General features: G+C 39.5%; 7 protein-coding genes and 2 pseudogenes across 12 annotated transcripts; 4 read left to right on the plus strand and 5 right to left on the minus strand.

Moving 5' to 3' along the window:
* Positions 1–2892: 2892 nt before the first annotated feature.
* LOC143889311 (high mobility group B protein 13-like) lies at positions 2893–5736 on the minus strand. The gene is made up of 11 exons (XM_077393486.1): positions 5196–5736; positions 4982–5098; positions 4623–4865; positions 4481–4509; positions 4286–4391; positions 4140–4205; positions 3980–4045; positions 3793–3897; positions 3604–3695; positions 3435–3519; positions 2893–3334 (listed from the first exon to the last, which is right to left on the minus strand). The coding sequence occupies exons 1-11, from the start codon at positions 5643–5645 to the stop codon at positions 3209–3211; spliced, it is 1485 nt and encodes a 494-aa protein (XP_077249601.1). The 5' UTR covers positions 5646–5736; the 3' UTR covers positions 2893–3208.
* A 1081-nt stretch (positions 5737–6817) lies between these two features.
* Positions 6818–13278, minus strand: LOC143890418 (protein trichome birefringence-like 24). The gene is made up of 3 exons (XM_077395084.1): positions 13044–13278; positions 12046–12323; positions 6818–8061 (listed from the first exon to the last, which is right to left on the minus strand). Exons 1-3 carry the CDS (start codon positions 13270–13272, stop codon positions 7285–7287), a joined length of 1284 nt encoding a protein of 427 aa, XP_077251199.1. The 5' UTR covers positions 13273–13278; the 3' UTR covers positions 6818–7284.
* Positions 13279–16017: 2739 nt separating this feature from the next.
* Positions 16018–35935, plus strand: LOC143890419 (bifunctional riboflavin biosynthesis protein RIBA 1, chloroplastic-like). Its single transcript, XM_077395085.1, has 8 exons — positions 16018–16167; positions 18022–18115; positions 30080–30485; positions 30764–30985; positions 32678–32997; positions 33927–34056; positions 34388–34684; positions 35265–35935. The coding sequence occupies exons 2-8, from the start codon at positions 18051–18053 to the stop codon at positions 35481–35483; spliced, it is 1659 nt and encodes a 552-aa protein (XP_077251200.1). The 5' UTR covers positions 16018–16167; positions 18022–18050; the 3' UTR covers positions 35484–35935.
* Positions 35936–38998: 3063 nt separating this feature from the next.
* On the minus strand, positions 38999–46031 carry LOC143890420 (jasmonoyl--L-amino acid synthetase JAR4-like). Of its 3 annotated transcripts, none has more exons than XM_077395087.1 (5): positions 45880–46031; positions 43648–44113; positions 43463–43564; positions 42273–43096; positions 38999–39759 (listed from the first exon to the last, which is right to left on the minus strand). In XM_077395087.1, exons 2-5 carry the CDS (start codon positions 43938–43940, stop codon positions 39212–39214), a joined length of 1767 nt encoding a protein of 588 aa, XP_077251202.1. In that variant the 5' UTR covers positions 43941–44113; positions 45880–46031; the 3' UTR covers positions 38999–39211. The 3 variants fall into 3 exon arrangements, with proteins under 3 accessions (XP_077251202.1, XP_077251201.1, XP_077251203.1); XM_077395086.1 differs by having other exon boundaries at positions 43648–44001; positions 45880–46029; XM_077395088.1 differs by having other exon boundaries at positions 43648–44001; positions 45884–45982.
* Positions 46032–65554: 19523 nt separating this feature from the next.
* LOC143890421 (mitochondrial adenine nucleotide transporter ADNT1) lies at positions 65555–94450 on the plus strand. Its single transcript, XM_077395089.1, has 8 exons — positions 65555–65992; positions 68098–68146; positions 69051–69214; positions 87066–87103; positions 92068–92180; positions 92311–92424; positions 93451–93798; positions 94103–94450. The coding sequence occupies exons 1-8, from the start codon at positions 65826–65828 to the stop codon at positions 94184–94186; spliced, it is 1077 nt and encodes a 358-aa protein (XP_077251204.1). The 5' UTR covers positions 65555–65825; the 3' UTR covers positions 94187–94450.
* Positions 94451–100845: 6395 nt separating this feature from the next.
* LOC143889312 (uncharacterized) lies at positions 100846–109568 on the plus strand (annotated as a pseudogene). The gene is made up of 7 exons (XR_013254805.1): positions 100846–101184; positions 103861–103960; positions 107058–107153; positions 107262–107314; positions 108040–108088; positions 109030–109077; positions 109242–109568. The product of XR_013254805.1 is annotated as an uncharacterized LOC143889312 (transcript).
* Positions 109569–112909: 3341 nt separating this feature from the next.
* Positions 112910–119339, minus strand: LOC143891350 (dihydrolipoyl dehydrogenase, mitochondrial-like; annotated as a pseudogene).
* A 1460-nt stretch (positions 119340–120799) lies between these two features.
* Positions 120800–136245, plus strand: LOC143890422 (mitochondrial carrier protein MTM1-like). 3 transcript variants are annotated; one of them, XM_077395092.1, is made up of 11 exons: positions 120804–120956; positions 121103–121344; positions 121791–121880; positions 125891–125959; positions 126073–126132; positions 131945–132115; positions 133737–133836; positions 134776–134867; positions 135014–135163; positions 135396–135454; positions 135760–136245. In XM_077395092.1, the coding sequence occupies exons 2-11, from the start codon at positions 121114–121116 to the stop codon at positions 135890–135892; spliced, it is 1155 nt and encodes a 384-aa protein (XP_077251207.1). In that variant the 5' UTR covers positions 120804–120956; positions 121103–121113; the 3' UTR covers positions 135893–136245. The 3 variants fall into 3 exon arrangements, with proteins under 3 accessions (XP_077251205.1, XP_077251207.1, XP_077251206.1); XM_077395091.1 differs by having other exon boundaries at positions 120806–120966; XM_077395090.1 differs by having other exon boundaries at positions 120800–121344.
* Positions 136246–139250: 3005 nt separating this feature from the next.
* LOC143890423 (arabinogalactan protein 41-like) lies at positions 139251–140471 on the minus strand. Its single transcript, XM_077395093.1, has 2 exons — positions 140074–140471; positions 139251–139544 (listed from the first exon to the last, which is right to left on the minus strand). Exons 1-2 carry the CDS (start codon positions 140189–140191, stop codon positions 139438–139440), a joined length of 225 nt encoding a protein of 74 aa, XP_077251208.1. The 5' UTR covers positions 140192–140471; the 3' UTR covers positions 139251–139437.
* Between the last annotated feature and the right edge of the window lie 2777 nt (positions 140472–143248).

Raw genomic sequence — 143248 nt, forward strand, 5'->3', positions numbered from 1 at the left:
GGAAACATGGCATGACTCAGAAAACGACGACCGATCCGCTTCTTCTCTCGTCTCTCATCTACAATTTTGAAGAAATCCCATATTCTAAAATCCACATATCAAAACGCCCCGAAGTGTTTTGACTGGTTGTTTGGTTGTTTGGTTGATTGCATGTTTTGGGGTTTACACCATGTCATCTATTACTGTTGGGATTTGCTAGCATCCATCGCAAAAGGCATTTCGCGGATGGTCTGTTGCATGTAAGACCAGCCACACAGTTTCACTTTTCAGCAGATTTTTGTCTTCATTCACAAGGTGGCTGATCAAACATGCAACAGTCCAACAGACCATCCACAAAATTCCTTTTGCGATGGACGCTAGCAAATCCCAATAGTGTTGTTTGGTTGCATGTTTTGTTTCAAGTTACTAGGAGACTACTTACCTTGCCTCTCATGTCTGGCCATGACTGTACATGACATTTTGCTTTGGGATTTAGCACTCTTCTCTCTTTCTCTTATATGTCTCTCCTCTCTTTATATTTGTAATGACACCCCCACAGTCCCCTTATTTTGGTAATGGTACTCTGCATAAGGAAACTACTTCAATTGAAAACCAAACACTGATTACCACTGCACACTACTACTTCACTGAAATTATACACGGCAACTACTTGCAACCAAAATGATTAAGCATTTAGAGATTCAACTCGACCCACTTAATCTCTCTTACTGTTTTTCCATTGTGTTTATACATTGTATTGCAGAAAGTAAAGAAACATAGAAGTAATAGCTTTATCATCTTCGATGTATGCTACAGCCTAACCAGACTACTTGAGAGGGCTCAAAAAAGTGTTTCTCTCAAAAACAATGCTCCTTGGGGGTCGATAACATTAAACACTTGGACTGAACTTATTTGCAAGAACAGCCTTCATTGTCTACTTATTTCACAAAGCTGAAGAGCTACTTAATTGCATCATAATCTATCTTTCCATATTCTACAAGGTGTTTTTATCAGTTTTTAATAGGGTTGAATGATTATTATTCAGCTAGTAGAAGTCAAATTCTTGTCATATTACCACCAGGCGACAATTTTCAAGAAAATAAGTGGAAAAATTTTACAAAGACCTTGCAACCATTACAAATGTCACCAGATGTTACACAAGCTACATGGGTGGGTATCCTTCAATTTATATGTGGCAATCTTTACGCCTACACAAGTGCGTTTATAATCCATTACTACTATTGAATAAAATTGTTATCTTTATCAAAAAAAAAAGAGGCACGAGTATCCTTCAAATACAAATACTACACTTCCCTTCAATGCTCTCCCTACGGATCAGTCTACATTGACCCCTCAATCATTCCACTGCCTCGAGTAAGCTGGTTTCTCTCATGGCTCTACTGGATACTAAAGAAGTGAAGTTAGCATAGCTGACCCTCTTAGTGAACAATACTTGCAACTGCTTTCAATTCCCAATCTAGGTGCTTAGGAAACTCGTCATGACTCTGTTTAAACTCATCCTTCGTCTTACATACATATATAGACTTATTAGTTATGACAAGACATGAGAGCAACCGACAAATTCAATATGGTAAGATAGAATCCTTGTTTCTCTTTCGACGTTAAATGGTGTAAAACAAATTGTAGCCTCATTTTTCCACTTACAAATGGGCCTGAAATTTGTTTTATTTCCGTTTTACGTCGAAAGAAACAGAGTATTTATGGAATATCCACACATCTTTGAAGCTTGTCTCAACCATTGATCTTGTATGGCCATTTCTGAACTGATCAAATTTCTGATCTGATAAATTTGCAGCTGTAGAATTAAAAATGTGTTTCGTTGGAACAAGGAAACTGTAACTCTACAAAGGTACGAGGAGTAGCAAAAGAAAGTTCAGAAACAGGAAGCCCTGCAACTGCTTAAGAATAAGGAAAACAAAGAGAATATTTCATAAAGGTTTGGAAAATCAACTCTTCTTCTCAAAGGATAATTTTTACTTCAGCAATAAATATGAGGTTAAGTTATCGTACATCATGGTGGTGGTGGTGAATAGAAAAACCAAAGAAGCAGAAGGAAGATAAGAAAGTTGAATTGCTGCTAGCTCATTGAAGCTGAAAAAGAAGCAAAAGGAAGATAAGAAAGTTGAATTGCTGCTAAGCTCATTGAAGCTGAAAAAACAAGTCTCAAAAATAAGCGTAAAAGCTTCAAAACAGTGAAAAAACAAGTCTCCAAGAGCATTTAAATGCTCCTTTAACAACCACCCCCCCCCCCCCCCGCCTCTTCCAAGTGAGCAAATGTGGCATGTATGTAGATCAAGACCATTGATCTTGCAGAGCATTGTGAGGCGGGCCACATGGTATGGTCCTATCCCAAAGAGACATCCCATAAGATCCCATAAGATAAAGGGCTACAAAAAATAATTAGTTTAGCTTTTCGTACTTACCCTAAACTAAGCATCATCTAGGCGTGAAGGCTTAAATGCTCCTTAACCACCCCCCACCCCCCCCCAAAGAGACATCCCATAAGATAAAGGGCTACAAAAAATAATTAGTTTAGCTTTTCGTACTTACCCTAAACTAAGCATCATCTAGGCGTGAAGGCATGATGAATCAAGAGCATTTAAATGCTCCTTAACCACCATCCCCCCTCCCCCCTTCCAAGACCATTGATATTGCAGAGCATTGTGAGGCAGGCCACATGGTATGGTCCTATCCCAAAGAGACATCCCGTAAGATAAAGGGCTACAAAAAATAGTTAGTTTAGCTTTTCGTACTTACCCTAAACTAAGCATCTTCTAGGCGTGAAGGGCCTCCAATGCATCCAATGGGAACCGAATTTCAATAAGGGCTGTTTGCAAACTTGTGTTCAAGTTGCAGACAAGAAAAGTTTAGTTTTAATAACCTCCAATGCCATGCAAGGAACGACTATTTCTGGATTTGTTAATCAGAAATGAAAATTTCAAGTTTTGGATGTATATCAATATAACATCAAAATACAAGAGAAAATTGCTTAACAAGAAAAGATCACTTGTCATGTTCAACAGAAGCAATTGATAAACTACCAGTAGAAACTATTGTCTATCAGTGAAAATGATAGGCAGAGCCAACTTGAACATAATCATCGGTTCTCGTCCGACGAAAATCGTAAGTTGGCAAACAGATTCAACATTAAAAGTAGGCGGGGCCATGTTCAACAGAGCCACTTGAACATGGTCACGGGAGCTAGCATTCATGGCTGTGGGTTATTACTATCCATGGCCACTGATTTGTTGTATTCTTCCAATTCCTTTTTGTATGCAACCATGGCTTCTGCAGCTTTGTCACTCCATATCTGCTTCTCTGCTTCACTTAATTCCTACATTTGATACCATCTCAGTGATCAGCAAACACCATGAGAGAATAAATACATCAAAAATGGCTTCACCTTGTAACAAAAATAGAATAGAACACCCCACCTTCCATTTCACTGAAACCAGAGCTCGCAGAGTTGAGTTACTAATGCCTGGTCTTTCCTGCAACAATTCCTTCCTTGTTTCTTTGCTGAAATGACAGAGAAATCCATTTGTTATTTAATTTTTTCAGCTGCAATGAGCTAGTCACTCATCACTAGTCAACTTCTTTTACCTGAAGAAAATAAAAGAGCTAGCAGGCTTTCTGGGTTTGTTAGCATCTACTTTCTTATCTTCCTTCTGCTTCTTTTTCTTTTCCTTGGTTTTCTGTTCATCACCACCACCATGATGTACTAAAATTGAGCCTCATATTGATTTAAAAAATATATATTATCATTTTAGTAGATGAGTTGATTTTCCAAACCTTTATGATATTCTCTGTTTTTTCCTTCTTCTTAAGCAATTGCAGGGCTTCCTGTTTCTGAACTTTCTTTATCTCCTCCTCATTCCTTTGTAAAGTTGCAGCTTCCTAGTTCCCAGAGAACACATTGTTTTTTAAACAGCTACTAATTTATCTGATCAGAAATCGGATGAGTTAAATTCAGGATTACCTCATCTTTCTTCTGCTTGTAAACGTCCATTTCTCTCAAGTACTCTTCCTTCTGTTTCTTTGCTATCTGTATGAATCAAGAAAATAAAATTTGAAAACAGAACGACAAAGAATTTTTAGGTTACAGGGTCAAGAAAAGAGAAATGAAAAACCGAACAAACCTCTTCGTAAGGTGCTCGCTTTTCTTCTGACATGTTCTTCCATTCCTCTCCTGTTATCTTAGCAGCCTGTATAATAATCCCATTTCAAAGACAAGTTTATGAAAAAAAATAGAACATAAACAAAAATTGAAGATACCTTCTATTACCTCAAGAACATTCTTATTCTCTGCAAGAATAGCTGCACGGCGTTCATTTGTGAACAGGAAGAAAGCTGATAGTGCCTTCTTGGGTTTTAGAGGGTCTCTTTCTTTCCTGGAAAAACCATAAAATGTCCAATTAAGTATTAATTACGTTCCAAATGTTAAGAGAAAACAGATTGGGAAAATCTTGATGGGTTTTACCTGGTCTTTGTGCTCACTTTATCTGCATCCTGCAATAACATTTGGGCAAGTTTTAGTTTCAGTAACATATATAAAGAATAGACTCATATTCCTCAATAAGAAAACTTTAAGTTTTGATTGAATATTCTGGGCCTATAAGAACCTGTTTGAACTGGAGATACTGTTCTAGCAATTCCATTGCTGTCTTTTGTTTCTGCTCTTCTTCAAGAAGCTTCATCGCTTCTTTCTCGCGCTTCTCCTTCCCTGTGATCTGTAAATAAGACTCTTTATCGGCCTGATACTTTTCTTCATAAGGTTTCTTCTCTTCGGAGCTTACGCTCTTCCATTTCGCTCCTAAGATGTTTGAGATTTCTTTGAACTCCGCATCTGGGTTCTCTTTCTTGACCTAGATTGAAAACAGATGGAATAATTTAAGAATTTATCAGAATAACAACAAAGATTAAAGATACCATGGACATGGATTCTTTAATTTAAAAATCATATGATGTTTTTCTCTGTTACCTCATTCCATTGATCTTTACACCATAGAATGTACGCCGGACAAGGCTTCTTCTTTTCGGGGCACGCCTTCTTCTTTTCTTGTTCTTTTTCCCTTAAAGACTGAACAAAAGGGAAGCTCTGCAAAACAGAAAGAAATACAACATTGTAATCAAACCAAATCAAGATTCAAATTTTTTTTTTTTTAAAGCCATAAATAAGGGAAGAAATTCCAAACCATGGTGGGTTTGAACTCCTTTAATTTCTGCAATTTCTTGAGCTCTAATTGAAGCTTTTCTTGTTCTTTGCCCCGGTTTTCAAGTTCTTCCTCTTTTATTTTCAATAACTCGTCTCTCTCTTTCAAGAGTTCTTCAGTCTTTTCTTTCTCAAGCTGCATCTGAACGAGCTTCTTTCGCATTTCTTGCAACTCCTTTGCAAAAGATTGCTTGTCATCTTTGGGCTTTGATGCGGGTTTTGCTTTCTTTGGTGAGATAAGCAAGGAAAGGCCTTCCTGGTTTTCTTTACCAGCATCTACAGAGGGAAGAGGGGAGGGTTGAAGACGGGTTCCTGCTAAGATGTTGGCCTCATTTTCTATTGTGTTCTTTTGCTTCAATGGCTTTCTTGTCCTTGTCTTTTTGGGATAAGCACGGTCCGCGTCGTTTAGGGTTTCGGCAACAGCATCTGCCATGGCTAGAGAGAGAGATGATTTGTTTGGGTCTGTGAAATGATCTTTGAAGAAAGAGAGGATGGTGTTTGGGGAGTTGGATGGTCTTCCTGTTTTCCAATGTTTGTTTTTATAGCATAGGGGGGACGTTCAACGGTTATATTTTTGAAATTCAAACGCAATAAACCAGAACTAATAGGAATCTGAGTTCCAGTTATCTTATCATTTTGAAATTCGAATTTACCGTTGCTTATCCTTGGATTTGATGAGATACTTTGATCATAAATCCTTATCTATAGCCACAACTTTTTATATGATGTCCACAGCTAGCTACATCTACTTAAAACAATACAGTGGGGCCTACATTGCTCAAAAATCCAAACCTTTCATTTGTTGGGCCCAATGTAGATAGGTTGGGCCGGAAAATCATCTACAAATTGGAGGAGTAGGATCATCCTGTGGAGATGATTTTGAGCGCACAAACTATTTACGTTCAGGCCCAACTAATGAATGGTTCGAATCTTCAAATAAGGTAGGCCTCACTATATTTTACAAAATAGTAAGTGAAGGCTCAAGAGACGAAGCTTTTAGTTCAAAATGGTCGAAATGGCAAATTTTTTTAATTGAAATCACTAGTTACCATGGATTAGGCACGCCACAAAAAATGTCCCAATTTGATTACATGTTTCTCTTCTCCAAACTTTTTAAAAATTTCCATTCTGATTTTCTAAACACCCAAGTAAAAGTTAAGACGCGGCTATTACTCGGGGAGTGTCTCTTGTTTTATTTTATTTTTAAATTTGCAAAGAAAATATTTTTTCAAAAACTGAAGAACTAAATAAATAAATGAGAAACACATTTTGTAATTTCTTCCATGACATGAGCTGGGGGAATTTTCTTCATACCAGTGCATTTTAATGAATATATATGCGCTGGGGAATTTGTTTGCATTTAAAACAGCAAAAGTATTCAAACACCAATATCCAGTCTCCTGTGTTTTACTTGTGTCATTAGTGATCAGTTACCAAAACCAAATGTTGGTTTCTACAGTGTATTTAGTTCTAGGACCTGACCGAATCATGCTGCATCTGCAATCAACTCAAGCAATATTCTGTATTTTGGCTAACTAAACATTGGCATTTCACTGGAAACAGTTCAGAAGTCTCGGATTCAAGATCCCAATTAAGCAAGATCTCTTTAAGTACAAACCAAAGCAGCTTCAACTTCCAATTGCAAGCTTCAGACAAAAATAGTGGATGGCAACAGTGGATACATACAAACACAGAAAAAACTCAAAATGATGAATAGTTCGAAAGTGTGGCACTCCAAAAAGAGTCGATGGTAACGGTGGATATACAAACCCAGAAAACAAAACAAAAAAATATGGTTACTTAAGTGTGGCACTCATCTCTTCCCTCTGGCCATTCATCCAAATACTTGGGCACTCTGAGGACCTTAGATGCCTGGCAGCTCCAAAGACAACGAAAATAGGTTATGACGATCACAATCCATTGTCGGATCGATTTTTGGGATTTCGGGTTGAGCTTTTACCATAAAATTGAGTCGGGATTGGGCAGATTCCAATTCATTTTTCAGAAAAGGTAAAAAAAAAAAAAAAAAAAAACCTCAATCTGGCCCACCCAAGTTGCACCCCTAAAACATATCAATCATTTAGCACTATCTCCATGATCAAATCATTCCAATTATCAATCGGCCCCGGTAAGCACCAATGCAAACAGTCATTCTGAACTTTTGCATTATTACTCTCAGCAAAAGGATGAAATTGCCTGTAAGGACCCGGATGCCCGTCGGGCCTTAGCAAGGAAAGATGGGTGGTATCCAAAAGTTTCAGATTCATTCCTGTTTCAGATCCTCCAGCTGCGATCGCATTATTAAACTCCTCTAACTCTATTCTACGTAGTATCCTATCCACGTCATTCAAACTAATCTCACCCTCATTAAATGGCCGTGTTCTTTTGCAAGTTCCCCCACTGAACCACTCCCCATTCTCAAAGTGATCTGGTGTTGAGGTCCTAAACAGAACTAAACCCTTGTGATCAGACGTGGTGATGAAGTTGAGCACTAACTGAAGGGCCTTGCGATATGAGTACTCAAATCCAAGGTCTGTCAAGTTCTTCCCGGGACAGTAGTGGCAGCCGACAGCTTTGTTATTCTCCCAGTAAATAGCAGTTTTGAGGAACCACTCACCCCCAGAAATTACCACGTAATCAAAGCTTGCAAATTGATCGGACCATTTTGCATCAAGAGTATCAAGATGTAGTTGGATTTCTGATGTCGAGACACCATTTATGTCTTCAGAGATAGCGGCTTTTACTAAGAAAGGGGACCAGATCACTGAGAGAGTGAAGTTGTGGGAGGGAAAGTGCCATCTTTTGGATTTGTATTCCTTGTCGTGGTAGACCTCGGCAGCTTCTTCCACCTAATGTTCACAATTGTTCAACTTGATCAATCGCAGCATTTCTTTGGAAACATGATTTCTGGTATTGTATTCAACAAATAATCATCTCACAGAGAGAAGACGCACAATGAGAAGCAAGTGCTACAGTGCAAACATCCAAATGAGAGGAATTTTGTTTTACAAGTCTCCTAACACAAAATTAAAATGGCCAAATTTACAATTAAAGCTCAGACAGACTTATACGATTGTCTTTTAACTTGCAAGTTATCAGAAGATAAATGCAATACAGATGACTCTAGAGCCAATTTTTTTTCTTTTTTTGAAGATATGACTCTAGAGCCGATTGCTAAACAAGCCATCTTTTTTCTACAGTAACAAGGAATTTATTTGAAAAGGAAAGGAAAAAGAAAACACATTAGGCAGGGGGCATATTAGAGAGTGGTAACTAAAGGCTGAAGGGCATAAAAAGAGCAGGGAGTTGATTTTGCATCAAAAACATTCTACTAAAGTAAATTCTACAAAAGGGAATTGAGAGCTTTATGAGATGGTCATTATTTGTAAGAACACGACAACTTTTGTGACCTTGACGCTAGACTGAGTGGGGTCGTTATCAGAACCATAGTTAGCAAAACACCATTTCAAACGGGCTTTTTTCCCTGTTTTAATGGTGTGTTGTTTAATACTCTGTTTAAAACTTTTACAATGAAAAAAACTCTGTTTTTTTAGGCAAACATTTTAAACACATTTAAAACGCATTTTGAACGTTTTAAACAAGTTTTTTGGCCAACTTCCCAATTTTACCCCCACCATATTTTGTAAATGACAAAATTTTAAACTCATTTTTTTTCTATTTCTGTTTTTTTGAACCAATACCGTATTAAACTCGAATTTTGCCGTCCCGTTTTTTTTTTTTCGCCAAATCACGTTTGGCTAACTTTGATCAGAACAAGGGGCTTAGGTCTCCATTCCATATGCGATAGTTCAAACCAAAACCTGCATAAGAATATTTAACCTTGGTGTGCTTGAGTTTTCAACCACGATGCGCATTGGTATGTGAAGTTTCTAGCTAACAATCTTGGAAAACTACAGGGCTAATCAACCATAGGGTTACCTCTCTTTACCATCTGTTTCCTTAATTGAGTTTCTCACTACAAATATTGCATTTTTTTTTTTTTATGACATAGGGTATCCCAACCCCATTTTAGGGCGGAACTAATCCGTATGGATGCACGCAATCACCCATAAACCACGTGCATCAGGTAACTCCAAGGGGACTCAAACTCGTGTCAATGGGGAGCAAACCCACAACGCTAGCCGACGTGCCAACCCTGTACGGGTTAAACAAATATTGCATTTGTATCATTGTAATATTTTTGCTTCCGTAATGCACCTATACTTCCCTCAAAACGAAAGAAAGAAAGTAAAAATATTGTTGAGACAGAAGAAGCCGAAGGTTTTGACACAATGGAAGACAACAGATCTGACTGACTGAATGAACTCATAATGATTCAATCAAGAAAAACAAAATCAATCTATGCCAGAAAGCTAAAGCAGACATAATGATTCAACGAAGAAAAACTATCAAGATCTAAAACAAAAAAGAAATTGATGATATGTAAATTTGTCAACTCACTGAGCCAACTAACAGAATGACATGCACATGCCTATGTAAAAACATATAATATCATCATACAAAAAGAAAAGACTGTTAACATAAAAAGCACACAATACTTAGTCATACGCAATACACCGAGGGAATTGCATGAGAAAGAAAGGGAGAGAGGGGTGGGGGGGGTGGGGGTGTTGGGGGGGGGTCATAAATAAAACAACATAGGAATGTGCTTCATCTCACGTAGGAGTGAACAGATGACTAAATCTGCAAGATAGTATAACTAAAATCACTGAGAAATATTGGAAATAATTGATGAAACGATAATAGGACACTTTTATGCATTCCATAAATGTCAAATGTTGCCTTTCACTGGAGACTGCATGCAACACAGGCATGTTCTGCTTCTCATTCTATGAAAAAAATTTGGGGAGCTCTACACCCCAATTAGTCATCTCACAAACCAACAAGTTGGTTTCCGGAAAGATATCAGCAACACAACCTTGACAATCGCACCAAAGGACATCAAGAATCTCATGGAAATGGTATCGAGCTTCCAATGAATACACATGCCTTGGATGGCCCATCAAATACCATTGAAGGACCTCTCACCCTTGATTGCAAGCTGAAAATCTCAAAAGGGGAACTCGATGCAGATATCAAAGACCCCGCCAAATTGCTTCAGCTCTAGCAACAATTGAAATCATTATAATAGCTCTTCCAGTTAAGCAAGACTGAATCTTGACAGGTTGGTTCGAGGACGAGTTCTCTCTAACCCAGGGAGAATGATGAAGGCCGAGTTCCACAAGAATCGGTAGAAGATCCGGGTCAGACCAAGAAAGAACCAGTGAAGAGGAAGCTCATAAGTTGTGATAGTAGATGAAGTGATTGATCGATCGACAACCCCAACCATCAATCAAAAGCCCAAACTATCGATTGACAGGCCAAACAATCAATCAATAGATCCGGTCATTAATCGACGGAAAGCACGGAACATAAGAAGTTTCAGCTATTTTTAGGATGTTTTATTTTTAGTTTTTCTTTCATCTCTTAAAAGTTTTCTTATTGGACTCATGTAAGTACTATTTATAAAAGTAAGCACATCCTAGGTTTTTAGGAGATTATGATATGTTATGTTTGATTTTAGGGTATACTTATGGAGTCTTAACTATATTTTGAATGAGAGTTGAGTTAGATATTGATATCCCTTCTTGCTTCTTCTCAATTCTTCTTCACTGTGTAAGTTGCAAGTTGGATTCTATTCTTCAAATTTGTAGTCCCCACTTTTGTGACTGCGTCGCTATGTTTTGCCTTTCAGTGGAAAATGTATGCGTATGCAAGGATTTTATTTTATCAAATATAAAGAGATTAATTAAACATCAGCCAAATTATAAATGTAAAACAGGATCCTATCAAAAGCTCTAAACTCTGAATCAGCTGTGTCACTAGCTAACAAGTATATTTCCCTAAAGATGTCCGAACTGGACCCCACTAGTCATGAACATGTTAACAATCTCATAGACTGTTAAACCTTCAACTGCCCATCAAATGCAATAAAAGAAGTCACCCTTAATCATTAGCTGACCATCTCCCAAATGGAGAAGATGCAGATATCAGAGGCTCTGAGATGTGCTTCAGCTATATCAACAACAGAATCCAATTGAGTATCTCTCCAAGTTAGTGCCAGACCAAATCTTGGCGGTTCAGTTTCAGTCTGCTGTGCAAAGGCATTTTCCCTTAATTGACCCAGTATTTTACTTGTATATACTATTTATCTTTAGCCGACCCCAACTAGTTTGGGACAAAGGCTTTGTTGAGTTGAGAATATACTATTTATCTTTGTTAGACTAACATTGGTTTTGAATTACATTGGCAGAAGAGTTTTTGTTGAATGGTTTCTACTTATGAGTTATGATATTTGAGGTCTTCCACACATTACACAGAAAGAACTGATTTCAAATATGCTGTCGAGAACTTATCAGTCACCTTTCATAGTCCAAAGGTGATGTTCCGTACTTCCGTCTATAATCACAGAAAATTTAATGTTCAAAATGCACTTTTCCACAATATCAGAAATTTTATATTCTTGGATTGGAGAAACTATAACATAACAATCATTTATTTTCTATACACAATCAAAATTAGTCACCTCAAGTTAACATTAACAGAAGTAAGCCAAATCTTTCTTAAATCAGAAATAGTAAAATAACTGAAACCATCACAGAAGAACAAGAAGTATCAAAATGCTGGAAGCAGAGTTACAGACCACGTAAATAAGAACCACAGTTTCTGATTTCAAGGGTCAAGTCTATATTGATTTTCCAAATACAAATTGCTAGATATAAATCCAAAGGAAATGAAAGCCAGTAAGATGCAATAAGAACCAGGAAATATACCTTTGAGAGAATGCAAAGCAACGACTGGACGTGGTTCCGAGAAATTGAGTCACCGATAAAAGCCCATGACTTATCCCTCATAGAATCCAGAAATCTCTCCGCATCAAACAGAGGTAACTCGCAATCCCTGGGCTTCCACCTCCAATAAAGATACCCTGAATCGGGTCGCCCATTCTTCATACAGTTCTGATGAGCTTCGACGACGTGGCAGCTCTCATTAGTGTAAATCGGTCCCGATGGGTTTGGGATCCAATCTCCATTAAAAAGATCGCATTTGTCTGCATTAACATTGTTGAAGTATAAATGATTAATTAACACCAACACTAACAGCTTAAGCTTCTGGACTAATTGGTTGTTTCACTAACATAGTTGCATATCAATTTCAGTCCTAGCCAAAAAATGAAAAATGAAGCTACGCAAAGATAGTACTTGAAAAACCCATTAGAGTAGATGTTAGTACAAGAAACCAAAACCCAGTATATAAGAATAATTGCTGCAAAAAAAAACATTTTTTCACTGTTATTTTGAAGGATATAGAATGTTCACTTTTTCGTGAAGATCACCGCAATACTATCAATTTCTAAGACAGAATTTCAAGGCAATGTAAAATTCAACTAATTTCCTCCATACCCAGATATCATAAATCATCGAAAAGTACTCAGTATCAACTAATTTCGATTTTCTCATGATGCCCAACTACATTCTCGGAAATACCCAACATCAAAAACCTCAATTTAGCTAAGCAAAAAACAACAAAACCAATTTCGTCTGAAGTCATAAAGGCAAAATGAAAAAAAAAATACTTAGCCTATTTTTTCAAAAGCTCTATTTTCTTTTTATGTTTGGGTTTATTCATTCTATCTTTCTATTACTCCTCAAAAGCTCCAATTTCTATTATGTTAGGGTTTCTTCACCAAAAGCTCCATTTTTTATGCTTAATTTTCTTCATTATAGCTGTCTCCAAAAAACCCAACTCAAAATTTTCAAAAATTACAAACCTTTCTGAGATTTCTGATCTTCATTCTCCAGGGTCTGTCCAAGAAACGGCGGATCCGAAGGGCCCGTCTTTTCTACAAAAGGGTAGTCCGAAATGGGCTGGATCGAATCCGAGAAGAAGAGACGGAATGCAAGGCCCATTAGAAGGACTGAAATGAATAATTTCACAAAAATATGGTTGTTTTTGTAAAGAGACCATGGATTCCAATTAAACCTCGTCTCCATCGCCATTTTCTTTCGTGCTTAGGAAATGTACTGTATATTCGTGTTTTTATATGTTAAAAATACAATGGGGCCCACTCGCTTCAATGATCCAAACCATTCATTTGTTTCTGTTGTGCAATACAATACGATCAAAATAAATAGGGAAATGATAAATTCGCCCCCTTTTCTTCCATGAGCCACCCCTAGTGTGAAAAGAGTGCTCATATATCAATTCCCAACAGAAAATAGTCGGTGAGAGAACAACTTAGGTCTTAGGATCCCAACTCAAAAGAGTGGGTGAGGGGGTGTCAGGTATCTTAGCATATAGAGTAGTTCTTGTATGGTGTCCACACCTAGATGCCTGAATTTTTTTTAAAAAAATGCAATGGGGACCACTCCATAAGATGATCCAAACCATTCATTTGTTGGGCCGCAACATAAATAAGTTGTGATCCTAAAACCATCTCTATAGGATGATCCTAACCCTCCGATCAGTACAGGGATGACAACCTCTGTAGGATTTTTTTTTATCCCTTATAAGTATGGAGGTGAAAAAATCTGTCTATGGATCGGACCCCACCACCAACTCACACTTTCAACAATAACTTTGATAGGGCAGCCTTACTTTCACAAAAGAAAAAGGATGTATGGGGTCATTTTCACTTGAATAGGATTCTTATGATAATTGCTTTTCTTCTAATCAACCTGGCATTTCATCATTTTCCAATGTTTAGGTGACTCTTAACCAATCATTAAAAAAAACATGTAAGATGCATTTTAGTAAATCTTGCTTAATACACATTCGCACAAGAAAAGAAGCTTTGGTAATATCTTTGCTAGTTAGCATGGTGTGGTAGGGAAACAATGGATCTTAATATTTTAATTAGTTTTGACATGAGATTTTAAATAAGAAATCCAGGTTTTGGAAATCTTCTCCCTTCTCCTCCATCTTGAGATTTCTAAAACCTGGAAACACAGGATGATCTCCTACTCTCTCGCTTGACGAAAAGAGGGGCAAGAAACTAGAAAACGACGGACGGTCTCCTTCTTCTCTCGTCTCCCGTCCAGGGTTTTGAGGAAATCCAAGATTTTAAAATATTGGTATCCAAACAGCCTCTTGATGATATTATTCTTCAATGTCCTTTTTTAGGGTAGTCAGTGAAATATTGCGGCTATGGCACAGATAAGGTGGCCCACCACTTAAGATAAAGGTATCATAGCAACAGCCTATGTATATACCAACCATCATGCTTGGACCAACTATACAATCCCATCCGTCCATTAGACGATCAACCAATCTGCCATATGAGATGTTATTTTAAAGGAGGAGAATGATGTGACCAATCCCCTATTTTGATAACGCCAATCCTCATCTTATTAAATGCACTTCTTAATGGTTTTTTATAGCATTATGAGACAGGATTTGCTGGGCAATTTCGCCAAAAGCCAGCTCACTTTTGCAGGAAATAACAGCCACCTTAGATGAATTAAGGCCACGTTTGGATACCTCGTGTTTTTGTATTTCGATTTGGATTTGAGTTTTGGATACAAAATACATCAATCATCCCCAAGCTGATGTTGTACGAGAGATGGAGGGAGGGAGGGATGTCTTGCTATTGCAGCAAGGTCGAGGAGCAGCAAGGGTGAAGGTAATTGCAACAACTATGGATTTTCAAATAGTGTCTCGCAGGAAAGATTTGAAAATCAGATTTTTTTTTCTTTTACTGTAATGGCTAATTTGGAAATCGAAGGATCCAATCCAGTTCCAAATCTCAACTGCAAATGTGAGAAATCCAAACCTAAATCTTGTGGGTACCCAAACGTGGCCTAAATGAATAGGACAAAATCTGCTAAAAAGTCAGCCTGTGTGGATGTTCTCTCTTGCAAAAGTGAGCCGCAAAATGGCTTTCCGAGAAATTGCCTACCAGATCTCTTCCGAGAATTGTTAGACTTTATAAAAGAGAAGAGTGCACTTAAAGAGAACTCCATTATTAAAAGTCGGTGGTGATATCATTTTCCATTATTTAATGGCTATTAATTCCCCCACTGCCATGTTTTGATAAAAACACAAACCCAACTTGTCTTTTATGTTTTACCCTGCCACCTAAAGCTATGACAATTCCCAAAAGGGAAATGATATATCCGCCCCTTTTTATCACCAGAAACACCCCCTGTCAGTGTATCAATGACCAAAGAGGGGCTGTTGTACTTATGTCAGTAGAATTCAATGCCCCTGATTGCCACATACACTGACAAGGGGGTGTTCCTAGGGATCAAAAGGGGCGGGGATCAAAAGGGGCGGATATATCACTTCCCTTCCCAAAAAGCTCCAAGCAGCCAATCAGAAAGAAAAAAAGGTAAGGTAAGTTTGTGTCATTGTCAAAATACGGTAGTGAAAATATCAATAGCATTTTCAAGAATGCCAGCGAGTGAGTGCATGTGAACAGATGATATAAAAGGGTTACTGATATCCACACCACCATGTTTTGATAACATGACTAAATCACTTTGTTTTACATTATCCCATTGGCTGCCGAGAATTTTTTGAGAATGGTAATAGCTTTTGACATTCCATTAAAACAAAGTAAAACAAGGTGATTGAGCTTCTAGCTCGATGGTCAAGGCTTTGTTCTTCAATCTAGAGTCGGAAGGTTAAATTCCAACCTAACTTACGCACCAAAAAACACGAAAAACAAGGTAAGTTTGTCCCATTATCAAAAAATGGTCCCGCGGACTACAAAATTTGTGTCTGTTTAGGTTGTTTCACCGCTGTCGCGCGTAAGTGCGTCACCCTTTGTTATTTTTTTAGCTTCCCTCATTCCCTCTCATCTCATTAGATTAGGAGAGAGAGAGAGAGAGAGAGAGAGAGAGAGAGAGAGAGAGATTTTCACGTAAACTGAGGAAGACATTGGCTCTTTACAGGTACCAAATTCTGCAACTATTTTTTTGGTTTAATCTCCTCTATTTAAAACCCTAGCTTATCGGCTATTCAAAACCCTAACTAGTTCTTAGAGTTTATTCTAGTTAAATAGACAATGTTATCCAATAATCACAGTTACAGAGCTCCATAGAACCTATTTTGCAAGAAAAAACTGTTTAAATTGCAATTTTCTTGCTGAATATTGGGGAATACTTTAGGCATGTGAATAACATTTCTTATTCAGTTTAATCTGATTTTTATCTGAATTTTCTGGGTTCTTTGGCAAGTCGACTATATTTCCTTTTGGCATTTTCTTATCTTACTTTGAGTTGCTATTGTTGGCATAAGATGCATGGATGTACGACCTTTTTTTTTTTCCTGTGTTTTTTTAAGCTCTTAAATCCATCTATTTCGTGTATCTTTCATGGGTGTTTTATAAACTGGTTAAATGTAAAGCTGCCCTGCTTCTGAAATATGAAGCTTAAAGATGACTTGGTTGCTGGGTAGGTGTTGTAATCTTTAAGCACGATTTAAGAATCCATAAAAGATGCTTTGATTGACCAGTGTTTAATAAAGCAAAAATTCTTAGATTTTTACATGCCTGTTTTGTGAGTCCAATTAGTGCAATTTAGAGCATTACTAGTGGACTGCTTTGCAGCAGTTTGAGTGCACAAATGGGTCCACAATGAAAAGGGTTTGTTGGGGCATTTGATTATATTTCTTTGTTGTTGAGAATGTGTAATAGATGCAGCCTCTTAAGTACCAAGAAATCCATGTTTCAGCTCCCTTTTGTTCGTTTTTTGGAATGTTAAATTCTACTACAAGAGGAATCCTACAAAAGACCGAGCTGGTCCAAGTAAACACAAAACAAAGAAAAAACAACGAAAATAAAGAAGAGCAAGGACCCCCTCCCGGACTCAAGGGGGAAGAAAATCAAATGGTTAAAGACCAATCCTGGTAATGCTAGAACGGGCAAGATAATCTGGCTCAAAATTAGACTACCTCGCATTCTGAAACACCATCGAGTGACCCTTCGCTTTTTCCTTCACTTCCTCAATAGCATCCGCAAATCGCCATGGATAATTGTCTTCTCCTTCCATCCATCTAATATCATTAAGCAAGTCATCTTCAACAATAAGGGCATCAAGAATATCCCGGCTAATAAGAAGAATATCCGTACTAAAAGATAATTCCTTCTCCCAATTGGAATCTTGGCCCCCAAAGGGTCCAGAAAGCCTTGCTAACCTTTCTCTCCATTTCACGCAACATGCCCTCAATTCCATCCATGCCCAAGTTACCCAAACTTGAACAGTCAAAGTTCAATTTATAAAATCCTGATTTTGTAAGACTGGCTGTTCCTTTAGCTGTTATGATTTGGTAGTTACCACTCATCATACTTCTGAGAAAAATTTATTTATAATGTATATCAAGAATATGATATCCCAATCATTAAACATGTACAAATTTAAATCAGGGTTGCAGTGTAACGATTCTAGCCCCCCTCCTAGTCCTTGATTCATAATATCACTATTGGGAACTGATACAAAATGGAGCCGGTGACAGATTGTCAGAATGTCCCAATATGCAATTATGCATGTCTACACACAACGTGTTTTTGCATTCTAGTGGAAATGGTCTGTCACTCTAGCTGTACGTTTTCTACCATGAATTGTCCATATATCTTTACTCCTCATGAAGTTTGGCAAATGCAGCTGATCCATACATCATTTACTATGCCAAAAATAATACTTATCTCGTTATCTCATTTAGAAGCTTAATCCTATTTAGACGCATTGTAGTTCTCTTTGCTGCGTATATAACTGCTAACATTTGATAAAATTTGAATGTTCTTATAGTTGACAGCTTGGAATATTGGTCCTTTGAGATGGTGGTTCTTCTATCCGGTCTTCTTCCTAATCCAAAGCTAGAAATGTCGGTGTTGTCAATTAGGTTAGTATTTCTTTCATGTTTTTCAATTTCTCTTTTAACGTATTTAAGATGACTGTTTTGTTTCTGCTATATATCACGTATAGCTTATGCTTCAAACATCAGATATGGATTAGAATAAACTCAACAAACAATTACAAATTCAAACCAAGAAACTATCTGGCATATTGTGTATGCTCTTTAACTAACATCATTTAATTGAAATATGGTTCCAAAATTCTATACTCCTTTCGTTACAGCTATAAATCTACTCAACAAAAATTTATATATGATCATTACTGTTGAGAGATTTTGGAGAATAGAAAAGGTGAGTTAGGGAAAAACTCCCCCTCACTAATGTATTTATTTTAAGAGAGATAAGTACAATGACAACTATTCCCTCGGGCTTATTACATATATCCAACACTCCCCCTCAAGCTGGAATGTAGATATTATACATTCCCAGCTTGCTACAAATATCATTCAACTTCAACTTAGGCAAGGGTTTGGTGAAAATATCTGCTAATTGGTCCACAGATCGAGTAAAGGAAACATGTATCTCGCCCTTATGAATTTTCTGGCGAATAAAATGGCAATCAACCTCTATACGCTTGGTTCTCTCATGGAAGACGGGATTGGTGGTTTTGTAAATCGCAGCTTTATTATTACAATAAAACTGAGCTGGAGAAGAAGATAGAAAGCCAATCTCGGTTAGGAGAGAACGTAACCAAAGAAGCTGCCCACTCGTATGGGACATAGCTCGATATTCTGTCTCGGCGCTAGACTTCGAAACTACCTCTTGTTTCTTACTTTTCCATAACACTAGATTGCCACCAACAAAGGTGCAGTCACCCGTGGTTGATCTCCTATCTGCTGGGGATCTTGCCCAATCCGCATCACAATAGCCTTCCACCCTGACATGTCCATTTTTCTTGAATAGCAATCCTTTCCCTAGTGCCCCTTTCAAATAGCGGAGAATCTGAACTACTGCTGCCCAGTGAGAGGTACGAGGAGCGTTCATAAACTGGCTAACTACTCCAACTGCATAAGAGATATCTGGGCGAGTAACCGTCAGATATATGAGCTTATCAACCAGTCTTCTATACCTGCCAGGGTCTTCCAACAGATCTCCTTCCTTTGGAATAAGCTTTACATTGGGATCCATAGGCGCAAATACAGGTTTTACTCCAAGATTCCCTGTTTCTTCCAGTAAGTCCAACACATACTTTCTCTGTGATAGTGATACCCCATGAGAGGAATATGCCACCTCTATCCCAAGAAAGTATCTGAGCCGACCCAAATCTTTTGTAGCAAACTCTTTTTGTAAGAAACTCTTCAATCTCTGAATTCCCCCTGAGTTGCTACCTGTAATGATGATGTCATCAACATACACAATCAAAAGTATGCACCCTACATAAGATTGATGACTGAACACTGAATGGTCTACGACACATTGTCTAAGTCCAAAGCGTAAGACGACCTCACTGAATCGACCAAACCATGCTCGTGGAGATTGTTTCAACCCATACCATAGTTATTAAACTCGTATGAGTCACGGGTCCAATCGTATGAGTCGGGTCGAGTCAGGGGCTTTTCGAGTCGACTCGGTATGATGACTCGTAATTATCGTAAACTCGCCCAACTCGTTCAGTGACTCGAACGAGTCACAACAACTCAACCCATTTTGGCTTGACTTGTACGAGTGAAAATGTTATATTATGATCACATGTATTACTTTGAAATTTCGACCAATTAAAGAGTAATGATAGTTTGGACGATATTTGGGTGAAATTCCATCCAAATTTCGTACAAGTCACATGGGTAGTCATAAAATTAATGAGAACTGATAGGTTGGACCAAATTTGGGCGAAAATTTCACCAAAATTTCTTACTAAGTCACATGGGTTGTAATTACTTAGTTGGAGAATGTGAAAGCCAGCCCATGGTTTTAAAGAAATCATGTGGTTTTGGTCAAAAGAAGTTGTCAAAAGCTGCCAAAAGGCCAAAGCAGTTCTTAAATTGACTAAAAAACAATTGAGCATGGGCCATAGGGAATAGATACGGACAAACAAAAGAACATATGGAATCTAGCAAAAGTGTTGAGCCTTTGTATCTGTACACATCATCCAATTTTAAGTGTTGAGCAACATGAACACTTAGGTGGCTGTTTTCACAGCTGGCTTTTGCAAGTGAGAACAGCCACACAAGTTGAATTTTTGGCAGATTCATTTAATTCATCTGAACTGGCTGTTTTCACATGCAAAAGCCAGCCACGAAATGGCTTTCCATTAGCAAATTCCCTTTAATTAAGGATTTGCTAAGCAATTTCCCGAAACGCAACCACAGGAGCAGATTTTGTCTGATTTATTTAATTCATCAAAGGTGGCTGTTCTGAAATGCAAAAGCCAGCTTTTGGGAGGGGGGAATAGATAAGAGTTGGGGCATGACCAAAGGCCCCCACAAACCTTTTGCTAGAATATAAGTTGAGGAGTTAAGCCCTTATAGTCCCTTATTTTTCAAAAAGTACTGTACGGACCACATCATAGGATGATCCAAACCGTCCATAAGATGGAACACAACCTAAATAGGCTGTTCCCCAAAAATCATTACCATAGGATGATCGCAAGCCTCCGATCTATTGAGGAACTTCATATTATGGAAACCTCTACAGATCGGAGGGCTAGGATTATCCTATAGAAATGATTTTTGGGGAACAGCCTATTTATGTTGTGTACCATCTTATGGACGGTTTGGATCATCCTATGATGTGGTCCGTACAGTACTTTTTGAAAAATAAGGGACTATAAGAGCTTACACCATATAAAATCTCATGTTTCTCATGCAAAAGCCAGCTTTTGCAAGTTGGAAGTTGAAATTTGAAACTAAATTATTTTTGTGCAAACAAATTGCAAGTTTGCAAGGATAGAGTTACTTTTATGTGTTTCATTACCTCATTGATATATGATATAATTATATTTTTCTCAACTAAATTTCTGCATTTGTCAAAAACTTTTACAAGTCACGAGTCGAGTTGAGTCACGAGTCAGAAAATTAAGAAAACGAGTAACGAGTCGAGTCACGAGTCGACAACTATGAGCCATACAGTGATTTCTTAAGGCAACAAACAGAGGAGGACATCTCCCCCTGAGCAGCATACCCTAGAGGCTGCTCCATATAAACTTCCTCCTGGAGGTCGCCATGTAGAAAGGCATTCTTGATGTCTAGCTGATGTAGGGTCCATCCATGATTAACTGCCATGGAGAGTATCACTCGAACTGAAGGAATCTTCGCAACTGGTGAGAATGTCTCATGATAGTCAACCCATAGGTCTGAGTGTAACCCTTGGCAACCAGACGGGCCTTCAACCTTTCAACTGTCCCATCAGGTAAATACTTGATTGAGAATACCCAACGACAACCTACTGGTCAAGCCCCAGCAGGAAGTGGAACAAGATCCCATGTCTGGACCTGAGTGCACCCATTTCTAGATCCATAGCAGCTCGCCAGCCTGGATGTTAAAGAGTCTCCTGTAATGACTTTGGTAACACAACAGAGGACAAGGACAAAACAAAGGCTTGGAAAGAAGACGTCAGACGATCATAAGAAACAAAATGAGATATTGGATGTGCAGTAGAATGAGATCAAGTGCGAGATGCAATATGAGAGTCAGAAGTAATGACAGACGAGGGTAAAGAAGATACTTGAGTAGGCAAGGTAGGGACCTCGATAGATGAAGGCGATGGTTCGTGTGAAGGAGGTGGAGGTCCGTCTTTCTGCAGGCGTCGCCGATATTGTTTGATAACTGATGGAGCCACTGGTACTGATGAAGATGGCGATGGATCTGGTATCGTAAGAGGCTGTGAGGATACCTGAACCGAGTCAGGAATCAAAGGAAGAAATAGTGGGACATCATTCTCCAAGGTACTTGTAATAGGAGTAGATGAAGGATCAAAGAACGATTCAGATTCAAAGAAGGTAACATCAGTTGAGACAAACCATCGGCGTAGTCAAGGACTATAACAACGGTATCCTTTCTGAGTTCTAGAGTAACCCAGAAAGACACACCGTTCCGACCGAGGACCGAGTTTGTCCCGACCAGGACCAAGAAGGTGGACGAAGCAGACACACCCAAATACTCGAGGGGTGAGAGGAAATGGATTTTTGCTGAGGGTATAACACCTGAAAGGGAGAAGAGCCACGAAGGACAGAAGAGGGAAGGCGATTCGCTAGAAAACATAATGTCAACACGGCCTCCCCCCAAAAAGACTTAGGGACTCGCATTTGAAACATGATTGTGCGAGTAACTTCAAGTAAGTACCTCAATTTCCTTTCAGCGATACCATTCTACTGTGACGAGTAGAGGCACAAGAGGACTGGTGAAGAATTCCATGACATGAAAGATAATCCTGAAACCCATGTGTGGAAGAGAAAAATTCGAGAGCATTATCTGTGCGAAGACATTTAATATTGCAATTAAACTGATTCTTTATTTCAACATAGAAATTATGAAAAACAGTGAAGACCTGAGAACGGTCTTTCAACAAATATACCCATGTCATACGCGAATAGTCATCAATAAAAACAATGAAATACCTAAATCAATTATTTGACGCGACCCTAGAGGGCCCCCATACATCAGAATGAACTAAAAGAAAAGGACTATCAACTCGACTAATGACTTGGGAAGGAAAGGACACCCGGTGGTACTCCCGAGTTCACACGACTCGCACTGGAACAGAGAGACTGAAGAAAGAACAAAGAACGTTTGCTAAAGGCGCTGAAGAGAAGGATGACTAAGACGGCACTGCCACTGACAGGCGTCAATAGAGCTATGCAAAGCTGTAGGAGAACGGCTGCAGTCAAGGCGGTAAAGTCCATCCACCTCACGACCTGATCCAATCGTCTTCCCAGTCGAAAGATTCTGAAACAGACAATAAGAGGGATAAAATGAGATAGAGCACTGAAGATTTTTCGTTAACTGACTGACAGAAAGTAAACTAAATGGAGATTTAGGGACACAGTACGGATGATAATGAAATATTAGGCGAGGGACATATTGTACCAATACTAGTGATAGGAGAAGTGGACCCATCAGCAAGGGTATTGGTCTGAGAGCCAGAGGAAAAAGAGCGAAAAGATGATAGCTGAGATGGGTTACCAGTCATGTGATTGGAGGCTCCCGAGTCAATAATCCAAGACCCAGAGCTAGAGAGTAAGGTCGTGGGTGGACTTCCTGGCTGAGCAAACCCGGCAGTGAGCTGTGAAGCACTCTATCTAAAACGCTGCAGCTCCTCATAATCTACCCTCGTGAAGGTAAAGGACTCATCCACGGAGGTAGAACCAGGATTAGAAGTGATGCAGATATTAGGATTTATTTCCGCATTATTTAGCTCCTAGTATTTTTATTTCTATGTTATTAGTTTCTAGGATTTTATTTTCCATGTTATTTTTAGGAATTCTTATTTTAGAAGGTTTCTATCTTTTAGGTTGTTTATTTGCCTATATAAATGCCTCTTTACAACTTATTTTGTAACTTTGATGATTATTGAATTGAATTGAGATTCTCCCCTCTAATTTCCTCTCTTCTTCTCCCCCAAGTCTTCTTCTCCTCTTTCTCCTCTATTCTTCTATTCGTCTTTTCTTCTTCCCTAAATTCGTCTCTTCTTCAGGTTATTTTCGTCTCTTCTTTCCCTATTCTTCTAATTCTATCCCCTTTCGTCTATTTCTCTCCCCTTTCCTCAATTCTTCTTCACTGTGCTACATCAATCTGGTATCAAAGCCAAAGATCCAAGTGTGTTCGACGAGTTTCGGAAGTGTTCTTCATCTTCTTTCCATCTTAAATCACCAACCTTCATCCTTACAGATTTTCCCAAACCCACCACCATTTCTCTTACTTTCAGCCACCTGCAGATCACCATTAAAACCCAGTCCCCCAAATCTCCAAACAAGTACCACCACCAACCTTTCCTAAAGCCTTCCCGAGATTCCCTTATCTCGGCCCCAAACCTGCAAAAATATTTACACCAGATCAGCCTCTTAAAGAATTTTGAATCCACCTTTCAACCCAGAAATTTTAATACTTGCAGCCACATACAAACAGCTTGAGCATCATTGGGGGATCCTATTGCAGACACATACAATCAGTCATCTCCGATGACTGATAAACAAATAAGGAAAGCATTCCTTCTCAAAGAAGCAACATAATAGGTAAGTGATATATCTTATCTTTTGAGACTACCCGGATACGTGTCATTCAAGAATAAAAAAAAGGAAAGCTTCCTTGAGAATAGGGTAACAGTAGCTTTTGGCAACAGTAGCTTGCTTGTCAAGCTTACTATTTCTAGTCGGTTGAGAAAAAAAAGGCAAGTTAGCTCTACAATAGTTATTCTCATCTTTTTGGTAACTTCCATTCCACCTTTATTTGTTAAGAGGTCACGTGACATACAAAAAGAAAGCCTCGTACTCCACAGTTTCCTCAAATGATATACAATAATTAACAGCCCCCCTTTCTCCTTTGGTCACCCCCTTACATAGAGAAGCACTAATTAACCCCCCTTCATTTTCCCTAGGTCACCCCTCCTTTATGTTTGACTTTTTTTTCTTTAACTCTTTCTTTAATTCACACCCCAATTTTCCTTTAGTGCACCCCACCTTCTTTAAGTGATATTTACCGCCCCTTCTTTTCCTGTGGCCACCTCATTCCTTTAAGAAAGAGAAATTTGACCCCCTCTCTTTTATCTTTAGGCACACACCCCCCCCCCCCCCCCACACAAAAAAATAAAAAATAAAAAAAATCAGAAACAAAAAAAATGATATAGCCTTTTGTTTTCTGTCGTTACACTCTCTCTCCCTTTCTACTTTGTTTCTCTCTCTATTTTCGGGTTATTTCCGCTTGAATTCGGTTCGCGACCTCAACACAAAAGTTGTTCGTGATAACTTTTAGAGTGCATCCAGCCTATTTTCAGCAGCGGACAGCAATCTTCAGCACAATTTCAGGAGCCATCTCAGCCGTTGATCACGCCCTTTCTTCCGATTATCAGCTTTCACTCATCCTATTTCAGATCCGCGACAGACGTTGTGCTTCTTTCGACATGCCAAACAGATCAGACTGTTGATTTCAGTTTTCGTCATCGATCTCTATGACTCCACCATTTATTCTGTTTTTTGATGGGTACGACGAAAACTATTTGAATGGCCACACTCACTTTCGCTATTATGAGGATGCATGTTTACGTTGGATTGATGCTCTAGACGCATATCATGAGTACAATGGCCATGATCACCGCCAGACTATCTACTGGGCTCAAGAAACTGTGCGACGACAAGCCCGATGTTCATGGAGCCACATTGAAACGAACCGTCGTAGAAGACGTGAGTAGCCAATCTGTCGTTGGGAGGATGTTCGTGATGCATTTATGAATATTTATGCGCTCGACTATTTGAATCAACAGAGATTGAATCATGAGCGAGAATATAGTGTTGTGTAGCATTGAAAGTAAAGTCGAGGCCCTCCTTGAACGACTAAAAGAAGACCGTCATTATATATGCGAAGCTAAAATTATAGCTGAAAATTCAATGCGTCGTATACGTGAGCAGAGACAGCTTCACACTTCTAAGGCAGATATTGTGGCAGATCCATGTGAGGTTTTTCCCTTGACAGAGTTGATCGAGCATCGTCCTGAGTCAGAGCTGAGTGACATGACTGTTGAGCCCTTACCTGAGACAGATGATCGCAAGCATATTACAGAGGATTGCCCTATATTTGCGCCGATTGATCAGATTGCCGAGACTTGTGTCGACATAGATGAACTTGTTCCGCAGATTGATCATGAGGTCCATCAGCCTGACATCACTGCCCAAGCTTCAGTCCTAGACTCTGATTTTATCATTGATTCTACTGAGCCTGATGAGATACTAGCGGATGACTTCCATGTAAATTCTCCTGTGCCTACTGAGCTACCAGTTGATGTTGATTATGTGGAGGATGTTCCCCGATTGGTACCATTCATAGTTGTTTTGCCGATCACGCCGATCCAGGATGAGTACATTGCCATCTTCCCAGCTTCCCTGATTCTCACGAAAGGCTTATATTTTGATGATTTTGTATGGATGCTTTCTTCCATATTCCGCTGCCAGCCTTTCCGATCGCTTTCATTGCTGTCTCGAGCATTAGTCATCATGATTGCTTAAGACGGATTGCGCCTCTTTCTGCTTCATTGGATTATTTTCATATTTGACCCAGGCGGACTAGAACTCGAGGGCGAGTTCTTTTTCAAGCAGGGGAGAATGATGCAGATATTAGGATTTATTTCCGCATTATTTAGTTCCTAGTATTTTTATTTCTATGTTATTAGTTTCTAGGATTTTATTTTCCATGTTATTTTTAGGAATTCTTATTTTAGAAGGTTTCTATCTTTTAGGTTGTTTATGCCTATATAAAGGCCTCTTTACAACTTATTTTGTAACTTGGATGATTATTGAATTGAATTGAGATTCTCCCCTCTAATTTCCTCTCTTCTTCTCTCCCAAGTCTTCTTCTCCTCTTTCTCCTCTATTCTTCTACTCGTCTTTTCTTCTTCCCTAAATTCGTCTCTTCTTCAGGTTATTTTCGTCTCTTCTTTCCCTATTCTTCTAATTCTATCCCCTTATCTGGTGGCCATCACAATGGCAATGGTTACAGTAAGGACGACCACGTCCACCATCAACGCCACCTCAACGGCCACGACCACGAGCTCGAGGAAAAGTGTCACCTCCTGTAGGTGGCCTGGAACCACCAATACCATCAGAAGCCACGAAAGCCGAACTATCAGATGGGAGGCTGGAAGGGGACTCATCAAGGCACTGTTGCGCATGCGAATAGGCCTCTCGTAATGACAAAATAATGCCGGAGCCAGGGATCTGATGGCGAAGGTGCGTAAACTTAGGGTCCAGGCTCTCAAGATAGTGCAAAACCCGAACTTGTTCTCCCTGGCGACGAAGGACATTGATATCAGAAGTGAGAGGTAGTAAAATGTCAAGCTGCTGACATAATGAGATAAACTGCCAGTAATGAGTCTCAAGGGACATGTCACCATGTCGCAGACGCATCCACTCAGAGTAAGTGGAACAAATACGCCTGAGGTTCTCAACCCCAGAGTAGGTGACAACTGTGTGATCCCAGATCTCCTTTGCAGTAGGGAGGAGAATCATGGTGGAGGAAATAGCAGGAGTCATGCTCTGCCAGAGTAGATTACGAATCAAGGCATCTTTCATCTCCCACCGAGTATAGGAAGGGTCCTTGAGGGATGGGGGGGTCATCCCGAAGAAAGCTAACTTTCCCTCGACCGATGAGGTATGTCTCAACGGCAACTTTCCATGGTAGGTAGTTGGTTCCATCAAACTTTGCAATATTCAACTGTGGATAAGAGTCATCCACAGGTGCATAGCTAGGAGAGGGTGAGGAAGACGGAGCCGAAGGACGTGGGGTGGCATGAACTTCAGTAGTCATGCCGAGAGACGGATCCACAACGACAGGAGGATCCATAAGAAAGAGAAGGAAAAATAACCCACAAGTAATGGCAAGAGAAGAGATGAAAATAGAAGAACCAACTACGCAAGGGAAGAATCAATAGCATGGCCTCACGAGAGAACGAAGCAGGATAGTGAGAGCCATATGAAAGACGGAGAGAGACCGCGAAGAACGAAGAGAAAGAGGAACCCAACTAACTCAGTACATAATGGCGAAGAAGAGGGTTTTGATGAAGAAATCCAATTGGGAGGACACTGAAAGGTGAGACAGGCAAAAAGGGTTTAAAAAAGTTTGAAAAAAGAGATTATATTGGATGGTGGAGGGCTGAAAAATGGGCGAAGGCGTGTTGGAGGGAGGGGACGAGGCTAAAGGAGGGGAACGGGGGTCTGGTGGGGCCGGAGGGGTTGGAGGAGGTGGGGCGAGGGCGGTTGGGGGGTATGGAGGAAGGTGGGGCGACTACTGGTGGGGGGCGACAGAGGTATGGAGGGGAGGGAACGAAGGGGGGTGGGGTGTGAAGTGGGGCAAGGGGGGGGGGGGGGGGGTGGGCGGCGGCGAGGGTATCAAAAAAAGGGAGGGGGGCGGGGCTACTGGTTGGGGGCGAGGGAGGAGGGAGGAGGGGAATGAGTGAGGTGGGGCGTGGGTTAGGGTAGGATTAGGGAAAAAAAGAAGAGAGATGTGATAGAGGGTTAGGGTTAGATGATGGAGATGATGGAGGGTTAGGGTTAGATGACGGAGAAGATGGAGGCCAAGAGGAATCCCTAGGGATCAGAAACCCTAGGGCTCTGATACCTTGTTGAGAGATTTTGGAGGAGAGAAAAAGTGAGTTAGGGAAAAACTACCCCTCACTATTGTATTTATTTAAAGAGAGATAAGTACAATGACAACTATGCCCTCAGGCTTATTACATATATTTAACAATTGCTAACCAAAATCTATTTTTGAATATCAACACAATGCAGATGGTATATGGTTTATGTTATCCATTCTAGTCTAAAATGTGTAAACATTGTGTCAAGGAATAAGGCCCTCCTAGGCAAATGACTTTGGAGGTTGTGGACTGCTATGAGAGTCTTTTTGTATGGAGTGGGAGAGGGGGGGATGATGTCGACTAAAATGGCCTAGGAGTATGGGTTTCAGTAGGTGTAGGTTAGCTATAATTTTTTCCCCTTCCTTCATGTGGTTGAGTTGTACAAAATATGTAGTAGGGGATGGTAGTCTAACATGAGTAGGTAGCTAGTGTGTTTGTGAGTGAATTTGGGTGAGGGAAAAGAGTGTTAGAAATGGAGTTAGTATTAGAGAAGAGAGGAAGAAGAAGAGTAGTGAAGGATGGAGAGTCTCCACTTCTTCTTCCTCTCTTCTCTAACCTTAACTCCATTTCTAACATGGTATCAGAGCAAAGATCCTTTGGGAAGGGGTAGAAGGAAAGAAGAAGAGTCTATCATCTCCACGCCATTCTCTCTCTCATCTCTCGTATCTCTCTTTGCCTTTACGCGCAAGGTGTTGTTTCCTCTTTTATTTTTCCGAAAATCTCTCCTCAAATCTCCCGAATCTTTTTTTCTCGGTATTTTCGCTTTTTCTCGCAACTCTCTCTCACGCATCCTTTTTTTTTTTTTTTTTTTTTTTCATTTTCTTGTTTTAGGAGTTGCCGTAAATAACGAAGAAAAAAAAATCTCAAAATCTCCAAAAATATCTGTTTCCCTTTTTTTGGTTCTCCGTCCCAAAATCTCATTCTTCTCTAAGATTAGAAACTTTAGTTGTAAATTCCGTTCCGGTGGCCATTCCGTTTTGGCCACCGAAACGGAATTCGGGTGGGATTTCGGTCATTCCGGTCGAAACTTTTCGGTCACACAAATCCCCTTTCTCGAAATTTCAAAATTTCGGTGGGGTTTCTGTCATTCCGGTGCATTCCAACGGCCATAAAATGGTCATAAACGGTCATAAAATGAGGGTAAAATGGTCAAAAAGCAATCCCAACGGCTATAATGGCATTGTCGTATTTTTGTCAAAAAAATTGTGCATTTTTAGTCGATTCTGGGTGAAACAGGGCATTCTGCCGGAATGGACCGGGATGGGCTGGAATGGACCGGAATTCAGGCCGGAACGAAAAATATGCCCAAACCGTTCCGGATTCCGAGCCGGAACTAGAATTCCGGCCGGAACGGAACGGAATTGATAACTATGTTAGAAACCTTTCCGATGGATGGGTATAGGCTATAGCAAAGGGCAGAATCAAAATAGTTTCAACCAAATGGTAGTAAAATAAACATTGGAAAAGAATATCATAAAAATTATGCAAACTTGAATATATTAAAAGAAATTAAAACATGCAATGGTGCTTGGATCTTATTTTCTTAAGTTATATGCTTGGTAATTTTTTGGATTTTAATGTGAGTCATGCGTAGTAGAGAGACGGATTTCTAAAGATTTCTGTATGAATGAAAATTTGAAGCCCTGATTTATTTTTTGCTATGTTATCTTTAGAGGGGGGAAATGCCTCAAGGAGTACAGAGGGTTGCACCACTTGAATCCACTAGCAGCAAATAGGAGCACTTCAAATTTGATATCGATCAACTTGAGGAAAACATCATGTTACAGTCTTAGATCTGATGATGAAGCCAGAAGTGGACAAAGATCTGAGGAAGGCGATTTCCTATCATGTTCTAAAGACAATTTAGTTGATCGAAAAAGTCTTCTTAATAATGAACAGACAAATATTTCAACCAGTACAGAGACTCAAGCTGATGCAATATTATTTGGAACAATTGCAGCAGAGATAACTCCTTCAACTGATGAATTTTTTGTTGGTAATGATGAATTTGATTTGGACTGTCCTTCAGATGGGTTCTTCTCCATTCCAGAGGCCATTGAAGACATCCGCCAAGGCAAGGTAGTTATATCCTTTTATATGGCTTACATTTCTAGCTTTTTGTTGCTGTCAAGGTTTGAAATTTTGGTTTCGGTTTCAGCCTCAGCCGAAACCGAAATTTCAGTGGAAATACTGAAATTTCGGTAATTTCAGTGGAAATTTTAAATTTTCAGTGTAAAACATTATAATTTCTGTTTTGGTCCCGACCAAATCCTCTAAAATTTTGAACTTTGAACGAAACTAAAAACCCTGGTTGCTGTCTTGCTTGTATTCTATACTGATTTCCCTTTATCTTGCAGTATGTGATCGTTGTAGATGATGAAGATAGAGAAAACGAAGGAGATCTTATAATGGCAGGGTCCTTGGTAACACCAGAGGCTATGGCTTTTATTGTAAAACATGGAACTGGAATTGTGTGTGTGAGCATGAAAGAAGATGACCTAGAGAGGCTACAACTTCCATTGATGGTAACACAAAAGGAGAATGAGGAGAAACTTCGTACAGCATTCACAGTGTCTGTGGTATGTAGTTTGCTCTGATGTCCACTACGATTAAAGTCAAAATGAAATTAGAAGTTTTTTTCTCAATGTTCTGGTATAAAAAAAAGCAATTCATGCAGATATGGGAGCTGATATTGGCACTCTCTCTTTCTTAAGCAGATGCCCCTTTGTCGAGATAAGTGACGTTCTGTCCAAAACAGACTTAACTCCCCTTAGCTCTTAATTTTGCACACAAAAATTCAGAGAAAAATGGAACAGAAATCTTGGAATTGGTGAGAATTAGCATGTGACCAGTTCCTGTTGGCTTATGCTGTTTTATAATTACTGAGAAAAATACACTGGAGGAAATTAGAAGCAGCTATGAAAATTCTAAGTTGTCCCTGAACCACTCTGCAACTTTTTCCCCCCTCAGTCTTCTCCTTGTAGTTTTTCCTGGCCATCTTATTGATTTGTGCCACACTAAATGGGTTAAAGGAAGTTGTCTCTTATTTCTTGAGTTGCTTGGGAGTCCAAATGTGCTGGGAGCAGTTCAGTCAATTTGGACAAAAATCCATAATGTGCAAAAAAAGGAGTGTCCTGTGAAAAACAGGGGTGCCAATATGACCTAACCTCCCATAAGTATTTCACCATTAAAGTATGTCGCTTATAACAGTAATGCGTTAAAACTTAAAAGTATATGTAACCTATAATTTTAGTTCGCATGCTCCTAATCTTGGTATTTGTATCGAAATCACAGAAGGTAATTTGTTTTTTATAGTTTGGCTAGTTAATAAATACTGCTTAACTGTTTGGATTTTAAATTATAATTATTCCATTTAATGATTAACTTAAACTATGTTAATCTTTTTAATGAATAATTTATTTTAATAGGCAACAATGGTTGCTTTGCAGGATCGCAATTTTTAGATGTTATTGGAGGATCTTTATTACTTTAAATTCTTAAGGGACTTAAAATATATGTGGACCTAATCTTACTTTTATTTAGAAAACTTGCAACATGTTTCTTGCCTAAGTTTGTTTCATTTATGTTTAGGTGCTGGTGTTTACTTTTGTATTGTTCACAGATGTTATGTTTAGGTGCTGGTGTTTATTTTTGTATTTGTTCACAGATGTTATGTTTAGGTGCTGGTGTTTATTTTTGTATTGTTCATAGATGTCATTGACTTTAATTCTGCACGGTTTATAAACAGTGGAACTCAGTACCCTTTTTTCTTTAGTTCAGATGAATCATTATATACCCTTAAGTCAGTGCTGGAGTATTCTTTTATCCCCTTTTAAAGCCCCAACAATTTATGCTAGGCAATGATTGGACGCCAAAAAAAAGCCAGATAATATATCATGATAAATGGGTTAGTCAACTTCTACACTAAATATTTTAAAACTTAAAAATAAGCATGTTTTGATAACTACTTATGTGATTCCAAATTCTGATGCATAGCAAATTAGTTCAGTATTGACAATAAAAAATTAAAAGTTATCGCTGTCATTTTGCTGGTTATGGATTTTGTGGTTATGACTTATGACCATGTATAGTGTGTTGATTGAAATTTTTATCTGCTCTATTTTTTTAATATAATTGCTGGGCCTCTTTAGGATGTGAAAACGAACGCTGTCATTTTGCTAGTTATGGATTTTGTGGTTATGACCATATATAGTGTTAATTGAAATTTTTATCTGCTCTATTTTTTTAATGTAACTGCTGAGCCTCTTTAGGATGTGAAAACGACGACCACTGGGGTGTCGGCAAAAGATAGGGCAAATACGATTTTGGCTCTTGCATCTCGTGATTCTAAGCCTGAGGACTTCAATCGCCCAGGTCATATATTTCCCTTAAAGTACAGGGAAGGAGGTGTTCTGAAAAGAGCTGGACACACAGAAGCTTCTGTTGATCTAGCTATGCTGGCAGGCTTAGATCCTGTTGCAGTAGTGTGTGAAATTGTGGATGATGATGGTTCCATGGCTCGACTACCAAGGCTCCGTGAATTTGCTCAGAAAGAGAATTTGAAAATTATATCAATTGCTGATTTAATTAGGTATGTGGTCATCGTATCGCTCCTTTGGATGTAGTATTCGTATGAATCTAGTCCTTAGGAACTTAACTAAGGTTTCATATGTTTTTTTGACTTGATAAATATTGCCATTTTGCCAGAAGTTACCATAAATTTTATTTATAAATTGTGGATTATTGCTTTAGTAAAAACAAACAAAGAAATTTAAACTACAAAACATCCAATTAGAACAAGGAACATCATGCGGTATCTGTTTCAAGTTACTTTACCCATATAAGCATCATAGCCCATATAAATATCATATAATGAACATGGTCCTTTCCCTAGGAAAATATGGAAGGTGCCCCTGCAAGAATAGCAAGAATTATGTTCATTGAAGTTTTGACCTTAATGTTTACAATGAAAAAGAAAAGAAATTCAATCTATGCAGCATGAGATATCACCTAAGAGTTGTTTCGTAGATACTTAAAGAAGCAAGCTTGATTGCAAGGAGAAAGACATTTTGTCTATAGTTTTTTTCAGAGAGAAATTAATGTGATCCGGCCACGGCTACATGTTTAGAGAGACTATACTGATTTTTTTTAGACACCTCACTTAAAATGTCCAGTAGTTTAGAGAGAGTCTATATTGATTGAGCGTATACTCTTTCGACCTAGTTGGGGGTGGGGTGGGCGTGGGGATGCATCATCATTATTTTGGGATGGTTTAAAATTTATAAAAAATGTTAAAAATTGAAATTAAAACAAAATGGGGGAAATGAAAGAAATAAGTGAAAAGTAGTCTTCTATGGAGACATTTATTTATTTTCATCAATTCAAGTATAAAAAATATTTTGATGACTGCCATGGCTTTTTTGGCAGAACAGTAAAGTTTGTGTGTATATAATTGGCTTGCTTTTTGTTATTTAAAATGGTGAGCAAAACATTTGTGCTGACTTGAAATATTTTTGGCAGATATAGGAGAAAAAGAGACAAGTTGGTGGAGAAGGCTGCTGATGCACCCATACCCACAATGTGGGGGCCGTTCCGGGCCTACTGCTACAAGTCACAGATAGATGGGATTGAGCATATTGCCATGGTTAAAGTAAGCCCTGGAAATTAGAGAACTCAACAATTTGATTCTACTTTTGTTAAGTCATCAAAACCTTAACTTTTGTAGTTTCTACATCAGTTTTAGCTTTGCAATGCTGTCGTACTTATAGTAGTAGCCTAGTAGGTCATCTCTATTGGAGCCTTTGTACATTTATTTTATCAATCTGTATTTCGACTGTCATTTAAATATTAGGAAATAGAGAGAAAGTTATGTCCTTTCATCCTAACTTTTACAGTGTTTGGGAATTAAATTAGACCGTTATCAATATTGTTATCGACATTTTGAAAGCTAATGTTGGTTACTTGGTTTGTGGTGGAATCAGGGTGAAATCGGGGATGGACAAGATATTCTTGTGAGAGTACACTCAGAGTGCCTCACAGGAGATATATTTGGGTCGGCAAGATGTGACTGTGGGAATCAGTTGGCACTTGCCATGCAGCAAATTGAGGCTGCTGGCAGGGGCGTATTGGTGTATCTTCGTGGACATGAGGGAAGGGGTATTGGTCTGGGCCACAAGCTTCGTGCATACAACCTGCAGGATGATGGGCGGGACACTGTCGAAGCTAATGAGGAACTTGGTTTGCCTGTTGATTCACGAGAGTATGGCATTGGTGCACAGGTAAATAATTTGTGAAACTATTTATTAAACTTTCTATGGGGGTAACTTAATATCCACTGTGCAGCATGCATGGGGATTTTTGGTGCTCAAATATTGCATTGTAATCGTATAATCCATATTGTTATGGTCGTGAACCCTTCTTTGATACGGAATTTAATGAAAACTCAACCCAAACCCCGGGACGATACTAATATCAAACTGTAGATTGACCACACTTTAGATGCTGGATTTCCATTTGAAATTTATGGTATGGGATTTTCCCATCTTTATTATGACTTATGAGTTCTGACATCCTACATGCTACACTTCTTTTGAGAAGATGTTACAATAACATTCCATCGTTGGCTCATTATTGCGATAAGGTAACATGCCCAGTCATGTTAATTAGTGTACAAAGCCGTAATTTGAAAAAGCAGTAACAAGACCCACCTTTTTGCTATGTTAGTTGAAAGACATTTGCTGATTTCTCTGTGTTTTGCATGCTTGGAATAATCATAAGTAACAATAACGTCTAAATGTATTTTGGTTATTTGTGGACGAGTTGCTGCAGATATTTGAATTTATCTCTTGTTAATTGCAGATATTAAGAGACGTGGGGGTTCGTACAATGAAGCTGATGACCAACAATCCTTCAAAGTACATTGGGCTTAAGGGTTATGGTTTATCAATAGTGGGGAGGGTGCCCTTATTAACACCAATAACAAAGGAGAACCACAGATATTTAGAGACGAAACGTTCAAAGATGGGGCACGTCTATGATTACAAATTCAACGGTCACGCGAATGGTTTCATCAATTGAAGTGACTTTGATAGACAACATCACACCTCATTACATTTCTGCCGGAGAAGACTGCCTGCATGATGCCTATGATCCGCAAAATATAGTATCCAAGTAAGTGTGCCTTGAGATAAGAGTAAGATAGGATATTAAGATGATTTTTATGACATGGTTTTTAATTTTGGGTTTTGGCATGATCTAAGCTTGGATGAAAGGATATGTAAGCATTCATATCAACTTGAAATAAGATAGTATGTTTTTCTGGGCTGATATTTCAGATAAAATTCTCAGAAACTTAAAGGAGTTGTCTGAATCATCAGCAAATGTTTCCCGAGAAAATTAGAACGTCCATAGGGTTATTTATTTATTTATGTTTTTTCTATTTTCAAGAAGTATTATTGTTTTATGCTTATTCATTATCTTTGAACTGGTTGGTATTTAATTTGGTGAATAAATCTGTGTCTTTTAGGGAAGGTGTGTTCATCATCATTGCCTTTCTCCTTTGATCTTTCAACTCTACTGTCCAGAACCAATGTAATGGGTGTAGTTCCTCAGTTATTTTCTATACCTTTATACTATACTTCACCTTAAAATGCATACTAAGGGGCTACTACATATGGTCATGTAGTGTATGATTGGCTGTTGTTTGGAAGAGTGGACCATGTTTCCCTTACTCTACTCTATGGGGCTGTTTTGATGTAGAAAAAAAGAAGTTGTAGTATTCCTTTTTCAAGGGAAAATTAATTTTCCAGTCTTTGGTAAACTTATTTTTCATGATTTTTTTTTCCAAAACTGAAAATTTTCCTTATTCTCAAAGAAAACTGCAAACTTGCTGTCATTGGATTTTTTATCATGGAAAATATTACTTCACATATTTTTCTTTTCACTAGAATGCTAGAACCAATTGCCCCCAAGGGTTGCGACTTGTACGGGTTTTCAGGTTTTGGTTTCAATTGTTTACTGTGTAATTGAGCTGGGCTTCACTTGAAAATTATTTGATTGTTACATCTGGTGTGATGGGCTTTCGTTGAACCAGAGAATATTCAAAGATTCTTATTTATTTGAGGTAAGTCTATGAAAGCTATTGTTAGGCCTCAGTGGGAGATTGTTTTCATGTCATTCCCACAATGAAGTGTCCAAGTCATATTGGTGACTTATGGGGTGAGGACCCATTAGTCCGTTTTTATGGAAAGGGATATATTCGCCCCCGTTTCTTCTCCATTACAGTGAAGGGCAAGATCATGACAAAACTACCCTCGTATACCTTTGGCATGGCATAGGAGGGCAGTTTTGTGATTGGTGACATGGGAAAAGGCTATTTGTTCGGTTCACTTTGAGAAAAGTACGGGATGGGGATAATGGTTTTGAGCAATTACGGATTTCGCGTACCTTTTAAAACAATCATCAAAGACGGGTGATTCTTCAAAAATAGGTGGAAAAAAGACTCCAGTACCCTTATGACATGATCAGAGTCCTCGTATGTTACCCTTCCTTACAAATTCACAACCCAAAGCCGACCATTATCTTTAAAGTAATATTTTATTATTTCTCACTTCTCTTTTTGTTGAGAACGGCGACGTTATTGAATATTATATTATTTCTCACGTCACTTTTGGCTTAGAATAGTGACGTTATTGAATATTTTATTATTTCTCACGTCTCTTTTGGCTTAGAACGGCGACGTTATTGAATATTTTATTATTTTTCACGTCTTTTTTGGCTTAGAAAGCCGATGTTATTGAATATTTTATTATTTCTCACGTCTCTTTTGGCTGAGAACGTCGTTGAATTCTAGAGTACACCGCCGGAATATTAAGTACGTTGCCGGATTCAAGAAACACCCATCTTTCAAAGATATCAAGTACGCCACCGGAATATAGAGTGCGCTGCTGAATTTTCTGGGTTCAAATATGTCTTCCAAACGTATCGAGTATGCCGCCGGATTCTAGATTACACCGCTAGAATATTAAGGGTACTCGGCGGAAATAGGGTGTGCGCCGGCGGAATTCAAGGGTACGCCGGCAGAATCTCATACATGCGGTATTATTAGAAGACGCCACCGTTCCATGTTGATGTCCACGAGTCGTGGATCCGACTGTCTATTAATATTGGCGACGGCCAAGATTTAAACGAACAAAGGGTGACTGGGTTCAAAGGAAAATTTCAAATCCAAACCAAACCAGCTGTGTATTGCGTCAACGTTCCAAAAAGTTTTTTAACACATGTAAAGCATCCATTCGTTTTTGGTTATTTTCGATGGCCATGATAGAAACGAACCCAAGGTTCTGTTGGTTCAAATACACATTCAGACGAACCAAAAGAGGCCTTGTGAAGCGCACCGATTCAATGGGCAGTAATGAAAAAGGATGCTCAGTAATGAAAAATGAAGCTGAAGGAGATTTCAGTTGATGTCAGAAAGGTATTGGGGTCTTTTTCCCACCTCTTTTTGAAGAATCACCCGTGTTTGATGATTATTTTAAAAAGTACCTTAAATCCGTAATTTCTTGAAACTATAACCCACATTCCGTACTTTTCTCTTCCCATATCATTATTCTTTTATTAATCAGTGTGATTTGATGATTATGTAATTGCCTTTGTGGGCCTACCAAATGAAGTAGGCAGTAGTACCATGCTAATATCAGGTGGGCAGGGCCACAATTCAGTTGACACTAAATTGTAAACAAATGTTATGTTTTGATACGCAATCTTCATAGTAGGCTAACAATTTAAAGGGGCCCCATCTTGGGTCATCTCTTATTAACCGTCCATTTGCTATGGGCAGTTGGGATAGTCGACTATTGTGATTTTGTAATCATGTCATTTTCAAATTGGGAGTACCAAACAATTGAACGCTTTCGTTTGTTCATTTTGTCATTGGCATGCTCTTGACCTAACAATAATAGGAAGTATGCTAAACGGAAGGACGCCCTTCTAAAACCCAGCCGCAAGGTCGCTCCATTCGATCCGCATCACCCAACTGCATTATCATTCCTTTCCTTTTTGTATTTTTCAGTGGAGTTAAATCGCATTTAATTGAGTCCAATAATTGGTTTTGGAATCACAATCTATTCTCAAAATCCAAAAACAAGTAGGGCCTTAGTATTAGGGGTGGCAATGGTTCGGTTTCGGTTCGGCTTGACCCCCAAACCGAACCGAACCAAAATTTGAATCGGTTTGGTTTTACCAAACCGAAACTAAATTTTCGGTTCGATTTCGGTTCGGTTCCGCCAATTTTGCCAATCCTTACTCATAATCGTTGGAAATATTCGGTTTCGGTTTGATCCCTAAACCGAACCAAACCGAAATTTGAATCGGTTTGGTTTAACCAAACCGAAACCGAATTTTCGGTTCGGTTTCGGCTCGGTTCCGGTCCGGCCAATTTTGCCACCCCTACTTAGTATAATCCACTTCAAAGGGGCTTCCCCTCATAAGGATAACAGGGCTTTAGTATCATCCAGTTTAATCCTAACTATGATAAAAAGCATCTAAATCAATGATTATCTTGGGCCCTATTTGCTTTGGATTTTAAGAACCGATTGTGAGTTCAAAACTAATAATTGGATTATTTGTTTGGATAACCATATTCATTGAATGCCTTCTGTTGTTAGGTACAGATGATGGGGAACAGACATGGAAACCCAAACAAAGATCTTACAGACCTCTCTATCTAAAAGAAAACTAAAACAAGGAAACACCTTCTTTTTTTTCAATAGTAAAACAAGAAAACACCTTAAGCTTTAGTTAGTCTTTCAGGTACAGCCAAATGCAGTGCTAAAATAGCTCTCTACAACATTGCTGACCAATATCTGCAAAATCATGCTGTGAGATGCCCCCACACAACGGGGCGTCTTGAACTGGCTTACTGCCGCCCCTTGCTTCACAGAATTATCCATAATCTTCTGAAAAGTCCCCCTTTGGACTACGCTAAGCTCAAGTGGCCCAATTGCTTTAACCTTTCTAGATCCAACATACCCAGCATCCAAGAAAGATTGATCCAAACAATTGCAACACCTTCTAAGGATCTCCTCGCTTGCCTCACCACTCAGTTCCAAGAAGATTACGTAGTGACCTGGGTCAGTTGTGAGATCCACATGACTAGTGAAGTCTATAACCTCGAGTTTTTCATCTGCTATAAGCTTTGATGCTGCTTCTACTGCCAACTGCAAATCTTTCTCTGTGTTCTTATCAATGTTGATGTTTAGTACTAGATTCTTCCTGCATACGAATTGAAGCTCTGGTGTTGAGTTGTGAAAACCTGCAACCTTCACGACGTCTCCTAGCCTGTACCTGTATAAACCTGAAAATCAAATCAAGGGACAACAGAATTTAGTCAGGTGGAAGGTCATAAATATAAATGTATCAAAGAGCTATAAAGCAAGTGAATGGAAATTTCTTGAAAAATTTGCTGGATTTCTGTCTAAATTTAATTCAATTGTCAAGTATGCGATGGAGGTTTCTATAATTTCCCACCAAGACCAACAACAATATGCTCTCTTTTGAGTACAAATAGATTCTGTATGGAAGAAACAGAATATAACACCATTTACATTGTTACCCAATAGTGTAATATTTGATAAAAGATCAAATCAGTTCTCCTTTTCCATTATTGTATTGAGAGCATGTCAGACAGTACAAATGAAGGAAATTGGCTACGAAGCACGAACAATTAAGCATAAAGGAGATACTGTAAGGGTATTGGATACATGGAGTTACAACATTAAAAAAAAAAGTATACATGATTTCACAATACTGATTTTGCAGACCCTCTTTTTCACAAGAGAAATGCCACTTATGCAGACTTTAAGTTTTTCATTTAATACCTTAAATCATTGCATAGGTGGCACTTCTCTCCCGAAAAAGAAGGGCTGCAAAATCACCTAGACACTCGAAAAAAAATGAAAATATCATCAAGAAGCTTACCAAATTAAACCAAACCAGGTCTTCTACTGGATGTTTCTCCAACATGTCAGACTCAGATATTACAAGGAAGACAACCAGGAGATTTCCAAATATACCAATAACTAGATGAAACAGAGATAGGGTGTGGGCCTATGCATGTATGTTTTCTCAATTCTGAGAGGGGAGGCAAATAGCAATCGACATCAACATCATGGAACTCAGTAACAACTAGTAGGGAACAGAGTTCAAACTCCTTTACATATATGTTTGTTTTCTTCCATGATGTATTTGAGTGGTTGAGGTGGGAATCCACAAGCAAGCCCCCGACCTCAGTACTGCAGCGATAAGGCTATAATCACTGGTTGGTTGAACCATAATGCATAAACATAGGAAGGAAAGTAGGTCACAGAAAGGAAAACACTAGCTGAGGTCTTGAATTAAGAAATGACCATACTAGACTCTAAGAGGTCATTCTCTATTGAATTAATAAGTGGGACCACCCGCCGTCCATCTTTACAGGATAATCAATCCTTAGCATCTATATTCTTTACAACATAGCTTCTATATTCTTTACAACATACTCCAAAGCTAACACTATATTATATTGTTTTTTCTCCACTTTTTCAACACATGATTGGATACAATAAAGCACACTAGCACCAAGCAATAAAATACATGAGTCATTCATACCACCAAACACTATGCCCCATGTGACTTAGACCGACAATAGTGGGCTCTAGCGCAGCATTTCACCTAAACTTTGGCTATCTTTCAAAAACAATAGGTACGCCAGACCAAAACCTGATACAACTTGTTTGTTCTATTATTAAGATATGAGTAGGTTTTTTTCTTGAATGAGACATCAATAGGTTCCATTTATGAGGAGAAGCTTATAATTTTATTTCTGTGGATATTCCACAGACAGGTTTAAAGGAGAATTTAAAAACGGGGCAGTTATTTCTTTTTGAAACTCAAGAACAAATGAATACTTTCCTTTAAATTCAAGTAAACAATGGCAAAAATCTGAACCTTTCATTTTCTGTTTTGCGTCTGATTCATGTGGTTTCCAAATTATAAATTCCAAGGCCGCATGTGATTAGCTAGCTACAGGAACGAATTCAGCATGCTACAAAAGAGAAGGACAAAACTGAAATATCTTTCTTTAAGAAAGATTAATGCATACAGTCTGAAAAGCATTAAAAAAAATATTTTGTGGTCCAAGGCTTTGAAACTCGGACATGCAGCTAAGCAGCTGACGCAAGGTGACTTGACAAACCGAGACAGAGAACCATAGAACAAAACTTTTGATAAATAAATGTAACAGACAGTGACTCTTTAGTCTTTCCATTGATTTATGCAAGTGGAAGGCACCTGAAATAAATAAGAGAGAAAATAGTTCAAGGCAGCATTAAGTCTATCCTAGTAGGGATCTTTTTGATATTTCTTTGAACTTCTGCAGTTTAAAATACATAAAATGGAAAGCTTTTGACTGGCTCTAAACCAGGGCAAGAGACAAACTTTTAAAAATATAAGAGAGAAGACATCTTCTCTAATAGGAAGGATGCTAAGTTGGGGAGTCAGTGGTGATTGCGGTCAATTTTTCATCAACTCGGATGAGCCAAGGGGGGAAAACTCGGACTCCAAGGAGAACTATGGCCAAGGTGACCTGAGTCGATGAATAACTAGGGGAGCTTTTAAACAGTGCCAAAACTATATCATAGCTCCGAGGCTTGCTCAAGTCATATAACAGTTTTGATTTATGAAATCAAGTTAACAAATTATAATTAAGAAAACAAAATCATATTAAGAATGTCTTCAAGAGTCAAAAGTTCTCAGAGAATTAACTTGATCATATAGCCAAATTAAAACAAAAGCACAAATAAATACTGGGACTACAGAAAGATTTCATACCTGCTAAATTGGTGATGATGATTTCATACTCTTCCCCGACTTTCACTTCCGTCAGACCAACTGGCTCCAACTCTGTATATAGGTTAGCAGATAAAGTGTTCACAAGTTGCTGCTCCTCAAGCTTCTCTCTAATAGGAATAAATTCAAAGTATCCAATATCAGGAAGAACTGCATAAGTCACCGACTCTGGAGGTAATCGTGGGTTTACATTTGCGCCAATCCATCCTTCAGATGACCCATAATCAGCACTCATCAATGGCAAGCTTCCTGCGTAGTGTCTCAATTTCATCAGATATGGTTCCATCGACCCGGTCATAATACCATAGATATACTTGGCATTGGGCCAAAGCTCTGGGATTACACTACACCAGTTAGTCAGCCCTAGGCATCTCTTAGAAATAGAATCTGCCAGTTCCGGATTCGGTTTCAGGAGTTCGGAAACAGCTGTTCTGATGGATGGAACAGTAACTCTGCTAGAGAGAACTCCTTCTCTGATATCAGTACAGAGTTCTTCCCAGATATGTTCAAATGTTCGAAACGCATAAACAATGCTGTGGGCAAATGTTGATGCTATAAATTGCACTTCATCCCAGTAGATTAGTCCACATAAGAGGTGGCAGTATAAGGACTGGTTGAAGTCAGGGCCAAATATGACTTCATCGGGGCTACAACATTGTGAGTGGATGGCCCTCATCGTATTTTTGAACTCTTCACTGCGGTATATGTTTGTTGTGGCAGTGTTACCTATTAGACCCCCATTTGTTTTGAACTGCTTGCTGCTGTAGATGAATTGCAGGGCTTTTCCATTCCCGATAGGGAATTCTCTGCAAAGACAATTTGTAAAAAGAATATCACCTTGAAATTCAACAAGGAAATTAGAATGCGTATAAGGCATTAGTTGGGTGGAATTCAGAGCATTTGATAGTATATGCATGTAGGAAGTGATGTATCCAAACCAAAAAGAAATGGATTTGGAAAGGTTAGATTCACTAAAAACATTAAAAAAAGAAAGATAAAAGAATCAATTTTGAACTCTAATCCAAGCATGAAATAGCATCAAGAACCAATATAGTCAGCTGTTGACACCAATGAGAAGGAAAGCACACCCGAACCCCTTACAATTAGCATGTAGGTTCTTAACATAATGGGCGGAAAAACTGAATAGAAAAAGCTTTGAAAAGGGCATGTACCTGTTTCTGAAGGCGAAGGATGTCTGGAATATCTGCATTGTGGACCTCTTCAATTCGTCGTTGAATGGAACAAACTTTGGCTTTCCCTGTGTTGTACCAGAACTGCAAGACACAAATTCCAAAGAATTTTTTTTAATATTCGAAATAATTACAAGAACAGTATGAACAAGTACTAAAGAAATCACCTTAATGATATGGTGGTAATGCATTTTCCAGTGAGAATGGGCTTAGTTTCTCCATCTGCAATCCTCTGAATATACGGATCCAAATCCGCATGAGTAACCAGCGGAACACATTCTTTAAAGCTCTCAGGGTCGGTTCTTCCCCCAAGTCCCAATTTCTGCAAATACTCTGCATTGCTGTTTTCTTCCAAAATCTTCCGAAGAATCTCTCTCTGGGCTCTCCCTGGCTCCTTTGTTATCGATTCAAATTCCTCTATTACTCTCTCTTGATTGAATTTCTCCATCTTCTGTGACATCTTCGAAGCCTTCTCAGAGTTATTACAGTTATTAAAGAATGCTGCCAAATCTTCAAAGACACTGAAAGAAAGAAAGAAAGAAACATAATACTTATCAATTCGATGATCCAATTTCAAGACTGAGGAAGCATTTTGCAGAGAAGTCTTTCAACTGTGAGAATACAGATATTTATCTGAAAATACAGATAAATATGGTATAAGAAGCATTGAATGCAAATCATATAATTGTAAATGCACAACAAAACACAGGTCATTCAAATGGTATTAAACAAAAACCTGAGCATCTCAAAGATCTGTGAAAAAACACAAATTTAAGGACAGGAAATTCATACAGAAACCAGATTATAAGGAGGAGGAGGGTGACTTTCAACAGAAATACTAGAAACTCTAAGGCTAAATTAGACAAGGAGGAAATTTCTTCTTAATTAAAGGCATAGAAAACACAAATAAGACCCAACTCAAATGCAAAGCCAACTAAATCCACCAGTCTCCAAAAAAGTAACATGCTAAAATCTGTTTGAGAGAGAGAGAGAGAGAGAGAGAGAGAGAGAGAGAGAGAGAGAGAGAGATGAAAAAACTAATTCAACCAAAACTTCGAAGCTTTAAAAAGGAAATAAGAATCCTTTCAGAACAGAGCAGGGAAATGTGCAAGGAAAACGGAGCAAATTATGCTCAGTAGCTAAGACATAACAAGGAACAGAACTACCAGAAATGACCAGAGAGAATAGCCAAAATAGGGACTCAACCATAGAGATACGAACATTTCAGACTTTCAGCTGTGGGCATCAGAAGCAGGGTGTGTGGGGATGGTGAGAATGGGATAGAATCAGAGACATCAAATATATCTCCGAATCAAAGCCAACACAGGTAAAGAAATTAAAGAAACAGGGATTTTTCCTCAACTTTTGAAAAAGGCGGGACGAAATTGACAAAAGTACAAAATTAGGTGCCTATTTGAGAATAAAAAAATCTTTAGAATGACCAGATAATAGAGGAATCAAAAGATTACGAAAAAGTAGCTGGATAAGACGGTTATGAGAAATTCAAGCTACAATTGAAACGACCAGATACTAGAGGAATCAAAAGATTCAAACAATCATAGTCTAGATATACAGAAACTCAGAAATGAAAGAGAATTAAGAAGAGGGCCAAACCAAACCTCCTACAGCAGAGCGAATTTCTTCCACATAAGACTCTTAAAAAACACAAATACAAAGCACTGAAACCAGTTCCTTGAAGTAAATATCCGATAAACAAAAGTAGAAGAAAAACAACACTTCTTTAAAAAGAAATCAAAGTGACCTTTATTAGGAATCTTTCTTGGTGAAACCATATGAAAACTGTGTGCAAATCTGCACACAGCTTATTAGTTATTAGGAATGTTCTTCATCCGCACACAGCTTATTAGGAATTTTTCTTGGTCAAACCACCTGCAACATCTTTTTTTCCATATGGATTGACCAAGAAACATTCCTAATAAGCTTCAACAGAAGCTGAAAATCACTGAAAATAAAGTTTCAATAGAAACTAAAAAAAAAAGCTTCAACAGCAACTGAAAATCATTCCTACACAAGAAATAAAGCTGTAAGTCTTCTGAAAAACTACACTAGAGCAAAAAAAAGGCGATCTTTTACAGAGGATCAATACATTACTAAATTTTCATATCGAAAATCAGTTGCTCAGTTCAAAAGGCAAGAGCTACAAAAAAAATCTCAAAGATCTTAACTTATTATTCCAAATAAATCTGAAGAAAACAAAAAACAGAGCACAAAAACATGTTTTCTAACGGAAAAAAAAAACTCAAACAGAAGAACAGAGCGCAATCAAACCTCCAGCAAACCCAAAAAAAAAACACGAATTCTTCAAAAAAGTGTTCGAACAAAGCGATTAGTAAGAGATTAAGAGATTCTATAGTATAATCAAGTGAAAAATAAGAGACCTGCCAGAATCGATTATTTTCCGTCTGTTCCGGTATCTGAATTAGAAGGCAAAAACTCGCCTCGATTCCGATGAGAAAAATGGATTTAAAACCACTTACGTTTTTATACAATGGTTTATGTGATTATGTCATAGAACGGTTGAGATTGAGAAATTATTGAGAGAGGAATTCTAGAGTGAAGGGAGCCCTTGCAAAAAAGAGGTGAAAGGGCTCTCCCATTGGCTGCACATCACCATCATTTTGGACTTTTTAGCCACTATTAAAGCATGATGTGATGTGTAGCCAATAGGAGAGCCCTTTAACCTCTTTTTTGAAAGGGCTCCCTTCACTTTAGACTTCCTCAGATCTGAAATTCTTTATTTTATTTATTTTTTGGACGCTCTGTGGGAGGGAAAAGTAATTCCGGTTGTCATTTTAACAGTGGAAATCCAGATAAATGCCGTCCCTCTAAGCCACACAAATGTTTTCCATATGCCCACGTTCTTTTTACATATTACGAAAACACCATTGAGGACCGACCGTGCACGTTGATGCAGGGGTTCTTTCTGTCCGCCCATTCCAATTAGTGGAGCAGAGTGGGGACCCACACCAATGACCAATCTCATGTGGGCCCAACTCTTCGTCACGACCTATGGAGTTTGGACAAAAGGGGGGGAGATTTCTTTATTTTTCCGACAAAAACTTTCATTGCGTGTGGGACCCATCGGAGTTTTTAACCTAGTGCGGTGCACTGTGCACGTTCAGCTGAAAAATACAACAGGGCCCACCGCCCACGTGAATGTACGATCTTAACCTTTTATTTGTTGGTCCCCACTGTTGATAGGCCTTGTCATAAAAAATAAAGGGGCCATAGAGTAGTCCTAACCCTTGGATTTGTGGCCCCGTTTTTTAAACGGACATGATAACAAAAAAACACAACAAATTGAACGGTGTAGATCATCTTATGGATCCATGTCCCCAGGAAAGTGTCTCAAGGGGTAATTAGGTAATTATACGTAGGAAACGACTTGGTTGACTGAGGCGGCGGGTTTGTTTATATTTTGTTCGGACATATTTAGCAGATTTGTCTTATTCATTTAATTCATCTGAGGTGGCTGCTCTCTCGTGCAATAGTTAGGCCCATATGACTTTCTCGGTCATATGATATCCACACCATGGCTTTAAATTTCGACAGAAAGAGGAAGAGAGGAGGAACATGACAAGGAGCCAGACACCGAAATCACACTTACCCGAAATGGTATTTTATTTCGGCCGAAATTTCTTTTTTTCCAAAATTTCACCCAAAAAACCTGTTTTTTTAATAATTATTTTAATATTTTACCGAAATTTTGATTTGCAGGGGGTACGAAACCGGTATCAAAACCGAAATTTAAAACCTTGATCCACACTACCGTTTTATCACTTCCCACTTCCCTTTTTTGACAACAGACCTACTCGCTTTACACTTATGTGACACTACTCACGGCTGTTACAGTACAGATGTTGGTGAGTAAAATGTAGGACATGGGTACAAAAATGGAGTAGGACATGGGTACGGCCATTGATACTTTTTCGCGCAGTAGTGACAAATACACTAGAGGGGGCTGTTGATTCATGTGGATCGTGGCATTGGTGGGCCTAAGCCAATGTGGCAGCAATACAACAACCCATGGGCCCCATGTGTCTTTTTGGCCACTAGATGACATGGCGGGTTTTTCGAATGTGGGGTACAAATGCATGGACAAGTAGTGTTGGATTGATAACCAACGAATATCCTTATCATATAATAACCTTCTAAAAAGTTCAAATTAGTGAATTGATAACTGTTTATTTTCTTCTTCCCTGTTCTCGTTCTGTTGTTTTTTTTTTAATTGCAAAACCTAATCCCAAAGCCTAGAGCTACCCTTTTCTACATCAATCTCCAATCAAAATTGGAAATATTCATCCGAATATAAGTACACAAGTAAAAAAGGTGTCTATATCACTTCCTAAGTTCCCATAATAAATTGTTGGTTGAATCAAATACGAAAGGCTGCACCCTCAGTAGTGTGCGGACAAGATAAGAAAAAGGTAAACCAAAGATTACCTTTTTTATTTCTGGTATGACAGGCTGACGCTTATTTTTATCTCACTTTGGACTTGCACTGCACAAAAGACGAAAATTGTAGATTCGTTTCTCTTCTGTTTTAAAAAAAATTCTATTTTTTCATCCCTACCACTGACGGCTGCCGACCAGTGTTGCAACTCGGAAGAGGAAGAGAGGAGGAACATGACAAGGAGGAAGAAGAAAACAAGGGAATCGACACCAACAACAAAAGGAAAACACCAGAAGATTGAAGAAGTGAGGGAGTGTTTGGTGAAAAGATAGGGTCATGTCTGAAAAAAGTGGCCTAGTGTTGGTGGGTCAAGTCTGAAAAAAAAAAGTGGAATAGTCTTGGAAAAAAGAGGGTTTGGAAAGGTAAGAAGAGCATTATTTTCTTCTTAGTTTTTCCATTCCTTTGTTCTTGTATCCACTTCACAAGAAGTGTAACTGTTAGACTCAGAGTCCTTCCCTTCTCCCTAGCACTAAGGCTAAGAGATCTGTTCTGTTTAAGAATGACGATTCCAAGATTTTAATCTGTGTTGCAGAAACGATGTGACACTGGCCCCTTCATCACCAAATGAGAAGAGCCCTGTTGGGAAGAGGAACGGTTAACCACTAGCCATTATCCAAATAGTCCTATTAAATCTAAAAACTAACCCAAATATCTAATCCTATGTATGTAACATTCCACCTCCCTTGAAATCAACCTTGTCCTCAAGGTTGAAAATTGAGCCAATATGAAACCTTCCTGTGTAGGCCATTCTAAAATTCTTTTATCTCTTCTTTTCATTTTTTCTTTGTGATCATTTTCTTCTTCTCTTCGTCTTGCGATTAGTCATCATGATCCCATTGTGCCGTTCATCGAAGCTCCTTGGTTGTGCTTTTTTGAAGTAATTTATATTTTGATGGACGAATGATTGTTGGTGAGAATCTTTTCGATTGCGTTTGACAAATTGAGAGGAAGAGGAACGGTAAACTCCTCGGCGATGATATTTCTTTTGTGCGTTCTTCTCTTTTTCTTCCATCTGCTTTTTTTCTCTCTTCTTTTCTCCCATTTTTCTGTTTCTTCTTTTCTTTTTTATCACACAAGCATTTTCAACAATCCTCTCATTGAACTCTTCATCCAACTTTTTCAAACATGGGGCTCTTCTATCTTCACGCCAAGCGAGAGTGCGATCTTATTGAACTTGGCATTCATGGAAGCTATGTGACTTTTGATTTCTCTTATCGTCTTATCCCACTGATCCATTTCTCCTTCGATTTTCTTCTCCATGGCCCAGATCGTGCTGCTTTGATACTAATTGTTACGAACCCGGATAAGTTCGTAACATATTTGATCTTTTCAGAGGGAAGATCAGCCTCTTGACCCACTTCGAGGGAAGGGTCGTTCCTCCTCTGTGTACAAAGACACGTATTCGGATAAGTTTCTTCGTTAATTTAAAAATAGCCTATTACAATTTATTTATACCATTAACAAACAAGATACCTAATCCTATAAAACACTTAAAAATATAACCACTAGCCCTTATCCAAAGAGTCCTACTAAATCTAAAAACTAACCTAAATATCTAATCCTATGTACGTAACAAAAACACCTCGGCTTGGGCAAGAAGAAATCCCTCGAAATAGCAATGACAAGCTAGTTCGCCAGAATAGAAACTCTTGCTGAAAGACCGGGATCAGAGAAATCAGAAATTATAGTAAGGAAACTTGGAGAATAGAGGGAAACTTTCAAATTTCAAATATCAGATTCGGAAAAACGATGGCTAAACTAGTTGCCTCTCAAATCACAAAACTTACCCCCTCGGCTCAAACATGGAGCGCCCTATTTCCACAAAACCAAACCCAGCACGTTTGAAGCTTGGAGTTCAAAAAATTGGGGAGAGACATAAAAGGCAACCCAATCATCAAATTTGAAGAGGAAGAACTAAAAGAAACAGAGAAGATAGGGGAACTATCTAGTGGGGTACTTCTTTGGCAAACGGCCCTACTTCCAGGTCCTTAAAGAGAATCTCTCAAGGAAGTGGAAACTGCTTGGAGAATTCCAACTTTTCACTCTCAGCAATGGCTTCTTCTTGTTCAAATTTACCTGCCCGGAAGATTGCACGCAAGTCCTCGAACGAATGGATCATTCATATGATGGCCGACCACTTATTTTACGAAAATGGATATCGGGAACTCCCATGGAGAAACTCGATCACTCAACGATTCCCATATAGATCTGCTTCCCAAGTCTCCCTCTCCACTTCTAGAGTGCAAAAGGCATCAACAAATTTGCAAGCAATCTTGGTAAGCCTTTACACATGGACTCACCAATTTCGGAGGGGTCAAGGCTAAATTTCCGTCGCCTTTGTTTGGAAATAGAAGCCGGAAAGGAATACCATGAAGAAATAAACATCCACACCCGAAATGGTATCCAGTACCAGAAAGTTGAATAGGAATGGAGTCCCAGATCCTGCAATACATGCAAAAACTTTAGCCACTCCTTGAATGCCTGCCCAAAAAATGGGAAACCAAAAGAACCAAAGCTCCGGCAAGAATGGAGGCCCCTCAACTCGAAAATAGATGAATCCAAAGAAGAAAAGGCCCCATCACCCACACGAATCAACACTAGATCAGGAAAGAGGCCAAGCCCACCACAACCTAGCCCCCAAACGAACACCTTCTCAGCTCTTGATATTGATCAGGAATAAATTTTGAATAATAAAGATAACAATTACACTGATTTGGAATGCTCCTCAACCAATGAGGAAGACGGCTAGGAAGAAGAAACCAAGGAACAAGGAAAACAAACCAGCAGCTATCAAGCAGAAAATCACCCTTGTCAGAGGAAGGTGGCCACATCAACATAAGCAAAGAGTGGCCTCGGGATTTCGTGGAAACAGACAACTTGGAGGATGAAGCGTGGGAGGAGGCCGGTGAGAAGAAAGAAGTACATTCCCACTCCTCAACGAGGATCTCCCCTAATAACGGGGACAAAACACCGAGAACAAAATCTAGAAAGAGCTAGAGACCTAGGAAATTGAGTCAGTGGATGATAGACCTCCTAGAACATCAGGGGTTAATGTAGTTCTTGAGATCCTTTGTGTTTTCACTTTTCCTTAGATATTGTATCTAGGGGTCTTGTTTTAGTTCTCTTGGTCTGTATCCATATTCTTGTGCTAGGGCTAGTGTTTTGTTCGCTTGATTGTAATATCTTTCTCACTGTAATAAATTGTTAGGGAGAAAGTGGGGTTGTGTCAATCCCACTGTTTACCGAGCTGACCCCACCTTTTACTGAGCCGACCTCACGTTATACCGACTTGACTACATGGGAAATTCGAATGTGACTAATGAGGAAGAAAAGAGGTAACACTGCTTTGAAGGGCATGTACGTCTTTTTACTCATACGGCGCAATTCTGACATGAATTCACCGCCAGTCTCTGTCGTTCCGGAAATAAAACTCGATTTTGGGTTACTTTCCCTAAAAAAAATTCTCCTCTCAAAATCCAATAAAAAGGGTATGAAACAAAGTGACAAGCACCATTGTCAAACCATGGTAGGGCATATACATACAGAGACTATTCATATCAACCCACGACCATGTTTTGATAATGGAGTGATCACATTGTTTTATTTTTTAAAATTGGATGCAGAGATATTTTTGGGAATTGTGAGAACCTTTACAAGGGCACATTTATGAGCAATGCTAAATTGAAGAACGTTCTTGCAAAACCCCGTGCAAGGGTGCCTCATTGGATCATTGTCGTCGAGCTACATTTATTATTCAGATAGTTTTGCATTTTTCAGTGTCGTGATAAATGTTTTGGGTGACGTGTATCAAATAGGGCTCCATTGGCGCTGGGTTTTTTCAGGGTGCCCCTAAATTTAGAACTCTCTCTGTCAATCTCATGGTAGACAGGACAAAGACTACTCCACAATAGCTGTTCTTTTCGTCCCACTACTAAATTTGTAAAATCTAGAAGCTTCATGTGTAATGTTTTATTTTATTTCTGGTTTGCAAAAATACTGCTCTTTCTAAAATCAAATAAGGAAAGGACAAATGACTTCATAATGAAAAAGCTCCTTTCTGTGTAAATATTCCTCCATATACATATTTCTAAGCAATGCTTACTTGCTTAGTGCTCCACTTTGCTCCATTCTAACAAAAGGAAGTGAGACAAATCTAAAAATAGAAATCATGAGGGATGAGAATAATCGAATAAAGGCCAAAATGATTTAATAATTCGAGAATTTATACGATGCCCGACCGTCAAAACATAAAGGGCGCATATAGACAAAACCTGCTGCCTTGAGAACTGAACCAAGGAAAAGTAAAAAAAGGAGGATTCTCTTGGATTAAAAATCAAGGGAGAGATGGTTCTCTCTCTCCGCCCTTTAGGTTTTGATGATCGGGCACCATATAAGTTCTCTAATAATTCACCTCTATAACGGCTACATTGCAAGATCATTAAAGCACCTACGTGACACTAAAAAATTTCTATTCGTGTATTCATATTCCTCATCTCCACATCAATCTTCTAGCCATTTTAATATTAAAATGACAAATATTGAGAAGTAAATAATTTGAAAACTTACATGGATTTTATAATCCTGGATTTTGCAAGCTAAAGCCTAAATTTTATAAGCAAAATCTTGGATTTTATGAGCTAAAACAAAGATTTTACATTCCTGAAATTTTACAATCTAGTTTGAGATTATAAAATTTAGCTTATAAATTTCAGGATTTTACAATCCCGGATTATAGAGTCCATATGTCCAAACGGCTATGAGTTTGACTAGTGACTAGTGAACCAAACAGAGAGATATTGGTCGAATTGTGACGGCCCACAATACGAATACAATCTAGTCTGAAATTTTACAATTATAATCCTGGTCTCTGCCGTACATAATGTGTTAGGTCTAAAATTGGTAACAGGTTATGGTAGGGCCGGAAAGGCTGTTTTGACAAGTCACGGCTGAAGGGCTGGTGGAGTCCTGCGCTGCACAAGGGCACAGACAAGAAGATAAAGGGTCAGAGGACCAACCCGGAGTGGTGCTCCGGACGGGCGCTTCGACACTCAAGTCAGTATGAGCAGGAGTGTAGAGCAATGTCAGAGCAAAAGCTTAGGGTTTTGATTTTCAGATCCCTCACCTTAGCACAAGTGAAGGCTATTTATAGTGATTCTGAGCCACCTGTCTAGGACAGGTGGTAGTTCTAAGCCACCTGTCCAGGACAGGTGGTGGCCTCTGTATGGACCAGGTCTCCTACCTAGGAAGGGTAGGTGGAAGTCCCTGATTGGTCCAGGTGTCACACCTAGCAGGGACAGGTGTTGGCTTTCCAGCGGTCCCTGTGAGGGCCACGCGTCAATAGCCAATTGGTTGCTGAGTTCGGACCCATCAGTACTGAGTCTGGACCCCTCAGTGCTGAGTCCGGACCCCTCAGGTCTTTGAGGAGGTTTTCACTAGGGCGGGTCCATGTGGTCGGAACTGGTCTCCACACCAAATTGGACGCGCCGGAGTGCTCCACTGCTGTTCTCTAAGTCTGCAAACACTTAGAATGAGAGCTAAGTCTGCAAACACTTAGAGTCTTTTTGGCGCCTGGCGTTTGCGCCGTATCCTGTCCGACTAAGGCTGTAGACGGCTAGGCCGGGCAGGTGTTTTGGCGTTTAGCGGTTGCGCCATATCCTGGCCGGGTTCGGCTATGGACGGCCAGGCCGGGCAGGTCTTTGAGGAGGTTTTCACTAGGGCGGGTCCATGTGGTCGGAACTGGTCTCCACACCAAATTGGACGCGCCGGAGTGCTCCACTGCTGTTCTCTAAGTCTGCAAACACTTAGAATGAGAGCTAAATCTGCAAACACTTAGAGTCTTTTTAGGGGGGAGCTGGCATATACTAGTGACTCGAAAGTGGGGGACACAGTTCAGAGACAACTCCACTTTATTTCTCTTTGAAATTTAATTACAGAGATTCTTTATAGGCCTTCAAAGGCAAAGGAAAAGACTATTGATAGTATATTCGAAGATTTCTGGAATTCCAGGCATGCGGCAGCAGCTGCTCGTCAAGTGTATCTAGGCGATAGCTTCCTGGACGGATGACCTCTTTGACTCGGTACGGCCCTTCCCAAGTCGGGGAGAGTTTGCCCACCCTTCTTGGCTGGGAGACGGCCGCTTTCCTCAAAACTAGGTCGCCTGTGCGGAACTCCCTTGGTCGGATCTTCGTGTCATGGTATCTAGACGCCTTTTGCTTATACGCTGCGGCCCTGATCTGTGACTCCTCACGGACTTCTTCAAGCAAGTCGAGATTGGCACGGAGCCCGTCCCCATTAAGCTGTTCATTGAAGTGAACAATTCTTGGGGAAGGAACACCGATGTCAACCGGGATCACAGCCTCTGTTCCGAAGGAGAGATTGAAAGGCGACTCACCCGTTGCAGTGCGTGGGGTAGTCCGATACGCCCAGAGCACATGGTACAGCTCGTCAGCCCAGCGTCCGGCCTTATCATCCAGTCTCTTCTTTATCCCCTGCAGCAGAGTCCTGTTCGTCACTTCGGTCTGCCCATTCGTCTGAGGGTGTGCCACGGAAGTGAACCTCTGCTCAATCTTCAGATCCGCACAAAACTTTCTGAAGTTCCTAGAGTCGAACTGTTTGCCATTGTCCGTTATGAGGACCCGGGGTATCCCGAATCTGCACACCGGTCTGCCCATTCGTCTGAGGGTGTGCCACGGAAGTGAACCTCTGCTCAATTTTCAGATCCGCACAAAACTTTCTGAAGTTCCTAGAGTCGAACTGTTTGCCATTGTCCGTTATGAGGACCCGGGGTATCCCGAATCTGCACACCACTGATTTCCAGAAAAAGTTCTGGACGTTCTGCTCGGTGATCTTGGCCAGGGGTTCAGCTTCTACCCACTTCGTAAAGTAGTCGATGGCGACAACGACGAACTCGCGGCCTCCGGAGGCCAGCGGAAAAGGACCTAAGATGTCCATTCCCCAGATAGCAAAAGGGAGAGGGCTGATGATCGGAGCCATTGGCACGGCAGGCTGGTGAACGGCGGGAGAAAATTTCTGACACTTCTCGCACTTCTTCACAAGGCCCAGCGCATCTTGTCTCAATGTAGGCCAGTAAAGGCCCCTTAGAAGGACTTTGATGGCCAAGGCCTTGCCCCCAAGATGTTCTCCGCAAATCCCTTCATGGGTCTCTCGCAGGGCATACAGGGCATCGGTTGGCCGGAGACACTTCAAGTACGGGAGGGTGTAAGATCTCTTGTACAGAGTCTCGCCGTCAAATGAAAACCTTGCTGCCCGCTGTACGACTTTACGGGCCTCTTTTTTCTCCCCGGGGAGTTCTCCGCTGCGCAAATATCTGATGATCTCATCCATCCAGCACGGCTCGTCGTCGATCTGCATTACTACGACGGGCTGGTCATCAATACTGGAGGTCTTTAGGAACTCCATACGGATTTCTTTGAGAGCGGTGTAGCCTGACGCCGCTAGCTTTGATAGTACATCAGCCTTTGTATTTTCAGTCCGGGGGACTCTGATGACCTCAAAACTTCCGAACTTGCCGGCCAGGACACGGACCCTTTGCAGATATTTTATCATTCGCTCTTCACGGGCCTCATATACTCCTTGGATCTGACATACGACTAGCTGCGAATCGCAGTACGCCTTCAGTTTCCGAGCGCGGGCCTGAGTGGCGAGGTTCATTCCGGCGATGAGCGCTTCGTACTCTGCCTCATTGTTTGACGCACGGAATCCAAACCTCAAGGCATAATTCAGGACGAAATCATCTGGCCCTGTGAGGACTAGCCCGGCACCGCTGCCACCTTTATTTGAAGATCCGTCAACATACACCTCCCAGAGCGGCTCTTCAGAACACGGAAGCGGACTGGTCGGAGGAGCTGCACCCTCGGGCCCGGGAAGCGGAACCGCTTCGGCTTCGATCTGCTGCTCGGATATAACCGGTTCTGCTGCTGAAGGAAGCGCTGCTTCTGACCCGGGGTCTGAATCTGGCATGGTACATTCAGCTATGAAGTCCGCAAGAACCTGAGCTTTGATTGCCGGCCTGGGCAGATATTTGATGTCAAACTCGCTGAGCTCCACGGCCCACTTCACAAGTCGACCTGAAGTGTCTGGACGGTGGAGGATCTGCCTCAGGGGCTGTTCTGTCAGGACGTTAATCGTATGCGCCTGGAAATACGGCCTTAATTTTCTGGCCGCCATAACGAGGGAGTATACGAGCTTCTCGACCCGCTGGTATCTTGTCTCTGCATCATGGAGGACCTTACTGACATAGTAGATCGGCTTTTGCTGGTGGTACTCCTCTCTGATCAGTACTGCTGCGACTGCCAAAGGTCCCGCTAAGAGATACAGAATCAGCTCTTCTCCTGGTTCTGGCTTCGACAGCAACGGTGGAGAGGACAAGTACTGCTTCAGCTCCTCAAATGCCGCTTGGCACTCCGGAGTCCAGGGCGCGGTTTTTATACCCTTGACTGCGTTGAAGAACGGAAGACATCTTTCTGCGGACTTAGAGATGAACCGCCCCAGGGCAGCTACTAGTCCGGTCAGGCTCTGTACTTCTCTGATAGTTCTGGGCGGAGTCAGCTCCATCACCGCCTTGATTTTCTCAGGATTTGCTTCTATCCCTCTCTGGCTTACCATGAAGCCCATGAACTTGCCCGCTCTGACGCCGAACGTACACTTGGTCGGATTGAGTTTCATGTTGTGCTCCCTCAAGACTTGAAACGCTTCTTCGAGGTCGGCCACATGATTGCAGGCAGCTCTGCTCTTGACCAGCATATCGTCCACGTACACTTCCATATTGCGGCTGATTTGTTCTTTGAACAACTTGTTGACGAGCTGCTGGTAGGTGGCCCCTGCGTTCTTCAGTCCGAAAGGCATAACTGATAGCAATAAGTCCCCTGATCGGTTACAAAGGATGTCTTCAGAATGTCGGACTCATGCATTCTGATCTGATTATACCCTGAGAAGGCGTCCATGAAGCTTAGCAGCTCGTGACCTGCAGTAGCGTCGATGAGCTGATCAATCTTTGGGAGCGGGTAGCTGTCCTTCGGGTAGGCCTTATTCAGGTCTGTAAAATCTATGCAGGTCCTCCACTTCCCATTAGACTTCTTTACCATCACAACATTCGCGAGCCAGTCCGGGTACTGGATCTCGCGGATGAAGTCGGCCTTCAGAAGCCTTTCCACCTCTTCTCTAATGGCCCTTCGCCTTTCTGGTGCAAAGTGCCTCCTCTTCTGCTTCACGGGCTTGCAGGTCTGATCAACCCCGAGCTCATGGGTGCTGATTGCAGGGTCGATGCCGGGCATGTCTGAAGGAGCCCAGGCAAAGACATCTGCATTGGCTCTGAGGAATTGAACGAGATCCTGCTGCGCGGCCTCTGGCAGGGCAGAGCCGATCTGAACAACCCTCTGGTCGTCGCCGCTATACAACGGGATAGATATAACGTCCTCAGCCGGCTCGTTTACTGTGATCTGGGCTTCGTCCCTTAGATCGAACAGCTCGATCGGCATAGACTCGGACGCATTCTTCCCTTTCAGTGCCGCTGCATAGCACTGCCTTGACTGGGGCTGGTCCCCTCTGACTTCCCCTACACCCCCTGGTGTACTGAACTTCATCTTCTGATGATAGGCGGAGGGAACGGCTCGGAGGAGATTCTGGCCAGGGCGGCCCAAGATAGCATTGTAGGCCGACTTGGCCCTTACCACCAAGAAGTTTACCATGGCGACGGACTGGCAGGGCGGCTCCCCGATAAGAACTGGAAGCTCGATCTGCCCTTCGACTTTGACAACTTCTCCGGAGAACCCGAACAGATCCGAGTTGGCCGGCTTCAGACGGTCGGTTCCGATCAGCATCCGCTCGAAAGCATGATAATAGAGGATGTCTGCGGAACTCCCGTTGTCGACCAAGATCTTCTTCATTTTCCAGTTGGCCACCAGCATGGTGATGACCAGGGCATCATCATGCGGGAGGATCAGGCCCTCGAGATCTGCATCTGAAAAGGATATCTCGTTCTCTAGCCTGGCCTTCTTGCTGCAGGTATGGACGGCGTTTACTTGCCGGGCATAGGTCCTGCGGGCTGATGAAGAGGTTCCTCCTGCGGTCGGCCCTCCTGAAATGGTACCAATAACACCATGAGGTTGAGGTTGAGGTACCTGAGGAGGGGGGCTGGCCGGGGCCGGAGCTTGAATGCGGTCGCCTAGAGGTTGAGCGCCGCGAGGGCTTCTGCCTCTGGGCTTTGGCTTTTCCTTGCATTCACTTTTGTTGTCATCATTCTTCAAGTACCTTCCGAGGTACCCACGGCTGATCAACTGCTCGATCTCCTCCTTCAGATGAAGGTACGCGTTGGTGTCGTGGCCGTGGTCCTTGTGGAACCTGCAGTACTGGGACATGTTTCTCTTTGTCGATGAGTTCTGCCTCTCCGGCCAACGGATGAAGTCCTCTTTCCGAATGGCTGCCAGGATTTGTGCTCTGGACGCAGTCAGCCGCGTGTAATGCTCTCTCGCTTGGGGGCTTCTCCCCTTTCGAGAATGGCTTCTCTCCCTGCGGGAAGGGCTTCTCTCCTTCTTCTGAGACTTATCATCCCTACGCCGCTTGGTAGGGTTCTTCTCCTCGGGCCTTCTCCTGCCAGCGGAGTCCAGGGCGGCGAGAGTTTCCTCCACCGAGATGTACTCCTCCGCCCCGGCCATCAGGTCTGCGAGGGACTGCGGGTTGCGCCGAGCCACTGCTCGCCTGAAATCAGTTGATCGGACGCCGGCCAGAAGGGCGTTCGTGGCCGCGGAGGGATCCAGGTTAGGAACCTGGAGAGCTTCCCTGTTAAAGCGACCAACGAACACTTTCAAGGTCTCATCATCTCCCTGCCTGAGGGCCATCAACGAAGCGGTCGTCTTCCTGGGTCTCCTGCTGCTCATGAAATGGCGGGCCAGGTTATCCCCAAAATCATCAAAATTGTCCACTAATCTGGGCTTAAGCCACGAGTACCAGTCCCGCGCTGCTCCGGTCAACGTGGTGGGGAATGCCCGGCAAAGGAATCCATCCGACGCCCCATGGAGGAGCATAGTGGTCCTAAAAGTCTCCAGGTGGTCCACGGGGTCGGTGGTCCCATCATACTGCGGAATCTGCGGCATCTTCCAGCCTGCGGGGGCCTCCGCGCTGAGCACTCTGTCCGAAAATGGTTGAGTACTTGTGAAGATCCGGGAGGCAGGCCGGCCCTGCTCTCTGGCGAGCTCTTCGATCCGGTGGTCGATCTGCTGGATCCTTCGCAACACCGGGTCCTCTCTTTCCTCAGCCCGGTGGACGGGCCTCTCTCTCCTTGCTGGCGGGCTCATAGCCGATCCGGACTGACTGGCCGGACTCCTTCACCGGTGCCGCGATCCCTCTCCGTGCGTGGCGTCTCTCTTGCTGCCATGCCTTTGTACGGAGGGAGATCGCGACCGGTGATGTAGGGGAGGCTCGGGACGCACATGCTTGTCCCGGGAGAGGTGATCTCGTCTTGTGGAGTGGCGAGTCTGCTCCCGGGGTGGAGGCGTGTGCTCTCTGCGGGAGCTTCCCCTCCCCTGGGCGGGCTGAGAGGCTTCGGCTGGGTGCTGCTGAAGTGCGGTGGTCGGATTCCTAAACTGCGCAATTACAGCAGTCATTTCTTGAAAAAGGGCCCGCATCTCCCTCGGGGTCGGGGTAGGGTCTGAACGGTCCGAGCGAGTCGGACTGCGCTCCCCTGGCGCCCCGACCTCTATCTGCGAGGCCAATCGCTCGCTTCTTCCTTCGCGGGGGGCTGTAGCCCGGGTCGTCCGGGAGGTTGGCACATGCTTTCCGTGTTTTCCTACCATTGCTTAAATGAGGTTCCGAACAGCTTTTTGTTGCGGGGTCCCACGGATGGCGCCAAATCTGTTAGGTCTAAAATTGGTAACAGGTTATGGTAGGGCCGGAAGGCTGTTTTGACAAGTCACGGCTGAAGGGCTGGTGGAGTCCTACGCTGCACAAGGGCACAGACAAGAAGATAAAGGGTCAAAGGACCAACCCGGAGTGGTGCTCCGGACGAGCGCTTCGACACTCAAGTCAGTATGAGCAGGAGTGTAGAGCAATGTCAGAGCAAAAGCTTAGGGTTTTGATTTTCAGATCCCTCACCTTAGCACAAGTGAAGGTTATTTATAGTGATTCTGAGCTACCTGTCTAGGACAGGTGGTAGTTCTAAGCCACCTGTCCAGGACAGGTGGTGGCCTCTGTATGGACCAGGTCTCCTACCTAGGAAGGGTAGGTGGAAGTCCCTGATTGGTCCAGGTGTCACACCTAGCAGGGACAGGTGTTGGCTTTCCAGCGGTCCCTGTGAGGGCCACGCGTCAATAGCCAATTGGTTGCTGAGTTCGGACCTCATCAGTGCTGAGTCCGGACCCCATCATAATGGTCGTTTTCTTAACAAAAAATTGTGGTCTGCTTAGGAAGATTTTTCCAATTCATGATAAGATTAAGACAATACAAACTTTGATAGGCTGTCCCATTATATACAGTATATACTTTTCAAATCCAAGCAATACTTTATCCAAAAAGCAATTTCAGTGGGTTTTAATACCGTAGACGCAATTACTAGGGGGAATGCAGTGGGATCCATATTAGTGGATGATCTAATGGACACTCACTTAAATAGGAAGTGGCCGAAAATGATATTTATAGGGTGATCCTAACCCTCTGATCTATAAAAAAATCGATAGATCTGATCAATCTAGGGTTAGGATATTCCCATGGCAATCATTTTTAGGGCACGGGGGCTGTTTCAATAGATCAGAGGGTTAGGATCACCCTAAAATATCATTTTCGGCCACTTCCTATTTAGGTGGGGGCCCAACCAACAAATGAATGGTTTGGATTATCCAATGATATGATGGGACATGTTATGATTTAAAAACTTGTCTCAATAATATAACTCATTCCGCAATAATATAAAATCTAATAAAATCATACTTGAGACAACTGCAAAAGGAGGAAAATGGGGATAAGTTTCACTCAACTCAAGTATACATTTCTGGTACTTATGTTTAGTTGTATATTTACATTTACTTATTTAACTGCATGAGCTTTAGCTTAGACTCTGTTTGGTTGCCACATACTTGACATCGTCAAGGATGTCCCAAGTATAAAATTGATTATTGATTGCCACAATTACGGTTTTCGATTTTTCACAGCGGTTCATTTTTGCGTTGACATTACATACGTACCATCATACCATCATTACGTATTTCAGTATTTATTTTTTCACACGAGCCTTAACGAGCCGAGCCGAGCCGAGCCTGGCCTAGCTCGGGCTCGGCTCGTTAAGCTTAACGAGCCGGCTCGGCTCGGCTCGTTAAGGATTCGAGCCGAGCTCGAGCGAGCTTCCGAGCCCGAGCCAAAATTGACACCCCTAATCACAATCCTACCTTCCATGCCATCATTCTCAAAAAAAGAAGAATTTGTCATGTAGTAGTCCAGTCTTTTTCAGAAAGTACATTGCGCCTACTTCTTAGGATGATCCAAACCGTTCATATGATGGGCCATCGCTTAAATAGGTCATATTGTAAATCATATCCATGTATAGAATGATCTTAACCCTCCAATCTGAAAAGGTTTCTATAATGTGCAATTCCTTTTCAGATTGGAGGGTTAGGATCATCCTATGAAGATGATCTATTGGGTATGGCCTATTTACGCTGTGGCCCATCAATTGTATGGTTTGATCATCCTAAGAACTGGGCCCCGCTTTACTCTTTGAAAAATAATGGACTTCACGGGCACACATCATAGAAATATATTCTATACTCTCTCGCACTCTGGCTCTTCTTTAGCGATAATAGGATAGAATGGCAAAATTTGACCAAAATAACCCAACTCTTTGAATCACCACAGAAGGGTGAGGGAGAATGAGATCTACCTATATTTTTTTAAGAGCAACACGGAGTCATTTTGAGCGATTCTCAGTCTCCTGTTTTCACCCGTTCATATGCTCAAGAGAAGCCTTGAAGAAAATGGTTGCCAAACGCACCCTAAGCTACAATGGAAAGGAAATTTACAAGAGTAACAGTCACAACTAGGCACATTCATCTTAACTATGGACCACCCGAGTGATGAGTCTCGACCAACCAAATGGGCTCTCTAAGGCTCGATATATAGGAGTTAAGGAGGTGGAGGTGATGGCGGTCACTAGTGCTTTGGATCGTCTTGTGAAAGGTGATTCCCTTGATGTGATAATATGGATAAATAGAAGGAATCCCCTTCACATGGCTATTTACTAATGTCATCGAGGAAATTGAGGTGAGTCTAGAAGGGCACATGGTTGTTTTTCAATATGTGAGGAGGACAGCAAATAGCAGTGCCAATCAATCAGCTCGCATGGGAGTTAAGAGAGCTCGTATGGAGTTGTTCGATTTCCTTCTCCCTTGATTTGTTTACATTATCTTTATCTTTACATTTACCATACTTTCTAGTTAGTCTGAGTTTTATCCGAATAATATGAACTCTAGAAGAAATGGAATCATCCTCTCTAGTGAGCATTTTCTTTTAGTTTCTTTTCTCTATCCCCGCACTGGTGCTTGTTTGTTCTTTTTTTTTTTGTTATCTGACCAAATGTACATTTACTTCAATGTTGTCGTATTTATGCAATTCCTATGCATTTAGGTTTGCATCTTGACAATTAATTTGAAGTCCTTTATTCATGAAAGTATTAAGAACCTAAGGAAGAAGTGACGTTCTCATCTTCTTCTCAATTGTTTGAAATCCAATTCCACAGGACACATCCATTACCCGCATTGGATCAGTCACATAGTTATTTTAACACCAGGAGTTTCTGATGGCTTTGGATATGGTGCTAAAAGCCCCGAACCGAGGAAAAGCTCTAGGGAAGAACCCTTGAACACCACCAAAGCTTCAAAAGTGGTGGGCTCTTGAAAAGCAAACAATCTTTTGCCACATCAAGCTACTCTACACCATTCCAATTAAGTCTTTAGGTAGTCAAGCGATACTCTAAACGAGGCTTGTTCCAGATTTATTATCTTTGGTCATATCAAGGGATCCAATCACGTCCAAGTAGGGCCAAAAAGATGATGCTACGTTCTTTAGCATTTTTCTAAGACTTTTCAATTCTCAACAACCCAGATAACACATTTTTGTCTTTTTCTTCTTTTCTCGAATATTTATTGCATGATAGAATTTTATCTCGTTCTTGTCCACAGTGGATGAAACCCTAACAAGTTCACGTATGATTCGCCACTCACGAGTCCTTCAGATGTGGACGTCGCCAACAAAACTTTGTCCAGAGAAACAACAAATTTATCAAACCGCAGTGATAAAACGGTGTATTCTTCTTTTACGGGGGGTTGTATTCTTCTTTCAAGGGGGTGAATTTATCACTGCCCTTTATCAAAACCTCCCTCCCATCTTTCAAAGATTGGACTTAAATGTCACAGGTAAATGCTGTTACAAGTTGTGTGCGCATGTAAAAAGGGAAGTGATAGATTCGTTCTTTATTTATTTATATTTATACTTGGGACAGCCCCATCTAGTGTATTTATGACTACTCTTTTACGCTAGAGGTGGCTGTCCCAAGTAAATAAAAATCATAGGGTTGGAATGATCCTATAGAGCTGATTTTTTGTGGACACTCTATCTATGCGAGGGCCAATCAAATGAATAGTTTGGATCACCAAAACAATATGCCCTCCACTGTATTTTAAGCTAGTGTGTAGATAACTTATCTACACTTGTGTGTAGCATATATCATTTCCCATGCAAAAATATATAAATTGCTCTGGTTGGTAACGGTGGTCCCAGACAATGCATGTGTTCAATTATCTGAACCATTAATATGTTGGACCCCACTATGGATGGTCCATGCCCTAAAAAAATATCTTTGATGAACTATTCTAGCTTTCTGATTTATGGAGTTAGATGGATCTGGACCCGTTGATTTTTATTTCTTTGTTATCAATTAAAGGCAAGAAATTTTGAGAGCGAGGATCACTTGTTGTGCGGGTTTTTGTGTCGTGGTACATCTATAGCGGGAGCCCACTAAAGTGAATGGTTTAGATCAATGTAAAAGGTTTTTACATATCTTTGAACAAAATTGGATTCATAGTACGTAGGAGATTAGGCAATATTTTCCTCTAGAAAATAAGGAAAAATTACAACAAAGTATATGAAGGACTGATCATCAATTTTTGCCTTGTTTGTTTCAGATTGTGAAAACCGATTCTAATTCTAAAACCTATTATTGAACTCAAAATTACACTTAAATTTGAGTCCAATAATAGGTTTAGGTCTGACAATCGGTTGTGAAACAAACAAGGCCTTAGGCCCTGCTCGTTTAAGATTATGACAACCTATTGTGAGTGCTAAACAGATTATTTGAGTCAAATTTAAACATAATTTTGAGTCCAATAATAGGTTTGTCACTCACAGTCAGTTGTCTTAATCTCAAATGAACATGGCCTTAGTGATATGGACCATTCATCTACTCGCCTTAGTGGATAGGTTGATTCCATTAAGGCTAGCAAATGAATGATCTAGATTGTAAGACTTTAGTTCCCAAGACTTTCCCAATTTGAGGGTGAATCTACCACATGTGACTGAAGATGCCTTCATCGGCCTATCACAAGGTAATCCATTCAACGATACAAATAGGAATCCATTCAACGATAAAAGGCCTACAAAAACCAATAATCTAGCTTTTCATGGCAAAACCCTAAACAATGACTGATGGATCAAGTGCCGGACTCCGATCAAGGTAATCAACGGCGACTGGCCAACTCATGGCTACTAGATAGATCGACGGACTAGATCAAAGGAGTGTTGATCAAGTCCGTCAAATCAACAGCGGTGGATCTACTTGTGGGTGCCCAATGTTGACCAAAGGACTGTACTATAGATTTTTTTTCAGATTGACCAAATTGGGCCCTACACAGGCCCCACATTTAACTCATTTTGTGAGGGGCGTTTTTGACATTGTGAGGCTTTTTTAGGTCTCGATCGAGTTGCTCTCACATTTTGCCCTTATACCCCGCTGTTAGAGAGATCACACTAAATTTCTCCAAGTTGACAAAAACACCCCCCCAATTATGTTGGAGTGGAAGCATAACAGAAGCATACAACGTTCAACTTTTCGTACGGGAAAAGGGTGGAAGATTTATTGAAAGGTAGGGACTTTTTAGTACTTTCCTCTTCCATCCAATAGTCGGCCCTTGGGAGTCATCTATCTCCAAACGGCCGGAAAGTGGGACCGTACAACCGCCGTCAGCCTATCTAGGTTTCCGTCTTCGGATAGGCAACCCCAAAACCCAATGGGATAAAAAATAAAGGGCAATGATAAATTCGCACGCCCTTGTAGGATAATTCGCTCCACTGTCACGTCAAATGACGTCGAACTGCGTTAAAGTCCGCCACACCCTTTTTTGGGAGATGATAAATTCGTACCCCTCAGTAGGATAATTCGCACCCTTGAAAGGAGCGTAACTTTGACGTTCAGTGGTGCGAATTATCCTCCGGGAGGTGCGAATTTATCAATGCCCTTCTTTTTTTACGTTTTTTGACGTCGATTCAGAGTAGAGTGGTGCGAATTATCCTCCAGTAGATGTGAATTTATCATTGCCCAAAATAAAACAACTTGAGAAAAAACCCTCCCTATAAATTACAAGATTAAAAACGCCGTCAGTCCCGTCCCTCTTCATTTTCCGGCGCATTTTGCGAACGCGAAAAACCTCCTCCGAAAACAGAAAGAAATGTTGATTTATTCTCTTCTGAGATAAGCAACGAATATCGCCGGAACCCTAACCCTAAAAGCCGGAACCCTAACCTTAAAACATAAATCCTGCCGATCATCTTTTCCCGCACCGGCGAGATTTTCTTTTTCTTTTTCCGTAAGGTTTAATGGCTTCGGAAGATGTAGTCGGAAAAACAACGAGCGAATCGGCTGTTTCAACGATCGTTAATCTGGCAGAAGAGGCGAAGTTAGCGAGAGAAGGTGTAAAGGCACCTGGCCACGCAATCCTCACCGTCTGTAAATCTCTCTTCGCCGGAGGAGTCGCCGGAGGAGTGTCAGTTCCTAATTTCTTTGATTTGTTTCTCTTTTCTTGAATCTTATTATCTTGATTAGTTTGGTTTGTTCTTTCGTTTTGCCTTTTCTTGAACCCTAATTAGGGTTAGAAGTTGTTCTTTACTTTAGTGGTGCTACGATTTTGTTATTTTCATGATTTGTTTGTGAGTTTACTACTGTAAATCCATTGATCTGTTTTTCCCCCCGTTTTTCTTTCTATTAAATTTCTGTGTCTTTTTTTTAATCTTCATATCAGATGTTGTTTAGAATCTAGACCGCTGATGAGTAAGTACTATCTTTTCCTTTATAATCCGTTCCTTTTTCCATCGTGATTCGTTCGAGCTTTCTTAAACCCTAATTTGTCTGGGAGTCTATTTTTTTTTTCTTTCTATTAAATTTCTCTGTCTTTATTTATCTTCATATCAGATGTTATTATTTAGACTGCTGATGAGTAAATACAATCTTTTCCACTGTAATTCTGTCTTTTCTTTCATTTTGATTTGTTTGTGCTTTGTTAAACCCTAGTCTAGGATTTTGGTAATTTCTTTTTATTATTGTTACTTTTTTTTCGTTTAATTTAAAATTTTCATGATTTTCTGCTTCAGTTTTACTTCCTTAACCTCTAGAGTGAAAACTGAGAACTTGGGACTGCAATTTGTTGCTCTACTTGCATCCGATACCGATGGCAATATACTTACTGTCTGTTTTTTTTTTCTTTTTCGGTATTCTTCTTTTTGTTTTGTAGTTACTTACATGTTTATTTTGGTTTTTATATTCTCTCATATATTCGTTTGTTATACTACTTTTTGATTGATCTATTTTAAATGGTAAAATAAGAACAGTTATTACAGTCTCATAGGTCCGAGCAATGTGGTTTTGGTAGGTTCTTTTTATTTTTTCTTTTTCCTTTTGTTTTACCGAAAGTACGCATTTGGACAGTAGATTCTATAGTACGCAACTGAACTCAACTAAGCCTTTGTCCCAAACTAGTTTGGGTCGGCTAATGAATCCTTTAGAAAATTTTCATGAAGAAAGTGAAAGGATCTACCTGGCTCAAATTGACTAAGTCTAATCCTGACAGCAGTTGGGTTCGCCTACATTTATCATTTTCTTCCATTCTATCCTATCCAAGGTCATGTTCTCTGTTATGTTCCTTGCTCTCAAGTCTTTCCTCATTGTTTCTACCCAAGTTATAGACAATAGATTCTATAGTGATTTTGAAAATTTTAAAGAGAAAGGGCGGTTTTTTGAATACTGTGATTGGTTGCAGGCTTAAGAAATTAATGATCTAGAGCTTCAAAATTAATCAGTATTTGAGTTCTTACATTGAAAAGTAAGTTGTAGAATTTAGAAAGAGCCATTCCAAGTACTACAATAGTACAATCCCTTTTAGATAAACGGAAGAAAGATGGAACCAGGTGTATGAATGTTGGTCATTTTTCAGGCATAACATTAATGATCTAGAGCTTCAAAAGTAATCAGTATTTGAGTACTTCTCATGCATATGTGCTATTTTTTGTGATTTATTTTCTAATTTTGGGCTTTGTTAGTTGGTCAATTGGAAGCGTTGTTTTACAAATCAAGTCGGATCATAAAATTACAAGAGATCTAGATCAAATCGTATCCTGGACTCAGGGAGACCAATCTTATGCTTTCTTCTATTTCCATGCAAAGCCAATGTAACTAGAAAGCTACTTAGATAATGGGAAATAAGGATTTACTAAATTCATGACACACACATACTCTTTCTCTTTCTCTTGAAACAGTAACTACATTCTAATAATGGTAATTCCACTGTTGGTAACTAGTGATGAACTACATAGAGAACAAAAACCAATTGTACATGTGAAATAAGTCAGTCTTGGAATATTACCGTCTATGCATTTCACTACTCCAGTCCAATCTATGACTTATTTTGATGACATTAATAATCATATAATGTTATGCCATTCCTTTTGAGTTAATTACATAACAACATAGAACAATAAGCTCATGCATTATTCAATCAATGATAGCATACGAATATTGGTTGCACTTCTGTAATATATGCATGTTTATTATACCATTTGTCTTTGCACTGATCTATGTTGTATATTTCTATTGCAGGTCTCGCACTGCTGTTGCTCCATTGGAGCGGTTAAAAATATTGCTGCAGGTAGATTTTTGTTAACTCATCAAACTGGTTTAAGCCACAAATTGCTTCATATCGTAATTTCTATTTTCTTTGCCTTTTATGAGCTTCCCATAATTTTTTAAGGTCAGCAAATGATTGAAATCTTAATGAGCAGTTGCAAGTAATTACAGTTTCCGTTCCTACAAAAGTATAAATCTAATGAATTATTATGCTGCTGTGTAATATACCCATCGTTTTAGTCGCGGTTATTAGGAGCATAATGTTTGAGTGTATATGCATATTTTCTTGTTCTCCCTTTTCATGAATTCTCTCAAGCAATGTGGACTTCATATGTGCCTTTTTCCCCCCTTAATGAAAAGGCACAATGAAGTTTTGTGACTATGCTATTCTTAGCGATGGCGATCAGGAATCTATGCAGCTTGTTACTCTTGAAATAAGTAATCCAAGAAATGCCATCTGGTATTATTGCTTCTTCAATAGTGCTTACAGACACAACTTGGTCCCCGAAAGCCTTTGATCTCCTATCAGAGTTGCCTATTCTCTGGCCTTCTGCTATACCTTCCAATAGCTCAGATGGCGCTTGCCTTCAGCCTTTTGCTGGCTGGAACAGTGGACTGTAGACGAGTGTTATTCTTATAACACATATATGAATACTGGCAGTTTGGGTTCTAGAGTAGACAAGATAGTTTTTCAACTTAGAGAAGAAACCTAGACATGTGGGAGATTGTCTTTCTTGATTTTTGCACATCATTGTGGCATATGCTTGATCTCGCTCATAGCTCATTCTTTCTTGATGAAAAGATTGAAGAACCTGTCCTCTAAGCCTTTTCCAAGAGCTAGCATTTTGTCATAGCTTTTTTTTATCTTCTTCTTGTCACGCTCTGTATTCTAAAGCAAGGTATGTTCCTTGGTTTTGCACATACAGGTTCAAAATCCTCATAATATTAAGTACAACGGAACAATTCAAGGCTTGAAATATATATGGAGAACTGAGGGTTTTCGGGGGCTATTTAAAGGCAATGGTACCAATTGTGCACGTATTGTTCCGAATTCAGCCGTCAAGTTCTTTAGCTATGAGCAAGCATCAAGGTCCAAATTCTCTCATCTAATCTGCACTCATTCATGGAAGACAAAGCTTGTTTTATTTTTATATGATGGTCATAACCATGTTTGTTCTATATGATAATGATGTACAATTTCTTTTGCATTTCATGTTTGTGAACCTTGGCACTATCTTAATGCTTACTAACACATTTCCTGGGTACTAGAAGTTCTTCCTCATGTATGGCATGAATGCATGATATGTGCATCAGTTACTACATCCTGTTTGATTTATACAGTATTGCTACTTTCTACAAGCTTATATTTTATTCATTTTTGGGATGCTGGCCCACTGAGGTGGAACATTCTTTTATGGCGTTAACCAATGCAGAGTAAAATCGACCTTCAAAATATTCTTGTCAGATGATGTTATATTAAGGTCCCCCTTATATTATGCTATACACTGGAACATGCCCCGTGAGGTAGAATATTCTTTTATGGCATTAACCAATATAGAGTAAAATCGACATTCAAACTATTCTTGTCACTAGAAGTCTAGAATCATCATGTTCCATGGACATAAATGATGTAGGAGTGACTATAAATAAACTGATGTGATCCATTAGCCATAGACTTGATTTCAGTTAGTTTTTTTTTTCCATGAGAGACTTGTTTAGTTTTTTATTTGGGATTTATTCCTATTTCTAGTTATAATTTTATCCTAGATGTGGGGATGCCCACATCAACATATAGCCCACCATTCTCACCCTTTGTTTTCACAAGGCCTACCATCACTTAAGCTCAAACCCACACATCATTGTGGACCCCGATCCTGGAGGACAGAGTGCCGAGGGACGCGAGATCCCCCTACAATCCTCAAAGATCTCCACATGTGAAGGAGAGCTCTACCAAGGAACTCTCAAAATAGGTGCCACCCTCACAGCATAGCATGAGTGGCGATACAAAACGAATGAGATACATCCTGATCCGGAGCCAAGGCTCGAAACCGAGATGTACCTAGAAATAACTCAGAGTCGCCATCCATGGATACACCATGGAACCAAAACAAATGCTCTGTCTGCAACGGATAACCAGAGATACAAAAGGTCCGTGCCTGATTACGAATGGGGAAGGTCCGAAGAGCACCCCAAATTCGTCTGAGTGCAAGCACTTGGTCTCTTATGCCATTTATTATTAACTTCGAAGAGTTTTGGGCGAAAATCATGTGAAATGGGAACAAATATCCCCGAGTGGACGTCTAACTAATCATGCATGACTCGGGGATGAAATAATAAGCATACACAATCATAAATGAAAGAAGATGTGTCACCTAAGCATCGCTAGGTTATGAGTGACATACCTAACTGGTGTCCAACTTCTGGTGGACAAACGTATGCATGCTACAGTTAAATGTATAAGGTATGCGCATGAAAGTAAAAGAACACAACAAAATACAAATCACGACAACACAACAAATCCTAAACTCTAAACGATTTAGCCCGAGTCCTTGGATGGTCTGATGTTCATTAAAGGAAGCCTACGTATCCCCGCCTCCACGAGAATCAGAGCAACATAGTTCTTCACACCTATTCTAAGCTATGATGCCTAAGACACCTAGACCTCTATCCTAGACTCGATCTAAAAGACCAGACTGGTTATTAAAGCTTCTTGAGCGATCATTTAAATTCCAGTGAATTACGGATTTTAGGACACCCTATATGCCCTAATTAAGTGCAAGTAAGCCCTAAGCTAATGCAGGTGGTTCCTTCAACCTGTGTGTAACTAGGCTGTGCTTCCTAAGGAAAACAAATGGTGGACTAACGCATCCTATTCTAGTCATCAGTCGGCGATGTGGATCGCCAACTGATCCGACGGAGGCGCTCCTATAACTCTAGGACAAACCCCTAATTCTAAAACAAGCACACAACAACCACAACAAATCAAGGACAAACCCCCTAACTCTAAAAGAAACTCTCTATCAGGAGAAACTCCTAACTCTAGAGGAAGAACTTTTTGAAAATAAGGTTTTTAAAGTTGCTTATTCAAAAAGGTTTAAAATGCTATTTACAAAGGTTGGCTGGACTTGGGATAAAGATCCCAAGCTGCGCTACGTACCTTATGGAAGAGGATCAAGCCAACTTAGTTCAAAACGAACTCTTCTAATTACTACTTTTAAAACACTCAACACTTTAGATTTTTTTAAGGTTTTCATATGCTTTTGAATTTTAAGATATTTCAATGTTTTTAATGTTTTCAATTTCTAATGTTTATGAGTTTTAAAATTTTTAATGTGTTTGGATTTTAAAGCTTTCAAGGGCTTTCGATTTTTTGAATTTCCGATCTTTTCACCCTTTTGGTCAAAGACCTAAGGGAATAAACAAAGCAAAACCCTAGGGCCAAACCCTAGGGCTGACAGGGGAAACCCTTAAACCAGGTAAACTAATGATCAAGGATAGAGAAATGATCTAACATCCCAAAAGGCGAAGCTCTAATGAGATTGCTAGTCTTTAAAGAAGAGAGACAACAACATTAAGGAGAAACTCCTAACTAATAATACTAAAGAAGAGGTGTAAATGAGTCAAAGACTCTCTAACAACTCTATCAAAAAAGGAGGAGGAACGAGTCAAAGACTCCCTAATAATATCCTTAAAGGACAAAAGAGTCAAAGACTCTCTAACAACTCAATCGAAAGAGAAGGAGGAACGAGTCAAAGACTTCCTAATAACATTCTTAAAAGGACAAAAGAGTCAAAGACTCTCTAACAACCAACCAAAGGACGAATGAGTCAAAGACTCTCTAAAAAGAACCACTAAAGAAGGCAAATGAGTCAAAGACTCTAACAAGGACAAATGAGTCAAAGACTCGCAAATAATACCACTAAGAAAGACAAATGAGTCAGAGACTCTCTAATACTACCACTTAAAGGATGAATGAGTCAAAGACTCTCTAATACTATCACCTAAAAGACGAATGAGTCAAAGATTCTCTCCAGAAAAAAAGGGAGATTCTAACATGAGGCTGAGTAAGACTCCTAAAAGAGAAACTCACTAATGAGGCAAAGCCTGCTTCCTTAAGAAGGCACGACTTTCTAGCGAGACAGAGCTTGTCTCCTCAAAGATACAACTGAATTCCAATGAGACAGTGTATGTCTCCCCTATGGGTTAATTTTCTATAAAACTAAAAAAAAAGGGCTCCCTAAGGGATAGATTCTAAAATGACAAGGCATGTCTCTGAAGGAGAATCACCTTAATGAGACCGATGGTGTCTCCTAATGGGGCTCCAGATAACTCCTTCATTGCCCAATGAGTGAAAATGAAGAACTACCATCTAATGGTTTCTAAAAGACTTGGAAAGTCTACTACATAACAAGGGGAGACCCTACTAGGACTGAGCAAGTCCCATAAAGATGGGCTTGGGCTAACGCCTTCATCGCCTTCTGCTAACTTTGCAATGAAAGGGAAAGAAAACTGAAAGAGTTTCAAATAAACTCTAATAAACTCCCTAAGTATCTCACAGGTCCTATCCAAACATAGCAGTGTTAATACCATTTCTATTCACAGATGCTCAAATCTGGGCTTATTCCTGCTGCTTATTTTAAAGGATGATCAAATGCCATAACAGCGCTCACAAAAGATTAGAGTAAGAATTTAAATTGCTGTGCGATTTTGTCAATGGGGGTCTTACTCGTCTACCAAGGCAATTAATAGAGGTAAAAATCTGCCAACATTTCTAAATGCTAAACAACAAAATGCATTACAAAACTTTATTATAACAGAATTGCAGTACAAACATTCACATTATTAGACTCAAAGTTTAAGACAAAAGGAACCAAAACAAAGACCCAATCCTGTTTATTCCACCATTCCCAGAAAAAGCTATCAAGTAGTCTTATCTTCCAAAATGCACACTACTCACACGAAATAATTATAAAACTACTAGAATACAACATTATGTGAGCATGGACTGAACTTTTGTAACCTGTAGTGCCAAAAGTGAAGCGAAAGACCAATTTGATGTAACCTGTAATGCCACAGGTGAAGTGAAAAACGGATTTTGGACAACTTGTAGTGCCACAAATGAAGTGAAAAAACTGATTTTGGATAACTTGTAATGCCACAAATGAAGTGAAAATTTGATTTTGGACAACTTGTAATGCCACGGGTGATGTGAGAAAGTGCCCCAAGTCATATGAAAAACTGATTTTTAGCAATTTGTAATGCCACAAATGAAGTGAAAATTTGATTTTGGACAACTTGTAATCCACAGGTGATGTGAGAAAGTGCCCCAAGTGATGTGAAAAACTGATTTTTAGCAATTTGTAATGCCACAGGTGATGTGAGAAAATTCCCACGTGATATGAAAAACTGATTTTTAGCTATTTGTAATGCCACAAGTGATGTGAGAAAATTCCCACATGATATGAAAAAATGATTTTTAGCAACTTGTAATGCCGCAGGTGATGTGAAAAACTGGCAACTTGCAATGCCGAATATGAAGTAGAAACACTAAATTTATGCAATTTGTAGTGTAACACATGAATTGGAAAACTCAACTTGTGACAACATGAGTCAAAGCCCTTCCCTTCTAGAACCTGATGGAAATGAACTTCTCACTTGCAAATTATGGTTGTAATACAAAGTGAGTCAATACAGATTACACTTCAACACATTATGACCGTTACAATGCAAGTATTATCAATATAGCGGAATGATTATCCACAGTCATGCTAGTTATGTATCTCAAACCCATCAGGACAATATTCCACAAAGTCCTGGTGATAGAATTGGATTTTAATCTGTGAGAGGCATTATGAGATCTGGGTCCGATCAATGAAGATAAATGAAACTAATCAAAATTGCATGGCTCAAGATGTTATTCAAGACGAGTCCAAACAACCGACCAACATAGGAGTAAAGCCTAGCCAATAATAACAAATAGAGCTATGCATTTCAATCCTTTATTCTAACTTTTGAAATGAGTAATTCAGAATGGAAATATGGCATGATTGATAAAGATGGATACAGTAAACATAACCGTCTGACCTGAACCTCTATTTTCCAAGAAAACATGAATACAAATGATAGATCTAATAGGGGAATAACCATCAAAATGACAAAACTTCATATCATCTGATAATTCAAACATTTATACCCTCATCATGGGGTAAAAAAACGAGATCAAATAAGGCACACAATCAAACCTTCGACATGGGGTCTCCTGTGTAATCAGATGGTACTCATACCCACGACATGGAGTAGAGTAATAATCTGATTTCCTACATCAATACAAAAAAAAAGAAAACAAGAAAAATTGTCGTCTCACATTCAAGAGCCAACTTATACCCAATTCATGAATTGCTGCTACAATACCAGAAAAACAGGGTAGATATCTATGCAAAATTTCAGCCATACAAAGTTTAGAAGAGTTACCTTGTGCTGGGTTCAGAGTAGCACTGCGAATTATCAAAATTGCTAGAGACCCTCAACGAAGATGACCGCCATGATCATAAATACCGACGAAGCCAACAAATCAGATTTCAATGTTACGGACGACGATCTGAATTCCGATTTACCAGAGCAAGGACACTTAGCCGAGAAAAATGGCCGGAATTGGATCTCTACCAAAATCGACGAAGAGAAAAAGCCGAAGCCTCTCTCTGTCTCTCTATTGATTTTCTGCCACCCCCCCCCCCCCCCCCCCCCGCGCGCCTCTTTCTCTCCGATTTCGATGGACAGAAGTGGGCTTGTAGTGATGATTGAGGGTAGGAAATGGTGACTGAGAGACGGTGATGGAGAAGTAGACGGCGGCTGAGATAAGTTTGGAAGTAGAGGGTGGTTGGAATGGGTTTTGGAAGTAGAAATGGTGATTGTGATGAAGGCAAGAGATGGTAATGGTTGGATTCCGGTAAGGGTTGGTAGGAGAAGAGGGAGGCTGCGATGGTTTTGCCGGATTCCGGCAAACCCACAGGAGAGGATGCGGTGGTAGCTGAAGAAGAAAAGAAGAAAAGGAATAAGAAGAAGAAGAAGAAGAAGAAGAAGAAGAAGAAGAAGAAGAAGAATAGTAGTGGTGACTCCCCTTTTCTCCCTCTCTGCTTTCACTCTCTCCCTCTCCGATTTTCCCTCTCTCTCTCTCTGGTACCTCTTTCTCTTCTCTGGATTTTTATGAAAATGAAAAATGGGAACGACCGGAGAAGATGGTGGTAGGAAGAAGAAGAGGGTGGAGGTAACAACAAATTTGGGGGTTTTGAGGAGTGGAGGTGCTTGGAGGATGGATGTTGTGGTAGAGATGGTGGTGGTGCGGCGGATTTCCGACATGAGATGGAGCCGGAGAAGATGACGGAGAAGGTAGAGATGGGGGTTTCAATGGAGGTAGTGGTTGGAGATGGAGGGTTTGGGTTTGGTGGTGGAAGGGTGGTGATGGGTTTGGGGTGGCTTTGATGGAGGTGGCCGGCCGGAGTTGCAGAGGAGGTGGAAATAATCGGAGATGGGGTGTAGAAATGGGTTTCAAGGTGGGTTTGGAGAAATGAGAATGGTGGTTGTCAATGGAGGTGGAAGAAGGTCGGCCGGAGGAGATGGGGTATTGGCCTGAGTTAATGGTGGTGGGTGGTGGGTGGTGGTTGTAGGGGAAAGAAGGAGAAAATAATGGTGAAATGGGTTTGTAAAGATGGGTTTTGGTTCGGCAAAGCAGAGAAGATGATGGGGAGGTAAGGTTTTGCAGGTTTAATGGTTGCACATGGGAGATGATGGTGCCGGATTTGAGGAAGAAGAAGAGGTGGATTGGGATTTTAATGGAAAATAGGGTTTGGGGGAGGATATAGAAGGGAAAATGGGGATGGGGTGGTAGCAGAGGTCAGCAAATGGAGGTCCCTTGCTGGGATTCTGGCAAACCCACCGGAAAATCTGCCGGTGGTTGATCGAAGAAGATGGAGGAGAGGCTAGAGTTTGATTTGGGGTTTTCTCAGACTCTCTTTTTCTCTCCCTGTATCTCTCCCTCTGTATCGATGGTTTTTTTTTTTTTTTTATATAAAAGGGAAATGATATATTCAAACCCCCTTTTCCCTGCTTGGACAGCCCCCTTGTAGTGCATTTTGTATATTTTATTCTTACGAAAAGGGGGGTCCAAGGTGAAAAAGGGACATGATATATTTGTATCCCCATTCTTGCTCTAGACAGCCCTCCTCTAGTGTATTTTTGACAATTTCTAACCTATCAGGGGGGCCCATGTAGAAAACAGGGGAAAAAAATTGTGCAAAATATCTTCTCCTCCTTTGATCTTAACCCTTCAAATCACCTTTTTATTTAAGGGTTAAGATCGAAGAAATCTTAACCACCCACGAAGCTTCCTAATATTCTCTCTGAACTAATCATAGTCTTAAACATCATTAGCGAATGATTAGGCCTAATGGTGACTTGGAGGGGAAGAAAAGTATCTTTATTATTTACGAAATTGCCCTGGTTCAGGATAATACACCCCCTAATTTTGTTACACACTAATCCGCATACCCCAATATCTCCCTGGACAACCCATTACGGAAAATTTGAACTGGTTTTTCAGGTTCCAGCGCACCCCTATTTCTGGCTAAATCGCCACCCTTATTCCTACACCACACTATACTAAAAACTTCGCTCGTTTGCTAGGCAAACCGCGACGGATTCGGATGAAAATTTACGGGGACCTAAATGAGGCCCTAACCTACCCTAGGAACAAAATGGGGGCGCTAAAACACTAGCTTGATAGGGTTTCTGTCCTAACTGGGCTTATTAGGGTTCGGTCAAAATGGGGTGTCTACAATCATTAATGTAGAGTACAAACTTTTTATTTTTAGTTATCTCAAACTTACTATTTAATATTTATAGTAAGTGCAAACTTACTATTTTTAGTAGTATGACCCCTGGTAAAAAATCCCCCAGCCCCATATAAAAGTCCTTAAGGAGGAAGCTCTAGAGGAAGTTTTCACTTTTTGAAAAAAGTTCAAGGTGCTCCCAACCGCAAGATATTGTCCTCATCCCTCTTCTTTTTCACCCTTTCTCCTGTTTCTGCTTTCCTCTCATTCTTTGCAGTCTTATTTCTCTTTCCTCACCCTTTCATCTCCTTTCTTTTCACGCCCTCGGTTAGGTTCATAAACCTTTCTCCTTTTTACCCCTATCTTTTCTCTTGAATTTTATAAATATATGGGAAAGAATCAAAATAATGAAGAATTCAAAATAATAATTTTTTACATCTTGGTTTTTTTTATTTGATTATTGCTCCTTCCAAAAGAGATGAGAGCTGGTGAATTAGAAAAATTAATAAGAATAAAAGAAAGTTTGATTTTATTCTTGATCTTGATCTCTTTTTGTTGATCTTGATTTCTTTCCTTCCATTTGATCTCTTTCTGGTTCTTGATTCATTATTTTTTCGTTCTTTATCTTGGCTGAGATCAACCTTTTTTTCCCCTCAATCCCATTTTTAGCAGCCTACTCATATTTTTCTACCCTTTGGACCGTTCCAGTAGTCCTTATTTTACCCGGATCGACCCTACCGATGTTGCTCACAACCCGTACCTTACTTTTACCATTCACCCATTATACCCCGTTGGACCTCTTGGACGCCATAGTAGTTAGATTTCATAGATCTGATTATTGGTACATATTTACAGTTAAGGACTGATTTTTTATATTTCATGTTGATTAGTTACTTCTTGTTGAGACTTATAATATGGAGCATGATATGAATACATTAATTGTTATAGAGGATTGAAATTTTCAGTGTAGAATTTCTTTAAAATTCTTTTGCTGATTTTGATTATTCTTGTTATGTTTATGCTGATTTAGGAATGCATGTTGCTGATTTTATTAAATTGTAACTCATTTTATGTTCGTAAATTCTCCGAAAGTCGCCTGCAAACCCCAATTTTGCATAATAAAACTATCCCATTATCATTTTTCATGATTTATAAAATGTCTGCTTCACTTGGAATGTATGCCATAGTCTTTGTCTTTGCTTCAACCAAGGTTTTAAATTTCAGTTTCGCTCGGCACGAAAACGGAAACATTTCGGTTTCGGTGGAAATCTTGTAAAATCATGGAAACTTATAGAAACATATGCAATGGATGAAATTTTAAGATGAAATTTTGGGAGATGCTAGAATAAGAACAAATACATACTCAGAAACCATCACAGAAAGCCATCCATAATGACGTAATCACATCGATCACCTAGTGACATGCGTTGTTGCACATGTCTGGAACAATAAAGTCAATAAAGAATTACAATGTAATGAAGTATAAGTACTCAGAAACCAATCTCCCCCCCAAGGACCCCAACTCTATGTCAATACCGCACAGTGTTACGAGGTATTATTGGTCCCATGTCGATCTGACATCTCATTCATTAGATATGGTTACTCTAGTGTATAGTTCAATGATATTGCCTACCAAATAACATTCTCTACATTAATGAAATGAAATGAACTGCAATCATAACATCTTCCCATTTGGTTGTCGTACCGACCATTTCGATCGAATTTTGGGAATTTCAGTCAAATGTCGGGAATTTCGGTCGAATATTAGGAATTTTGGTCGAAAATAATGATGTGGAAGGAATTCATTGAGATTTCGTTTTGGTGGGGATGGAAACAGACATTTCTATTGTTTCGAGGAAATTTTAAACCATTATCATAAGTCAAACTAAAGACACAATTTTGGTTTCTATCGAACAAGAAATGCCAATTTGATCGAGTAAATGCATGAACAATGTGTAATGTGTAAGGATGAATTCTTCAACAAGCTGTAAGTTATACCATAACACCAAAAAAAAAAAAAAAACGGAAAGAAAAGAACCTTTCTCAAAAACCGATTGATTGCTCCAAATTAGTTAACTAGATGGTTAATTGCCCAAATCCGAGTTTCTTTTGTGCTTCCAAAACCCTGGCATGCCCAAATCCATACTGCACACATCGACATAACTATTGCGCAAAAGTTGCTGCACTCTCCTATACTCACTCTCAAATTCTAGAATAAATGGGTATGAGAAAACCAAAATGATGAGAAACCTTTTTTATATGTAGCTCCCAACATGTAGAAATCATTGCTTATTCCTCAAATCCTTAGGGTTCACAGGGTGACTTTTGAGAATTTAAGAGCAATTAAAGGGTTTTAATTCAGTAGAAGACATCGATGCGTAATCCCAAAGCTTGATTAAACATCCCATAAGATTCAATTACATCCAGTCGAAATATAACAGATTTCAAATTATGTACGATAAAAATAAGATCTATGAAATAATGTAATTTATGGCCCAAGTAATATCTACGGGTGGCTAGGGTGTGGTAATCGGCAGTGGAGTCAATGCAAGGTGATGGGAAAACTAATAAGATCTGGTAAAAGTTAGGTAAGGGAATTTAAAACAGGATGGGAAAGGAAAAATTAGCTAATCAAGGTCAAGATCAAGAAAGATCAAGATTAAGAAGAAGATCGAGATAAAGAAATGATCAAGATCAGGAAAAGAATGCTTTAAAAAAAGACTGGGAAAAGAATAGAAGATAATAAAGGGATGAAGTTAAACTTTGATGATCACGCTCCCCGTTGGGCTATTGAAGTTAAACTTTGATGGTTCTAGCTTTGGCAATCCCGGGTCCGCTTGTACTGGGGGTGTACTAAGGGATTCTTTGGGGGATGTTATTTGGGCCTTCTCAGGTCCTATTGGGTCAACTGATGCCAGTGAAGCTGAGGTGAGGGTGGTTCATCAAGGTCTAATGCTTTTGGATCAAGAAAATATGGACCAAACTATTGTGGAAGGAGACTCGCTCAACGTCATTAGGTGGCTTAAGGGCTCTTTGGTTCCTCCTTGGAGATTTGCTCGATTCCTCGATGAGATTCAGGATAGATCAACGGGCTCCTCACTCACTTCTGTGCATGTGAGGAGATCTGCAAATGGTATTGCTGACAAACTTGCTAGGGATGGAGTACCTAAGCAGGATTTAGAATTGTTTGATTTCTTGCCCCCTTGAGAGGCCACTATGGTGATGGTGGGCTATATGTATTTCTTGTTGTTTTTAGTGTTTTTATGTACATTTTGGGCGGACTTTCTCAGTCTCCCCCTTTTCTTTAATGAAACCTATTACCATTTAAAAAAATCAAGAAAGGAAATGAAGATCAAGGTGAAGAAAAGACAAGGGAATAAGGATTTATAAAGGGCGCTGATATTCTCGCTCCCCCTACAGTCGCTATTCGCTCCCCTTGACGCTACTGTAACGTAAAACGTTAAAGGGTCCAGGACAGCCGGTTGCTTTACCGGCTGGAGTATTACCAAAAGCTCTAACTGGCTAGAATATTTACCAAAAGCCCTAAATAACATCTCTCTCTCTCTCTCTCTCTGCAGAAAAGACACCCCAACAATTACCCTCCTTGTCAAAGAATATTACCAAAACTCCCCAAAAAAACCACCTGTGGGATGATCTAATATTATTAAATTACATAAATGCCCTTTAATCTGAAGTTACTTCCAAAGCCATTAGGCACTGTTCGGTTGGGATTTTTATTACCCGTTGCAATTACAACAAAATTGCATTCTGCTACACTGAGGTACCCAAGCAATTTTTAATAAAACTTACAGTGACCATAATACCCTTAAACCCTAAATTCGATGTCTCATAAGATGTTGGGCAAATAGTGTTAAAGGCAAGCTAATGATGACCATGCCATTAGATGAATCAAGTCCTATATGTGAATCAAGTGCCTGCATTTCAAATATGTACCGTCTATATAAAAGGAAATTTGAGAAACATAAAAACAAAGCAAGCATTGATCAGTGAGATATTTTCTTCCAACATAAAAACAGAGCTTAAGTTGCTTCCTTGAACTAGATGTCACTTTGAACTTCCAACGTCCAGTGAACAAAATTAGTCGATCTAATTGATTGGAAATTCCATTCTAATGGTCCGATAGAGGCTGTTTTTGAGTAGGACTTTCAGTACAGAAATTCCATTCTAATGGTCCAAAAGAGTGAATCAAGTTCATCGAATAATAAGAAGTAACCCAATTAAATGTTCCAAAAGTGTCTTGTTACTTCATAACAAAAAACAAATGACATATACGATGGAGTCCTATGGTGCGAATGATAACTTTGACGAACCATTCCTGCAAAAGAAATCAAGAGAAGCAAATCAATATCTTATGAAGAATAGGGCTTGAGAAGAACTGGAAATAAAACTCAATTAAAGTTCACGATAACAAATTCTTACCTTTCACAAGTATACTAGTTGGAAACATTATAAAGAGCACCATATAACAAAAATTTAGGAGTATATCAAAAGTCTCAGAAGTTTCACTTTCCTTCTATACCAACAAAAAGTCATATCAGAAGTCTCACTTTCCACCTATACTTGCAGAAAATTATGTCGGCCACAAACAATGCACATCGGTGTTGTGCTACCTCTACCAAAAGCTATTAGCACCATTACGATAAACATGTAAGTCTGAAATGTCAATTTCATCACTAACACCAGTGGGGACGAGACGAGAAATTTGAGATGTTGACATGGTGACAACATCTTTTCGTGGACAAGTTCTCGCCTATTGTGGCCAACGCCATTGCATATACTACACCTTCTTGTTGCTTCCACAATCTCAAATTCTGAAGGTTCTCTTGTTGTGTTGCTCATTGATTTTTTATTCTTGGATGTTGGTGGACGTCGATTTTGAACACTAGGTTCACGAAGCATAGGCGTCGAAGTACCCACTAGATGAGAAAAATGATTTAAAGCAACTTCTTGTTGAGAAGGAGGCCATTTTGTATATTCCTTTTGAAAGTCACCAAGAATCTCTTTCATTCTATCTTGATTGTTTTTCATAATTCCAATATCACCAATCATTCGATCATCGATCGTCCATGGTGAGTGAACATCACCTAAATGCAACACCTTGCCTTCATCCAACAAACATCTCATCTTGTGTGCACAAGAAAGTCCCATAGTTGCAGTAAAGTGACTCTTGCAAGTAGTTAAATTTGGATTGCTTGTGGCCAAATTATATTGCTTGAAAAGCTCTTTTAATGCAAAAACTGATATGTGATTAATAAGTTTATCAAAGAAGGAGATACGCAAGTCGGAAGGAACCTTGATTTTTTCAGCAGAAAGCTTGGTCTTGATTTCTTCAAATTGGTTTTCAATTGCCAGGCATATTTTGTTTTTCACCAAATAAAAGTCACAAGTTGAAAGTTGCAAGTATATTTTAAGATTGGAATGCGCACCTTCTACTCTTGATGTAACACGATTCCCAAAGTGAAGATACTTCTCTGTCCATGCCTTTATGAAGCGTTCTTTAAAAGGAAGCCAAGTATTGAAGATGTAATTAAGAGCAATCCCCTTCTCTTTAAACTCATCATTGAAATCTTGCCAAGCTTTATGATATGCCATTTCAGTTGGAGATTCTATCAAAGTACTCCAAGTAGAAAGGAATCTATGCCAATCGTCCTCATCTTGAAAATGACATTTGCATTTGGATAAAATATTCTTCTCAATATGCCATACACACAAAAGATTCATGGCCCTTGGAAAGTCAATCTTTATAGCTCCCATTAGCGCCAGCTCTCTGTCAGTTACGATTACTGTAGGTCTGGAAACATTGTCCAACATGTCATTGAACATTGTCTAGGCCCATTCATAATCTTCTCTTGCCTCTTTTTGTAAAAAAGCAAAGCATGAATAGAAAGAAGAGTTAAAGCTTGTCACTCCAACAATATCAAGTAATGGCATCTTGTACTTATTAGTCTCATAAGTGCAATCCATCACAAAAACATTAGAATAGCTCTTGCTTAATGCGATCGACTTAGGATGAGCAAAGAATAGATGTGTCAAACGACCTTCTTCATCATTTTTAGCATTATAGTGGAATCCACCATCAGTAAGTTCATCTAATAAAGATTGGATTGGGGTGCGACCTGGAAGGATCTCTTTACGAATCTTGGATATGCAATTGTAGACATCTCTCGATATAGCTAAAAGTTGAGGGTTACCTTGCCTCAGAGAAGTAAGAATTTGATGTGGTTGTATACCAGCAATAGTCATTTCTTTAATCCGTAAAACGTCTTCCTCTAAAAAACGGCGACTAGAGGGATGACCAGATATGTCTTCGGAAGCTTTATGATTGTGGTCTAGATTTTTTATCTTCAATATCCATGAACCACTAGCTTTCCTTTTACCGTCAATTCTAAATGGACAATTTATAAGTTCTTACCATGTTTCCTTCTTACCATGACTGGTGGTGGCCTTACGAGTATCTTTGTAAACACCTCCCCTGTCACACTTAAGGATAACTTTCCTGTCTTTTTTGTGATTTTATAATATTTATTATGTGTCCTGGACCTTTCAAAGCCACTAATATGCTCAATAAGCTCTTCTCGACTTTGAAAATGAGTAATTGGCGGTGGAAGCATTTTCTCGTGCTCAAGGAATTCTTCTTGACTTTGGATGTCCATTAGAGGTGTAAAACTGTATGACCCGTCAAAAGACACAAAAATGTCAGATCATAATTGTTAACCAAGAATCCATCAAGAAAATGTGAACACAAAGTTCAAGATAATATATTCCCTGAAAGATGTTCCTCAAAGATCCATATTAGATACATAAATGTGAATTGTTTAACAAACCAAAACAAGAAATACGATCATCATGACTAGTCAAAAGATCTACTAGAGCATTTCCTACAAATGAAATGTATTTCACTTGAAACAAAAGAACGAAAGGAATTTTAGTAACTTTCCTAGAAGAAAAATGACAGCCCATTTAGCTTCCCATTTTCCTCTAGTTCTCAAATGTATAAAAACAATCAAATTTGCGTACCATAAGAACATTCCTAGAGGATTTATTGCATTTGTCTAATGTTTTCTGTAAGATAAAATTCTGCAGCACCTAATATCTTCAAAGCCAACTAACATCTTTCGGTTAAGTCTAATACACTTGGTGTGGTATAAATTATTGAATGAAGTTACATAGGTTGATACACTTAGTGTGGCATTCATTTATTTCACCAATCTAAAGCATTTCCTATGTTTATTACAGATCTGTAAGTGAACTCTCATTCTTATTATGTAATATGCTTCTTACAATTTAATTCAGGAAGTGGAGAATATAAATGTCAGCCTCCTTTTTGTGATCCTTAAAGCTTTTGGATTAAATACTTATGCTTTCATGAATTGAAAAAATAGCAAAGGAATGCCAGATGTGATAAATACCATGAATGCTATATAAGAATACAAGTTAGAGCTAGCAGACCTTAATTGAAATTAGGAAATCAGAAAGAAGGAAACAAACCTTAACGAGTCGGCAACAACAGCTAGCAAAGAATATTGAGTCTTGCGGCGAACTTCTTCCGGGAGGGATTTAGATGCAAATCCAGCACAGGGACAAATCCAGAAGAGTCTCTTCACAAGGGACCAAACAATTTCTTCTCCTGTCGTTTCCCCCCTTTTTCCAGGCTCTTTCTTTTCCAAAACCCAAACAACCCTAACAAATCTCTTAAAATCCCTAAATTTGCCAACAGGTGATAAAAGAAGAGAAAGCTGCTATCTATGAGAGAGAGAGAGAGAGAGAGAGAGAGAGAGAGAGAGAGAGAGAGAGAGAGAGGCTATTTAGGGCATTAGGTAAAATACCAAGAGAGATGCCGTTAATAAAAGAATGGAAACGTGCTATCTATGGTACCCTTTAACGTTTTACGCTAAAGCAGCGTCAAGGGGAGGGAATAGCGACTGTAGGGGGAGCGAAAATATCAGCTCCGTTTATAAATCCAACCGAAAATGGTGAAAAGAGGAGAAAGTGGGAGCGGTTTATAAACCCAACTGAGAATGGTGAAAAGGGAGAACAAAGAAATGGTTTATAAACCCAACCGGGAAGGGTAAATGAAAAGGGGAGATTATGAGAAAGGGAGAAGGAGAAAAAGGAGATGGGAGAGGGGAGGGAAGAGAAAAAAAGGAAGAGAATGAGAGAGGGGAAATGGTGTACCTTGACGGAAGAGGGGCTTCTTCTCACATCTTTTCCAAGAGTTCTACTAAAAACTCCCTAGGGCTTCCTACTGTAGGAGTATTATAAGGAGGATTAATGTATCTTTTGCGGATTTACAATAAATAGTAATTCTGCACTTAAGTTCGCACTTGCTAAAAATATTAAGTCTGCACTTACTAAAAATAGCAAAAAATAGCAAGTTCGTGTTTTTTATGGTGATGTGTGGGTTAAGGCTTAAGTGATGGTAGTCCTTGGGATATGATGAGAAAGGTGACCCATGGAGAAAAAGGGTATGGTGGGCCATCGAGGATCTGGACATCTCTCACATCTAGGCAAAATAAAATGCTTATAATCTAAATAAAGTACTAATAAAAGAAAATAACCTGTCCAATAGCCCGATAGAAGAATAAAATGAAATCCAATAGCTGTTAAGACTACTGAATCACATCAATTGAAAAAATTGAAGAATCTTTCCATGAATGGTTTTAAATTTCAGACCTAAATTTAGGATTTCGGCAGAGATCGAAATTTAAAACTGAAACCGAAATTTAAAAATTTTGGCTGAAATTATGAGATTTACACCAAAATTTCCACCTAAACCGAAATTGCCATCGAAATTTCTACTTGTTTTCGACCGAGACTGAGACCGAGACCAAAACCGAAACTGAAATTTCAAACCTTGTTTCCATGTTTTGTGAGCGATTGGGATATACACGAATAGAGGCAAAAACAAGAAGATTGATCAATAGATTGGAAAAGGGTATGAGAGGGGTGAAATAATCTTTGATCCCCAAGCTCCCTAGAGAAATAGATTGGATGCACAAAGCGGTATATTTGGGTCGAGAAGGGTGTCCGGTGAGATCTCCAAATAGAAGCATGAGAAAGAGTGAGAGAGCTTGTCGGCGGCAAGAGCTTGAGAGACTAGCATCAGCGAGAGTTTAGTTTGAGAGAGGTGAACAAAAGCAAAAGTTTACTCGAGAGAGGTGAAGGCGAGTTTAGGTCAAGAGACACAACTCAACTCAACTCAACTCAACAAAGCCTTTGTCCCAAACTAGTTGGGGTCGGCTAAATGAATCCTTTAGAAAAATTTCATGAATTTTCTATAGGATTCATTTCATAGAAGAGTGGCAAAGTTTACGGCCGGCTGCCAACCTGACGCCAACCCTCCTCCTTTATCCTGGCTTGGGACAGGCTGTTAAAAACACAGGCGGAGTTTGAGTTTAGGTCAAGAGAGGTCCCAATAAATATGATTTCCTTTTCAACATGATGATGCAATTTTCATGGATTTTTTATTGAAATTCACCACAATCAACAAAGTTTTCCATAGGAAATAAGCTATCCATACAGCGTAAAACATGTTTTCCGCAATAAAACTTGTTTAATGAAAACAAAATCATTGCGGCCAAACGACCCTAAAATTTTCAGTCTTGACCAAATCGACATTATGTTGGATCCTACTCAGACTTGGTTGTATTCGCTGGTTAGTCTAGGTTTTTCGAAACTTCGTGTTGTAGTGACTTATGGCTAATGTTTGAACAATGTTATTATATATGGCTACTCTTGTCATGCACAACTAGGACAGAACTTTCTCTAGCGGTGTTCGTTCAACTAGGCACAAGGTCCTTTTTTTTTATAAATAGCCCCTAGGGAATTTCGATGTCCATCTAAATTAACTATCAATATTTTGTAATTTTGCTTCTCACAAGATATGTATATTTTCAAGATTGTCGTCATGAAGGGTGCCATGTCTATTTATGACGAGGGAGAATTCTTCCAGCGTCCTTTTATTCTTATTTTGCTCCAAGGTCATTTTGTAGCTGACCTGAATGTTTAACAACAAAATTTGATGTGGTGTTCTCATGCATTAATCTATTGAATCATTTTTCTAGATTTGATGATTGTTAATTGTTTTGTTAACAGGGGAATCTTAATGCTGTATCGGCAACAACCTGGAAATGGTATTTTTTTTTCATTTTCATGGTATTTTTATATTTAAAATTTGAGATTTCTTTTGAAGCTGTCAATCTTTCTACGAGTTTGGTATTGTATTAAAACATTTTGTGCATGTATTAGTGAGAAAATGACGTTTAAGGATGTGCATTTTGCGAACTACCAGAAGAAATATCCCATAGTCACACTACTAATAATAAAGGATATTCCATCTATTTTGCCACTTAAATTTGAGAAGCATCCAATTCAAAAATGTTCGTTTTACTTGGTTTGAATCTCTTTAAAGGACTAGAAAACCCATTATTGTTTTCAAAGACTAAACGAAGAGTTAAACTACTAAGACAATAGCTATTTGGATTGATTTGGATGGACATGGCCTGTCCTGCATAATGGCACAAAAGATAGATGGTTGAAACCATTAACCTGATGGACTACCACTAGGCGATACTATTGGTCTGAACCTCACGATGAACATAGATCTCATCCATCAGATAAAGAGTTGCAAAATCAATAACTAACCTTTTCTTGGAAAATCATAAAAGGGATGCCTTTGGATGAAGGGGCTAGGATCATTCATCATTATTGATATTGGCACCATTCGACTGAACTCACACTGTCCGACCAGGCCACGGACCTGCTTGGTACATCTAAATTAACGACTACATTAATTTAGATATGATGGCCCATGCCATGTTACAAAAATGGTAGGTGATTGGGTCCATTGGCCAAGTCGAGTTGCCACAAGGCACTCCAATACATTAGTGCCGATCTCACCATGATCACGATGTTCATATCCCTCAATTCAAGGGTGTTCTCTTTGGTGCTTTATCAAGAAAATATGTGCCACATGTATAGTGGGGCCATCTTCAATCATTAAATCATATTCTAAGCAAATAACAGTAGTGGTAAGATAAGAAGGCTGGCCGATAAACTTTTGTGAATAGAAGGATAAACTTTTCCAGCATTGTCACGCTTTGAAATCTTTTTTTTTAATGGCGTCACGCTTTGAAATCTTATCACTCGGATTCATAGGAGTTGCAACCTGCTTGCAATTTTGCATCTTAAATATCTTCTATAGATGTTCTGCAAATTTTTCTTGATTGATCCAAATTCCATCCTCACATTTAATGTAAGCTTGTCATTTGAAAATTGAGCGTCCAAGCATCATGCCATTCTTAAAATTTTATATCATCTCCATACGACTTCCAGTTGAAGCATATAGTGAGAACCATTCCGTTGGAGACATGTCATTTTATTTTCCAATGGATTTGCATCTTTCAGTAATGGAAATTGTTTGATGTAATGAGTAATAGGCTCTGGTTGTTTGCCGCTCAAGAATTCTTGATTAGGCAGTTTATACCATCCATATAACTTTTTTTTTTGGAATGAGTGAAGGAGATTCCTCATCTGCTTCGCAAAGATAACACTTATTTTCCAATTGAAGATGGCGATCTTTCACCGTAACCTGTGTGTTGATCCTGTTAAGAGTCACTGTCTATCAAAAGGCTTGAACTCTTGATAGAACACGGCGTTTCTAACTATTTTGCCAAGTAAATGAACAACTTGAAGGATTGCCCAAAAGTCTGAATAGCGATTTAACTGAGAATACACCATTAGATTCTGGGCCCAAAGGTTAGTATAACAAATAAGCTCAGGGTCCGTAAGGTTCATAGACAATTCTAACCCCCATCCCCATCCCCCACGCCCACCCACACCACCCACTCTTTGAAAACACTCTGACACCCTCACATTTTTATCCCTAACAATCCTAAATAGACCTGGGAAGATGTGAGACAACAGAACATTACCTAACCACCTATCCCTCCAAAAACCCACACTCTCACTTCCTCATATTTGCTTTTAATACCAGTTTTCCGTAGAGCATACTTTACGGTTCCAAAGCGCCATAGCCATTTCCCCAAAGGAACTTTGTTTCTTCTTATTAAATTTTCAATCCCCAAAACTCCTTCATTCTTTAGTATGCACAGTTAGTCCATTATAGGATGCATTATATCTAAAGCCCATAGTGCTTTCATTCAAGATAGACAAATTCTTGATGGGGATCTGCTTGCTAATATGCATTGAATTCTATCATTGTTTGGGCAAGTCAGGTGTTCTATGCAAGGTGGATATGGAAAAGACTAGAGATAGAGTGGAGTAGAGTTGCCTTGGATACCTATTGAGAAGAATGGGATCCAAAAAAATAGTGGAGAGATTGGATGCCAAAATATTTGTCGTTGGTGTGATACTCGATTTTGGTCAATGGGTCGCTATAAGGCTTCTTCAAGACGTGTAGGGGTCTTTATCAAGGAGAGATTCCTTGTCTCCTTTTTTTCTCACTAGAATGACAAAGGCTTTTAGAAGAATGATAGATTTGGCCATATCTAGAGGCTTAATTGAAGGATTCTACATTGTCACCCATAGCTAGAGATCTATCATCTATTCATCTCCAACTTGTAGATGATACTATAAGTTTTAATAGCCTTGTTATATATATATAAGTTTAAAAACTTAAAGCTTCTTTTTAGATGCTTTGATGTGTTATCTGGTCAAAAGGTGAGCTTTGCTAAATCCATGGTCATGGGGTCCAGTTACAGGATTAGAAGGTTGAGGTCACTAAAGGTTACTCTTAGACGTATGACATTGACTATAACGAGATCTCTCCCGTGGCTAAGCTTAATTTTGTTCGTATTATCATTTCCCTTGCCACTAATTTGAATTGCCTTCCTTTTCAACTAGATGTTGAAAATGCATTTCTTCATGGTTATTTGTTGGAAGCGCTTATGGAACAACCACTTAGATCGGTTGCTCAGGGGGAGTCATGTAAGGTGTGCAGGTTGAAGGGTTCAATCCACAGGCTATGACAATCTTCCCGTGCTTGGTTTGACAAGTTCAACAAAGTTGTAGGTGCATGTGGGATGAAAAGAAATGAAGCTGATCACTCTTTTTTTTTTTGTCAAAAGAGTGACTCCTGAAGTAGTGTTAGTGGTATATGTTGATGACACTATCTTAACAAGAGATGATGATGTGGGAATTCATAATTTGTAGCAACATCCGTGTTCAGACTTTCTGACAAAAGAGTTGGGACTTCTAAGTCAGTTCTTGGGCATTGAAGTGACAAGATCAAACAGGGCATCAATTTATCACAGTTGGTTGACTTGCTCAAAGAAAGAGGGCTGCTGGGCCCAAAACCAGCTACAACCTATATGGATATTAATGATAAATTGTTGACTGATGTTAGAGATATATATGAAGATCTAGGAAAATATCGTTGATTGGTGGGTAAGTTGATACACATGGGATTGAGCCTCTAGCTCAATGATCCAGGCTTTGTTCTTCAACCTTGAGGTCGAAGCTTCAATTCCAGCTTACCTGAAAAAAAAAACAGTTAATTTGCATGGCTATTACACAACCAAATATCGTTGATTGGTGGGTAAGTTGATACACATGGGATTGAGCCTCTAGCTCAATGATCCAGGCTTTGTTCTTCAACCTTGAGGTCGAAGCTTCAATTCCAGCTTACCTGAAAAAAAAAAACAGTTAATTTGCATGGCTATTACACAACCAAATATCACCTTTGCTGTGAGTGTAGTTAGTCATTTATGAAATCTCCTTGGGTACCAAATTGGATTGTTGTTGTTCATATCTTTAGATATCTGAAAGGAAATCCTGACGAAGGAATTTTGTACAAGTCAAACGGTCATCTAGAAGTTGAAGGATACTCAGTTGCTGATTAAGCAGGTTCACCTTTAAATAGAAGATCTACTTCATGCTATTGTACATTTGTTGTTGAAATCTTGTTACATGAAAAAGGAAGAAACAACATATAGTAACACGGTCGAGTGCGGAAGTGGAATATAGGGCTATGACTCGTACTACTATTGAGCTGGTTTGGCTATGTTTCTTTATCGAAGAATTGGGATTTAAAGTTTTAAGTCTACATGAAAGTTATATTGTGACAATCAAACCTTTACACATTGCAAATAATCTTGTTTTTCACGAGCAGCCCAAATATATCGAGATTGACTGTCATTTTGTGCGAGATGAAGTGACGAACAAGGAAATGGCGAATCTCTTTCTTCATTCCCAAAATGAATTGGCAGATATTTCTACCAAGGCTGTAAGCTTTTGTATGTTGGATTTCATTTGTTCCAAGGTAGGCATCCATGATATTTATGCTTTAGCTTGAAGGGAAGTGCTATAGTCATCATCAGGTAAATAGGGGCAGTTTTGGTATTTTGTATATCTCAATTAAGTAAATAAATTAGAAGTGGGAGGAGGATCCTGATGCATGCTTGCATTTTTCACTTCTTCCACATATCCGAGTAAACTAGTTTCGAAATATGAAAAATATGTTTCTATACAAGCGTCTTGCTATTTCTTGGGGAATTGGTTTCTTTTGTAAAAGGTGGTATGCATCGATTCTCTAGGGACCAGGAAAAAAAAATCTTTGCCTCTATATAATGGGTCTAACATTTACCAAATTGCCAAGGAAGCCAGATCTGATTTCTCTAATCCCATGTAAATACTTTTATGTCATTTTCTTCACTTGAGATATTTGTTGTAATTATCCCTCTAATAGTTATGTTCTTCCTCTCTAATAATTTGAGCGATGTCTCTAATTTGCCCCACCAAGTTCATACTGTTGGATGCACTTCATCCAGTTAGCTATTTTGATAGACAAGTGTGCCCTTGCACTTGCTCTGTTAAATGTGTATAACAAAGTTTCATGATGGATACATAATGCCCGACTCTCAAGTGATTGCTTTCTTTCATAGAATTAACTCATTATTTGGATCCCGAGTCATTACCCTCATGAAAACTCATTGGAACTTTATGGAAAACATATCTTGGTGCTAAAGCCATATCTGATCTTTTTTTTTCTTTCCAAATTGCATCTATATCCTCTGATATATGCCTTGATGACCCAATAGAGTCGGTGCTGATTTTTCAGCTTTTTTACTTTTTGTAGAGGATGCACAGCTCACACCTCTTTTACGTCTTGGAGCCGGAGCATGTGCTGGTATCATTGCCATGTCAGCAACGTATCCTATGGACATGGTACGGGGCAGGCTAACAGTCCAGGTGTTGTGTTGAATCTCCTCCTGTATTTTTTCCATGGTTTTCTCCTGGTTTTCCTCTTGCTGAATGTGCAGCTGATGGTTTTAATTTTACTTTCTTGTTTCTTTTTCTCCTATTTTTCTTCTGTGTGCAGACAGAGAAGTCCCCTTACCAGTATAGGGGAATCTTTCATGCACTGTCAACTGTCCTCCGGGAAGAAGGCTCGCGGGCTCTGTACAGAGGCTGGCTTCCTTCAGTCATTGGAGTTGTGAGTGAAATCTTCCCTACCCACGGTTCTTTCAGTACCTTCCATATCTTGATCCAGTAAAATGCACGAGGTGTTGCAGTAGCATGTTCTTTTTCTGATTCTGGAACAAGCATCTATTCTAAATGGTGGGCTCCATTGAACCTTTACCAAGCATGGGGGCCTGCTGATTTTCGTAGGGTTGGATCTTACATCCCCAGTAGGTGGGAGTTGGAATCGCCTGTTCCAACCCAGAAAATCACATGCTACATGCCCTTTCTCTCAATTATATTCACTTGAATTGTTGAAGTTATTCTAAGTTATTCTAAATGTCTAATTATCTTTAGGAAACTAACAATACTATTTGAACGTGTGTAATGCTCATTTTTTGCCCCCGTAGTTTTGGGCCGCTTTTTCTTTTTATCTTCTTCTTTATTTCTCTTTCTTTGTATCCTTTTGGGCCGACTGTCTTAGTCGCCTTTTCTTTTTTTCAATAAAAGTTCTTGATACCATTAAAAAAAAATGCTCATTTTTTGTTTCATGATTTATTGCGGCAATTTGGTCGCCAGTGGGCTGGCTGACCATGGTGAATCAATGATGGATTTCATTGTCATTCTTTCTTGTTCCTTTACTGCCACTTTCACCTGTATTCCTTTCCTTGTTTCACTACATTTTCCTGGCTGATTGAGAAGTAGCTGATGAAAAATAATTCTATGCATAGACATCTATTTCACATATTAGCAGTCCCTCTGTAAGTCCATTCTGATTCAAATTAGAAGCAATCATCAATAAAGTTTTCCGCTTATAGTCTTTCTTCTACCCAATTTTGTTGGCTTCTTAATTAATCTAAAACTCTCGTTTTAGAAGGTAAAAAAGACATAATACCATTGTTTTTCATGTCGATCTAGATGTTTGCATCGAAACCCTTGAACCACCTACCTCGCTTTTGTTGTGGCCCTTCTTGCATATAGCATCTAGTATTTGCATGCCACTACATATCATTACTTAATATTATATTTCATGAATATTAATATTTGTTTGATACTGCAGATTCCTTATGTGGGCCTCAACTTTGCTGTGTACGAATCTCTGAAGGACTGGTTAATCAAAAGCAGAACATTTGGATTGGTTGAAGACAATGAATTGGGCGTGACAACAAGGCTTGCATGTGGAGCTGCTGCAGGAACTGTTGGGCAGACAGTTGCTTACCCTCTTGATGTCATTCGCAGAAGAATGCAGATGGTGGGGTGGAAGGATGCTTCTTCTATTTTGACCGGTGGTGATGGGAGGAGCAAAGCACCGCTCGAATATACTGGCATGATTGATGCTTTCAGAAAAACAGTCCGTCACGAAGGGTTTGGAGCACTCTACAAGGGTTTGGTTCCCAATTCAGTGAAGGTCAGTTAGCATTATCCTTGTTCCCTTTCCATCAGTACTGCAAAAATTTATCAGGATAGCCTTAAATTTTCCAAATTGGGTGAAAACCCAGAAGTAGTTTCTACGCTTGAATTTCCTAATGAAACTTAACAGGTCTACAATACTGAAACTAACGGTGTTTATGATGTTTGTCGGAAAATTTGTTGTGAATTGAACAACTAGTAAATTCTTATCTATACACCATTGCTGAATTTTACCTTTCAAAAAAAAAAAAAAAACCATTACTGATTTCACTAAAGATGTGTAATGATGCTGCTTTATACAGGTGGTTCCATCTATTGCAATTGCATTTGTGACATATGAAGTGGTGAAAGATGTTCTCGGAGTGGAGATGAGAATATCAGACTGAAGAAAAAGGCGAACCAGGAATATTGTGTGATTTTTGTTGAAGTAGGTAAAAGAAGTCAGAGAAATGTAGCAGCCCATGTTGATATTCCATGCACTCTCCCTATCTACATTTGAACACCACACCCTGTTGGTTTTTGCATCATCCGTATGAATAAGCATTTGTAAGGAGGGAAGCCCCGAAGAAATTTGGTCGTAGGTTTCTTAAATCCCTTTTCTAAATCTTATAATGGCTATTTAATTGAGATTCTCTTTTATTATGATTTTACATTATCATGATTCCCTCAGGTATGCTGCTTTCGCTTGCTCCATGAGAAGTGAGCTATTTATTTTCATCTTTGCTTTTCCGACGGTTTTATGATGGCAGCATCATTAAAATGTAAGATGAAAAACACCAGAACAAAAAAACTGCGAGAGGCGTACTGATTAGTGATTACTAAGTGCATGAAGAAAACTTTCTATCTCCTGATAACCTCCGGAAGGATGAACCGGACATCTGTTGTCCGGAGAGAGATCAATAAAACAATCAAATCTACTATGTGCAGGTCATTTCAGAGGCTTGAAGAGCCAATGATTCTCATTCTCAGAACTTTGGAATTTAGGCTTTATTTTTGCTTTCCTCTTCTTTTCAAACATGATCTCCTTCCAATTCCTAAGGATATCAGCAACGCTATAGGGAGAAGGTTCCATGCAATAATATCTGATTTGATGTCAAGTAATGTCCTTTCCCACCTCGATCTCTCTTGAAAAATCTGATTATTTCTTTTTTCCATATGTGCCATATTATTGCATACAACACAAGATGCCATAAAGCTAGAACCACTCCAAGACAACGGTTTTAACAGATCTTTGAAGAGACCATGATAACCCAAAGCTTTTTATGATGTTCATCCACAGCCTCTAGGAGTAATGACAATGCACTTGCAGATGATCCGAAGACTCCTCAAACTTCTCGCGTAACACACACCAAGAGGTCATATGAACTTTCCTTCTTTTTAGGCGATCACAAGTATTGATTCTCCTCCTTACCACTGTTTATGTAAAAGCCACCACCATAGGAGGAGCATGCGACGTCCATACCTTTGAGCAACGAGATACTTCTCTATTCTTAGGGGGGGCATCCGGAAAAAGAAAAACCGAACCGAAAAAGATCCATTTGGGTCCAGGATCCAAATTCTACAGTCCGATGTAGTAGGAGAACAGTAAGAAGCATAAAGACAGGTTAGAAGGGTGGAAAGGTTCACTATCTCACACTCTTTTACATCTCGCCTAAGGTCAAGTGATGTGGATCTGGAAGGAATGCAGTAACTCAAGCAAGAGAAAAAAATGTTAATCTTGGAAGAAAGACCTTGGAGACAATGCTGTATCACATTTTAAGAAAGATTCATAATGTCAACACTTGGATGGGAGTTCAATAACATTGGATGATAAGCCAAGACAGCAAGTTCTGCTTAGAGAACATGCTATATCATGTGCAAATTGTTTGAAACAAAGATCTAGTTCGAATTAGGTTTAATCTTGGCCTTGGCCGCTGTAACTCACATAAAGAGACTAAAACTAGAACGGTAATAAAAGGAACTGAACGAAAGAGTAGGGACTTAAAGACACTAAAACAGAAATGAGGATTTGTGAATGAATTCCATTCATACACAAGACTGATTACAGCCTAAGGAATAAAATGGAGTAGGAAAAGAGCTTTACTTGAAGGAATTTTCCTTTACATCCATGAAGAATGAGAAAGACAACTCGTATGGAGCACCCCACGTCCAAATTCTCTTCCACCAAAAATTGCCCCACAAGTAACTCAGCCCACTCTATTATAGAGTGGGCAGAACCTTCCAGAATTATGCCTCCTTGAGATCAGTAGGAAGGGTGCTGAGGTGGAAAGGAGCCAGCCCTTCAGGTTGACACACTTCATTCCTCCTCCACCTTGCTAATAACAGTCCCCACTCACATGGCCTTGTAGCTTCTACATATCTACATGCATCCTAGGTACTCCTTAGCACATTTATACCACACACTCTATTGTGCCCTTATATATGGGCTGTTACATGCCTAATAGTAGGAAAAACGGAGAAGGATATATCCACCCTACTAACTGATGCCCAATTATGCCTTGGTCGGATTCCGCTATACATCATTCTCTCCTCAAGCTTGCTCAAATATTAGTAGGAAGGGCTCGATACGGACAGTGGGCTGCCAGGGATGTCACCCCCTCTGTACCCGGCCAAGGGTGGTTGTCACCAGTGCCGGGATCAAACAGAAAAGTCTCCATATCAAGGCCCTTCACCTGGTGCCTGTAGTCATTGTGATCCCTACTTGGTCATCCTCCCTCCACCATTACATGGTGTATTGTCCAAGTCCATGTCCCTGTGTTAACAAAGTCCTTTGCCTTGTATCTCTCTTCTCACAAATTAATGATCTCAACCTTAAAAAACTGCCATAATCAAAGGCGGTGATCATCCCTGCCAAAGGTGAACCTCAAACTATTCCCTGTCTTGCTAGAACCACCTTTGTTAATGTGAACTCTATCCCATCCTCTGTCATTTTCAAATCTAAGTGTTTCTCTACAATCTCATCTATCCCAACATGCCCAGCCTCTGTAAATGCCATAAGAGGATGCTCTACCGCATTGGTGAAATTTGACCGACAGTCTTCCCAAATCTTACCCTACGTGTTGGACTATGTCTCAGTACAAAGACTCTACCGTCAGCTCACTCAACTCCTCAATGGTAGTATGCTGATCGCCTATCTCCTCACTAGTGGTAATGACCTCAAGACAATCCTTACTCTGCTCTCTCGGATCCTCAACAATGGCAGGAACCTTTATCACCACAGGTGCATCGCGCTCCCCCCCCCCTTCTTCCTCTCTATCATCCTCATCCTCAGTGTCCTCGGCCTCAAGTGGAGGAATAGAAGATGCACACACTGGGGTCCGTTGCCGTTGTAACTGCTCAACGAGAAAACGGAGTTTGTGCATCTCACGTCTCCATCTCAACTGAATATCCTCGTACTATGTGTCGGATCTCTGCCTCATGCCTCTCCGTCTAGCCTCCTAGCATCGTCGTTGATACCCGGTTGGTACATATAGGGGAAAAAAGTGATCACACACTTCCTCCCATCGACGGACAGGAGGCTCTACCAAGGCATAACGCTCCCTCTCCATGCCCAGCCACATGGAATTGGCACCTAAGTACAGAGGCTATCTGGTACGCCGCAATGTCCAGTGATGAATTCTGTAATATCAGTGATATGTGTCGAGACCATCGACCAACCAGACAGGGGCGGAGGCACATAGAGCATGAGGGGGGCCATGGCCCCCCAATGACTTGCAAAATCTCTTTTATGGTTTATGGCTGTATTTGCATTCTAAGCTAGTTTAGTGGCCATGCACCCCCCCCCCCCCCCCCCCAATGACCAATGAGGGCAAGTGTAAATTGGTTCGGCCCCCCCAAGTGTAAATTCCTGGCTCCGCCCCTGCAACCAGACAACCAAACTTACCATCACCACAATCTCTATTGCCGTAGAGATGAGGTACATATGGTGGCTCCATCAGTGATATTAATCAAAAGTGTATTACGATGCTCAAAAATATGCCAAAATGGAGATAACCAGAATCAACTCTGAAAGTTACCTAGATGATCTAGACTCAAAAATCAGCCCCAATGTGCTCAGCTGAAATGTTAAATCTTCCACCCACTAAGTGCTAACAGCTGATTAGCAACGTACTAGAATTGCAGATGTTGATTTAGAAAGAAGAGCAACTCAAGAGGAGCTTCAATTCTGTGGAAGAACACGAAAAGAACTCCTTTAAATGGTTGAACGATGCTCAGTTTCTTCAGATCTCAGCTTCGGCAAACTAGTTCGGTAGCTGAAACACTCAAACATGGACCGGATCTGATGCTGAGAGCTTGGACTTGATATTGCAGCAGGCGTTTTAAGAGTTTTAGCTCTCTCTTGAACTTGAAGAAGAACTAAGGTTGAAGTTCAGCTGCTGCTACTCATCAGAACCAAACAAGCCAAGAAAAATGTAAGACAGCAATCACACTAGCAGATTCTGCTCACTATAAATGGACGGTCAGCTCATGTGCAAAAAAAGTCTGGAAAGCTTGTGTCAACTGCGGCAGGTACAAAGCTGTACGAGAACATCAGGATCTGTGTAGTTGTCAAATTCTGATTTTAAAGGCTTCTGGTAGTGGGGGAAAAAATGATACGTGATTACGTGCCTAGATGGGTCCCACGTAGGCTGGAATAAATTAATTAGATATTTTAGTGAATAAGATATTTAGTAGTTATGTTAGATTAGGATACCTACTTAGATTATAATATCTTTATTTGGCTATTTCTATTATTATCATAAGATCTTTCTAGATCTTTCTATTTTTATCATTTTCTATGTTTATCTGTGAGTGCTTTATATAAGCACATGAGACTGTTAATGAAAGGAATGAAGAAATTATCTTAGAATTGTGTCTTTTGCACAAAGGAGGATTGATCCTTCCCTCGAAGTGGATCAAGAGGCTAATCTTCCCTCTAAGAAGATCAATCTCGTTACGAACCGATCCGGGTTCGTAACAAAAAATGGCTCGCCCAGACAACTTTTAACCCTTGTATATTCCTTTATCAAATTAGGGTCGGTTGAAGATAATTTTCAGCCATAGTTGCTGCCAATAGCTAAACGACTTCTAGTTGGGAGACAAAACTGGATTGGAAGCTATCAACTTCCTCAGATCAATCTGAAACCAGCTTAATACCAAAATCTGGCCTAAAGTAGAGTGGCTCGAAGCTGAAAATGCTCGAACTTAATTTTGAATTTTTATCGGATGAAGTTAACTTGCAGAAGAAAATCCAAAGCCACTGGTTGACCTCAGTACCATCTAGTTCAATCGCTGAAATTAAACTCCAGATCCAGTTGTTCTATGTCCAACCAGCTTCCAAAAAAGAGCTATAGTGCTTTAACGATCCTCTACTGATAACTATAACCAAAAAAAATATTGATCTCAGGTGGACATTTGAATCTCTGCCCAATTTAACTGTGAAAATTCCAACTCCTTTAAGTAGTTCCACTTAGGAAGAGATGTAGGTTATTCTGTCCAGAAACTACAGAAGCAAAGCGAATTTGAGCTCTTGAACTCCAGGAATTAGTAGATTAGCATTTCCACAGAATTCTGCTTGATGGAGATCGAGCATGGCGGGCAAATTCTTCATCAAAGAGTTCCAGACTAAGCTCTGAATTGTACACTTACAGTCAGTGGCAACTCGGGTCAGGTTAACCTGCAGATTTTCAACCCATTTATACAATTGGCACACCTGCAGATTTTTTAGCATGCTTCCACCTTTCAATAGTGTTTCAGAATGCAGATGCAGCCCAAAACATATCAACTTGAAGGAAAGGATTTATGGTATAAATGGGTTGATAATCAATCAAGAACTACAAAATTTTGAAAAAATTAAAAAAACTTAGCAAAGATTGTCGGGTTACAATTCGGGCAAGCCGGGTTGCCCGATACCCCAACCCGATTTTCATTCAGGTTATAAATTCCCAACCCGACCCGATTTGTAACCCAGGAAACTTCAACCCAACCCGCCCAAAAATCAGGTTGAACCTGTCGGGTTCGGGTTCAACCCAACCCGAGTTGCACCCCTGATACAAACAGACTCACACATGATGAAATCCAGAAAGAAGGCATAAAATAACTAAATATTTCACTTAATAAGATAGAAATTTATGGGCTTTTCGCAAATATATATATATACACACAATAGAAAGAAGCCATGGGCCAAAATCTCTAAATAGAGCATAGAAAGAGAAAGAAGAACATCTGAAGACACATTCCCATATCTACGATAAGAATTTAATAGAAGCAGTCCAAGTAAAACATTTGCATGAGATCAACAACCCCATGTTCTTCCCATCCCTTTCAATTTCTTTGGCCACTATATCATTTTAAATAATATATTACTGTTGTGAAACAAGAATTCTGCAAGCGGATTTAGTGGGCTACGTAACATAATTACCCGATGAGATGATCCTAACCATCCACTATCTGGATTTTTTTAATAAAAAGCGAATGAAATTCCAAGGCATATCCAAAACTTTCACCCGATCAGTAACTCCCCTATGTTTAAATTGAGATTTTATATGGTGTGGGGCCGTATAGTCCCGTATTTTTTTTCAAAAAAGTACTGCTCGTCCCACTCCATAGGCTGATCCAAACCGTCGATTTATTGGGCCACAACGTAAATAGGTTTTGCCCGAAAAATCATTTTCATAGGTTGATCCTAACGCTCCAATCTACAGAGGGACTGCTCATCATGGAAACCTCTTTAGATCGGAGGGTTACGATCATATGCCCAAACTATATCCATTGTGGCCCCAACAAATGGACGGTTTGGATCTTCCTATGGAGTGGTCCGTATATTACTTTTTGAAAAAAAATACGGGACTATACGGCCCCACACCATATAAAATCTCGTTTTGAGTTAGATCCATACATGGAGAAATTGTATGGTGTAAAGGGCTTACAACAACATTTGATCTACCAGCAGCTCATCAAAAAGCTCAAAAAGTGAGCTGCTGTTGGATCAAATATCAAGGGCAGTACCCCTACGGTATTGTTGTAAGCCCTTACACCATATAGAATCTCCCATATATGACACCATCATAACCATATAAAATATTCGGTACATTCGTTCTCTACTTAAAAAGGAAGATTTGGTGGTCTCAGTGCACTATTTTCTAACTTGGTGTGAGGAATCTGTCTTTCTCCCAAAGTCCCAAACCCATGTCTGGAACGGCAGTCTTTATTTCAGGACCGAGCTCGCTCGCCCACTTCAAAGGACCACAAATGCGGCTTTTTTCAAGACCATTTTCAATGGAAAAAGTGCTTCAATGCCATCTCTCAACCATCTCTTCTTCAAAATTTCATATGGGCAGCAGAAAAATTCCATCTTCCCAAGCGTCAGGCCCTTCTCCCCTGTCATGGAGTGGCAAGATTGCAAGTAAAGTCAATACCCACAAGTTTTTTTACTGCTTTTTCTTTTGAAGAAATGGGTTAATTGTGATATATGAATTTTAAGTATCCTTTGGAGTATTTGGGTCAATACTCATTTCGATTTCATGTCATTTCTTCATCTTGGATTGCAATTAAAAGTCAGTAGACTCAATAACTATGATAATATGGCTTATGAGGATCCTTTTGAGTGTTTTGTTCAGTACCCATTTCGATTTCATGATAATTTTTTCATCTCTCAGATGAAAGTGACTCGAGCCACATGATTATCAGATATTTATCATCATATCTATGATTTTGGCTGTTTATAGACCTTTCTGACTATGCAACAATTGCCCCCCAAGTATCATTTGTGCATATTAGGAGTGGACTTTTGACAGGGAATCACACAATGTAGAATTATGTTATCTGATTTTTATGGACTCTTTAGAATGGCTGTGATAATGTCATAATGATATATTTATCAGTTCTTCTTCTCTGAGCTGGAATATTACAGCCCCTTTTCAATCATCACCTACTTATCACCTTATCTATGTTTTTTAGTTTGGTTGAGGCTGCTATCTTGCAGGCAGAAACGCATACATTTAGAATATATTTAAAGCAAAGTGATTTTAGTATAGATATGGGACATGAATAATTAGTATAATTGTATAGAAATTGTAGAGAAATAACTTATGATATAATGATACAAATAGGAAGAGTCCTTTTGAAAGTAATCACGAAATGTTTTTGCATGTAGATACAACCTTAATTGGTGTGATTTCTACCACTTCGGTGGCTATAATTTTGATTTTTTGACCCTAGCTTATTAGTAAAGACAAACATAAAAATGCATAATAGTTATTTGTGTTGGGGTACACTTCTGTCCAACTGTGTATAAGAGATATTTGATAAACAAGAGACAGGATGCTTGTTGTAAGTTCAAGGTGAAATGTCAACTCCAAAGTGTTGTGCGAGCAAGGATGATGAACTTTTGGACATCATTATGAATTCTAACAATATCATATCAATGGAAGATGATCTGATGGTGGAAACATTTAAGAACACTAAATGTCAATTAGCACTGGCTAATTGGTCCATGCTTCGTTCGTAATCAGTCATAGTTTTCATTAGTTACCAATATTTTATAGTATTATTTTACCAGTATGAAGCATTTCTTGAAACCAATATTACCAAAAATCTATTGCCAATTATGACCCAATCCAAAGATATCTGAACCCCAAAGGAGGAAGGACTCTACAAATTAAAAGCCAAAGCCAAAGCCAAATCCCAATTTGTAGATAATTGCAATACACTGTCTGAAACTACATTTCCACATAATCAAACTCTAAAATCAGATACTATGAACTGATATACCTTAACCATACACACCGAAAGCTGATTACCGTACACGCCAAAAGCTGATATGAGAAGTATACACTAGTTGGTACTAGGAAAAATCATTAATTTTCCTGTTGTATGGTATCATATGTGCGTATAGATTTAATATGAGCCCAGAAACTATGTTGATTTTGCTATATTTAATTTTACAAAGCGTATCGTCGGTTACAAATGTCTAATACCTTGTTTTCCACTCAAAGACACACTTGTGCTTTGTGTAATTTGTATGGATAATTAGAGTATTGGGAAACCATGATGGGACATGTCTCTCTGGCCACACTCATTACTGGTCAGCGGAGACTACAATATTTAGGATACAATCATGCTTGGGAACTAAGGTTTCTCCTTGCAACATTCTGATATGGAGCAATTGATACTGGATGTATTTGAAGTACATTAGTTTATCAACCACAACAGTTTTTGGATATTCATTCAGTGCATAAATATGCTCAGTTAGCATTGGAGTCTGGATCTGGAAAGTTATCTATTATGGTGTTCCATCAATAAGTTAGGACCTTGAAGGGAGGGAATCCTATTTGGCTAAGCTTTGCATGGATGGTTCCATTAAGCGGACAATTTTTCATTAACTCGAATCAAAGGAGTTTTGATGGACTTAATAGCGAAAAACTCACTTGGAAAGGAACACGGCCAAGGTAAAAAAAAGAGTCGACTCGGGCCACTCGAGGATTGACACAGAGTTTTTAACCAGTGTTAGAACCATAGAAGATTCATTTAACTGCAATCTGATCTATCGATACATCATCCGTGTAGCTCGTCTTTTCTTAATATTCACTTTTTATTTTTTAGGGCCACGGCGATTATGAGCATTGTGATAACTAATCAAAACCTGGAATTACTAGTAGGGCGGCCATTCCTGGCATAGAAAAGGGTAAACGAAGGACCCCTTCGGCGTACAACACTATTGCTCCACCATCCCTGGAGTTGCTGATACAATCACTGCCTTCATGTGTGCCGCCTATTCATCAACCCATGAATCGGTTCCGTGAATAGCCAGGACATTGAGGAATATCCAGAAAGGCATTTCGGGAATCGATCTGATTCTATCTCTGACACAAGCGATGCTTATCCAGTTATCCTATACGTTAATGTGTGACATAATTTGACTGAAATGATTACTGAGATAATTTGTGAATGCCTGGTTTTTATTTTCAAGCCCATTCTTTTCTTCGCATTTAAACTGTTGTTTATATGCTTAACTTGAAAATGAATAGAAAGTGAAAGATTGTGAAGTTTCTTAATTGTAACTAGACAAACTTGAATGCAGGGCTACTATTGAAGTTGATGTTCCTTGTTCAGTTGCCTATGATTGTTACTCGGATCGTGAAGCAATTCCACAGTGGATGCCATTCATATCATCTGTAAAGGTGCTTACAAATATTCATTACACATCTTTTATATTATCCTGCAATAAAGGTTCTTGATGTACGTATCTGATAGAAGTTCGATGAAATGGTCATTCCTCAACATTGGTACTCACAGATGAGCTTTTCATGTGGATAGAAATAACATATCATATAATGATACACATGGGAAGATGCTGTTAGATTTTTTTCCTAGTCCTGATATTCTTTTTTATTATTGCCAGTATTAAGAATACCCATTCCAAAGCCCGATTCTACACATAGAGATTGTAGTGCTCTAGTTATTTTGTTGCTTGCCAGTAAAATTCCCAAAGCTCATGCCCATGCATTCAGTATTCTCGAAGCTATGAATCAGTGATATTACATTTATTACCTTCTCTGGTGAAAATCAGGATAAATATTGGATAGGGGGGGGGGGGGGTGCGAAAGCTAGGATTGAACCCATAACCAGCTTTCTTAGTAGTTCCATCTTCAAAATTTATCTATCAACTTCAACCTATATATTCCCTTGATACTTGTATATTGCAGAAATTTGGCTATTATTTTTTCAAAATGCTATTCACGTGGGTAACTCTGCAGTATCATATTCATTAGATGGCCCTATTTGGCAGGAAGGGAATGTTGGGATGGGCTGTGTTTGTCATGTGATCGTGGATTCACTTGGCTAACTCAAATTCAACGTATCAACGTACCTATTAATATATGGCACATATATATATATATATATATATATATATATATATATATATATATATTTAAAAAAAATTGGTAAACAAGCTTAATTAAAAGAATGACATGTCGAAATATATTTATGGAGTCCTCATAACATTTAATACATGGTAAATCATGTGGTAACATGGCTTGGATCTACCTTCTTGAAGTCCATGAAGTTCTTAGTGATTGTGGAGTGTACTGTAGTTATCACAGTGCAATTAAATAGGAATACAAGGACATCCTAGATCACCAAGGTGATTTCATAAGTTCACTTGACGTAGTAGCCATTGACGGCCTTGCACGTCGCAATTTTCCAATCAGGCACAATTTCTTCTAAGAAAAACAAATTAATCAATAGTGTGCATTCAATCATCTAGGTTTCTAGCCTAATCAGTGCCAGTATAGGAAAAGACTCAAGAAATTGGACTTTATATATCTAACAATTCTGAAAATAGTTTTCCAATGTCTGTGTGGGAGGGAGGGAGGGATTCTAACTCAAGTAGTTATTCATATCTAATTAATGTCTGAAGAAACAATGCTAAAAAATTACTCTGCCTAACTTCTTAGAAAAGATCTCACCTTGAAAACGGGGGGTAGTTTGAGGGTATATGGTACTTGCAGTCACATGGTCTTAGGGCTTCTGATTTTCTAATCCATTTACTCTCACTTCAAGTAAGTAGGGGTGTAAATGGATATTCGAAAATTCGATAACCGTCCGCATCCGAATCCGTTTCAACCGGATATTATCCGAATCCGTTTATGAGATATCCGACTCTTAGCGGATTCAAATCTGGTAAATGGTATATCCGATCCGTTTAACATCCGAATCCGAGAAGTACATCCTTTTTATTCATTATTAATAATATCATTAATATTTATTTTTAGCAATGACACGCTATCTTTTGTTTCTAAAAGAAAAGTGAATTTTTTTAGAAAAAAAAAAACAGAAAGTGTTTTGGGTGGGAAATTGAGTAATCTCTCATTTTAAGGGCATTATTGGAGTTTGACATGGCTTCTTTATGAGGCAACAAATGTGGGTTGTAGGATGAAAGAGACAAATGGATGATGGTGATTGAAAGAAGATGGCATAACTTCTAGAGAATTCTAAAGCAAGAAGGCCATCTAGGTCTTTGATGGTAAATGGACGGCTCAGATCAAATTTTCAACTTATGGTTATATAAAAACCCAAAATGCAATTAAAAGAGGGGCCTTCTAAGGTTTGCAAGGAGAAGCAAAAGAGAGGAGAAAGGAGGAGGCAGAGACACCATCTCTGGCATTCCTTGGTGCCCCCAACCCCCACCAAAAGTCACCGCCACCTCTCTCCACCTTCTCACGGCCACCTCCATCACCGCCAGTCACTTCCATCTCTAACCCAATCCCCATTTCCATCCCTATTTCTCTTCATCTTCCACCATCAGCACTCCCACTTCCTCTGTTCAAAATAGCCCAAACCCATTCCATCATATACACCAAAAAAAAAACAAGAAGAGAAAAACCCAAAGACCACTACCAGCACCATCATCCATCCCCACCGCCTCTCTCTCTCTCTCTCTCTGCCTTTGTTTTAAAAGAAAGAAGAGGATCTCATATATTTTAGGGTTTGACCGTTTGAGAGTTAATTTTGAGAAGAGAACGTAGAGGTCTAGTTTTAGGGTTTGAAAAATTCATTCGAGGAGTAAGAAGGAGAAGAAAGATAAGTGCTGCAATAAAATGTTCGAATTTACCGTATAAACGGATAATATCCGAATTCGAACAATATCCGCCGGAATCGAATTCAGTAATAGATATTAAATATCAGTCGAATTCGAATCTAAATCCAAATTTGGATAGTGTATACTATAATCGAATTCGGATATAGCCATATCCGCTTCGAATTCGATCCGTTTACACCCCTACAGGTAAGTACTCTTTTTATAACTGAAACCGCATAATTAGATTTCTCCCAATTGTGCATGCTTTCTTTTAGAGGAATCTCCTAGCAAGAGTTCTGGAAAAGACTACCTATTCCAATCCTTTTGTTGTCAATGGAAATCCAATGTAATCCGTATTCATGTGAACAAGTATCATTCTTTCTTTCTCCCTTTTCCACATTAAACTGATTTGTATCAATAATCAAGAAGAAAATGCACTCAAATTTTGCTAAGGAATGAGAGAGAAACTGTTTCAAGGCTCCCAATATAGTAGCACTTCAGCAGGTCATGTATTTAGTTATTAGGAACTATTTCACCCATGGCTTTTCAAATGTGCCATTCCACAAAAGGAAAGCCAAATTCCTTGTAACCAAACTATTTTCTTTTCAGAACATGTGAATTCAATTAATAGACCACTCCAATCACGAAATAAGCATATTCTACTTAGAGAAAATGATGTTGCTTCTCATTAACAGATTTTAGAAGATAAGCCAGATCTTTCGCGCTGGTCGTTGAAGTATTAGGCATTTGGTCGCGATCTTGAATTTTCTTGGCTTGCTCGGAATATGCAGGTGATGACTATGTTTACCTTATTTTTCGTTCCTTCTTCTTCATAGTTCATCCAAATGCTTTAGTGATATTTTCATTCTAAAGTTAAAACTCTCTTTCTTAAATTACAGCCCATCCCCAATCAGAAAATACATTGGCGATCTCTGGAAGGTCTCCCTAACAAGTATGTTGGTTTACTTGTAGGAGTTGCAGTAATTTTGGAATTCTGAGTTAAGTGATCTCACATCCCCATTTTCCCATCAGGGTGAAGCTAGTATAAATGAACTGGGCATGAACTCATAATTTCTGCCCTCGTAAAGTGTGAAAAGCATCTCCTACGTATCATTCTATATCACTTATATACAGCACTATATGGTGTGGTGTATTTAAGTCTTGGAGTTTATTGAGTGGGCTTGTGTTTAATTATGTTTTATTAGGAATATAAAGGGGGGGGGGGAGTCAAGTCATGGTGTTGACTTGAACTCCTTATTTCTCCTGAACTGTTTGTGAGGTTTAATTGAGTTGGTGAAGGAAGAGGAGAAAAGAGAAGTTCCTCTCTTTTCCTTCTTCAACTCGAGGAAAAGTAATTTATACATAAGGTACTACTCGAGGAACTTGCTTGCCCATGGGAAATGGACTTTCCCCTCCACCCGACTGTTAGTGCAGGTTTATTGAATATTCTTTTCATCTGATGACTGTATGTATAAAATATTTTGTAATTCTATAGTTTACATGTTTTTTTACAATTGGCTGACTGTTAGACAGTATGTATAAAATATTTCGGTTCTATTTATCGGGCAAGAAGTACACAAAAATTTAGTAATTCTCTGGTTTACTGGTTTGTCCATCTGTTCTCTGTATTTGCTGACTATTAGAATTCAATAAGCTCAATTGTGTTTCAAATTGCAGAGGAGCTGTGCGGATTTATCCGAAAGGTCCATCATCATGCAGTATAGAAGTGAGACTGCTTAATATGCTCTCTCTATGAAAAACTACGAATTTTCTCTCTCTCTCTCTCTCTCTCTCTCTCTCTCTATATATATATATATATATGAGGAAACTGTTGGTGAGCTCACCAAACTTATGGTGAGCTTAAGCGCCCAATCACATTAGGGCCTACTTTGTTAGGATGATCCAAAGCATTCATTTGAAAGGCCCTTACATAGATGGGGTGTGTACCAAAAATCAGCTCCATAGGATCATCCTAACCCATCCATTTGTGGAGGTCAAAATGGACAGACATTATTTGTCCACAAATCTGCCCATTTTTGTCCTCCACAAATGGAGGGGTTAGGATGATCCTATGGAGCTGATTTTTGGTACTATCTATGACAGGGCCTTGCAAATGAATGGTTTGGATCACCACAGAAAATGTGGGACCCATGTGATTGGGGCGCTTAAGCTCACAATAAGTTTGGTGAGCTTAAGCTCACCAACACTTTCCTCTATATATATGGTGAGCTAGCTTGCCCAATCACATGGGTCCCATATTTTGTATGGTGATCCAAACCATTCATTTGCAAGGCCTTATGATAGATAGGGGGTGTACCAAAAATCAGCTCCATAGGATCATCCTAACCCCTCCATTTGTGGAGGACAAAAATGGGGCAGATTTGTGTCTGTCCATTTTGTCCTCCACAAATGGAGGGGTTAGGATGATCCTATGGAGCTGATTTTTGGTACACCCCCCATCTATGTAAGGGACTTTCAAATGAATGCTTTGGATCATCCTAACAAAGTGGGCCCCCATGTGATTGGGCAAGCTAGCTCACCATAAGTTTGGTGAGCTTAAGCTCCCCAACAGTTTCCTCATATATATATATATTATTTCACTTCCTTTCTTTTATTAGAAGTAACTTTATATAGAATCCCTTACCAATGTTAATCATTCCATTTCAGCTCACTGTTTCATATGAAATCCCTCCAATTTTAACTCCAGTAGCATCAGTGAGTACCTGAAATTTCATTTAATGATTATTGTAATACTTTTAAGAAGGGTCATTTGAAATTACTCCTTAACATCAGTTATCCTCTGTTAGCAAATCTCTCTTTTTGTTTGAATTTCAATGAATTATTCATTGCATTTGGCATTTTTTTGTGGGTTCATTCAGGCATTGAGACCCTTTCTTGAAGGCTTGCTCTTACGCGGTTTGGAAAACTTTGTGAAGTTCGCAAAAGACTCTCACGCAGACTCTCCCAAGGTTTAAACTGTGTATCCATGCCTGGTACATCAGGATTACACCACATTGTTGTGATTTATTTTCCTTTTTTTTTTTTTTTTTGAAAATTGTTGTGATTTATTTTCTATATTGAACATCTTTAGCTGATCCAACATTTCTCTTGTAATTAATTCTGCAATTATGTAACTCGTTCATCAGTTCTTTCACATATAAGGGAGATAAATTATATGAACCCTGAAAGCTAAACAGGATTGAGACTGGGTCCACTTGCCTCCTTTCCCTTACCATGTAATTAAATGAAGGAATCATGCACATAGAAAACAAGTTAGTGAAATGTCTTTTGATCAACAATAAGCAAAACTAAATACCTGCTAGTTCCACAATCTAGGATAGCTTAGATGGCGTCAATTTGGGGGAAATACGTATTGTAATGGGTATGCCTTTAGGCTCTCTGTAATGTAATGTTTTGTTTTGGGATCACAGACGTCCCTTCTCTTTTGTGGGACTGCTTGTCCCCCTTGTAAATTTTAACTCATCTAACAAAAGTTGGTTGTTACCTTGAAAAAAAAAAAAACAATCTAGGATAGCTTTGTGCTCCATCATTAGATAAGCTACAGAGATTTGCCTGCTCTCAATGATTATACTTTTGTTAACTATTAAGAATGGCCCCATAACTTGTCGTTGAGCAAATGGCTCATGTTACAAACTTAGATCCCAATCTCCATTAGGGGTTTTGCTAAGGCTGGTCCACTGCAGTTCATTTAAATTTGAACCCATGAATTAAGCTCTTATGTTATATTATCCTCAGTGTTTTTGTGTGTTTTTCTCAACCCACACAGATCGGTTTAGCTTCTTGATGTCCCTCTGTTCATCCACCACATCTACTCATGAATCTTGCCAGTGTTTAAAATGCTCATTTTGTTGCTTCAAATTCACCAGCAGCTCAGAAAGGTATTGGTGATCTATTGATATTGATTAATATATTGTTAAACATGAGAATGACTGTCATCCAACTTCCAGCACTGAGCGAGCTAATTTGAATGGAACTTTGTTGCAAATTATTCCTGTAGAGTCAATCTCATCTTCGTGTTAACACGAGAAAAGTTCAGTCGGGCCTGCCTGAAGCTTGTAGAACCTCTATTAGCTTAAGCTTGCATCTGTGCCATATTTAAACTTTAAATTCGAGCCGATTCCTCTGGTTCTTTGGTATTAGCTCACTGAAACTTGAATATTTACTCCCATTAGCGTCCAGTCTAAATTATAAACTCCCTAAATAAGCGAAAATCTGGATTCCAATATCAAACTGTAATGAAACTTAACCTGACTGTTTCTTATTAATCTGAGTAAGTTTTATGTCTATCATTACTGCAAGTATTTCAACCAGTATCACACTATTTCACAAAAAATATAATGTACTAAAATTCCTTTGGAAATAAAACAAAATTTCGGAGACGGGAATTTCTTGTTCATAGTTTCACATAATTAGTTTATACTATTAACTGCAAGATTTAACCCTTCTGTCAGCAAGTTAGGATCAAACAATATGTACTTATTATCAGCTTATCTATCTCAGTTGATCTTGGAAATTATTCAAGGATTGACCTTTTCATCTCTGAACAGAACTCCTTCCATGTATTTGGATGTACCCCAAATTGCAATTTGAGGGACACCCTAACACACCACTGGGTAGTTGCATGTTCAATATCCATCGAATTTGTACGCATTAAAATCTAATTTCAAACTGGCAAATAGGGTGCATTTGTGTAACAATTTTGCTCTTGTTGACTTGCACAATGTACAATTTAAGGAGGCCAAGTTGTGATATTGGCGACACATCCGACCCACCTCTGCTAATAGTTATTACCATAATGGAGTTCTTTTAATCTTCTTGCATTGCAAAAATACTTCTTGGTGAAGTATTTATATGGCAGAAAATAAAAAACCAAGAGCATTAATACTTAGATTGGCTCTTTGTTCTAATTTTGCCTGCCAATGCTATTATAGACTAGTAAGGAACGTCATGTTTTTTGTATGCTTTTTCTACGCAAGTATAATCTAATCAGTTATAAGTTGTGGAGAAATTTGCAGTATTATTTTTATTTTTTGAACTATGGTGAATTTTAGAAAGAAAAAAGAGGGGCAAGGAGAAATTTGGAGTATTGAGAATAATCTAGATCCCCTTATTTTGGTAACCATTTAAGAGGCTTCAAATCCAAATGATCTGTACGAGCAAAGAAAGTGATTAAAGGGTGTGTAAATATCAGAATGGTCTTAATCGGTCATAGATTTCAACTAAGGGAATGGGGTAATCAATGCACTCAGATTCATCAGTGTTTCAATGTATTCGTAACCAGGTTGGCAAAGCCCACAAAGGGCTACGAGAATCAAGCCCAGGGTTTGTCCTACCAAAGTTTATAGTTCTGACCAACCTGAGCTTGGCGACAAGAGTATTGGGGCTGTCCTCCGTGAGGACAGCAAGTCGGGGTTTATTTTATCTTTGGTCAGACTAGCTATCCTTGCATTCACGTGGACCTAGGGTTTTAAATTTCGGTTTCCGGGGGGGATTTGGTCCTCACCGAAACTGAAATTTTAGCCGAAATCCCGAAATTCGGTAAAGGCGTTCGAAATGTCGGTTTTCTGGGCCAAAATTTTGGCTGAAATTCTGTAAAGAAATAAAAAATTAATATTTTATCAAAAAATTTGCCGAATTTCGGATTTTGGCCAAAATTAAAAACGTTGAGTGTACCTTTGTTCTCCGATAAAATATTACCAGAAACAAAAATAGGAAACACTGGGCAAAGTACAAGATAAAATTAGGGCAGTGATAAATCGACTACCAAATATCTTAAATCGACTCGCCATGTGTCTTTCTCTCTCCTCTGGGTTAGAGAGATAAAGTGGAGAGAGAAAATTATCGAAATAGGATATCCAATCCCGGGAACGGTCTATCCAAGGATATCAATCCCCATGGAGAACAGCCACAATAAAGCTTAATTTCAATGAAAGAAAGTGGATTATAGTCGAACACAAATCTAATACCCTCTTCTTGCCTTGTTAAGGGTACTTCTCAAGCAAAGAAGAGAACCCTCTTCTTGCCTGTCTAATTCCAAACGGCTAATACATAACTCTAAAGATCTAAAGATCAATGCTGACTCTATTAATCAATGAAATTAACTGAGATGCATAAAATGTTGCCTAAACAAGTATTTGGGCCCCGTAATTGGCATAGGACCCTTCAAGATTTTGTTAAGGCTGATCGCTTCAAGTTCATTCAGCGATAAATAGTCTAATTTAAAAAATGTGGACGCACCAATGTAAACAATGTAAACATAACACAAATTCCAAAACTCTTAAACATGATGCTTACTAGTGAAACTTAATCCTTCAATTGCATGAACACAATTACTAATATTTTGGGTTAACGTGTAGTTGCTAAACCACTAATTTTGCAAAGGGATCAAAGACACAAGGAGAAACATCATTCTTCTCTTGTTCAACCTTCTGCTCAGATGCCGCAACAAAAGAGCAGGCACAGACATGAAGCATAAGCAAGCAGCAATGCAAGATTCATTTCAATAACAATAAACAAGCGCGAAATAAATAAAAGAGGCTTCTTGTTGAGTCAACCCAAAATTATTCCAAAATTTCAACAGGAAAAAAAAGAAGTAAAACAGAACACAAGCAGTACCCTCTAGATGTGAATGGGCTTGTCATAAGTAGCCATGGCAGCTTCCTTCACAGCCTTGCTCATGGTCGGGTGTGCATAGCACGTGCGAGCTATGTCCTCGCTCGATGCTCCATACTGTAAAGCAAGTACAGCTTCATGAATGAGCTCCCCCGCATTCGGAGAGATAATGTGGACACCCAGTATCTTGTCTGTCTCTTTCTCAGCCAATATCTTCACCACTCCCTCGGCATCATCAATCGCCTTTGCACAGTTATTTGCCAAGAAAGGAAACTTTCCCACGCGATACTCAACCCCACAAGCCTTCACTTGGTCCTCAGTCTTCCCAACCGACGCCACCTCAGGGTGTGTATACACCACTCCAGGCACCATATCGTAGTCAACGTGGCCTTCTTTGCCCGCTATGAACTCGACACAGGCCACTCCATCCTCTTCTGCCTTGTGAGCAAGCATGGGGCCGGGTATCACGTCTCCAATGGCAAACACACCTGGCACACTCGTGGCAAACCGTTTGTTGACTGTAACCTGCCCAGCCTTATCAGTTTCCACACCAATCTTGTCGAGCCCAAGCTTATCCGTGTATGGAATACGACCCGCTGAGACTAGAACAACGCGGCGTGAAGAGTGCTGCTCTGCTCACCGCCAGCTGCTGGCTCAAGCGTTAGTTTCACGCCTTCTCCAGATGTGTCAACCCCAACCACTTTCGTCTTGTTTTTTGTTTCTCATGTGTGCGTTGGAAGAGCTTGCGGACCTCTGAGTCCATGATTGGGACGATATCAGGTGCAAACTCAACAACAGTGACCTCTGAACCGAGCCGCCCCCAAACAGAGCCCATCTCTAAGCCAATATAGCCAGCGCCAATGACAACGAGTTTCTTTGGGATTTCTGATAAAGCTAGCGCTCCGGTCGAAGACACAATCTTCTTTTCATCGATCGTAACTCCGGGGAGGGATTTTACATCAGAGCCAGTGGCGATTATGATATTCTTTCCTTTGACAACAGTGCTTTCGCCTTCAACAGTATCAACAGCAACCTCAGAGGGAGAAATGAACTTACCAAAACCTTTGACGTAAGTTACCTTGTTTTTCTTGAAGTGGCCTTCGATGCCTCGGGTGAGATTGGAAACAGCTTTGTCTTTCTGGGCCATCATGGCAGGCAGATCGATCTCCAGCTGGGAGAACTTGACCCCATGGCTGGCAAAGGAATGCATGGCTTCGTGGTACATATGAGAGGAATGGAGCAGAGCCTGAAAATGAAACAGTAAAATAAGCACCTCGGATGGATAACAACAAGAGTATATATGTTTATTGTTATCTCATTAAACATTGTTTTATCTCATTGCTTTCGTTTCTTCATTAACCAGGCAGGTAGAGGGTGAGGTCATTACCGCCGTGACTTTGAATGGTTATTCTGTTCCTATGGATTGGGGTAAGATACGATTAATAAAAAGACCTCTGGGCTGAGATGAATAGGACCCAAGACTGCATAATGAAACTGTTGGGACACCTTTTCAACAACTTTATTTGGTAGATAAGCTTGTTTGGGTACTACAAGTGCAGATTTTTGCCATTGAATAGTTAAACTAATGCATTACTACAATTTTGCAGGTGTGGTTTCCGTCTCGCCCTACTGGTAGTAAGGCTATGACTGGCATAACCTTTCCTGAGAATGGCCGACGCATCTATAACTCACTCTTCCATCATAGATACCAAGACATCAAATGATGCCACTAAACCAACTCAAATGCACACAACAAAACATTAAATGATACCATCGGACTGACAAATTCAAGATTCCCGAGCATCACAACAACACTTCGCACTTCAACCAAGTGGTTACCAGATATCATGCCCACCCCCTTTCAGAACAGATGGACCCCTTCAACCATAGAGGTTTTATACTGTCTTGTCCATTTTGCGTGTACAATCTATTTACATCGAGACCCCAACAAATGAAGGGTCTAGATCACCTATTTGCTTTGGCCCCACTGTAAATTTTCTTTTACACTCGTATGCACTACCGTCGTTGATTAAAAAAAAAAAAAACTTTAATTATCACGTTATTATGTGTTATGGACGGGACACAAACATTGTAGACCATAGGCCTTCTCTTTCCTGACCTCATTGTAATACAGTGGGGCTTGCCCGCTACAGTGTAATGGATCCAATTTTAAATGATCGGACCCTTCCCATTTCATAGTATAGACTAGAGAACCGTCATGAATATTTTTTATACGGCCCACAACGTTACATTCACGTGAAGTAGGGCTATAAATGGACCCAATTCGAATTAGACCTACCTAGTACCTATAGGGAGATGATAAATCCGCACCCCCTAGAGGATAATTGGCAACCCCTTTATTGTGACTTGACGTCAAAAAGCGTTAAAAAAAAAAAAAAGAAGAAGAAGAAGAAGAGGGTACGTGGCAGACTTTAAAGCTTTTTGCGTCAATTGACATTAAACGGGTGCGAATTATCCTCTAGGGGCTGCAAATTTATCATGCCCCACCTATATCTGTGTCACATCCTATTTGAATCCTAACTCGGTTATGGATTTGGAGAACTGAACAAATAACCTCTTAACACATTAGAAATCTTTCCCTTATAGCTTTTTTCTCAATGAAAATGGCAAAAATACTCCTCCCATGCCATGTGACATGTGGGAATTTGTTAAGTTATACTCTCGGTTCCACTCCCGGTCTCCATGGTGGAGATTCGATGGATAGATGACAATGATTGGTGTTATGTTTCTAGGATGATCATCTAGATTGCTAAGGAAGCCATGAAGTGAATGGTAAGGTGGGTTTTGAAGCTATTTTCATTCACCTAGATTCATCAAATTCATTTATAAATCTGCAGGTTTGTACCAAGGCCCTGTTTGATTTGAAAGAAATTTCTAGAAAAGCTTAGAAAAAGAAAGGTAACCTTTCTAAAATATCCTGTTTGAAAAAGGTTAATATACATGAAAAGGTAAATTGAACCACCACAGTTGAAGTTTTATTTATAGAGGCTTTCAATATGTAATGATATCCCTCTAAATAAGCAATAATCATATCATTTCCTTATAAATCGTGGCATTTTTTTTAAAAAACCTGTTGTTTAAGGAACAGAAATATACAGTGGTAGAAAGTCATTTCCCTTGCACTAAGTAACATAAAGTTACTCCCCCAGCACTGAGTGGTAGAAGGCCATTCCCCTATCACTGAGTAACCTAAAGGTACTCCCCTAGCACTGACTGGCAAAAAGCCCCTCCCCATGCACTGCCCTATCACTGCGCAACCTAAAGTTACTCCCCTAAGCACTGAGTGGCAAAAAGCCCCTCCCCATGCACTGAGTGACAGAAAGTCACTCCACCCCTGCACTGGATAATAGAAAATTATCCCCTAGCACAGGCTAGAATAAGATTGATTGTTGTATCATGGCAGATAATAGTGAGTGTGAGAATATATGCTTTGAAACAAAGCTTTACTCCATTGCTTCACATTTCTCTTATTTCTATTTTCCTTTTCATTTCCAATCTCAAGATCCGCTTCCTTGTACCTTTCTATCTTTTGTTTTTCCCATCGCTTCGCATTTCTCTTAAAATGGATTCTTCTTTGTTTTCCCTTACATTTCCCATCTCAGGAACAACTTCCTTGTACCTTCATTTGCAAAATATTAAAACCTATAACTAGCAAGCAGAAGTGCCCCCTATCTCATTGTTCCATACCAAATGGGAAGCAAATGGCAAGGCTTCTAGTTCTCTTTGGCCTACACCGACAAGACTGAAGGTTATGGTGGGGCCTTCCACTCTCTTCAGGTCATGCCAGCAAGGTAAAGGCACCATCAGTCTCAATGGTGCAGGCCACATTAGTGAGATGCTCCCTTCATGATTTTGGTCACCCTCCCAATGGAAAACCCTAACAAATATCCATATCAGCATATTCTAAAATTAACTATTAGTCTATTACTAGCCTCCAACAGAATAGATATTTTCTCTTATATATGTTATAGGGCCAGCATTTCTGCATGGTTTCCTATCTACAAGTTGGGCTCACCATTGTGGTGTGCGGCAGTCTATTGCCCACACAAGATGCACTAGCCTAAAGGCCCTAAACTGACAACCATAACCACCGACCCCCTCATAAACACATGGAACAAGAACCATCACACCAACAAAAGCATGTAAGAGAAACAAGGTTATAAGCTGTGTAGACTTCATAAACAGAAACGATAGCACATGGTTAAATAGAGATTGATAAGGTTACGAAGTTATATGGTCACAAGCAAGGCTCAATTACACAAGCAACAGTCAGCATACATTATGTAAAATGCAGCCTCCATCCTTAGCCATAGGTTCTTGAACCATAGCGAATGCAACAACACATGACCTATAATCCACTAGCCACAGTCGGCACCCATGGGCCATGTTGTTTCCAACTCAACCTCACATTTGGTTCCAAGTCTCAACTCAACTCAACAATGCCTGTCCCAAACTAGTTGGGGTAGGCTAAATGAACCTTTAGAAAAATTTCATGAAGAAGGTGAAAGGAATCTATCCGGCTCTAATCCCGGCTCTAGTTGGGTTCTTCTACGTGAATCATTTTCTTCCATTCTATCCTATCGAAGGTCATGTTCTCTGTTATGTTCCTAGCTATCAAGTCTTTCCTTGCTATTTCTACCCAAGTTGTTTTCGGTCTGCCCCTACCTCTTTTCATTCCATCAATTTGGCACGAGTCGCCTCTTCTCGCCGGAGCATCCAAAGGCCTACGTTGGATATGTCCAAACCATCTTAAGCAGTGCTCTCTCATCTTCTCCTCAATTGGTTCCACACCCACATTTTTACGAATGTCTTCATTTTTAATTATATCTAACCTTATGTGGCCGCACATCCATCTAAGCATTCACATCTCCGCTACACTCATCTTATGCACATGCAGCTTCTTTGTAGCCCAGCATTCTGAGCCGTACAGCATGGCTGGCCTCACAGCTGTCTTATAAAACTTTCCCTTCAACTTGGTAGGGATTTTACAGTCACACCGAACTCCTGAGGTAAGCTTCTACTTCAACCAACATGCTCTCATTCTATAGTTAACATCCTCTTCAATCTCTCCTTTCTTATGTAGAATTGAACCAAGATAGCGAAATATATCCCTCTTACCTCCTGTCCAGTCATATTTACTACATCCTCGTCCAGCCTCCATACATTACTAAAGTTGCACTCCATATACTCTATCTTAGTCCTACTTAGTCTAAAACCTTTAGATTCCAAAGTAGTTATCCATAACTCTAACTTAGCATTTACTCCTACTTTGGTTTCGTCGATTAATACTATGTCATCTGCAAATAACACACATCACCTCATCCTGGATACCATCCGTAAGCTCAACCATAATTAGCGTAAAAAGATAAGGGCTTAGAGTTGATCCTTGGTGCAGTCCTATTGTAATTGAAAACTCACTAGACGTGCCATCCATGGTTCTGACACTAGTTACTGCTCCATCATACATATTCTTAATCACATCAACATGTTTAATAGGCACTTTTTTCCTTTCAAGAACCCACCTCATAACACTCCTAGGAACCATATCATACGCTTTCTCCAAATCAATGAAAGTCATATGAAGGTCCTTTTTATTTTCTCTAAATCTATCTGGTTCCTAGTCCCTATAATAATTGGATACTTGTTTAGGCTCAAGAAATCATGTCCAACATGCTATGATACTGATAATGGTACTCAGATACCTGAATACTACATGGATATTTCAATTGGTCAAAACAATTATAATGTTCGAAGCATGTCACCATCCTCAAATTAACTATAATGCTTTTTCCTTGTTCATGTCACATATTTGCAATTATAATTTTGAGCATGTGAATCTTATAGATGTTATTTTAAATTTACTATCAGCCCCATTTTCTAATTTAAATTTAGTTAAGTTTTTATGAATATCTTGTGTCTTATCTCATGGTATGGTACACACGTACCCATGCCCGTGAATTTGGAAAATGCTGATTCGTATGTCCGTTCTCATGTCTGTGTCTGCATCCAAGTACACAATTGGGTATCAAATTGTTCTAACTCTTGCAGGAGGGTTAGCCCACATATCAAGACACAGAGGGTATGAATCAGGCTGTTGGATGCTGTCCTGTACGCAAAATGGGTGGAACTGAATCTCTTGGAGCCATGGTTTTAAATTTCGAGCGAAATCCGAAATTCCGGGTTTCGGTATACCCCAAAACCGAAATTAGGGATACCTGAAATGCGACATTAATTCGACTGAAATTTCGCTCGTTCCGAAAAATCGTTCGAAATTCACCAAAAATCTCATGGTTGCCCTCAAGGTCAAGAAACCCAATTGCCATGCCGACATGCGGAGGGAGACATAGTGACTTAGGGAGAGTGGCGTTAGCAATTCCCAGATGACCGCACATGAGCACACAAAAGGAAAAGATGTGAATGGCTTTGGTACGTCATAGCTCACGCACTATCCATGCTCATTATAGGCTGAAATTCTAGTCATCGTGCAGTTTGTGATCTTTGACTACGAAATGGCTAGAGGTTCTTTTTTTCCAAGAATAAAAATAAATGAGCCCCCTTCTTCAATAAGAACGCTCCCTTTTGATAGTTGAAAAACCCTCGCTTTCCGCTCTCCTCTTTCCCAGCAAAAAAACGGATTATTCTATGGGGATTACCCCCCTTTATTCTGTAGGCAATTTTTAAAGTACAATGGGCCCATATAGTTGAATCACCCGGATCATTCATTTGTTGGGTCTTAACATAAATAGGTTGTGGTCAATAAATCATCTCCATAGGATGATCTTAACACTCCGATCTAATAGGTTTCTGGCTTTCTTTCAATATACCAGAGAGTTAGGATCATTCAATGGAGGTAATCTTTGAGCAAGGCATATTTAAGTTGGGGCCGAATGATGGAATAGTTTGATCTTAATCTGCCGACACGATCTCGCTTATGTTCTTCATGTAGCATTCAGACCGAATGACTCTATGAAATTACGTCGTCCAATCATGTGGGCCAAACTACATTTTTCAAAAAATATTTGCAAGCACGTGGAGAGAGAGAGAGAGAGAGAGAGAGAGAGAGAGAGAGAGAGAGAGAGAGAGAGAGATTTTATTAGGGGGGTGAGAGTATAGGTCTTCCACCCCACTTAGGAAATCAATTTTAATTAGCCCCCTCAATAATATAGTTGTAGCTCACATAGAAATATATTTTATATAGGTATCTTCAACGTGGGAGTATATTTGTGCTTGTGGTACATTTGAAGACCTTGCGTGTGCAGCTAGCATTTCTCTTATTAATGATCCCCAACTCTTCTGGAAGTATTGATCAACCATCATGCATTTTATAAGTTAAAAAGACTTAAAAATTCAACTGTTTTAGCTAGGAAACTAAAAATTAAGTTATTTGAATTGAGTTATTCTCTGATCTCTATTTCTTTACACGGTGACTTTATTTTTAAGTATTACTTTTATGAGGAGAGCTAAAGTGAAGGGCACCCTTGCAGAAACCCACCTGCAAGGGTGCCTATCGAATCCACGCATCCCAACCGCATTTATAATGCCACTGAAAAATACAAAATTAAAAGAATGATAAATGCAATTAGGTGACGTGGATCCAATAGGGGCACTCTCCTTGCAAGTAAGATTATGGAAGGGTGCCCTTCAGCTTAGCATTGCTTCATTTTTCTATAACTATTTTTTGAGGAATACCAAACTCAAGTGAAACCCATAGGACCCAACATAAAGCCCAGTACGAAAACAAATGGAAGGCCCATGGAAAATAAATAGGGTTTTTCTCAGTAATTTCGCCTCTCCCTCTAGAACAAAGGCAACGAAGCCACGTCTGTGTTAGATATGCGTGTCTATTGGGTTTTTCACAAATTCCCTCCCCGCCCTTCAATCTCAACCGTTTACCTCACATTTCTTCTCTTCCATTCAACAAAAAAAATCAGAAGAAAGAAGTAAAACAGTGTTCGTGTTTATTATTATTTCTCACAGAAGACATCAACGCAACGTTTTCAACACGATTTGAAGCTTACTTTCTTTCTCCTTCTTTTTGTCACCCCCATTCTTATATATAATTAGGGTTTTTGGGTTCTGTTTGTAGAGAATGAAAGGATGGGTTGTTCAAGGCATACCATTCCCTCATGGTTGAGTGTGGAGTTTGAGGGAGGATCGAATGTTTCCATGTCTGAGGTTGTTTTTTCCGAAGGAAGGGAAGCGAGATCTTCTCTTCAAAATGCCAATGTTCTCTCTGATTTCAAAATGGGTTTTAGAGAACGTGCCTTTTCTGCAGCAGGTGCTGCCTTTGTTTCGGCAATCCTTGTTAATCCTCTAGATGTAGCAAAGGTAACCTCTCTTTCTCTCTTTCTTTCTATGCCTTTTTTTTGTTCTTTTGGAATTTATTAAGAAACCCAATTGTTATTTTGATGGGTTTTGCTAAGGTGCATTGGAAACTTAAATTTACACATGTTTTGATAAAAAAAAGTCTCAAAACATGTGTAAAAATCTCAAATAAATGTAAAATGATTGTAAATTTAAGTTTTCAATGCACCATAACGATTGTTAATGCTTACTGCCTGTTCGTTTAAGATTATGACAACCGAATGTGAGTGCCAAACCGATTGTTGGACACAAATTCAAACATAATTTTGAGTCCAATAATCGGTTTGGCACTCACAATCTGTTGTTATAATCTTAAACGAACAGGGCGTTAGATGCTTTGAGTATGATGATTTTGGAGTTTTTGATGGACTGGATATTAATGGTCATCATCATTATTTTCCTCTCTTCAGACCAGATTGCAAGCACAGGCGGCCGGGGTTCCTTATTCACTTTCTCAGCATCATGTCGGTAGGCGTATGTCATCAGCTGGTCCAAAAATGGTACACGCTAGAATTTTATTTTATTTTTTTTGGTTATCTTTTAGAAGTAATAGAGAGAACCAAGTGAATCTTTTTTTTCTATTTAATAGCCTCCTTAGAAAGAGGACTCTGTTCAAATGAATTAATGTCATCTCGCTGTATTGAAATTTGTCATCCATGAGATTGGTCTTGTCATCCTTCATTAAGTAGTGCAATATTGATATCTTAAAAAAAAAAATCCAACATCCGCCAAAACTATATCTAGAAGATAAATTATTGTAGCTTCTTCTCTATTTTGCATAAAGATGGACTTAGGGTTCTGCAACATTCCTTTGTACTACATGTCTCTCTTTTGATGCTCAATGATTAATATGCTGAACTGGATGGAGTTGGAGGTGTTCACTATCCTTTGTGTTAGTTCAGAGCAGGTGATCGCGATCTCACATGATTGGGAGCTGCCGGGTTTAGGTCAGCTAAAGCTTAACTTTGGCGGGTCTAGTGGAAATCCTGGACCGACTGGAGTTGGAGGTGTTAACAGATACGAGAGCGGGTCTAACGAGGTGGGCGTTCTCAAGTCCAACAGTGATTGCTGACTCCAATGAGGTGGAGGTTAGAGCGGTCTTGCAGGGCATCAGCAGGGGCGGAGGCACATATAGCATGAGGGGGGCCATGCCCCCCCCCCCCCCCCCCCCCCAATGACCAATGCAGGCAAGTGTAAATTACGGTGGCCCCCCCAAGTGAAATTCCTGGCTCTGCCTCTGGGCATCAGGTTGATAGAGAATAGCATCTTGGACCAAGTCATAGTAGAGGGAGACTCTCTCAACGTTATAAGGTGGCTCAAGGGGTCCCATGCCTCCCCATGGCAATTTGTGCATTACTTCGACAAGATTGAGGACCGTGTGGCTGATTCATCTATTTCCTTCAAGCATATCAAAAGATCGATAAATAGTGATGCTGATAGGCTAGCTGGGGCAAGTGTATCTAAGGAGAGGATTCACTTTTGGCTAGATTCTTGGTGTTGGCTTCTTTCCTTGGTGATAACTTTCCTGAGTTATTTCGGGTTGCTTCCAAGTGTGAGATCGGTGTGGGGATTCCTTTGGTAGGTAGGATGGTAATGTTGTTTGGAAAGTGTAGTTTCGTAAGCAGTATTTTGACAGAGAGATTGATTTGGTTGTTGCCTTCATGACTAAGCTTGACTCGGCGTACACCAAACAAATTGAGGATTGAAGGTTTTGGATTTGGTCGTCAAATGCGAAGTTTGCATTTCAGTCTTTAGACTATCAACTAGTTTTGTCCTTTGCTTCCTGACTTGAAGGCTCTGGAGCTAAATTATTAATTCCTTTCTGGGGCATATTTTTGTTCAATGTAATGGGACGTTTTGAGGTTTCGCCTGTTTTTTTCCCTTTTGGAAAAGACATTACAATCAATGGAATTTTTTTAAGGAGTCCAAATTTTTTTTGGAATGGGTTCTACAATAGTGAGAAAATAAGAGGTTTTGGTGTGTTTTAACTCTGTTTGGGAAGGTTAAAATGCATCCCCCTCAAACGATTATAAATCTATCACTAAAAAGGGTTAAAAAGGAAAATTCCAAAAATGCCAAATATGAATATATATATATATATATATATATATATATATATATATATAGAGAGAGAGAGAGAGAGAGAGAGAGAGAGAGAGAGAGAGAGAGAGAGAATTTTTTGTCGACTGTTTCAAACAGTCTTGAACAGACTGGAATGGACCGGAACAAGCTGGAACATCGCGAAACAGAGGGAGGAAAGTTTCATTCTGCATTCTGTTCCGTTTTTCATTTCGGAATGGAACATTATGGCTATTTGTGATAAAACGGAACAGAATTCATAGCTATGGATTGGAGTGTCCATACTCCTAATCGGGTAAGCAATTTTTGTTGAACCGCCTGACTTGCTACTAAGGTCCTTGTCAACCACCTCTGCAGTCACCACTGGAATGTTATTTGCCATTGTGCCTTGTCTTACAGATGAGGAAACAATGGACCTTCTTTTCTAGTTTTCTTTCACTGTAGGTTTGCCATAGAAATCTTGTTGTGTATTTTGGGTCTCTTCGGACTTGCCAGACCATATTCTGGATCTCTTCAAGGTGTGAAATTTTGCTCCTTGGCCAGTTAGAGCTCGTATCCTTTGGGGTTTAGCTTTATTTGCGTCCCTGCGGATTCTTTCGAAGGAAATGAATAATAGAGTCTTTAAATGCTCTTTTATGTCAATTTTCAAAAAAAGAAATGCTCTTTTAGGAGAGCCCACTGGATTCTTTTTGAATAGTAAGCAACAATAGATTATATCTACCATTGTCCATTTGGGCTATCATTCTTCTCCATTTTTGCCGTATTTCGGAGTCTTCTATTAAGCGCGCTTGGGGCAAGGTTTGGTTGTGTAAGTCAAGTGCGTACAAACCTACTCATAGGTGGTCTTCTGACTCTTCTCAACCCCGAGCCATCTTAAGATGAACTTCAACGGCTCTAGCTTGGGAAAGCCCATCTTGCTGGAATTTGAGGCCTGCTTCGTAGTGTTGAGAGTGAGGTTTGGTGGACCTTCTCCGATCCAATTGGTGAGAAGGATTCTAATGATGTGGAAGTATAAGATTTGTTGAGTGGAATTTGGCTAATGGATCATGATCCTCCTTAACTCACTCATTGTGGAAGGACATTCACTCAATGTTGTTCATTTAGTGAAGGATGGGGTTAGGGATTTGTGGATTCTATTGAAGAGGTGCTGGATAGGATTGAGGGGCACACCACACCTTTTTAGCATGTTTAGTGTTTGACTAATAGTGAGGCGGACCAGCTAGCCCATTCAAAGGTGTTGAGATTGGAGCTTGAGACATTTGATTAACTTCCTCGTTGAGCATTTTGTGTCATTCTTCTCTTTCTCTTTCTGTTTGGATCAGTTTGACCATCTCCGTTTTAGCTTTGCTCCTTTTTAATGAAATTGTTGTCATTCACAAAAAAAGAACGTCTTCACGAAATATATCGTATCTGGCCACCATAGGACTCATTTTGAAACGAAGGTCAATTGGAGTGCTTGCAGTCCCCTTTCTTGTGTTGTTTAAAGACAATAGGAAACACATTGTTTTAAAGCATCTTGGATTTTATTGGGGGGTGATACACCAGGTTGGCTCATTTCATTGTTGTAGTGTCTCGTCCGTAGTCCAAAAATCTACATATCGTATCTGGCCACCGTAGGACTCATTTTGAAACGAAGGTCAATTGGATGCTTGCAGTCCCCTTTCTTGCGTCGTTTAAAGATAATAGGAAACACGTTGTTTTAAAGCATCGTGGATTTTATTGGGGGGTGATACACCAGGTTGGCTCATTTCATTGTTGTAGTGTTTCGTCTGTAGTCCAAAAATCTACATCAAACACAAATTAAACGAACGCTATAAAAACTTTCTCCATAATCGAAATGCATGCAATTGAGAGGGCCCAGATCTATATGTTAAAGTATCATGGTCATTATGGGAGAGAATTTCTCCTGTATATGCATGCTTGTAGAGTTGAGTTTTGAGTTTGAGGATGTTCTAGTATCATGATCATTATGGGAATTTTTTTTTATCAAGTATATGCATGCCTGTAGACTTGAGTTATATATCTCTTGAAGTAACAGGAGTTTCTACATACATTGTTAATCGAATTTGGTTTTGTTCAGAACTTTAGAACAATACTTTTATCATTGCTCACACCAGAAGAATCACTTGATACTTTGTCATAAAGCTTGCGTAAATGTTATGATCATTATTTATTTATTTTATGAATCGTTTGCGATCATTATTTATTCAGAATTGAAGTAATCTTCTACTATTCTACAAACATGCTTCTACTGGATCCCTATCTGTTTCATCTCTTCCTTTGGAATGCTAAAACTGTTCTTGTTCTCTGATGCCTATTCTGCTCCGTAATTGATTGACTCTGAAATATAGTTTTCGCATGTGAGATGTTCCCCATCATGCTTCCCGGCAGAATTCTACGTACTGAATTGTCTTGCCCTATTTGTTTTCAGTATAAAGGAACAATGGATGTTTTTCAGTACAAGGGGACAATGGATGTCTTCTACAAAATCATTAGACAGGTAGGTACATCTATTTAGTAACATGCGAGTATAATTCTTGTTATTATTGTCACCAGTTTTCCATTTCAGTATAAAAATTGCAACGAGCATCCTAACAAAAAGAGTTTTTGCAGGAAGGATTTACTAGGTTGTGGAGAGGGACCAATGCGGGCTTAGCATTGGCCATACCTACTGTAAGTTTTTTTTAGCTGTCTGGTAGCCGGGATTCTATCTTTGGATGCTATGTATGAAAGATCATTAGTTATGTTACTTGTACATGTCTCTCGGTGTCAGACATGTTCATGGTGTTCTGACAAGGTGATCCTTGCAATCCAATATTTCCACATATCTGTACAATTAATTTGATGATGTGAGATGATGAAATAGAGAGAACAGAGAAAAGAAACGAAGAGAGGGAAAGAGAAAAAGACGATTTTGGGAGAAGTGTGATTGACCTAGGGTGGTCGTCAGTCACTTTTACATTAACTAAGAAGGGTTATACATTATAGTAATGCCCCTACACACTTAACCACACCATACCGTAATAACAAATGTAATTGTATCTTCTTTAACACTCTCCATCAAGCTTTTGCATATATATCACCCATGCCTTTCTTGGAACACATAAAAAGGAAACGACTATGAGCAAGAGCCTTTGCAAACACATCACACAGCGGATCTTGTGTCTTCACAAACAGAGTGCAGATTTTCTTACTCATGACAGCATTTCGAACAAAATGACAGTCCACCTCGATGTGCTTTGATCTTTCATGGAACACTAGATTGCTTGCAATATAGATTGCATGATTGTCGCAAAACAATCGCCATAGATCTATCGACCACAACTTCAAACTCTTTCATTAGAGTTTTCACCCACATTAGTTCACATGTAGTATGAGTCATTGCTCTATGTTCAGCTTCTGCACTCAAACGAGCAAAATCTTGTTTCTTGCTTCTCCAAGATGCTAGATTACCACTAACAAGCGTGCGCTAACCCATAGTTGACTTATCGGAAATTGATCAAGCCCAAGCAACATCTAAATAGCTGATAATATCAAGGTTATTTACTTTCTTGTGTGCAAGGCCTTTTCTTGAAGCATCTTGAGGTACTTAAGAATTTTGCACACTGCCTCCCAATGCATTTGAGTAGAAGAATGCATAAACTGACCCACCACTCCCACAACAAATGTGATGCTCGCACATGTAATAGTAAAATAAATCAGCTTTTCGACTGGAAGTCTGTGCGGCGTTGGATCAATAAATTTATCACCAAAATCAAGAGCCAATTTTATATTTGGATCCATAGGCATATCAGCAGGTTTAGAGTCTAACATTTTTGTTTCTGTTAGTAAATTTGTCACACATTGGGAGTTGATAGGGCTCGTTTGGAACCATTCAGAAAAAAAGAAAGATAGGGCTCGTTTGGAGATTTTTGATTTCCCCTCTCCTTGAGCTTCCCTGTTTGTGGGGGCATAGTCTGCTCTTTTTTTGCCTTTCTTCCCTTTGAATTAACCATCTTGGTTGTGGGGTTCTCCCCTTTTCTTCCTTAATAAAATTTTCTATCATAAAAAACAGTTGTCACATATTTCTGTTTGGATAAACGTATGCCATTCTTTTCTCTTGCTACAGCTATACCTAGAAAATAGTGTTGCTATTCCACATCTTAGGTCTTAAAATATTATTTAAACTTCCTCTTCATGTCTCAAATTCCAACCATAGTTTCAAAACTTCCCCGTGCCATCGTGGACTTCCTTGAGTTGACTCCCTTTTTTCTTGGCCGTGTTATTGTCCAAGTCCGCGTTTTACCCTACGAACTCAATCAAAACTCTTTTGACTCTCCTAAGTTATGACCGCGTCAACCGAGTACTCAGCCGCGTCAACCGTGTATTCGACCTCATCATGCCGAGTCGACTAGGATTTTCTTGGCTGCATTTTGACCTTCATCCGTGTTTTAAACACTGATTCCAATTGCATCACCACTGGAAATGGTGATATCATCAACATGATGCTCGACACTCTGTACTGACTAAACATGAAATGATTGGCTTGACCTCGACTGGACTTAAAAGATCCTACATTCCTACTACACGACCGAACTTATCAAACCACGCTCTAGGAGATTACTTCAAACCATAAATATCTTCCTGCAATTTACACATTGATGTAGAACTGGGAGAGAGAAATAGAAGAAATAGGAGAAAGAGGAGAAAAGAGAAGGGGAGAAGAATAGAAGAAGAATAGGGGGAGAAGAGGAGAGGAGAACTAGAAGTAGAAGAAGAAAAGAATTAGAGGGGAGAAATCTCAATCAATCAATTAATCCTCCAAAACTAATTAAAGTTCTATACATGAGGTTTATATATAGGCAATGGAAATAAAATTCCATGGAAAATAAAAGCCCTAAAACTAAAAACATGGAAATAAAATCATAGAAACTTAATAACATGGAAAACTAAAAACACGTAAATAAATACCAATGAGCAAATATGCCACTTATTTGGCCTACTATCTTCATCACACAATCATACTAGACCTTCCCCTCACCCGTGCAACAAATTCAGGTGGGTTGCTTCATATACACTTCATGATGATTTCCATAAAAAAAAGTGTTTTCTACGTCAATTTGAAATAGTGGCCAGAGCAACAAAGATGAGTGCATGGACTGAATTTACTTGTCTAACTAGAGAAAAGGTGATGCGGGATGGGTACAGAAAGATCATTATAAATTCCACTCTAGTACCAAGTTGATGGCCGACAAAGTTCTTGAATTCTTGGTGGCTTCTTTGAATGGTAGCCAAATATTATAATGAAAAGACCGAGATGGTCGAAGTACAAGAAGTATTAGAAAGTGAAAACGAGCCAATGGCTCACAAAAAAAAGAAAATCAAGGCGGCAATGTATCAAACAGAGCCAAAACTTTTTTAGAGACTCCTTCTCTAGCTAAATTGTCCGCCACAGAGTTGACGGATCGTCGAACATGATGGAATGCTATCAAGGAAGGTCCAAATCTATCAAACATCTCGTCAAGGAAGCTATCAAACCTCCACAGGTGATTTTGAGAGCCACTTAGCCATCGAATAACATCTAGGGAGTCTCCTTCAACCACCACTTTATACATTTGGTTTCGATCCAATAGCTTAACCCCTTGGTGAACAGCCCGAACTTCTGCTTTCGAGGCATCCGCTACTCCAATTAGCCCTGCAAAGGCCGAAATCACTCCCCCAATATCAAATCTAAGGACGCCACCAATCCCTACTGGACCAAGGTTCCCTAGACTCCAACCATCAAAATTCAACTTGAGGAGGCTCCCAAACTTGATTGGTCTTTTGGGAAGGGGTAGAGCTTAAGCAAATTTCCTTCCATCATTCCCACGAGTCATAAGCAAATATAAATTTGAAGCAAGGGAGCTTAAGCAAATTTCCTTCCATCATTCCCACCAATCCCTGCCCATGCAATTGTTAGAGCGATTACTTTTATGAATACATTTGACACATTTTTTGAAATGCCTCTGAACGATCTGGCATTTCTTTCTTTCCAAAGCACCTAGGTAATAGCTAGAAATGATAGACTCCAGAGGATTCTTCCTTCTTCCAGGGGACCAGGGACCATCCAAGAAGCAAATCCATAATGTTTTCAGGGAAGACCCATTCCATCCCAAATCTACTTAGCAGTTTGCTCCATACTTCCCTTGCAAATTTGCAATGAAGAATATGATTTATTGTTTCCCCATCCTCAGTGCAAAGAGCACAATGGTCAAGAATGATAAACTTCCTTATTTGCAGAAAATCTTCCGTTTGGATCCTTTCCAACATGGCCGCCCCCACACACTAGCAATTTGGAGGACGCAGGGCTAGCCACTTGGTGGGTTCTAGAATTCTTGACGGGTTTCTTGAAAATGTTTAAACTTTAAAGAAAGGTTCAGGAAGGCTACATATTTGATAAAGAATGGGTAAAGATCAATGTTTGGGGAAGAGATTGATAAAGACTGGCTCTTGAGCATAAATTGTGTAAGGAAAGAGATTGGGAAAAGGGGAGGTGAAAGAGATTGGGAATAGGGTAGGTGAAAGAGATGTGAAAAAGGGTGAAATGGAATGTGGAAAGGGAATAGGGGAAGGTGGAAAGAGGGTGTAGAAAGGGGAAACAGAGTTGGCGGTGAGATGGAAGGGGAAAAGAGTGAGGAAAGGGGTTTTTGGCAAAGAGGGTTGACCTTAAGGGGGTGTTGGCGGCAAAAGGGAAAAACCTGAGAAGAAAAAAAAGAAGAAACAGAGAAACTGTATGAGATGAGAAAGAGAGATAAAGAGAAAGAGAGAAAAAAGAAATAAGTAGAGAGAGAAGGGGAGAGATTACCCTTAGGGGCCTTCTCCCGGGCTATAGTTCAATCAAGCTTGGGAGCAAAAATCTTCAATCTTTTATATTCTATATTGTGTGTCAAATTTGGCCCAAAGGCCTAACGTTTGTAGACAAATAAAACTTGGACTCCAAGACTAACTTGATCTTGAACTTCTGGTCTAACTTCAACTTCTAATCTAACCTTGCAATCCGCTACTACATTAACTCCTAACACAACTTAATTTAAAATTTCTTACAAACTTAAACTCCTAATCAAAACCAAATAGATAGTGGACCTACTATATTTAGTAAACTCGAACTTACTATTTTTAGTATGTTTGATAAGGACACCCCAAAAGTACTTTAATGATCTCCCCTTAATTGATGCCGGCACCCCTTTCTAAAACACACTTAAAATTAAAATATGGATTATCATTCAAAAAAATATATGGGCCCTAGGATTGGCCCCATCAAAAGGTCTTGAAGTAATCAAATTCCGTATGCTTGACTATATCCTTGGGTCCATCCTAGCTTACAATTGCTTTGTACTTCCATCATGATGATATTTAATAGTAAATAGCGACTGACAACCAACGCCATCCTTTCCCTCGGCTAGAGTAGTTTGGTGCCAACGAGAGCATTGCACTTCTTTTTTGTGTGTGCGTGGGTTTCCGGGGTGGGGGGAGGGGGGGGTAGGATCATAGTTTTAAAACTCCCTCGAGTTGAATCCCTTTTACCTTGGCTGCGTTGCGCCGCATCCGTGTTCCGCGTTTTGCCCTACATAGTCAATAAAAACTCCTTTGACTCTCCCGGATTATGACCACGCCAACCGAATACTCAGCCGCGTCAACCAAATACTTGCCCGCGTCGTGTCCAGTTGACTCGTATTTTCTTCGGCCGCATCCACATTTTTAAACACCGGCTGGGATTGTACCTTCGACATCCAGGTTGGAGAAAAACGTCTTGTCCATTGAGCATAACGCATTCATCTCTTCTACCATAGCTTTTTTCCTTCTTGGATGTAAGAGAGCATGGAGGGATGAAGAGTAGAACTACAATCCACAGGCAAAGTTGAAGATTCAATAGAAGATTGATCTTCTGTCTGTAGTAGCAGCATGTTGTACATCATTTGCAAGAAGAGAAATTGGAATACATGGAATACAAGCAATGTCATTCGCAGATATCAATATATTTGGATCTATAAGGTATGTGGTGCCATTGTTACATGGGTGTTAAGGACATCTACTCAACAAAACAAGAAAACACGGTCAAGTTGCTTCAATAGGCATTCACAGGCATGCCATCTTTCTCCACATGTTTTGGTTGTGTGTTTTGTTAAAATTGTTGTTAGTCTTCATGATAAATTATCTCCGTCATGCATTTCTATTTATTAAATTATCTCCGTCGTGCATTTCTATTTATCTAGATGAGTTTTTCTTTAGCTTATGCTTAACAAACCAATATTTCTTGTAAGTATGCACGGAACAAGACAGCCATTAACTGTATATGCATGTCTGTTTTTCAAAGTTGTGGAGTAAGAGACCTCTTCTCCATGTCTTTGTTACAGCTTGAAACTAAAATGTCATTTGAAAAAAATCCCACGATATAGAATTTATATTTGGGTTTTATTTTTAGACTGGTTTTCTGATGGGCCAAGTACTTGCCTAAATTGCCAACCAGGTGGGTATATACTTACCTTGCTACGACATTTTCCGCAACTGGATTGAAGAATTTACAACCCAAAATGCTCCGTACTTGACACCATATGCCCCTCTAGTAGCAGGTTCAATGGCACGCTCGTTAGCTTGCATTTCTTGTTCTCCTATTGAACTGGCAAGAACACGAATGCAGGTATCCAATTCTTCATGTTGATTATTTGATTAAGTGTGCATTTCTTACCTATTGACAAATGTATCACAATGGCCTAAGAGCTGGGGCTTGTATTGAGTATTCACCTTCTAGTGGCCAGTTTCATGAATCAATATTCTTTTTATCTCGACAAAATACATCTTATATTTTCTAGATAAGGTAACATCCGCGTTATAGTTGCACTAGTTGTTATAGGCATGGTTTTAAATTTCGGCCGAAATCCGAAATTTCAGATTTCAGTCAAGTCCGAAACCGAAATGCACCGAAAGCGAAATTTACCAAATTTCGGGAGTTTCGGCCGGAATTTCGAAAAAATGCCATTTTTAGTTTTTTACAGAATTTCCGCCGAAATTTTGGCCCAAAAAATCGAAATTTCGGTACTTTCTACTGAATTTCTGCCGACATTTTGGTTTCAGCGAGGACCGAAATTTGACCGAAATCGAAATTTAAAACCATGGTTATACGAGGCATATATCAGTTCCCAACTGTGCACTTGCAAAACATACCCTTTTGAAAATTCATTAATGACAATTTTCTGTAATTGATGGAAGGGAATATGCTTTTTTTTAATAACTGGAAATTAAGTAAAAATAGGAAGTGAATAACTTATGAAGAAAATGGCACAACAACCCAGGGAACAAGGAGCTTGTCAATTTACTGAAAATACCCTCTTTTGCAAAGGATTGGCCTAACCATTAGCGTACCTATTGATGTGATGGAAAAAGAGATCTAAATCTACACTAATATTTGGAACCTCTCTGAGTGGCTCTGCTAATCTCCATGGAGAGGACCCTTGCTCACCCATATAACAATGTTATGTGAATTCTCTTTGATGACCACCACTGGCATAGAATGGAATATACAAATACAGTTAGAGAAGCATGAACGTCCTCACCTCGTTCAAGTCTCTATTAGCAATAGGACCACAGAAAAGCATGCCCAAACCAAACCACCATTATGATCACAAAGAAGGCGCATGATCCCTGAACCCCTGGATTGTTAAGAGCACTCCCTGCTGGATTGTTTTCCTATCTAATATTCTACCGCCTTTTGCTCCGCCAGGCATACAATCCTTCAACTCATGGCAAAACATAAGTGTTTGGGAGGTAAAATCAAAGAAATAGTAAATCCCATATGTCCTCGCACTGATGGCATCCTTATCTTAGAAAATCCTATTCTTTCACTCCTTTTAGTCAACCCCCACGTGCTGGCGATAAGCGCTCATAGCAATCAACATATAGCCAAGAATACTCCACAGGACCATCTCCACATCGAATCCAAAACCAACGAAAGTACAACGTATTCTATACTGATCAGATCAAAGGGGAAACATCCTGCAACTGAACAAGTAGGTTCCTCCTTTGTACATTCATGTTAACGACTCAATTTCTTTGTAAAATCATGCTAATGTTAAGTTTTTATTTTCTCCCTAAATTTTCTCCAGTTTCGTTGCCTAGTTGACTTGGGCAATTGCCTACAGTCTCCTAAGCTAAATTACAACTATGGTATCTTGTTTTCTTCCCGTTATAATTTGTGCTATTTGGTTTCCAAATCAATGGCTAGTAATAGACCCTTAATTTATTGCATGTCTTGTCGAGAACAGGCATATAGAGAGTTTCAAATTGGAGCAAAGCCTCCAGGATTGTGGAAGACTCTACTTGGTGTCCTCTCATCTGTCAAGAGTACAAATGCTACTCAGAGCTGTATGTTATTTTCTAGTCATTTTTTTATAACTCATACGGTGCTCAAAAGTTTTATTCAGTTTCAGTTGCTTATTTCTGTTTGATTCTATGTTGCACCAATACGGGTACGAGTGTCGGAATCCGACACTTATTCCAACACGGGTAGTATCTAGTGTCGAATTCGGCGAACTTCAAAAAGAAAGATTTGTGGATTCGCCAAAATGTTTTAATTAATTCTGAAATTTTAATTATTGTAAATACTATATTAAAATTTTTAGTAGGTTGAGTTAATATATTTTTTATTTTCATATAAAAATATAAAAAACTTACTATTAGGGTGGATAAAAGTTAAAACATGCAGTACTTGTAAGGTTGTGGCGGCAGTATTCAGAGAAAAAAAAAACAATTAAAAGAGACCTAGAAGTGTCTCCATGAATCCCAAGGTATTGGAATTTGAGACGCGTCCGACACGGATACTTCACCCATTCAGAAGAATCCATGTAACATAGGGACTTTGATTCAATATCAGATGCTTAATTTCTGTCTACATAGTGTGGAAGCACACCCTTTCTCTAAACAAACTCTCTTCCGTACACACATAGATAGACTCACATCCATGTGTTGGGTGTGCATGCGCATCCATTAAATGGAGCATGTGATATGATAAGCATCCCGTCGTTACCCCAATTTGAATGACAGAACTAACTTGCATTATAATTGAATTCAGACACTATATTTCACTAGCTCTGTCTCTCTCTCTCTCCATTATTTTTTGTCATCAACTTGGCCTAGTTGATGAATTTATGCCCAATTCCTTTATAAACTTTGATACACCTATTTAAATGTGCTTTTGGCATTGAGAAAAGGACACCTGGTTTTGACCTTCAACAGATCAGTATAAACTTTCAGGCGAGCTTATGTGAAACATGTCATGACTTGCTTCTCTTTCACTGGAAACAGTACATTGCTATCGAATCCTATGGACGGGTGTTGGGGCACAACTTGCCCGTGATGTTCCTTTCTCTGCAATTTGCTGGTCAACCCTTGAGCCTGTGAGTTTTACTTCTCAATTTGCAGTGTAGCAACCAACTTCTACGCAAATGGCATGCACATGAATTGATTTTGTAATATGCACATTTCTGCAGCTTTTGCTAATTTATCATGTGTTATGACTTTTATACTTGCTGTTTTTATACAGATGAGGAGAAGATTACTTGGATGGGTTGGCGAGGAGGCGAATGCACCAAGTGTTCTTGGGGCAAATTTCTCCGCTGGTTTTGTTGCAGGAACCCTTGCTGCTGCAGCTACATGTCCTCTAGACGTGGCCAAAACTCGAAGACAAATAGAGGTTGGTTCTTAAATTTGACCATGCCAACCTAACCTTGGGCCGTGTAGGTTTTGCAATTTGTTTCATTGTCGAATTTTTACAAACAGATTCCTCTGTTACCAAGTCCAAATAACAAACATTGCTGTCTGAGAATTTGACCTTGTCTGTGAATCTGCTAATGGGCTAATGCTGAAACAAATGTTCAACTCTCTACCCTGTTCACTAATTGGGGAATCTGGCTATCGTTTTTCAGAAGGATCCAGTAAGGGCAGCCACAATGACGACTAGACAAACACTAACTGAAGTCTGGAGGTATTTTCCATCTTTATTTCTATGCCCATTTTTCATATGAAGATGTTGATGTTAGTAACCAGGACAAATTGGTGCACCACATCTGTGTTATACATGTATACATCTAATGTGTTACATAGTACATGCATATGTTCATGTTCATGTTCATGCTGCTTGTATAATCATTTCTGTTGGTGTCATCCTCTACCTATAGTAGCTCAAAAACCAATTTATTTATCTAATTATTGGGAGCAAGTAGAGGTCATCCATTAGTTGGAACTTGTTAGCTTTCATTGATTTGATGTCATATATAAATCTTGCAACAGGGATGGGGGGATGAAGGGGCTCTTTATGGGTGTTGGCCCGAGGGTTTGGCGTGCTGGCCCTTCAGTTGGTATTGTTGTTTCCTTTTATGAAGTTGTTAAATATGTTCTAAATCAAAGAGACACAAATCCATGAGGAGAGAACTTGTATTTTGGCTGTCCCATCACCCAATTATCTCCTTAGAGCTACACAGTGATGCCGTAAGCAAAAGACGCTCATTTTCTATGAACTCTACCTGGCATGAAGAAGGCGGCACAGATTTTGACTTGAATGCAACAAAGTGATATTAGATATTGGTCAGCCCCATTGTAAGGGCTGCTTTCGTGATCATTATTTGCAGCATAATTTTGGAGTAGTCTTTAGAGAAAAAATGGTTATTTATTTGTGTTGTATGTCAATCATAAAAGCCGTTTTGAAGGCCTAACATTTCTTTGGGCTCTCCGGGAGGTTTTGGGGCTTCATGGCTGAATTCAATCTCCCTTTTTGCACTCTTGTGTTTTGAGTCTCAATGTAAATGGAGGATGAACATTATGTTCTATCATTCACAAGGTTCTGGTACATCTAGCCTAGTAATTTGAAGTTTGAAATTACTGGAAGAGTAATGGTAATTTCTGTTGAAAGGAACCTTAATACATTGATAAGAAGAAATGGGGTTTGGGTTTTGATGAGTAGGATGTATGATACATTGATAGTGGGCAGGCAACTGTCCTGTGATGAGAGGTTTGATCTGTGTGTTGATCCAAGAGAGAAAACATTTCATGATAGCTAAAACGGGTGATGGCAATAGAGATAATAGAGAAGTGTTGGGTATTGAATGCAAGAAACTAGCATGGCTTTTGTAGTAATCCCAACCTGATTAAATGCCCCAAATGATGATGGAAATGGTGTTTTGATTCGCTTGACATCAATTAAAAATCCCAGCCTTCTAAGAGTAAGCACTTGAACCCTCACCAATATTCAACCTTTCAAGTAAATTTACCTTGCATACTGTATCAAAGGTATTTAATCAATAACGCAGTACGGGTAAATCTACCCAAAAATGTGTTAGAGCTAAAGGAATTGGTCCCTATAACCTGGGATTTGCTAGGGACGATCACGGAAGGCATTTGGCAGGTGGGCTGTTGCATGAGTAGCCACATAGGCTCAGATTTTGTCTTATTAATTAAATTCATCCTATGTGGCTGCTCTCTCATGCATTCTTATTAATTTAATTCATCCTATGTGCTGCATGACCTTCTGCGATGGTCCCTAGCAAATCCCTAGAAGTAAATATTCATGAAGGAAATAGAAACTGTTACAAAGCCTGTACGTTTATCTTGTAGAAATTGGTTCTCTCTACGGCATATCATTAGAGCATGTAGAAGAATACATTGAACAGCTATATTAGACAAAGACCCAATTTGTTGAAATCAATGGGGCCCACATCATTTCACGAGTGGGGCCGGGAGACCTCAATGTCTTAGACCTTCAACAGGAGTTGGTGGATTTCAAATTCCAAGACCGGGAGGAGAGCATGCCATTTCAACGCGTTTTTAACAGGGGCATTGGAAGCATCTGTACCTCAGATAAGCCGAAGCATTTGTACATTTAAAAAAAAAGGACTTTGAATTCAAGAAATGTGGACTTCCAAGAAAGAGAACAACGCCTTCTCTGTATTTGCGTATAAATATTGGTCCGTAGACAAATCAACAAATTAGGGTCAGAATATTCTACTTATTCTATGAAAATTCTGGCCACTCAGCTTTCTTAGAAATGTGGTGGTTGTGGAATTCTCCTAGCCGACAACGTACAAGAAAAATTGCACCCACTCCTAGGGGTGCCAACTTGGGTGGGTTCAACTCGATTTTGGCTTGGGTTGGGTTGGTATTTTCTTGGATTAGGTTGGGTTAGGGTTGAGGCCTTGGCAACCAACTAGACCCAACCTCCATCCTCTAATTTTTCATGATTTTCTTAGCTCTGTTCACTTGCGTTCCCAGGAAAGCAAATCCCTAGAAAACAGCTTATTTTTTTCCTGACAAGACCTTGATAAGAAAGAATTCTGGTGTTCACTTGCTTTCCAGGGAAAATATAATTACACATGTGGAATATTTGCAATAAAGCAAAAAATGACATGGTAAAGCCCATTTTCCCACCCTTTAGGGATTTCATTTCCTAATAAAAACACACGCAGATTTCGTTTCCCTGGAAAACTAGTGCAAAACGAAGGGCAAGCAGTTTCCCTGGAAACCTTTTCCAACGCAAGTGAATAGTCTAGGGAAACTTTTTCCTGCACAAATTCCCTGGATTTCTTTCCTAATGCCATGTCAAATTCCCGGGAAACATTTTCTTTTCCTTTCCCGGGAAAACGAACAGAGCTTAACATTATGTTTTTTTTTCCTTGTATTTACTGTTTGGCCCTAGATGAACCCGACTCAACCCAAACCCAACTGGACTCAACCTGAACCCGACCCGACCTATTTGGAGGCATGTTGAGTTAGGGTTGATCATCCTCAACCCAAGGCTCGGGTTGGGTTGGGTTGGGTTGGTGAAATCTATCTCGGGTTGAGGTAACACCAGCAACACATTTAAGAGGGAAAGGAGGGCTTTCCGTCTATCATGTTTGTGAGTGCGCGAGTCCATTTTCACATTTGGAAGTTAATCAAAACCCGAAAATGCAATACACTTAGTCTCAAATTCTAGGCGTGGGCGTATCAGTACTACCAATATGTCTTTCCCTCCTCTCTCCTCCCTCTCTAGATTGTCCACCTCAACTATTCCGAAAAGGGAAGTGATACACCCCCGACGTATAGAATCCCTCCTAATGTTAGTCGTTAAGTTTTAAAGGCAAAGAAAAACATTAAAGGCCGTGAATTATCCTGAAGCAGTGAACCATTATAACAGAAACCGTCACGGGGGGTTGATTTTATCCGTTTCAGTTGAGGAAATATCATTTCCCTTCCGACAAATAGGAGAAAATTTTCAAGTCTCAATGGTGCAAAGGGATTTAGGGTAAGGGCTGAACAAGAGAGGCAAAAGTTCTGTTCAAAAGGAAAAGCAGGGTGTAGCAGAAACATCATGATGTCCTTCCAACTTTATCAGAGGCCCAGAGGGTCCTTACATTATATCACGTCACCCACCATCCCCATGAAAAGAACGAAAAAAGATCCTCCCCAACACAGTAGTAGGCATTTGGGGAGGCAATACATTTTCCAAGGATGACCCGACACCCCCTTAATTCCCAAATTTTAAGCTAGTTTCTGCGTGCTATCTGTTTGGAAAAATCCAACTGGATTGAGATTTCACAAACAAATTGCGCCGAATCCTGTTGGATTGCACACAGACTAAGTACCCTGCTGTTCATTTAAGATTATGGCAACCGATGGTGAGCCCAAACCTGTCATTCGACTCAAAATCAAGATTAATTTTAGTCCAATAATAGGTTATGGACTTAACCAGTTGTCATAATCTTAAACGAACAGGGCTTAAGAGAGAGAAGAATAATAAGAGACAAATAAGGAAAAAGAAAAGAATCTGTAACCTCTCACAAAGCAAGCAAGTAGAACAGGTAAACTGAATCCCTGAGAACAGAAATTAGAGAAGGAAAGAAGAAATGAAAAAGAGAGAACCCCAAATCCCAAACCATCATCAGCAACCAAATCTCCCTACAGCCGAAAGTCCCCCCCACATGCCACTCAACCAAATCAAAAGAGCTTGTAAGAGGAGGAGGCATCCATGGGGTGGATGAGATATGTGAGAACCAGTGCTACCAGCATCAGCACGTAGGCAATTCCTTGGTCAATGGACGTTCCTGATAAATGCAAACAACAAATCAAGAAATAACCGTTATATAATCGCAAAAAACCCTGACATATAGACAAAGCAAGAAATAACCAAGGAAAACCAGCAAGCAATGTTGGATATAACGAAGAAAACTCGAAAAAACCTACGAACGAGGGAGTAAACGCAAATGCAGAATAAAAGAAAAAGAGACGGATTATCACATCAGGAATCTCACCGTCAAATCTTCAATACCACAACAAATTCCAATCGTAAATAAAAAAAAAGGAAAAAAAATCAGAGCAAATAGAGAGAAAGGAAAAGAAAACGAAATGAGAGATTAAAAGAGGGTCTATTCTCGGAAAAGTAAGCCTAAAGACGAAGATATGAAGAGAAAACTAGAAAAAAATGCAGATCTAACGGAGAGAACACAAAAACACACATCCACACAAAATTAAAAAGGAAAAAGAAAGAAAAACGCTACATCATCGGAAAACAAAAAAAACTGACAAATGCAGAACAAAAGAAAGAGAGGCAGATTATAAGATCAGGAAACTCACCGTCACTTGTCGGAGCCGGTGCAGGAGCATGAGTATTTGCCTGAACTTCCGGCAAGACGATGCTGAAAATGAGAGAAAGGATCGCGATCGCACCAAAAGAAACCCTAGAAACGGCCATTTTCTAATCGAAACCCTAACAGAGACACGAGATCAAAGACGTAAAAAATCCTGAATCTGAAAATCTTTGTATTTCTCTCTCCCTCTTCCCCGCCTCCTCTCTCTCTCTCTCTCTCTCTCTCTCTCTCTCTCTCTGTGATGAATCTGAAGAAAACACAGAGCATATGAAAATGGGGTCTCGCAGAGGTGCAGAAGAGAAAAAGAAGAAAAAAAAGCTCTCTCAATCAGAAACCCTAACAATCTCTCCACAGGACTAGTTCGATTAGGAACTCGGTTTTTATACGTGAGGATGATAAAACTGGAAAATAAATGGGCATCCGGTTATGTGGGACCCGCCCGTATTTTTCGCACCCATGTGACCGCCCGTTTCAGAGCCAGTCTGGCTTGTCAGGTTTTTCCAGCTGTTGCAACGCAGATTCTTACACGTGGCAATCATCCAATGGGCTATATAAATCATCCGTTTTTCATATATTTCTAGATTACTGAATTAGCCTTAGAATATTATGAAACTCCCGATGCTACCCTTCTTGTTCGTCGTTGGGAGAAATTTATGAAATTTTACATGGTGTAAGACCTTAAAGACCCTTATTTTTCAAAAGGTACTGTACGGGCCAATTTATTGAATGATCCAAACCGTCCATGTGATGGGCCAAAACGTAAATAGGTTTGTGACCAAAAAATCATTTCTATAGGATGATCCTAGCCTCCGATCTATAGAGGTTGCAGTTCCTCTATAGATCGAAGGCTAGGATCATCCAATGGTAATGATTTTTGGAGTCAAACCTATTTACATTGTGTTCTACCACATGGACGGTTTGGATCATCCTATGATGTGGTTCGTACATTACTCTTTTGAAAAAAGAAGGGACTACATAAAAACTCGGGAAATGATATTTCCCCTAACCCATCTTGTCTTTTAGTGTTTAAAGAGTTGAAAAAAAGGTTATTGCATTTCCCAATATGCACTCACTGAGCCAATTAAAGAATAAAAGACAGCAGGGTTTGTGAGAATATAAAAAAAACGTCGTGCTGATAACATTTCTCAAAGGGTCTTGAAACAAAGCACCGAGTAGATTGAGGGGCAAGACGATGATTTAAACGTAGAAGGGCATTTTCGGACTTCAGAATTTAGTACCCTTCTTCTTTTCCTTTTTGAGACTCTTCCATCATCGGTCACATTCAAAATGTCTTCTGCATGTGCGCGCACGCTCATTTGCGGCCTTAGATGGGACCACGATGCTACAACGGACTATTTGAAATATTTCGAATCCTAACCGCCACCCCGAGGTCTCAACGTTCTCTTTTAACGGTCTTCTATCATTAATACCACCCTCGTTTCCCTCGTCACCTCAAATTTAAGGGATTTTTACTGGTTAGTCCTGGTAAAATAATTGCTTATTAATCTCTAAGAAAAGCATATTATCTTTCTATCTTACTAATCCTGCTTTTAAAAAAGGAAAATGATATGGAGACCTAGAGTAAAACCTAAAACAGGACCCGCAATGAGAATATGCCATGTGTTCAAGAAAAAATTTACTTTTTTATGATTTCCCTAAACTCAAGGGATTGCTCACGTCACTAGTGATGTTGTGGCATGGAACAATCTATTCGGTCCCCATTTAGGTCCTACTCTCGGTTTCCCTAGCATTACTCTTTACCCCCAACCTATTGGATCGGTTTTGGTGTTTTTTTATTTCCCTTCCATTATTCAAGGAAAAAAACTAGGAAATAAGTAAAATATTATCTCTTCTAATATTCTCTTCGAAAATCTTGTGAAAGTTTTTAAAGTTGTTACTGTTTTAGAAGATAAGACATAAAAAAGGGAAATGTTATCAGCACTATCATATTTTGATGATCGCACTCCTTACTTTATTAAAAAGTACAGTATGGCCCACATCATAGGATGATCCAAACCGTCCATGAGATGGGCCACAGCCTAAACGGGTTGTGCCCCAAAAATCATTTCCATAGGTTTATTCTAACCCTCCAATCTATAGAAGGTTAGGATCAACCCTCTAAGATTTAGTCCCTCAATAGATCCGAGGGTAAGGATCAACCTATGGAAATGATTTTTGGGGCACAACTTATTTAGGCTGTGACCAGGGGCGATGCCAGAAATTTTGCACAAGGGGGGCAAAATTATAGTAATTTTTTATCTATCTTAAAATTAAGATAGAAAAAAATTTCTATCTTGCATAAGGGGGCAAAAATTATAGTAAATTTTGCACAAAAAAGGGAGATAAAAATGGCAAAATTTAAATTTTAAACTTATTTTCTATCTTAGGGACTATTGGAAAGGGGGGCGTAATTTTTAAAAAAGGGGGTAAGTAAAAAAAATATTAAAAAATAAAGGAATATTTTTTTTTTCCAAAAAATTAAGAGGGGCAATTGTCCCCCTTTCCTCTCATGTGCATCGCCCCTGGCTGTGACCCATCTAATTGACGGTTTGGATCATCCTATGGTGCGGCCATACCTTACTTTTTGATAAATTGAGGAGTTCGATCATCAAAATATGGTAGTGCTGATAACATTAACAAGAAAATAATCAAAATATTATCTCTTCCATCAGAGTTATTTTCTTGCAATCCAACCAAGACGAGAATTTGTTGGAAAAGTTAGAAATGAAAAATATTCCTAAAATTTCTTACTTTATTCTTACCATGTTTAATTTATTTTAGAGATATTTTTAATTTATTTAATTCCTAAAATAATTTTTTGTTGAAGGATTTTCGAAGGGAATATTGGAAGAGATAATATTTTGCTTATTTCCTAGTTTTTTTCCGAAAATAATGGAATGTAAATCAAAAGACGGTATAACAGATTAAATGGGTTGGGGGTTAATTTGCCATATTAGAATTCTTAATGGAGAAAATTGACGTAGTTGAGTTTTAGGGACCTTTTAGCAAATATTTTCTAAATGTAAGACTACTAAGATAATATGCTTTTCTGAGGGACTAATAAGCAATTATTTTGCCATCTAGGGGCTAATCAGCAAAAATCCCCAAATTTAATTACATTTCTCAGCACTAACTCATATTGCATGTCTGTCCCAATCACC

The sequence above is a fragment of the Tasmannia lanceolata genome, unplaced genomic scaffold (genome assembly GCF_043159265.1).
Source record: "Tasmannia lanceolata isolate RefF3 unplaced genomic scaffold, GAP_Taslan_0.1 ptg000013l, whole genome shotgun sequence".
In the NCBI taxonomy this organism is placed as follows: domain Eukaryota; kingdom Viridiplantae; phylum Streptophyta; class Magnoliopsida; order Canellales; family Winteraceae; genus Tasmannia; species Tasmannia lanceolata.

What these genes read in the sequence shown, in the direction of transcription:
- LOC143890420 (XM_077395087.1), bottom strand. Translation starts at nt 43,940, where the DNA reads ATGTCACAGAAGATGGAGAAATTCAATCAAGAGAGAGTAATAGAGGAA. An exon ending in ATTACCACCATATCATTAAG is followed by an intron (nt 43,565 to 43,647) that starts GTGATTTCTTTA and finishes TGTGTCTTGCAG; the next exon opens with TTCTGGTACAACACAGGGAA. An exon ending in TCCTTCGCCTTCAGAAACAG is followed by an intron (nt 43,097 to 43,462) that starts GTACATGCCCTT and finishes TTGTCTTTGCAG; the next exon opens with AGAATTCCCTATCGGGAATG.
- LOC143890419 (XM_077395085.1), top strand. Translation starts at nt 18,051, where the DNA reads ATGGTGGTTCTTCTATCCGGTCTTCTTCCTAATCCAAAGCTAGAAATG. An exon ending in ATGTCGGTGTTGTCAATTAG is followed by an intron (nt 18,116 to 30,079) that starts GTTAGTATTTCT and finishes TGTTATCTTTAG; the next exon opens with AGGGGGGAAATGCCTCAAGG. An exon ending in TCAATTGCTGATTTAATTAG is followed by an intron (nt 32,998 to 33,926) that starts GTATGTGGTCAT and finishes TATTTTTGGCAG; the next exon opens with ATATAGGAGAAAAAGAGACA.
- LOC143889311 (XM_077393486.1), bottom strand. Translation starts at nt 5,645, where the DNA reads ATGGCAGATGCTGTTGCCGAAACCCTAAACGACGCGGACCGTGCTTAT. An exon ending in AGCGAGCACCTTACGAAGAG is followed by an intron (nt 4,046 to 4,139) that starts GTTTGTTCGGTT and finishes TGATTCATACAG; the next exon opens with ATAGCAAAGAAACAGAAGGA. An exon ending in AGCTCTTTTATTTTCTTCAG is followed by an intron (nt 3,520 to 3,603) that starts GTAAAAGAAGTT and finishes CTGTCATTTCAG; the next exon opens with CAAAGAAACAAGGAAGGAAT.
- LOC143890423 (XM_077395093.1), bottom strand. Translation starts at nt 140,191, where the DNA reads ATGGCCGTTTCTAGGGTTTCTTTTGGTGCGATCGCGATCCTTTCTCTC. An exon ending in ACCGGCTCCGACAAGTGACG is followed by an intron (nt 139,545 to 140,073) that starts GTGAGTTTCCTG and finishes TGCATTTATCAG; the next exon opens with GAACGTCCATTGACCAAGGA.
- LOC143890422 (XM_077395090.1), top strand. Translation starts at nt 121,114, where the DNA reads ATGGGTTGTTCAAGGCATACCATTCCCTCATGGTTGAGTGTGGAGTTT. An exon ending in TAGCATTGGCCATACCTACT is followed by an intron (nt 126,133 to 131,944) that starts GTAAGTTTTTTT and finishes ATTGCCAACCAG; the next exon opens with GTGGGTATATACTTACCTTG. An exon ending in ACACTAACTGAAGTCTGGAG is followed by an intron (nt 135,455 to 135,759) that starts GTATTTTCCATC and finishes ATCTTGCAACAG; the next exon opens with GGATGGGGGGATGAAGGGGC.
- LOC143890421 (XM_077395089.1), top strand. Translation starts at nt 65,826, where the DNA reads ATGGCTTCGGAAGATGTAGTCGGAAAAACAACGAGCGAATCGGCTGTT. An exon ending in AGCTATGAGCAAGCATCAAG is followed by an intron (nt 69,215 to 87,065) that starts GTCCAAATTCTC and finishes TTTTGTTAACAG; the next exon opens with GGGAATCTTAATGCTGTATC. An exon ending in TTCCTTCAGTCATTGGAGTT is followed by an intron (nt 92,425 to 93,450) that starts GTGAGTGAAATC and finishes TTGATACTGCAG; the next exon opens with ATTCCTTATGTGGGCCTCAA.
- LOC143890418 (XM_077395084.1), bottom strand. Translation starts at nt 13,272, where the DNA reads ATGGCGATGGAGACGAGGTTTAATTGGAATCCATGGTCTCTTTACAAA. An exon ending in AGATCAGAAATCTCAGAAAG is followed by an intron (nt 12,324 to 13,043) that starts GTTTGTAATTTT and finishes ATGTTAATGCAG; the next exon opens with ACAAATGCGATCTTTTTAAT. An exon ending in TGCTTTGCATTCTCTCAAAG is followed by an intron (nt 8,062 to 12,045) that starts GTATATTTCCTG and finishes TGTGAACATTAG; the next exon opens with GTGGAAGAAGCTGCCGAGGT.